Here is a 121,896-nt window from a genome sequence, read left to right on the forward strand (position 1 = left end):
AGCAGGCCCGGCCCATCATGATTGAGACGGGATATCCTACGCCCATGCCTTTTCTTCTTTATCGCGGCTGGGCTTGGTACGTGAGTTACGGCCCAACATCAACTGACAGACTTTACCCACCACAGAGTTGCTTCAAACTGATATAGAAAAATAGCCTCTTTTTGGAGTTGTTTCTAGTTGAACTTAATTCTTCAAAAGTTGAGTTTCACATCAATCGTATCCACGGACCACATTATTAGATTTGACATGAAATTCATTGAAGAGTTGAGCAACTGGGTTGTACTTAAAATGAGTCTGAATTCTAAAAAGAGTTTTTTTTTTTTTTTAATATATATTATAGATAATTAATATTAAAATAAGTCAATTTTTTTAAAATTAAAAATAATTTAAACCATTTTTGAAAGTTATAACTTTCATCATAATAATTTTAGAAATAAATTATGAAAATATTCATAAATAAATGGTACAAAATATTGTACTCATTGATATCTTCCCTAAATATTGTATTTTTCTTTTTAGGGGTTTGAGTGATAGTATAAAGTCCTCTATGTTGCTCTATGTTTGGTCTTTGAACCCATCTCCTCCACTAAGAACCTGTCCAGACTTTCCGAGTTATAAAGAATCCACTGAGTTTGACTAAATTTTATCAGATTATATGTTTAAACAGTCTAATTAATTAAATACTAGAACCAATCTAATTACTGGATCACACTGATTCATATATTCGAGTCCACCAAATTTGTTCGGTTTTAATAACTATGCTTCCAACTATTTTCCTTTTTATATTAATAATACAAAAAAAATATCCCACCTGTTAAAGTTTGAGGCTATAATTATTAATTAGAGCATCTACCGAGTCAATAAAGTATTCCACATGGCTTTCTCCCAGAATGAACACACCCCAGGTGGAGAAGGGCATAAGAACAACTTGCAGGAACCATCCAATGTTATAACTACCAGTGTAATTCTGGCCATAAACAAAGCAACATTTGTAAAGCTTATATTATTTAATTTGGTGGGTGAAGTGAAATTGCCAAGAACTATTTTCCAATATCCAGCAATTAAAAAAAAAGAAAGTGTTAAACTGGTTTTGACTTTTAGGAAGTAAACGCGGGTGTCCTCTAGTGAGTACAAATTTACATCATGTTTTCACCACAATGTAAACTTAAAATAATTCAACAAATTTAATATTCAAATAATTTATATCATATATTAATTTGCTTCAAAGTCTTATTTTATATGACAAACATGACCTAACACAATGTGAAAATATGTGGGAACTGGGAAAGCACTATAACATGACAAAAGACCTAAACTTTCAATAGAAATTTGACGAAGAATTTAGCTGATGCAGGACTTTCATACATCATAGAAGAAACTGACAAATTGGGAAATTACAGTGAATTGAAGGGGATTTTAAAGTGATGATAGGGATTATTATGCGACTTTGGTAATGTGCTAGAAAAAATTAGTTGACTTTGGGAACTTCAACCATCAAGTTGAATATAATTTATATAGTAAACATATTTGACAAATAAGAGCATCCCTATCCTTTTCACATGGACTACAACAAAATAAAAGGTTTCAAATTGAGTAGAAAATTAAAAATAAAAAGGTTTCACATTGAGAAAAAAAAAAATTCAAAGGTAATATATAGCATGACACACAATTGGAAATTATATGGTAAAATATAGAAAGATAACCAGTGACTTTGGTAGAGACCCACTTATCCCTTTGAAACTATTTATAGCAAAAGAAAAAAAAAAGTGCTTGAATGAACACTTTATTTATTTATTGGAAACTTATTAAGATATAATTGTATTTAAATAAATAATATCTTAAAAACAAAACCAAAAACAAAACAAAACAAAACAAAAAGGGAAAACAGCTGGCTAGCGTATATCTTAACATTAAAGTAGAGGTATTCATGAACAAAAAAATATCTGATCTCCTTCAAAACTCCAAACTTATAAACAAAAAAACAAAAACAAAAACAAAAAATTGATTAAATTTCAAAATGGTTAATCAGAAAAACCAAAGACTTTTTGGGATCAGACTGTTTATTGGTACTCACTCTTTAGGGGTACACAAGACTCTGACCCTTGAGAATACTGGAGAATTAGTTGATTGTTACTGAATGTCTGAAAGTTATTCCGGGGAAAAAAAAAAAACTTGAAATGGAATCAAATCTAAAGGACAACTTTTAAAGTTTTAATCCAAATAAAACTTAAAAAAATTAATTAAAAAAAAAGAATATAAACTCTAAACAGCAATTTATTAACTAGTGAGTACAATACAGAATCTACAGTTACATTACATATATGGGAATAAAAGAAAAAAAAAATATATATATATATATATATATATGACAAGAACAGTAAAAATAAATACTAGTAATAATTAATATCATCAATTATAAATATCATTAAATATTTCATGCTTAAAATATTAATAATACTAAAATAAAATAAAAATGCTTCTCCCAGACAAAGACACCGTGTCTTAAGCTGAGCTAAGACATTACGTAGTTATGTTTACATACTCTCTCTCTCTCTCTCTCTCTCTGTCTTTAGACTCTTTACGCGATCTCTTTCATAAGCTTTCAACTAAAGAAAATTCCATCCAAATCCCAACAAAAAAAATAAATTAAAAATTTTTTTTTTCCATTTCAGATACCTAGGGTTTTCTATATTTATGGTGTAAAGCTCCTGCAATTACTGAAGGATTGAAGGAACTTGTATCATTCAGATATTTTTTTTAGCTAAAATACCCACTTGGGTTTAGCGCAGATTCACTGCTTGGAGTATATATAGTAAGTTTGAATTTTGTTTCTCTTATCAAAATTTAGTAGATTATGTTTCTCAAAGTTAGTTAATTTAGTTGGGTTTTCAGTTTTTTTTTTTTGGAAGTTTATTAGTAGATCTGTGCTAAGTGGTAATGTTTCTGAGTAATTTGAGATGGTGATACTAGTTTGGTTTCCAAGAAAATTGGGGAAAGAGTGAATTTTTTTTTTTAATGTTGTTTTGTATTCTGGGTTTATGGAATAGAGGTGAAATTGGTGGGTCAGTGACTTTCAGTAGAGTGGGTTTTTCGTTTTTCTGGAGACCCAATTGATCAAAATTGGAAATTTGAATGTGTTATTTGCTTTGTTCTGTATATTCTATTGGGAAGTGGAGCATAAATGCTTTTTGGATTGGATATGAATTGAGTTTTTTAGCTGGTTTATGCTAGTGAAACTGAAACATATCTATTGAGGTGCGTATGTGAAGTTCAGAAGTTGAATTGGCAGATAAATTGTAGGAAAATGAATTTGGGGTATGTATATGGAGAAAATTTATGATTTTGCTTCAATTGAGGCAGTAGATGCTGATATCCTGTGTATTTTAGTTGTAAAATAGATGCAAAGTTGTGAAAAGTCAAAACCCATCAGTTTTGGCGCTTTTGGGTGCTATTTGTGTGATCCAAAACCTAGGTAAATTGAAGATCAGTGGCCAAGTTTTGGCTTATAATATGTTGTTTATACGAATGTGACATGATATGGAGTGTGTTTGTTGGTTGCACAAGTGTGTCTGGGTGCCGGAGCTGTCTATATTGAGATACTAACAAATTATTCAATAGTTTCAGTTTCGTTGTAGCATACTTGTTAGATACACACAATCATTTCTGAACATCCACTTGACACACAATACTGAATGGGAATTTTACACGCATTTAATCTTGTTTTGAAGATTTTTTTATTTTATTTTATTTTATTTTATTTATATGTACACTTATTTAAGCAGATTCTTCTATATATTTCCTTCATGCATGTTAATTTGTGCATGATTTACAAAGTTACATAGCTTTGTTGATCATTGAACACAGTACCGAGTCTGTTTCCAAAACTAAGATGTGGCTTCTCTTCCTGCAGGCTCCAATTATGTGCTACTAATTGTGAACCTTGTTCAATTCTAGACTAGGTAGTTTTGGTTCTCCCTAAGCTCCTTTGTGGTGAAGGTCATTGTTGGACTAGAGAATTGAACCTTTCATTGGTCTCAGAATTGTATAGTTGTATGTGGTTATTACATCATGTATAGATGTTATGTGATCAATCTTGATACTGGAAAATGGATTTTATTTAGAAATCTTCCTTGCTAATTTGGTAAACTTCTAATATAAAGTAACAAAATATGCCTTCATGGTGGGCGAGGTCAACATCCAAAGAAGCGAAGAAGAAACCAAACAAGGAAAGTTTCATTGACGTATTACAAAGAAAATTTAAGGGTCCATCTGAAGGTAAAGTAGACAGTAGATCAGGAGGGTCTCGAAGACATTGCAGTGACACAGTTTCAGAGAAGGGGTCCCGATCCCCCCAAGAATCAAGATCACCTTCTCCTTCCAAACATGTGGCAAGGTGTCAAAGTTTTGCTGAAAGAAATAATGCTCAACCACTTCCACTTCCTGGTGTACGCCCTGCAAATGTAGTCCGTATAGATTCTGAAATTGGTATATCAACGAAACCCAGTTTGGAAAAAGGCTCCAAGCCATCGCCTCTTCCAATACCTGGATGCATTCGTGGCAGGCCAAATCCTACAGATTTAGATGGGGATATTGTCACTGCTTCAGTTTCTAGTGATTGTAGCATTGAAAGTGATGATCCAGCTGACTCACATCACCGTAGTCCTCAAGCAACTGATTATGACACTGGGACCAGAACTACTGCTGGCAGCCCTTCCAGGTGTGTTCACATCTAACATTCACTTTAACACTTTCTGTACTGATATTTTCTTGTTCAAATATGGTTTCTATGGCTTCTCTTTGTGCTTAACTGCTATCAATCTTTTTTACACATCCCTGACAAATTTATTGAATATTTGCTGAAGTTTGAAGCTCAGGGATCAATCCTCTACCGTTGCCCAAACAAACCCAAGGGAACGGAAAAAACCTCCTAACCTTTCATTCTGCAATCATACGTCCCCTACATCACCTAAACGAAGGCCTTTAGGCAATCATGTGCCGAATCTACTGGTTCCTTATAATGGTGCTTTCTGCAGTGCTCCAGACAGCTCCATGTCAAGTCCTTCCAGAAGTCCGCTGAGGGCATTTGGCACTGAACAAGCTCCGAACTCTGCTTTCTGGACTGGGAAGACTTATCAAGATGTCACTTTTGTTGGATCTGGGCAGTGCTCTAGTCCGGGTTCAGGTCACAATTCTGGGCATAATTCAATGGGGGGGGATGTATCAGGACAGATTTTTTGGCAACAAAGCAGGGGTAGCCCTGAGTATTCTCCAGTACCAAGTCCACGAATGACTAGCCCTGGTCCAAGCTCCAGAATTCAAAGTGGTGCTGTCACACCCATTCATCCTCGAGCAGGAGGGACACCCCTGGAGTCACAGACAAGCTGGCCCGATGATGGGAAACAACAGAGTCACCGCTTACCCCTTCCTCCTATAACAATTGTAAATTCTTCTCCCTTTTCTCATTCAAATTCAGCCGCAACATCTCCCTCTGTGCCACGAAGTCCAGGAAGGGCAGATAATCCACCAAGCCCTGGCTCACGCTGGAAAAAGGGGAAGCTGCTGGGTACAGGTTCTTTTGGGCTTGTTTATGTTGGCTTTAACAGGTATATACTCTAAAAGCAAAATTCTGAATCCACTATCTGTACACTTTTACTCAGTTACACAAATGTATAATACTCATGTTTAGATGATCTGATAACAAAAAAAAAGCATCTCAGAAAGCCAGTGTTCTTGTTGCAGATGTCTTTCGGCTCTCAATGATACCTACATTGACCTGTCTACTAATAAAAAGTATAAAATAAAGTTATATAAAATATGAGTGATTGATCCTTGTTTTTTCAATTTTATCATGGGAGTGTAATGAATAGATAATTTTGATGTTAGTCTTGCTTATTAATTGCATCAATGCTTATTTACCGTATCAAATATGATTAATATTGTTTATGCATATCTGGTGCAATATCCTAATCCCTTTTTATTTTTCCAATTGTTGGTCATGTCTAATTTGTAACCTTGATTGGTTTAGTGAAAATGGTGATATGTGTGCAATGAAGGAGGTCACATTATTTTCAGACGATGCAAAGTCTAAGGAAAGTGCTAAGCAATTAATGCAGGTAAGTTGATCCCCATTAGATAACTGTCCAAATAAGTCATTTAGTTGCTTGTTGTTTTGGTTGAAAGGAGTTCTTCTGTTCTATTTTGGCAGGAAATTGCTTTATTAAGTCGTTTACAACATCCAAACATTGTGCAGTATTATGGGTCTGAAACAGTAAGTTTTATGTTTTATGTCTGCAAACCTACAGCTAATGTGCTAAGCATTCTTTATAACTACAAGATTTCCTCTTTTTTTTTCTTTGTATTTATTGTATCTTATGGTTTTGAAATCTGGAAACAGTCCATGCCTTAAATGATGCTCACTCTAAAGAAGAAGTTTTAAATAGAATTTTCCTATGGTGGTTACCAAGTCTCAAAAACTTGTGGGAACTAACCTGTTTTTGGTACTTTGAATAACCTAATTGCACACTACCATATATTGGTGTGGCCAATGCCATATCATTTGCAATGCATATTTTTAATTGTCAATTCAACTTATTGTAGTATACTAAATTTTTAAAAACTCCTTGAACAGGTAGATGACAAACTTTATATATACCTTGAGTATGTATCTGGTGGCTCCATTTATAAACTTCTCCAAGACTATGGACAATTCGGTGAACTAGCAATTCGTAGTTATACTCAACAAATCTTGTCAGGGCTTGCATACCTACATACTAAAAATACTCTCCACAGGTGAATTGAGTTTCCTAATATCTGAGTATAGTGATTTGAAATATAAAATTTTCTGCTACTATAGTTGTTTATTTGCAAACTTTACACATTGTTTATCTTATTAAACTGGATTTCCTGTGCAGGGATATTAAGGGAGCAAATATACTAGTTGACCCAGCTGGCCGTGTGAAGCTGGCAGACTTTGGGATGGCCAAGCATGTAAGTGTAGCCATAATCAATTTGGATTTGAAGTGAGAATTTAGTAAAAGAAGATGCACCTGAAAATAATAAATTGGAATTATCATAAAAATAGTAATCATGCTTAAACAATCACTACCTTCAAAACGTACAGCATTGCAACGCTAAATGACGTTTCATGTGAACCAAGTCATCCACCCCCCCCCCCCCCCCAAAAAAAAAATTGTTATCTTTCCCAGACTGCATGATCAAGCCTGCTTGTCGAACTTATTTTGTTTATGCTTTGCAGATCACTGGGCAGTCTTGTCCACTATCATTCAAGGGGAGCCCTTACTGGATGGCACCTGAGGTCAGAATGATTCTCGTTTTAGCATGATTTCCTCAGTACATGTTTCTTAATGGTAGAACTCAATTCTCTTTCATTGGTTTCCCAGGTTTTTAAGAATCAAAATGGTTACAACCTTGCTGTGGATATCTGGAGTCTTGGGTGCACTGTATTGGAAATGGCTACAACAAAACCACCTTGGAGCCAATATGAAGGGGTCAGTGATTTAGAAAAGTAGAAAGAAACTTTAACAACCCCCCCCCCCCCCCTTTCCCCGGGTCTCCTCTCTTTTCACCCCAAACGCTCTTACTTAAATATTGTATTCAGTCAAGGTTCATGTAGTTGACCACTCTCTCATATATTGGAAGCACACATCATTGAATGTTGTTAGATTCTGTCTGATATTTGCGTGTTATGCTCTGAAGGTTGCTGCCATGTTTAAGATTGGGAATAGCAAGGAACTCCCAGCAATTCCAGATCACCTCTCAGAAGATGGGAAGGATTTTGTTAGGCAATGTTTGCAACGAAATCCAATGAGTCGTCCAACTGCTGCTAAGCTTTTGGAGCACCCTTTTGTGAAAAATGCTGCACCATTGGAAAGACCTATTGTGGGCCCTGAGTCTTCAGATATGACTGCAGTGGTTACAAACGGAGTGAAGGCTCTGGTATGAAATTTATTTTTACCTTAAAAGCTAATGGATGTCTTTGATACAATTTCAATATGTGAATTATTGTATAGTGGATTAATGGATTTTAATCTTCTTCTTTAATGTGTATATTGTGTTGTATCAAGTTGTGTGACTGCCAGATGTCTATGCATCCTGAATGTGTATGAACTAAGAACTTGGCTAATCAGTAGTGTAAGGTAGTAAGAAATCAAATGGATTGTGTTACTTTAAATCTTTCTTATTTTAATCTGCTAAAGTTTGGCATTTGAGTGCTTTATACATGTTGTGAGAGGAGGTTGGCTTAGAAAATAATATCAGGAATTTATGTAGAATTCTCGTGAACAGCATATGTCAATACTTGGAAATGGAAGGTCATAAAACTTATTTTTCCTGATTTTTGAGACTGTTAGATTTGTCTTCTAAGCAAGATGGAATTGAGAACCTTTTCAAAATCTTGGTTTCATTCAAGTCAGATTAGCACAGTTCAACCAGTATCAGGTGAGAAACTTCATAGAGATCTTCTGGCTATAGCCATAAGAGATTGCATAAGGCAGATTTTGTTAGCCCAAGTATCACAGAGAGAGAGATTAAATAGAGGATTTTACTTATAAGAATAGAGCTAGTAGGCTAATTTTCTTTAGGAGTTCTAAGCTAATCAGCTGTTAGGATGAAAAGTTGGATTTCTGAAGGACAGACGTATTATATAGGCAATGGCGACCTCAGTTAGAAGAAATTAAGAGTTCAAAACTCCTACAAGATAAAAAACTCTAGTTAGGTGGCATCCATCCTAAACTCAAGGGAACTCGAATTCGTTTGGTGGGCAATCAAGATACATGTGAAATTTAAATAATTCTCTTCTAGGACTCTTAAGGTGTATTAGCCGCACCACTATCAGATCAAATAAGTAGTGCAATGAGTAGAATATATGTGGGTGTAAGGTAAAATGTTGGATTAAAAAGGAAGCAAAAAAAAAAACCTGACAGGCATCGTCAGCTCATTGTACAGAAAAGAAAAACAAAGAGAATTGGTGAAAATTTGTATGTACATTTGGAGGATTTTGAACATACAATTGAGATACTAAAAGAACATTTTTAGTAGAGAGCATAACTAAAATAGCTCATAATTATACTATAAATATGTTCCAAAAAGAATTGATCAGACAAAAAATTGAGTCCGGCTCATCCAAGAACATCTTAGTAAGGCGTGGAGTTGAGTGATGACACTGTTATGGACACAAATGTAATTGCATGCTTAGATAAATCATAAAACTATGGTTGATATTTGGTCTTTGTGCCTGCAGTTCGAGTGTCTCTGTATGTGAATGGTGTATGTCCTAGGTTAAGCTTTCACAATTGCCCAGCCTTGGTATATTATGACATTGGATTTTATTTTTAAATTGATGTCCTTGTGTGGATCTAAAAGAAGTGGCTTGTTATGTCTGTTTTATTTGTGACTTCCTGATAATTTTTCAGGGCATGGGGCAAGCAAGAAATCCTTCCACCTTGGATTCTGATAGACTTGCATTTCACTCGTCTAGAATTTCAAGAACTGGTCCTCATGCTAGGTCTCTCTCTCTCTCTCTCTCTCTCTCTCTCTCATACACACACACACACACACCCCCTAATAATGATGATCATCGTGTACCTCCTGACCTCCAACAACAACAATAATAATAATCTTTTTATCTGATTTAATTTTCCTTATCTCCAGTGAGATCCATATTCCAAGGAACATATCATGCCCTGTCTCACCCATTGGAAGCCCTCTTCTGCACTCAAGGTCGCCACAACACCTAAATGGAAGAATGTCTCCTTCTCCGATATCTAGCCCACGGACCACTTCAGGCTCATCCACGCCTCTCACAGGTGGCTTTGGTGCCATTCCATTTAATCACATGAAACAGTCAGTATACTTGCAAGAGGGTTTTGGAAGCATGCCCAACCTCCGAAATGGGCCCTATGTCAATGGCCCCTCCTATCATGATTCAAATCCTGACATTTTTAGAGGGATGCAACCAGGGTCTCACATCTTCACAGAACTGGTGCCCAGTGACAATGATGTTTTGGGAAAGCAGTTCGGAAGGCCTGCTCATGGAGAATTGTATGATGGACAGTCAGTCTTGGCCGATCGTGTATCTAGGCAGCTCTTGAGGGATAATGTTTTGGATCTAAGTCCCAGATCTTCTTTGCCCAGCCGCACAAATGGTATCTAACTTGATTCATAATCATGCATCTCCACTTGTCAGAGCAGGCTCTCAAGTCTGTTACTGTCTTTTTGGTTCATAGGATCAATTATATTCGCCATTCTAACTGCTAAGGAAGCTAATTTGTACAATAAGGACCCTAAGTGAAAGAATCCCTGGAATAAGGTTGGATCTATAGGAAAATGAAGTGGCAGGAGGGAAAGTGTTTTGAATGGCATAGCATTCAGCTTATGGCATTCAGATCCTTGAATGAAAACCAAGCCAAGCTATATGAAGAAACTGGTGCTGGTGGCTAGACCAATTATTACATTTGGAGCTCGCTTCCTAGCAAACAAGTCACTAGTTGTCATTCATAACCTTTTATGATATGATGTGGCATTGACTTGAGTGCATATATTGTCATCTAATGCTTGACTGGGTTGAGGAACGAAAAGAGTTCAATTTTGTCTTGAGGAAGATGACTTCTGGTGATCCAATGCATGGCGGTTCTTTTAACACAAAAAACTCACGGCAGTAAGCACTGTATATGTTGTCAAGATCATATAGAAGAAAATAGAGATTGGGTTGGTGCAATTATTAGCTTTGGCACTTTTTTTTTTCTTTTTGTTGGGGGTGGGGGGTGAGGAGGGGGTGTTCTGAAATTGAAACTGCTGTACAGAGAAGATGGAAACTGAATTGTGGTACAAATTGTTAATCTAACTGTCGAGGATTCGTCGAGCCTGTGCATTTCTGTTTCCTAGAACGGTTTATGCCGGCTCAGTTAACTGTCCTTGTATACTTTGTTACATGATCTCTTGTATGTACTCTCCACTTCGTCTTATTGAAGAAGTATACTTCTATTGTCCTATAATTTTCTGGCACTGCAATTTTGCATGGGCTTGTCATCATTATTTCAAAATATCACGCTGCAATGGGGAAAAATGATATCGCAAAGATTTATTTTTCAGTTTGTAACTTTCATAGAGAATATTTGAATTTTCTGTCAAGATATGCAGTTCTAAAATGAGTAAATTCTAATCCTAATCCAAGATAACATATAACATTGCAAATTGCGTCAATTCTCATATGATTACTAGTAACATATCATTTTCCAAATAAATCAAATATCCATATTATTTGTAAACCACATGAATACACCTATGATTTGTAATATTTTATCTGAACTATCAAATTAATTCATTTCAAATGAAGAGGATCCATATCCCTACAGAACAGTGGTTTCATAGAGAATATTTGAATTTTCTGTCAAGATATGCAGTTCTAAATTGAGTAAATTCTAATCCTAATCCAAGATAACATATAACATTGCAAATTGCGTCAATTCTCATATGATTACTAGTAACATATCATTTTCCAAATAAATCAAATATCCATATTATTTGTAAACCACATGAATACACCTATGATTTGTAATATTTTATCTGACCCATCAAATTAATTCATTTCAAATGAAGAGGATCCATATCCCTACAGAACAGTGGTTTATTCATCGGAGGAAAAAAGAACCCGGGTGGTTCCCCTTTGCCCTGAAAAGCCACACAGGGTTTCCTTTGTAAGTCACAATGACTTACAAATTTACAATGATAAATAGGTCTTCCAAATTCACAAATATATTACAGCGTATATATTTCTCTCTTAAGTGAGTAGAAAACACAAGATAGTGTGAATTTTTAATACATAAATTATAAATCAAACGGTATATAAACTCTATGAAACAGGAGTACATCTGTCAATCATATTCAAGCTGAAATTCCAGAGTTTCTTCGCCAGCTCAGAATCATTAGCTTGAGGGCTTGCTTCAACTTTGTTACTGTCTGCAAAATAGTGGCCACTAACCCCTTTAACTTGTGGATGCAATGCCACATAACATGTTGTTGCTGCCCCCTATACCAAATCATATCAACGATAAGGAGAAACTCACATCATAATTCAAGCATTAATCCACCCATCCTGATTGAATTTGCATGTGTGACAGATTAATTGCAAAGGACAGAAAATTTTGATTGTAACATTCACCTTTTGGTTGAAATCAAAGTATTTAACTTCAAATAAAACAGGGAAAAAAATCCAACTGCAATAGTTTCTTTTACCAGTACATCTCATCTCCAACAAAAAAGGGAAAAAAAAATCAATTTTGTAGATTTAATAACCACAGGAATACGCATCTAAAAATACAACGCTACAACGACTTTTCTTATATTTGTAAAGTACAAAATTACCTGTTGAACATTTTTAATCATATATTTACCAAGAAGACCAATCAGACCTGCGCCAAACCGAAATGAGAAACCATCAAATGACAAACTCAAACAACTTTCGTTAAATGATGCAAAAGAAGAAAAAGTGTTGTGCATTTAATTATAGCATAGATTCTACTAAGGATTAATATCAAGCTTAGGTGAATTTTCGTCTGAGATGGATTAAATTATGGTGTTTTTGCAATTTGTAATCTTGTGCTTTAAAAATAAATATATTGTTTCACCCTAATTATGCTTTCCATTTATCCCTTGCACAATCAACCCAAAATTGTGAGCAAAAAGAATACTAGACGTGCATATAGAGATTATTTGTTAAAATGTAGAAAAAGCCTAAATATGAAGTGACACACATATGTCTTTAGGTGAATTTTCATTTAGCCTTCATTGTATTTTCTAATTTTACAGAACTTTATTTTAATCTTCTTCAAACATGTCCCAGCATTTCATACACCTCAAAAAAAGCTACTTCAAAAGCATCATGTGACCAGAAATTTCACTTCTGCATTTGGGCATCATTATTTACAATTCGATATGAGGACTTTGGCCTTTGTAAAGATGAGATCCATAGTTGAGGATGGTTTGGCCAATTTAACACTTTAATTTTTTGGCAAATTTATCATTTTCCATTAGGGTAGTACTAAATCCTGTACAGGAGTAATACAGAAAATGAAACCATGGAGACATATTAGATGTACCTAACATTAACAGTTGAAATCCCTGAATCAATGCAACTAGTATGTACTTTTGTATGACATAATTTTTCCAACCGATGAGCTGTTGTTTTAAAGAAACCAGAGGAATATATATCTCTTTCATGTGAAAACTATAAGTTTATAAAGCATCATAAACAGTAAAGCAATTACCACTGACAAAGCTTTGATGACGGAAAAGATCAGTAGCAACTGCTCCAGGATGCACTGAATTTGCAGTTATCTCTGCCCCATTTTCCTATTAGGAGAAACATGATAGCAAATTACAGTTGTACCGTGAACTACCATTTTCCTGCTTTGTACTGTATCAGTATTTACCATTACAACTTAACTATGAGCTTTATTGGTACTGATTTGTGTGACAAGTAATAGGGACAAAAAGGTCCACATATCCCATCAAGCCAACTTTCATGTTGCCAGTTTCAGCCGCATTTGGAAAGTGCATTAGAGGAAGTATATTCTCTTATCATCCCTCTTTTTTTTTTCAATAACAAAATTTCCATTTTCCCACTATTGCTTATGAGCAAAGGCCATCCCAAAAATTACAGTATGAAAGTGATAGGGATTCTTTGGGCATTATACAATGTTATCGTTTATCTGATATTTTTATATTATTAGAATATATTGTTCCACATTGATTGATATCCATGAACAAGGAATACCTTTAGCCGTCTAGAAAGTTCATTAGCATGCAGAATATTAGCAAGCTTTGATTGACCATATGCAGATAAACCGTTATATCTGTAGATAAACAAAGCTGGCTTGATTAATATTTTCTGAAAAAAGAGACTAAGAATAAAAACCTAACAAGTTGCAACTGACTCCAATCTGTATGTCTTCATAATAAGCTCAAATAATTCATGAAAACAAACACAGAGCATACTCACAAAATTGACCTATTTCTCTCTTGAAATGGAAACACCAAGCCTCTCCCCCTTCTTTATATATATACATATTTTTACTTCATATGGGAGACTGTAAAAGGAAGTACCCCCCCCCCCCCCAGCCCCCCAGAATCTCAATAAATTATAAGAAGTCTGAAGTTCATTACTTCTTTTGCCTGATTCATTGGCCACAGGCTGAGTGGAGGGGTGGCTTCTTGACAATATTTTGCCAAGTTTACCAGTTACCCTCTTGGGAGAAATGCATACTAGATGTGAAGTCTGCAAATAGTTGACAGACTACTTCTCAACCACAATGGCACACAACTCAAACTTAGCATTCTGAAAAAAGGGAAAACAATATCCTAAAAGTATATCCAGGATTCCCTCAGAATAGTTGCAGTGTTACCCTGATGGATCATTGATTTTGTCAAACCAAATCCCTTCACGATATGAAAATTGGTGACGGCGTGAAGAGACATTCACAATCCTTCCTTCTCTGCCAGATTCAAGTGCTGTTTTTTTCATTTTCTCCAACAATAGATTTGTCAAAAGAAAATGACCTGCAAAAAACACAGTCTATCTTGTATTCGCTTTAGAGTAACATTTTACAGATCCAATTATCCCAGTTGATTTTTTTTCCTTTTTTTTTCATTCCTTGTCATTGAGAAAACAAAAAGAGACGGAATGAAAGGAAATAGATGATATGCAATTCAGCTGTATCATTACATTTGAAACCATCTCAGGGAACTGTCAAAAAAGCCTCTAGCATTTCTGAATCAAGTTTCAGAAGGAAGCACTGAAAGTTAAATACTTTTTCAGTCTTAAACAATCACCAGTGATGGTTGAAAGTCCAAAAAAATTCCATCTCAGTAGCACAGGATGAAAGCTACCACTTAATAAATGTATTTAATTTCACACAAAATATTGCATAAGAGAATGAAACATACCTAGGTGGTTTGTTGCAAATTGTAGTTCGATGTTATCTTTGGAAAGCATGAATGGTGTTGCCATGACTCCTGCATTGTTACTTACAAGGAAAACAAATCACTATGATAATTTTACGCAATTTGAATATTTATTTCATACAAAAAATGGATTGATATTTAATAAGTAATAATAAGCAAGCTGGAGACTATATATGTGCATATGCATATATAACATGTATATGAGCATACACATAAACATTCATGAATGTGTAGACAGAAAGAGAGAAGGAAGTGGTAATTAGTAAGCAAACAAGTTACACATACTCCACACACTAATTAGCTTGTTCACTATCCTATGCAAATTAAGCCCGACCCTGAGATCTAACCTCAGTCTCGGCAGAAGCCAAGCTCAAGCAGCATCAGGTTTGGTATCTGCAGGTTGCTAACAGTTGAAGAAAGTTTTCTGCAGATCTAGTTATACTAAACAAAATAAAGTACAAAACTCCTGGTAAAGGTTAATATGCACTATGGAATCTGTTAGGAATTATAATGAAAGGTAAAAGCGTTGGAAAGTGACATAATAATTAATGTTAATGATATATAAATTATAATCACCATTCTCAAATAAAACATGTAAGAGAAATGATTACACCAGACTTGCACATATGAGTACTAACATGCATTTTTCCTCCTCAAATCTAAGATCATGAACTAGATTTTATTCTCTAAATGAGTAACAGATCTTTTTGTATGGTCAACAGATAAACTTGTCAGTAGGTTTAGATGTTTTACAAAAAGAAAATCTGTTTGAGCTAACAGTCTCAACTGTGATGAGACCAACACCGACTAAGCTTTAACAGAAATAGCTGAATCCAGATATAGCTTGACCTCTATCCAAGCTCAACAGGGATTCTACCAATCCAAGCATGACATGCAGTAAACTGTCTATCCTCCACATGTATTCACACAAACACACACACACACACACACAATACAGAGATCAATGCTGATATATAATATAACTATGTAAAAACAGATTTAAAAAGAGGATGTAAATTACAATACATTGCAGCTGATCCTATTTCCATTCATCTTACATGAGAATGCTTAGTGGAAGACCCGAGGAATTGAACTCTTCAGCAAATTTTCTTACTGATGCCATCGAACTTAGATCTAACTCCATAGCATCAATTTTAGCAGTGGGGTTTCCTTTGACCATTGCTTCTTTGACCTCCCTACCAGCTGTCATATTCCTAACACCCATAACTACATGGACACCACACAAGGCAAGAACACGTGCAGTTTCAGTGCCAATACCACTTGATCCCCCTGCGAAGACAGGACCACAAAATGACAAAGTGATGTATCACAAATGCTCATAAAAAAGCAATGCCCATCCGGCTAACTGTTACTTAAATGGGCTTCGCTCACTAGCAATAATATGCATCATATGCCCTTTATATGAAGATATAGAAGCTAGACATCTTATCACACAATTGTCAATTGAAACAGCACAATGCAGTAAAGATCCATGATGTATAAAGACACAAATATGTGTGTGTGTGTGTGTGTTACCAAAACGCCAAGGACCCAAGGACATCTTTAGAATACAAATGGGATCACCCAAATAGATAAGGAGTCTATGCTCAAGGGCACGCCGAACAACCGTTATCAAAATTGTTGTTTGAATTGCTAATATATTGGCATACTGCCTTCTACTAGTCTAAATTGAAAACATGTTAGAGTATATGTTCAATGAAGTAAATTTAGAACATGAACACACACACACACACACACACAACATAAATATTTTCTCAAATCTAGATTTTGGGGTGCTTGCCATGTTCACCACAAGACAACTATTCCCATGTCTGGACACCAAAACTGTGTCCATGACCAAAACACATATAATATGAGCATACATAAGAGTAAGCATGCCACAAACTCTCTTGAACATCACAAATATTCATGAAATTTGCTGTTGAATCTAACCAAGAAATCATATTGATCATCAAGCTTAGCTAATATCAGGAACTGTGAATAAATTAATGACACTCACACAAACAGAAATAACTTTAACAATGCACTGAAAAATCAAATAAATAAATAAATAAAAATAAAAAGTCTACAAGAACCTCAACAACGCACTGAAAAACGAAAACTTTAAACAAAACCCACTTTTTTTTGGACTCATTATTGTTGTTTCCTTTTTCTGCTAAGATGAAAAGATGACCTGTGACAATGGCAGTGAGACCAGTCCCATCAATCCCTTCTGTAACTTCCTCAGCTGTAGTAGAAGCTGAAAACCCAGATGGCCCTTTTCTGTTAAACAACCACATCTCTCTCTCTCTCTCTCTCTCTGAAAAGTAACCGATTGTATTTTGTTTTATTTTCGTGGGGAAATGCACAAATGCAAATTTTTTTTTTTTTTTTTTTTTTTGGGCTTGTAGGCCCTCATTCATCGATTTTGTTTGGAGAAATCTATAAACACACAAAATAAATAAAATAATTGATAAAACTTAAGTGGGTTAATGGTAAATAAAAAAAAAATGATATTAGCGGTAGACCCAAATGAGAACCGGTACAAATTTAACACATCAACAGAAGTTAAAAATGTAGTCAAAATTTTTTGTGTATATACTATATAGCATTTCTCTTTTGTTTGGGTATCTGCCAAGGTCTTGTATTGTCACACTCACATGTGAGACCAAACAATTCAATTAAATTTTGATTTAAGTTGATTTTTTTATTATTTAGAGTTTTGAGTTATTTTGATTTTAACATTTTTAATTTTCAAATTTTTCCTTTTAATTATGCATATTTGATTCTATTTTTATTTTAGCCGTGTTGTCCATTCCATTAGTAATTTGACCGCTCATAATATGTTTTACTAGCTACAATAGTGAAATTATATCATTCCACAACATTATAGCTTATAAGATTTCTCAATCCTCGGCACAAATGAGAACTTTAAGTCCTCCTTTTTCCTCTTTTCATGTATAGTGAAGTCAAAAAGAATTCCTGTTTATCACTATAGGGATAAGGGCTCAAGATCATATATTGGGCTTTGGACTTTTTCTGAGGACATAGAATGGTTCGAGGAAGAACAAATAGTTGTTAGGGATTCTAATTTGAAGTCTTATGAGTAAGGAACGAATGGAAGGTGGTCCAAGGAGGAACTCCTTCTCGGATATGATGAATGCAGCTTAAGTATCTATTCTAACAATTAGAATGACTCTCTAGGAAGTTCCAATGATAAGGACGTGCCTCATGAACATACGAGAAGGAAGGAAACTTAAAAATATCTAAGGAAAAGCTGCTACCACTGCATTAAATGCACTGCAGCTACTTTTCTAGCCACATTTATGTGAAGAAGTCCTCTGAACAGTGCTGCATTGGCTACCACAACTCACAGAAAGCCAAAGAGGGTGTCTAATGGAACAGGTACTCAAGTAAGGGCTCAAATGATCAACAAGTGTAGGATCAAGATGGTCCAAAGGGAACTATATAATGTAAGAGACCCTCCATGAGAAAGAGATCGGAAAAATAGAAAGAGAACACTGTAGCAATTTAAATTGTCTTTGTATCCAATTGTGATCAATTTATACAAGTGTGACCTTCTCGAATTGAAAGTCCATTGATATTAGAACATCTTATTTGTGTTTGATTGTCATTTAATCCAGTACTAGCCGTTGTCCAACTCATTACGGCCTAGTTCTTTGACCCACTCTCTACAAATTAATTGTACTGGGTTCATCAGACCAAGATCTCATACATCTTGGGCTTGGGCCATAAATTGTGTCCTTACAATCACCATTAATCACTTCAATTGAACATTGCCTTTTCAATAACAAACCAAGAGAAGCCTAATTCCTAACCATTTTTTTTAATATTCCTGGATTGCTTATTTCCGCTATGTTAAGCTTTTATAACTTTATCTAGAGTCTTATAACTCAACTAGTTAGCACCTCCCGATATTTCTAATAAAGACATTTAGATTTCAAATCCTCCCTCCATCGTTGTAACTATCATTGCTTTTGTAACATTTCACACCTTATTTTTCAGGGTTCAAAAGCTTGACGTTTCTCACCATCTTTTCCATCCAGCAAGAAATGTCCCATTTACATCCAGGTATACCATACCAGGCCCACCCATATGTTCACCTTTGATCCATGCCCTATCCACATTAGCTTTAGTACATTTCTTGGTTGAGTAGGTTGCATTTGGAGCATAACTTTTCCGTTGAACCGTTGGAATATAAAATATTGAATTATTCCAAAAAAAAAAAAATTATGGAATATATATATAAGACTTGTGGTTGGGGGGTTTCTAAGGTAAATAAACTTTTTTTTTTAATAATTTAATAGTTGGGGAATGAGAGATTTAAATCCAAGATGACTTCGTTAGAAACATCAAAAGATGTCAACTAGTTAAGTTACAAGACTCTTGACGTAAATAAACTAGAACGGCATAAACTATAAATACATTTATACAACACCAATTGGTTTAATATAAAAGAAAAACACCAATCAACATCTGACCCTCAAAAAGAAAGATCATTTATTGGCTTGATCATAGAATTGTCACGCTCCAATAAAATATATATGGTGAGTACCATACAGTTAAACACAGCTACTACACCTTTCAATATTCATGTCTTAATTTGGCATGAAATCAGAACTTAAGTATACATTTTGCTAGAATTCTTTCAGAATTTAGATACAAGGACATGACAAATGTACTTGAAATAGGTTATTTAACTATATATTCTTAGTAAAGAAGAATAGCAATCTGTGATGAATACTGGTACATCATTTAATCAAGTTCATGCTGAAATCCCAGAGTTTCTTTGCCAACTCGCTGTCCCTACCTTGTGTACTTGCCTTGGATAGGTTACTGTCCGAAAAGTACTCGCCACTCACCCCCTTGACTTGAGGATGAAGTGCCACGTAGCATGTTGTCGCAGCTCCCTATGATCATATTTGAGATCATAAACATCAAAATCAGAAGCAAGAATATATGTACATATTGATAGTGAATGCTTATTCAAAGTTACCAAAACTATGCAGAAGTAGAATATCTGTGAAGTGACTTCAAAATTTTATTCATTCTGGTGGAAACTAAGACCATGAGCAATTAACATTATCAGACAAGGCATGTTTCACTATAATGGTAATGGCATCTTGCACAATAAGGTTACTATATTTTTATGAGGCATAACTTCGAAAGAAAAGTAAGTTCATTGTGAATAAATATATTTTGCTTTCAAGGAATAAACAATTTTGTACAACAAACAGAAGATTGTTGAGTTTAAAAAAATCTTGTATTCCAGGTTTTCATAATACGTAAAGGATAAGTTGGGAAAGCCATTAACTTTTCAAAGAGGACCATATTTTGGGACATCCTAAAATGAAATGGAAGAATAAAAATAAGGGACAGAGAAAGTATGTCCACCCCCCCCCCCCCCCCCCACCCCCAATTAACCCCTTTCCTTCACTGGCATCCACCATAGACAAAATTAAGAAACTGCAAAAGGTTCAAGATTTAAAAAAAAAAAATCAATTACTTATTCAACAGAAAATTGATTAAAAATTTAAAGCCAACGTGAACGCCTTATTGTGGTTTCTGCATGATGTGCACAAGATTCATATGTCTTAATTGATTAAGCTAACAGATCCAATTAAAATACTGCTTACCTGCTGAACATTTTTAAGCACAAATCTACCAAGCGTATTAACAATACCTGCATCAAAATAAAGATAGCCATAAATCCATGATATTTCCATCAAATTCATCAGCCAAAGTAGTCATGTATGATATATCAAATCTACACATGCTAATGTAGGACACCTCCATGTCAAGACCTTCTACATTTATGAAAAGGAGTCAAGAATTGGTGTCCCAAACAACAAAAACATCTTTAGCAAAGTGGTTTCAAGGACAACAGAAAAGGCAATACATGAAAACATGTAGGAACTGCTGCATAATTTCCAAATCTATGTCAAGATGTGTTTTACATGTATGGCCATGTTTTGTCAAAGAAGCAAATATCCGTAGGATTGAAATAAAATACAGAATTTGTTCCATGTTATCCAGTTTCACCACATATTACTATACTACATGCCTGCATTGACATTTTTCAATGCAAGTGACCTATCTTCAGCCCAATAATACCAAAAAACACATAAAAATTAGGACAACATTCATTAAAGTAGGTACCATTCATAATGTTGCTCTGACGAAAAAGATTAGTGGCAATTGCTCCTGGGTGAAGTGAATTTGCAGTTATTTCCACCCCATCATCCTGCCGAAGAAACAACCAACAATATTATGGATTCTGTTTTAACATGACTACCTTCATACGGACAGGGTGATTAGTATGTATAGGTGTATTTATATGTCTGAAAAATATATGTAAATCTGATATTCTCAATGCTCTGTCAAGGACCATTTTCCCTTTTCCATGGGAAGGGTGTATAAATTATGACAGGTAATTGGACAATGATGAATGATATGGAGAATATGAATAACATTGGTGTGATCTATACTTGTTAATAGTGAGTTGCAGGTTCATGTCTAAACTGCAGGAGTAGGTAAAAGGTTCAACAAATAAAAAACTTCAGAAAAATCTCACTTCAGAAAGTTCATTTCTAATTGGCAACATTTCACAAAATATATTCCAGTTGTTCAAAAAGCATAAGCTGCTAGTGCACGGTGAATATATTAATTTTGAAACACAATATGCTAGACTCTTGACAGTCAATTTGAAGTTTCCCTTGCAGTTCACCATTGTAATTCTCTTCAAAGACTTGTGGATACCTCAATTAACAAAGAATGAAACATGATACTCTTAAGTTAGTAACTAAATAAAGGCTTCAAAAAATGATTAAATGCTCAGAAGTCAGAAGACAATCATTGGATAAAAGAAGCATTTTCAAATTAATTATGGGCCACATAGCCTGTTAGTCATCAAAGGCTTGCATTGTTCATAATACTTATGGGGAAAAAAAAAAAGGCTTGCATTCTACATAGAGCAAGGATTTACACTGCAGACAAAATATAAGGTACAAAAGGGGTCCACATAAACCCTCACCTTGTCTTCCTAACAATTCACTATGGTCTTTCCCTTCAAAGGCTTACGGTTATCTAAACTAATAAAGAATGGAACCATGGTACCATTAAGTCACTAACTAATAAAGGACTTGTAAAAAAATTATATGCTCACCATTCAGAATACAATAATGGATAACTGAAGCACTTTATCCAATGCATAAGTTGATAGAGTTGTAGCTATATTGTTAAAAAACCTGCTACCTTCTCAGTGTTCATTCTACACTTAGAAGCAGGGAACAGATAAATCCATTGGGAAATCCAATAATATGTTTGATCATTATACCAAGAGTCAGTTGCCTTAGCAAGAATCGAGAATAGCAGAGATAAGAAGCTATAGCTGAAATATGTATCAGATGACAAAGAAATTTCAAAATGAATTTTATAATTCAGGATACTAATAAAACATGAGATCCTTAGAAGAAAAACATGTGAGATAATGTTTCTTAGAGTGAGCTAATGATCATACATAATAGCAATCAATAATGTTGAGCTTATACAGTTGCCTAAAACTCAGTAAATTTTTAAGAGAGTGCCCTGCATGAACTCTTTTAATGTTAATACATAATCTATTTCACTGATATTTGCAGAGAAGTTTATATACCTTGATAGTTCTCGCAAGCTCATTTGCATGCAAAACATTGGAAAGCTTTGATTGGCCATATGCAGCAAAACTGCTATACCTGTACTTAAGCAAGCCCAAACACACAAATTCATGGAAAATTCTCTTGTCAACATATACCTTCATAATGAAACACAAAATTTAAATATACCAATCAACTAGAATGTGCAGAAGTACACAGATGGGTGTCAAATCCAATGTGACTACAACACATTATTTAAATCCTCATTTTGACACTGTTAGATATGTAAGGTAACATACTTATCAGACCCTGAACTCCAACAATTATGTCTTCGATTCACACCATATAAGGATGATCCAACAATTAATAAGACTGCTATGATTAGGTAATTAGTTAACAAATGCATCCACGGAAATTGGACTTACTATCATGGATGGAAAAGCTTGATAAGTCATGAACTGTGTCAAATCTTAAAGGGGAAAAAAGCTTCTCTTCATTTTTGGGTAGTGTTATAATTGACTTGATGATACATGATCTATTTTGTCAAGCAGGATAGAATACCAAAGCAGGGCTACTGTCTGATACCGTGGTAAAAATCTCAGTCTGTAAAGAGCATGTGTGCAAATTCAAATATCGAAAACAGCCACTTAATAAAATTTTTTTTACCATATCAGCCCTCCTAAGTCCTCACTTTGAAGGGACTAACAATAAGAAATGGTCTTTAGGCTATAATATCAATGTGATAGATGTGCAGCATATAAAAGCAATCAATTTAAAATAAATTATGTATCTAGAAAATGAAAAAATAACAACAACAATAACAAAGCCATATTCTCCAAACTTGGGGGTCAGCTGTGTACCTAGAAAATGAAAATGAAAATGATGAGGAAAATCTCTGGAAACTTAATAAGTGGCTCTTGTAGTGAGCTACAACCACAAAATTTGGGAGTTTCAGGTCTTTGGAGGATGTAAGAAATGAAGAGCACCAGCTTTTAGACCAGAGACACACTTGTAATTTTTTCCGAAGGAACTAATTGAGCACACTAAAGTGCTGACTTGCTGATGGTCATGGAATACTATCATAAAGTAGAATTAAATGACAGTTCAGGTTATGGCTAAATAGTATTACCCAGATTTATCATTTAATTTATCAAAACGGATTCCTTCACGGTATGAGAACCTATGAGCCTCTGAGGACACATTGACAATTCTTCCTTCTTTGCGACTTTTACGAGATGTTTTTTTCATATTCTCCAACAAAAGATTGGTCAAAAGAAAATGACCTGCAAGCACCATAAAAGATAAAATAAGGATTTAGCCTGCTCCCATATTATTCAATTGATGCATCTAAATAGACTATATATGTGTTATGTATGAACTGTCACCCGATTCTATGTGCAAAAAAATTATGGCCGGGGAGGTTATCTTGCTTTCTTGATTGTTTTTTATTCTAATTAAATTTCCAAACTTAAAGAACTACCAAATTGTATCTCAAAACTTCAAAATTGGAAACAACTTAGACTGACAAATGAATTTTTCACCAGAGGGAGGGGGGGGGGGGGGGTGAGGGGGTGATGGTTGGATTCAGTCAGAGGTGATTTTAAATGCTGCTTAAGAACATTAAATTAACAGAAAATATTCTGTGATAAATGCAACATACCTAAGTGATTCGTTGCAAACTGTAGTTCTATGTTGTCTTTGGAGAGCATGAATGGTGTTGCCATAACTCCTGCATTGTTACTTAAAACAAAGAAGACAAAATTAATACTTCTTGTATAATACCTTGAACTAAGGATGCTTAAGAGACAGACACAACTATTTTCAAGGATGTAGACTTGGGGTCGGGGGGAGAAGAGGGGTTTTTTGTGTTTTGGGCTTGGGGGGAGAGGGGAGAGGGGAGGGGGGTGATCAGTGCAATAGTAAGACACATCTAAGCTAGTACAAGCAAAATGTGGAATAGCAGCTACCATTACAGCTTCAGTTTTGATCTTACATTAGGATGTTCAGAGGAAGACCAGATGAATTGAAATCTGATGCAAATTTCTTCACAGACGCCTTTGAACTAAGATCTAACTCCATGGCATCGACTTTAGCTGTAGGGATTTCCTTAACTATTGCTTCTTTGGCATCTTTACCAGCAACCATATTCCTGACCCCCATAATTACATGGACACCACGCAATGCAAGAACCCTTGTAGTTTCAGTGCCAATACCACTGGATGCTCCTGTAATTGGTGTCCACAAGCAGCAAGCACACAGTTAAGTGCATGTAGCAGATGCTTTTGAAAATATATAATTATATATCTAAAATGATGTGTTAAAATGCTGGCACTTTTTTGTGTAACTGTTAACTAAAATCTACAGCAAGCATTCACAGAAAATTCTCATTAAGTCAAAGACCACATAAATAGATTTCAATTCCACTAATTTAAATAGTTCAGAACTTAGGACTCTTATATATTTATCTAGACAAGTAATCAACTGATCAAACAAGTAACTATGGCTCCTATTGCTATCTTAGAAAAGCAGAATGAAATCCTGCAGGGAACCCCGGTTGACTTTGTTCATTCATTATAACAATATAATTACTTTGTTAGCAACAAGTCTGCCTTAATTCAAAGTTATGCAAGGCGGAAAAATCCTATTATAGGTATGCTGTTTCACAAACAGTAAATTGGGTTTGCCAAGGTTCATAATCAAGAACACCTCTTTTGGTTTGGGGGTTTCTCTTTAGGTTTTTCCTTTTGAGTCCTCCCTTTGTCCTACCTTACTTGTTTTTGCCATGAGGCATGTCTCTTTGCCATTGGAACTGTAATTTTTCTCATTTTTTGGAACCTCATACAGTCTCAATTAATGGGTCTTAATTTCAGCTGCTTTGGTACATTTTTAGTTTGTCTCATTTTAAGGTGGGGTACACTTTTAAGTTTTTATTCTTAGCTAGTATTTATCAAAAAATAATCATCCTCATATACCACCATGGAAACATGTCTTTTCCTAATAACCTTTTCCAAAAATAAACAACAATCATACTTATTCTTAAGTAAAAATATAATCCAATGTTTAATTATTGACTACAAAGACAAGGTATATTCAGTATCAGAAAAAAGAAAACATAGATGCATTTGTCATCTTTCCCAAACGGTTTGGGAAAAAAAGGGTGAGGAAAAAAGTAATGCAATTCATGATGCTCAAAATCATCCAAATAATCTAATTAACAGTGCAGATTTACTCAAGTTCACATTGGTATGAGAGAGAGAGAGAGAGAGAGATGATGATGATATATACTGATGATTAGGCAAATATTAACACGGTAGCTTGACAAAACCTTGCTAAGGATTAGTCAAAACTTCCACCAACCAACATGACATAGTAATCTAAGATTATTTTAAAAGAAAAAATAGAAGGAATTCCCATGTGCAATCTGATTTCAATGGGTCATTACTTTCTTTTCAACTCAAGACACACCAAACTCCAAACTCATCACTTGTGGCACTTCATGGCATACAGTCAATGTTCAGTCATGGCTTTTAGCCAAATTTCATTGTTGAAACCTTCTAAAAATTGACCAAACCAAGTGCTATATTTAAAGAGATACTCTCCCCCTACTCTTATCCTTGGTACCAAACTCACTCATCAACACGTGCCAAACCCCCCGACCCCATTCCCAGTGCCTCATCAAAAACACTAAATTTTGTTGTTGAAACCTTTTAAAAATTGACCACACCTAACAGAAATGGACCCTTACCTGAAACCAATTAAGGAAGAGAGAAGAATTAACTTCAAAAACATAAAAGCAACTGAATTTGTTGATAAATGATAACTACCATGCACTTATAACATCCTCAAATGAAACTTTGTTATACTCTAGTTATCACAATAAATAATCCAAGACACATAGTATACAACAAAATTTATTCACTCTCTATCCATTCATGCATAACAAGGAAAAACAAATTCTCAAAATTATTTCACCTAACAATTATCAAATAAAAAACAAAACCCATATTTTTTATTACATCAAAATTTAAAGAAAAAAAAAACAGAACATGGACCTGTAACAATAGCAGTGAGACCAGTCCCATCAACCCCTTGAGTAACATCTTCAGCTGTGGAAGAAGATGAAAACCCAGATGGCCCTTTTCTGTTAAAAGGCCACATTCTCTCTCAATTTGTGTGTGTGTGTGTGTGTGTATGTTTGTCTCTCTCTATAATTTTGAGAGTCTCACACAAACAACCAGGGTTGCTTGGCTATAAAAAAGACGGATCAGAAACGGTAGCTTTGAAAGTGACAGTTGTAGTTGTAGTTGGTAACGTACAGTTACACGCAGGAAAGGAAATTTGCTAATGTTACTGTATTTGGTCTGGTGGACTTCATGCTGCCAACCCACGCTCTTTATTTCTCTCTTTGATTGGGGACCATGCAACGTTTCTAATCTACTGCTGACACTGGATCATTTCCCTGTATCACACTGATTTCTAATTTAATATATTTTTTTATTCCTAGAATTTTAACTTATGTTGTCTATCTACGGTGATTTTGCTTTTATATACCAATGGATAGACTATAACAATTAAGCTATAAAACGGAACCTTTCTAATTTGGCATTTGGATGCTTTTTTGTTTGACAAGATAGATGCCTATATTAGAAAATACGAATATTTTTTGTGGACAATATAAATATAGATTTATATTTATACACTATACATATTTTTAAAGCTAGTTTCACTTTATTGAAATAAAAAAATGACAAAATTTGATTACAAACTTAGTTATAGTTTAAGGCTATAACTTCTTAAAAAAAAAAAAAAAAAATTAGTGTTGCTACATATTTTGGAACTCTAAGGATCCGTTTGGATACAACTGAAAACTGAAAATATTGTAACAAAATAATTTTTAAATGTGTGAATAGTACCGTGGGACCCATTTTTAATGAAAAAGTTATTAAAAAGTGATGTTTGTGAGTCCCGTGAATAGTGCACCCATGCACTGTTCACGGGGAAAAGTCAACATTCATGGCTAAAAAAAAAAACGCGACGCAGGAACGTAGGAAATGCAGAATCCAAACCGCACCTAATTGTTGGATTGAATTTTATTTAGACTCTTAACACACATCAAATTTTGTGTCAATCAGATTTTATTTACTATATATGATCGATAAATTTATTTTTTATCCATAATTTTAGACTACAAAAACTTGTAATTTAAACAATTAATTTATGACATAATAATTGATCTTTAATCTTTTATAATTTTGTAAATATTGAGAGTATAAGAAGAAAATATAATCCAAATAATAAATTTATTAAAATTCACATCTAATAAAAAAATATTGAATGAGACTGTAGTTTAAAACTACAATATAAGTGATAAATAAATAAACAGGAGTTATCATGTGATGTGGTGGAAACCATTAGGCTATGGTCCTATCATCATATTTGATGCAGTCTTTTTTTGACCCTATCATAAATACTCCTTAAGCTTTAATTGAATGTTTTGTAATTTGTACTTTTTTTTTTTTTTTTGAGAAGGATGTAATTTGTACTTGGATACACGTTAATGGGACCAATATAAATTTATTGTAGATTCTTATATCTTGTCAATTGTCATTGCGTGAAATTCTCAACCGTTTGCTCTCAGCCTCACATTCTCATACGTGGATAAATTTCTGTCCATTTCTTTCTCTTTTTTCTCCAATTTTTCACTTTTGCTCTGATGTGAAAACCTAACATAAGCTCTAAACACCGCAATTTCTCAATCCATGTTACCATCACCGGTTGCGTATTGATGAATTGCTTTTTGTTGTTAACTTCTTATTTGTTTACATGTTTAATCACATAAATCCATCAAAATTGTTAAAAGTACTATTAATTAATTTTGTTAATTGACCCGATAAATGACTTTGATTGGTGCTACATTTACATCAACAACATTACTCAAATCCACCCTAAATCATACCTAAAAAATTTATTTACTTGCATTTTATATCCCCGAATGATGAAACTTGTAATGACCATTTCAATTGTAAAAAAATTTAAGTTGTAAATAGCACCCCCATTATTAAAATTTTATTAATTGCCCTGATAATGACCGTGATTGATGTTACATCAACAACATCACTCATATCTACCCTAAATCATACATAAAAATATACATTTACTTGCATTTTATATCCCCAAATGATGAAAACTTGCAATGATTATTCCAATTATAGAATATATATATATATATATAATTTTTTTTTTTTTAAGTTGTAAATAGCACCCCATCGTCCATTTGATTGTTAAATTTTATAGTCACGTGAGTTACACATGAGCCTCATCCAAATTATATAATAAGAATGACATTTTCATCTTCAAATTTACTTAAATGCCCCTCCCATCTTTTATTGCATTCCTTTGTCCAATTGAAAACTACAACCTGAAATCCCTAAAAATACTCATCCAATTATATAATAAGAATGGAATTTTCATCTTCAAATTTACTTAAATACCCCTCCCCTCTTTTATTGCCTTCCTTTATCCAATTGAAAACTGCAACCTGAAATCCCTAAAAATAATTATCCTAAAAAAATAATAATAACTAAACATGAGTTAGGTGCAACAAATCTAATGTGGTAGGTTGTTATTTACTGTTACTAGTGGATAAGAAAATAATTTTAGTGTTGGATTTAAATGAAAAACTTGTAACAACCTGCCAACTAAGATTTGTTGTAAAAATGTTGTAGACTTAGCACTCCTGCCTTATCTTTTTTTAATCCTATCATAGTCTAACATAATAATAAAATAAAATAAAAATGCCTTGAAATATACGGAGTTATTCTTAAATGTGACTTGAATTACTCACAAATATAATAAATTAATGTAATGTGTGACACTGTTACTAGTAATGTAAAGTGTCGTACCAATGTACCATATAACTTAATATTTATTTAGTTATTGTGGGCGCCAGTTAATCAGGAGGTACTGTTAAAGCTATGTTAGCTGGGCCTATGGCCCGATCTGAGAACATTAGACCATCCGAGTAAGTCCAGATGAGATTATAAGGAGAACGGAGTAAAGAGAAGAGTAGAGATAATATGAGATAAGTCCAACGAGTGTACGAGGATAAAAGCCATCTCGGCAACAAGTGCCCGAGGTCAGTAAGAGTGTCATATCATCATGGACTTTCTTCAAAGTTATATCACCACTAAGAGTTAGACGTTGGACAAAGGATAAGGAAGGAGAAGGGCAACAAATATATTTAAAAAGCTGCTACCTCCGCATTAAATGACTCCCAACCAACTCTTTGGCCGCATTAATGTGGAAGTGATGCTTGAACAGTGATCAAGCAGCCTTACAGCTACTAGTTGATGGTTCTAGGAGGTGTTGGATGGGACAAGAATGAGTCCCCTGAATCTAACCTACACGTGTATGGTAGGGATGATACCAAGATTGTAGTATATAACATGGGAAGATGTACTAAAAGTGAGGGATCAGGGAAAACTAAGATATTTTAGAACAAGACTACGAACTCTGGTATAATTTTATTGATCAATAAGACAATATAATATAAATTCCTCAAGTTACTCCGAGGACAGATTTTCTCATCCTATTTGTGTCTAACAGCCTTAAATTATCAAATTTAATCGTTTTTCTTCTAGAATAGATCTAGTTATTTCATCTACGCTCTACAAATTTATTATTTGGGCCGCTTGGACTAGAACCTAGTCCTATATTGGGTTCAATCCAATTTCAGCCCTTACAATTGGTGTCGTCTGTGAGAAGAGCTTGATCTAGTCTAAAGGAGATTCGGTTGCAACGTTCATGATGGAGGAGGCAGGACCACACCAAGTAGATGTTAATCTACATCAAGCAGAATTAAGGGGTTCTCAACATAGCAATCCGCATAAGAGCCTTGAACGGAAAAGAGGCCGTGAGGGAAGTATGCACACACCAGTAAAAGTCAATCTCGAGGGAAGAGTCATGTTTCCCATGCTAAGAATGACAGAGACATGCAACGTGAAATCGACAAGTTGAAGAGGGAGTTGCGTCATGCTTGGCGAGGACGTTCACCGCCCAGCTCCGAACCTTCCTCGGAAAAGACAGATGGTGCTAGCTATAGACGGAGGTCCAAAACTCCTGACAGTTTTTAGACCCCTTCAACAATTGATTAAACCTAGGTAATTAGCCAAGTTGTTACTTAGTCCAATTAAACAAGTCTAGGTTATCACACTATAAAAGAACAAATCACTCAAAGCAGCGGAAAATAAATAACACAAGATATAATCACCCAAGAAACCAAACCGGTAAAAACCTGGGGAGGATTTGACCTAGCTATCCTCAAGGTAAACTTGAATCCACTATCTTGAAAGAATCGAAGTTCATACAATAAGACTTACAAGCCCCCACACTCGACTTCTTATTGCTACCAACCAGTAGAACTTACTGATACGACCACGTGCAAGCTCCGAATCCACGGACTCCTTCTTTCTTGGATTCACCACCAAATACAAGCACACCCGCTTGTGTTTTCTTTAAGCTTCAATGGCAGCAACTGAATTGATCATCAAGGCGTAGATAAATCTTCTCCTTGAAAACCCTAAATTTGTGTAAAGGAAAGCTCCTCTAGATCTCACAAGAGATTTACACAAACCGCAAATATGAGCAACACTAAAACGTGGCTAGGGTTTGCCTTTTATACTTAGGACAAATAAGAAACCCTAAAAACGTTTTAAAACAACTAGGGCTGAGTTGGACAAATCTGCAGAAAAGCATTCTGCCCAAGCTTCGATCGATCGAGCCTGTCTTTCGATCGATCGAGCCAGGCCAAAAGGCACAATGCTTCCTGCTTTAACTCGATTCCAACTTTACATAAAATCACAACTTTGAGCTAGACTTAAACACTTCTAAACACATTGTTTTTATCATGGTTTGCCAACAATACAATTAGAGTTCTAAATACATAAAATCCTAAACTTTAGAACCTAACAACTCCGCCCAGCGAGACCTTTTCCTATGAAGAGGAGCACCACCATAGACGTAGGTACAAAAGCCTGCCTTGCAAAGGTTTGGGGAACGATGCCATGAACAAGGCGCTGAATCAAGTTTCTAAATCACCCTTCACACGGAACATAGAAGATGCGAGCCTTCCTAGGCGATTTCATCAACCCACATTCACCATTTATAATGGTCGGACAGACCCGGTAGAACACGTTAGCCATTTCAGTCAAAGGATGGCTGTTCACTCCAAAGATGAGGCCTTGATGTGTAAGGTCTTTCCATCTAGCTTGGGCCTGGTGGTGATAAGGTGGTTCAACGATTTGAGGGTGAACTCTATCGACTCCTTCAAGAAACTCACCCGGGCTTTTGGTACTCGCTTTATTACTTGCAGCAAGGTTCCTCGGCCTTTGAGATCCTTATTATCTATGTCCATGCGAGAGGGTGAGACTCTGAAGGCTTATTCGGATAGGTATTGGGAGATGTTCAATGAAATAGAATGAGAGTACGATGATGTGGCCATTAGCACTTTCAAGGCTGGTTTTCCAGCCAAGCATGATTTGAGGAAATCTCTAACTGGTAAACTTGTTACTAGTGTACGCCAATTGATGGATCGAATTGACAAGTACAGAAGAGTAGAAGAAGACCAACTGCAGGGGAAAAGAAAGGCTAAGGTGATCCCTCAAGAGATGAGGGATTTCAGGTCGGACCGGTACAATAATAACCGACCTCGAAAAGACTTTGTTGGGCAATCACAATCTGCCAACACTCAGGCGGTTAACGTTGTATTTCAAGAGCCAGTGCAACAAGTACTAAAGAAGATTAAGAATGAGTCGTTCTTCAAATGGCCAAACAAGATGGCAGGAGATCCTATGAGACGTAACCAGAACCTTTATTGCCACTATCATCAGGATCATGGACACACAACTGAGGATTGCAAAAATTTATGGGACCATTTGGACCAGTTAGTCCGAGAAGGGAAGTTGAAGCAACTCTTGCATCATTCCAGTGGTCAGGTAAGCCAAACGAGTTCAGAGATTCGGGGAGATGTTTCTTCAAGACTCCCCCTTGACACAATAAACGTTATTTTTGCTGCTCCGGGGAGGACTGAATCTTGTCCTTCCAGGGTAATGTTGGTATCCCGTTCTCCAGCCAAGGAGTCTAACTCAATGCCTAAGAGAGCCAAGATGGGCATCCCGTTAATGCTGGGTTTTTCAGATGAGGACAAAGTTGGAACCATGCAGCCCCATGATGATGATGCAGCCCCAAGATGGGCATCCCGTTAATGCTGGGTTTTTTAGATGAGGACAAAGTTGGAACCATGCAGCCCCATGATGATGCTCTTGTGGTTACGCTGAGAATTGGTGGGTACAATGTGAAAAGGGTGATGATTGACCAAGGCAGTGCTGCTGACATAATGTACCTTGACTTGTATAAGGGGCTAAATTTGAAACTTGAGAACTCGACGGCCTACAGTTCTCCTCTGGTGAGTTTTGAGGGAAAAATGGTCGTCCCAAAAGGTCAGATCAGATCAGATTACTTGTGCAGACCAGTACGGATATGATGGAGGTGGACTTCATCGTCGTAGATGTTGTCTCTCCCTACACGGCCATTATGGGCAGACCTTGGCTTCATACTCTGGGGGCCGTCTCCTTTACTCTACACTAGAAGATGAAGTACCCATCCAGAGACCAAGTTTTGGAGATAGTATGAAGTCAAACTGTAGCCTGACAATGCCTGGTAACGGCTATCCAACATCGGCCTGAGGCGGAGACCTCGGCCACCGATGATAATGGTTTATAGCAATCAGAAACCTCGACGTTACCCTTCAACGGACCAGCCGACGAGGCGAAGTGCGAAGATTTGGAAAGGGTAATCGTTGGCGATGATCCGGAGAAGTTCTTTCAGATTGGAGCTAAACTGCCTCTGCATGAGAGAGAGCAACTGGTTGAATTCCTAAGGAAAAATGTTAATGTGTTCGCATGAAGCGCGTATGAAGCCCCGGGTATAGACCCAAGTTTCATCTGTCATCATCTAAATGTTAACCCTTCCATCACCCCGAAGAGACAACCACCTCGGCGTCCGTCAAAAGAGCACGCCGAGGCTGTCAGAAATGAAGTGGCCAAGCTCAAGCAAGCAGGGTCTATCAAGGAAGTTTTTTATCCTCAATGGTTAGCCAACACAGTGGTGGTGAAAAACAAGACTAGGAAATGGCGAGTGTGTGTGGACTTCACAGACCTCAATAAGGCCTGTCCCAAGGACCCTTTCCCTATGCCTAGGATAGACCAGTTGGTAGATGCAACAGCAGGTCATCCTTGAATGAGCTTTTTGAATGCCTTCCAAGGATATCACCAAATACCGTTAGCATTGGATGATCAAGAAAAGACAGCTTTTGTTACTCCCATTGGAAACTATCATTACAAAGTGATGCCCTTTGATTTGAAAAACGCAGGGTCTACTTATCAACGGATGATGACTAAAATGTCCGAACCACAATTGGGCAGGAACATTGAAGTCTATATCAATGATATGGTTGTAAAGAGTAAAGTGGTTTCTGAGCATGTGGGAGATCTTGCGAACATTTTTGGAATTTTGAGAAAGCACAAGTTACGTCTGAATGCTTCAAAGTGATCATTTGGCGTAGGCTTTGGAAAGTTCTTGGGCTACATGGTGACTCACAAGGAAATTGAGGTGAATCCAGATCAGATTAAGGCCGTTAATGGCTTACATGCACCTCGGAATCCCAAGGAGGTGCAAAAACTGACCGGGATGACTACTACTTTGAACCGATTTATATCTAGGTCAGCTGATAGGTGTAGACCCTTTTTCCTTTTACTGCATAAGTGGAAAGGGTTTGAGTGGACTGAGGAATGTGCTGTAGCATTTCAACAGCTGAAAGAGTACTTATCTCGACCACCCATCATGTCCAATCCTCAGGTGGATGAGGTCATGTTTGCCTACTTGGTGGTGGCCTCTCATGCCATAAGTTTTGTTTTGATACGAGAAGACAGTGGCATCCAAAGACCAGTCTATTACGTAAGTAAGTCACTTCATGAAACCGAGGTGCAGTACTTATCATTGGTAAAGGCTATCTTGGCAGTAGTGCATGCTACACGAAAACTCCCCCATTATTTTCAGGAGCACACCGTGATGGTTCTAACTCAATTACCGCTCAAGTCTATACTTCGAAGTGCAGATTATACTGGGAGGATTGCTAAATGGGGCACGATTTTGGGGGCTTTCAACATCAAATATATGCCTCGTACCTCTGTGAAAGGCCAAGTTCTTGCCGATCTAGTAGCCGAGTTTGTTGAACTTCCAGAAGAAGCAGAGGTGAAGCAATATGGCATGGATGAAAAATCGGTTGGCCTAATCTCCACACAGGACACCTCATCCTAGAAAGAATATGTGGACGGAGCAGCAAACTAATGGGGAGCCAGAGTGGGGCTAGTTCTGGTATCCCCTGAAAAGATCACCATTGAAAAGTCCTTAAGGCTAGGATTCTCAGCTACAAACAACAAAGCGGAATATGAAACTTTGCTGATGGGAATGACTATGGTCCAGAAAATGGGTGGAAAGGCAGTGGAAATGTTCTCAGATTCAAGATTGATCGTGGGCTAGGTAAAAGGGGAACTGGAAGCCCGAGATACAAGAATGCAGGAATATTTGGGTCAAGTTAGGCATGTACAAACGAAATTTGAATCCTTTGACTTGTCACATATCCTCAGAGGTGAAAATACCCATGCAAATTCCTTGGCTACCCTTGCCACCTCCTCGACACGGAATTTGCCCTGAGTGATAATTGTCGAGGACTTATGCACCCCCACCCCAACAAAGAAGGATTTACTCCAGATCCATCAAGTCAACTTGGGGCCGAGTTGGATGGACCCCATACTGCTATTCCTCGAAAGCGATATATTGCCTGAGGAGAAAACAAAAGCTGAGAAAATACGAAGGAAAGCTTCTCGGTTTTGGTTGTCCGAGGATAAAAAGTTGTATAAACGTTCTTTTTCTGGGCCATATCTGCTTTGTGTACATCCCGAGATATCAAAGTCACTCCTAGAGGAACTGCATGAAGAAATTTGCAGAAGTCACACGGGGGGAAGATCCCTATCTCACCGGGCCATTACCCAAGGATACTGGTGGTCAGATATGCAGAAAGAATCACAAGAATATGTTAGAAAATGTGACCAGTGTTAGAGATTCGCTCCAAACATCCACCAGCCAGGAGGAGTTCTTAATCCTCTTTCCAACCCTTGGCCTTTTGCTCAATGGGGCTTAGATATTGTAGGTCATTTCCCTAAAGCACTAGGAAACAAAAAGTATCTGCTAGTCGGCACGGATTATTTTACTAAGTGGGTCGAAGCTGAACCTTTGGTTAATATCAAAGATGTGGATGTGAAAAGATTTATCTGGAAGAATATTGTTACTCGATTCAGGGTTCCTCATACCCTTATATCGGATAATGGCCTTCAGTTTGATAGCAAAGCCTTTAGGCAATACTGTTCTGACCTGGGGATAAAGAATAGATATTCCACTCCGATCTATCCTTAGGGAAATGGGCAAGCTGAAGCTGTCAACAAGGTTATAGTGAATGGACTCAAAAAGAGGTTGGACGAGGCAAAGGGAAAATGGGTGGAGGAATTACCACATGTCCTTTGGACGTATCAAACAACGCCTCGACGATCAACAAGAGAGACCCCTTTCTCAATGACACATGGAGCCGAGGCCGTAATCCCTCTGGAAACAGGTTTCCCAATGTCGAGAACTAGTGCATTTACCCCAGGCGGTAATGATGGGCTGTTGGAAAAGAGTCTAGATTTAATCAAAGAGCGAAGGGAGAATGCAATGGTCCAACTGGCTTACTACCAACATAAGCTCAAGCAAGGTTACAATACCAATGTAAAACTGAGGCCGTTAGCTGTAGGAGATCTGGTACTGAGGAAAGTTTTGGGGGCCACCAAGAATCCAACCTGAGAAAAATTGGGGCCTAATTGGGAAGGACCATATCAGATCACTTCAGTGGCGGGAATAGGTGCCTACTATTTGGAAGATCTAGATGAAAAAACTGTACTCCACCTTTGGAATGTAAACAATCTAAAGAGGTATTATTATTAATAAAAATAGCCATGTTTAGTTTCCCTTTAATTTATTCCGATCATATGTCATGTGTTTACTCATCTATTAAAGTATTAAACAGAAACTAAGTTATGTCAGGTTCCTCGGACCACAAACTTAGTGGAAATTAATGCCCTATGACATCTATTGAAGTGTTAAACAGAAACTAAGTTATGTCAGGTTCCTCGGACCACAAATTTAGTGGAAATTAATACCCTATGACATCTAGTGAAGTATTAAATAGAAACTAAGTTATGTCAGGTTCCTCGGACCACAAACTTAGTGGAAATCAATACCCTATGACATCTATTGAAGTATTAAACAGAAACTAAGTTATGTCAGGTTCCTCAGACCACAAACTTTGTGGAAATTAATACCCTATGGCATCTATTGAAGTATTAAACAGAAACTAAGTTATGTCAGGTTCCTCGGACCACAAACTTAGTGGAAATTAATATCCTATGACATCTATTGAAGCACTAAACAGGTTCAATAGAAATTAATACACCCTCGTACTATTAAAATGCTAGTTCAACACGAACTTGAGCATTTAAAGGGAGTAAACCCTTAATTCCCATTCTCGGATCACAGGGTTTGTGATCACCTAGTAAGGATATAAACCTCAATAAGCCTATGAGCATCATTTAAAGCATACTGAGGTGCCCTAGACTTAACTTTATTTAATCAAACGTTTGGATGTTTTCTTGGGGTTAAACTTGTTAGAGTAGATATATATGTGCTCAAAATATGTCTATGTAATGTTACGGATTCAATGGTTATCGTCCATTTTAACTACCAATTAAAAGCATGTGTAAACTATGTTTTTTCTCTTGTACAAACAAAGGGCAGTCAATATTAAAACTACTCAAAATCAAAGTAACAAAACAAATAAAATAAAAATGAAATAAATAATAACTCAAACGAATTCAAGAGGGCAAAAATGCATACTTCATTAAAATATGTCTTAAAAAAAAGGGACAAAGTCCCTTACAAAAGTCATAATTATATTACAAAGGAAGGCTCATTTTTTCAACTTGATCTGAAGCTTGGAGGTTTTGTTGGCTGGGTTATCTGCCTCTGAGGTAGTTGTTCCTTCTTTATCTTTAGAGGCTCCCTTAGCGGGCATGACAGTTGAAGCCAAGTCTTGCTGAAAGCCCTAGGAAGCTGCTCCTACCTCCGGAACAATTGCAGCCTTGTCCGAGGGTACTTCTTGAGAAGCACCGAGTTCTTTTGTTGGCCCTTGCTGGCTAGGAAGAGAAGGATCCTAAGGCTGTACTTCTTTATTTGAATCAACAACTGTGGAAGCCACTTCGTCTTGAGCAGAAGGAAGGTCTGAGGCTCGTATTGCAGAAGGGTAAAATACATTTTCAGGCTTCCTCAACTCAGAAGAAGCCTCAACCCCAGCTCGGTTAAGGGTTTCATCCCAAGTCTGGGCGCAATAAATACGACACACAGCTGGGACCTCTGCCCTAAGGGTTTCCTCGGTCTCAGCTACTCCAAGGTCGTAACCCTTCTGCTCAGTCTCATCCCTAGCCTTCTCGGCCTCAATCCTTGCCTTATCAGTTTCAGCCTTGGATTTCTCAGCCCGATCCTTAAGCCTTTGGGCTTCTTCCAGTTGTTTTTTAAGTGCTGCCATCTGCTCCCTGGCAGCAGTCAGTTGATCAGTTGTCTCGCGCAGACGCTTCCTCTGGTCCTTGACTTGCCTCTACGCATCATCCAAGGCCGAGTCAGCACTATGGTGAGCATGCTCCTCCTCGGTCAACTTTTTCTTTAGTTCAACATTGTTATTTTCAGCAATGGTAAGTGTTTGTATAGCTGCCGTTCGTCTTTTCTTTTCATCTTCCAATTGCTAGTAACAGTTATTGGTAATTTCCTCAAGCTTGAAAGTGGCTTGGACAGCTTAAAGAAAAGGATTAATACCATAGCCAATAAAAAGTACATATCTATAAATAATAATTATAAGTAAAAAAAAAAAGGGTTAACATTATACCATGCCCAAATATCTTTTACAATTGAGGAAGACCTCATTCTTTCTCATGCTTCGCAGCTCGGACATGTCTTTTGGAAGTAGCAAGGCCTCCTCCACTGCCGAGGCAACGTGGCACCCAATGCCCCCGTTGAAGTCCCTGAGTGAAGCATCATCCCTCAGGGGCTCCCCGCCATGTATGGGTGTTGGGAGCCAGGCTTATGGCTCTGGAGGCTGAGTGTCCGACCTCTCCAGGCCCCATTGTGATGCGTGGCTGACCTTTTGCTACTTCGCAGCTTGTTGAGCCTCGTCTTCACGGGTCAGGCGAGATCTTCCAGTCTCAACCACATCTTTCCCTTTCTGCTCCCTTTTCCTTTTTTGATTAGCAAGTTCAGGTTTGATAGGTTGAGGTGGGTGAGGAGAAAGATGAGGAGAATTGGGAAGATGAGGGGGAATCTGAGACTGTGTGGATTTCCCCAATGCACCTTTTCCAGGTTGATTTTCTATCAGCTCCACTAAACTCCTTTGGGGTTTCCTCTGGATACCCATTTCGTCAAAAACGTCCTCGAGGGGTAGAGTCTGGTTGAAAACCTCGAATTCGTTCGAGGAATATGACAAATCTACAACCTCTTTCTTCTTCTTCTTCTTCTTCTTCTTATTTTCTTTCTTCCTCTTCCTCGAGAACGAGTTGGGATGAGGATGCTCCTATTGAAAAAGTGGCCACAAAAAGTGGTTGGGTGCAGGGAGTATCTTTAGGGATTGGGACACCCTTTGGAATAACGAACTCTTGGTAGGCAACACTGATATGGTGGAGCCGAGGGTCGCGAGCTTTGATTACGTACTTAGGGGCTTGGAAGGCGAGCGAGAGGGGTGTGTATCCAAGGATCAAATAAGCTACTCGAAGTTGACCGTCAGCTTCGTTCACATACACCTCGGCTTGCAAGATCCTATCTAAGCTCACTTTGTTAACTAAGTTGAGTTTGGGTTTGGTAGCACGCTTATCTGCAAAACCATTGAATTAGAATAAAGCTTCATTAGAGACAAGGATGTTGGGAAACAAAAGAGAAATGCAAACCAAAATTCAAAAATCTACGGCTATACCCCTACCTAGTTCTCCCTCCTCAGTCGGACAGGGTAGGCCATCGTGTCATTCCCCAGAAAAGATTAGGAAATCCTCCTTTAAATTTTTGTTTGAAATGGGGAGGCACTGGATCAGCCTTACTTCGGGATGCCTCGACTTGAGGTAATATTCCTGCCCCTTCAAATTGTGCAAATTGTATACCCAATTCACATTATGGTGGGTCAGGTTTAGGTTCATTCTCTCGTTTAAAGTTTCTATACTCCCCAAGACCCTAAACATATTTGGGGCACATTGTGTGGGAGATAACCTAAAAAACCTAAGATAATTCCTAGTAACAGTACCCATAGGAATGGTCATCCCTCCCTCTATGAAGGCAATCATGGGAATGACCACCTCTCCTGATTTCCTAGCATCGACCCATTCCCCCTGGGCAGCGTACCTCATGCCCACTGTTAGTGGGATCCTATACTTAGCCCTAAAACTCCTCATACCCTCCTCGGACTCGACCAAACTTTTGAACTTACCCATTTTCCTAAGAGGTTTTGAAGAAAAATTAACAAGTTTAAAATGAAAGCTAAAGGGTTTAAGAAGACTTACAAGTTTGAAAAAGGGTTCTCGGACAAGTTTCTAGTATTTGTAGACGCACAGGGAGATGAAAGAAAGAGACAGGTTCAGTGTATGAGCTCTAGGATTGTGTGATTGCAGAAAGTAAGAAAAAGAATTGATTTGAAAAACTATTTATAGTGGCACAGAAGTTACAAGCGGGAAAGTTCCCGCTCGTAAAACGAGAAAAATCTCCCTCCGTACGATTTACATCCTGCCATTGAACATGGGGGACAAGAGCGCAGCCAAAATTTAATGATGGCATGCTTTGGACGCCGAAGCGTCAGGAGCATACCTTGAGCAGGTAAAAAGACATATAGGAGGTCAGGAATGCAGAATAGGACCATAAACAAGAAAGGCTGAGGACGTCAAAATCATCCTTTCCTCTCGAGGAGTCGAAAAGCAAGATTTTGAGGGGCTATTGTGGGGGCCAGTTAATCAGGAGGTACTGTTAAGGCTATGCTAGTTGGGCCTATAGCCTGGTCCAAGGACATTAGACCATCCAAGTAGGTCCAGATGAGTTTATAAGGAGAACGGAGTAAAGAGAAGAGTAGAGATAATATGAGATAAGTCCAACGAGTGTCCGAGAATAAAAGCCATCTTGGCAACAAGTGTCCGAGGTTAGTAAGAGTGTCATATCATCATGGACTTTCTTCGAAATTATATCACCACTAAGAGTTAAACGTTGGACAAGGGATAAAGAAGGAGAAGGGCAACAAATATCTTTAAAAGACTGCTACCTCTGCATGAAATGACTCCCAACCAACTCTCTGGCCGCATTAATGTGGAAGTGATGCCTAAACAGTGATCAAGCAGCCTTACAGCTACTAGTTGATGGTTCTGGGAGATGCTGGATGGGACAGGAAGGAGTCCCCCGAATCTAACCTACACGTGTGTGGTAGGGATGACACCAAGATTGTAGTATATAACATGAGAAGATGTACTAAAAGTGAGGGATTGGGAAAAACTAAGCAATTTTAGAACAAGACTGCGAACTCTGGTGTAATTTTATTGATCAATAAGACAATATAATATAAATTCCTCAAGTTACTCCGAGGACAGATTTTCTCATCCTACTTGTGTCTAACAGCCTTAAATTATCAAATTTAATCATTTTTCTTCTGGAATAGATCTAGTTCTTTCATCTACACTCTACAAATTTATTGTTTGGGCCGCTTGGGCTAGAACCCAGTCCTATATTGGGTCCAATCCAATTTTAGCCCTTACAGTTATCATAATTCTTTTTTTCAAAATTTGGTTATTTTAGATAGAAAGTAAAGAAAGGAAATTTTTTTCCATTATTTTCATTTTCTGGTCCCAAGGAGAGCGAAAGGGATAGATTCAAATTGGTGATCATGAGATATTAGTCCCAAACAATTGTGTAACTTCTCAATTGCTTCTTTAATCATCATATACTATATAATAAAAGTTTATTATAAAAAATTATAAACTTAAATCTCAAATAACAACTTATATTTTCTTTGATTCTCAACAAAAAAAAAAAAAAAAAAACCTATATTTTCTTTATATAAAAAAATAAATAAATAAACCCACGTTTTGACTTCACTCAAACTAAAAGTCTATTATCAATTTTTTAAGAACAACTAATTAGTAAATTAATTTTATACATTTAAACTTCTACAAATTTAAATTCTATTCAAACTAAAAGTCTATTATCAAAATTTTCTAAACTTAAATATTTCAACAAATATTATTTATTTGTTAATACTAAATATCATATAAATACTATTTATTTGATTTTATATTTTATATCCATTTATTTGTTTAAAATCTTTCTTGTTTTTTGAGATGTAAAATTTCTAATTGAGTTTTTGTATTATGGTTTGATTTACTTCTCTTTCACAAGTTGTAAGAAAATTTTGTCAATGATTATTCGGCACACTCATAATGAATTTTTTTTGGGTAAAATAGTTTATAGTTTTAATTGAGTTGAACTTCTATTAGCCCAATATTTTGGGGGTCTTCTTGGAGATGAAAAAAAAATGCAAAATTCACCTATATATTTTTCTTTAAAAACAATTATTATTTTACAATTTTGAGACATTTTACATAATTTAAGGAGTGTTTAGCTTATGCAATAGGGGGGCCTTAAGACCCTTTAAATTTTTTTGAGACAAGTGAGGCCTCAGGCCTAGGGCTTGAGTCACCCTGGTTGAGGGAAAATTATTAGATAGTCCAAGAGCAATGCTTTCTCTCGTGTGCGCGCGGGGGTGGGGGGCAATTGCCCCCTCAAACTATTTGAAAAAGAACTTAAAGGTACTCTACTCTAAACTTTTTGACCCCGCTAGCCTAGCCAAAATACAGAAAAATAATTTTTTGACCTCACTAATATTGAAATAGACCCTAGCATGGAAGAAAAGGAAAAAAATTAATTCCTCATGCACCAAACTATTTCACTATTGTACTACCTATTTCAATATTCTTAATTAGCTCTTGTACCACTTGTATTGTAACTCAAGGGTTATTATTGGGTACTTCAGGAGCATACTCCCTCCCTCTCACATAGCAGTAAGTTTCATCCATCAAGGAGCCTACCCCTATATGAGAGGGAAATAGTATACTCCTGAACTACCTAATAAATTTCTGTAACTCAAAAAGTAGGACTGGTAACTATCAGATTATGTTGAAATGAAATTCACAAGTTTCCTTATTTATTTATTTTTTTAAAAAGTTCTTGTCTTCCTTCTCCCCACGTTATCTTGCTCTTTTTTTTTTCATAGCATTTTCTATTAGTGGGTCTAATATTCAACACAATATAATTATTTTTTTTAAAAGAATCCTTGTACGGTACTGAAACCTAAAATGTATTAAACCCAAATTTAAATTTTTAGAAGAATAGAGAAATTTTTTTGAATTTTACATATTTTTTAAAAGTATCAAGGTAGCTAGTGAGATATGTATACTACTTTGCAATTTTTTTTTTAAATAATTAGATAATCGGGGATATGAGGAATTAAATCTTGAATGTTTTTGCTAGAAACACAATGAAGTGTCAATTGAACTACAAGGCTTTTGGAAACTTTGTAGATTTACTCTTAAAACTATTAGACTAATTTTTTTTAAAGAATCAAATTAGATATTTTTATATTTTATGTATTTAGATTAATTTCTTCCGTTAATTGTTAGTAAGTATGAATGGATTGCTTTTCTTTCCTTATTTTAATGATATGAAATATATAGTTGTAGTTACATTTGTTCATTTTTTTTTAATTATTATCAATTAAGAGTAATATTTTATAGTTTAATTTTGTTTTCAATATTGTCTTTTAATCTTGCCATTTCTAGACTTAAATCCTAATTCCATTACTACTCCTCTCACATGAGGGGTGGGCTTCACACATGAGTCCCACCAAAGTAATGCTCCTGAAGTATGTAAGTATTACCCCCTCATTGAGCATGGTGCCTAACTCCGACATAGAGATTCTGTTGTCCTACTCCCTATTGGCATCAAAGTGGTTGAAGACTTTCTCCATATTTTCCATGTTCTAGAGGTAAAGGACATCACTTTTTTCACGAATAATAGAAAGAGAAAACATTTTATTATGAATTTAATTAATAAATTTTTTTATGTAAATAAAATTTATTATTATGTGAGAGGGGTAACATTTATTGTATTACAAAGTCTGCGTTAAAATTATTAGGTGAGAATAATTTGGAGAGCTGCATGCATATGCTGCTAGTCTACTCTACTACAGCTTCTTGGCTTCACCAAAAGGCCAGGCAAGAATTTGGAAAATAAATGTTTCTTTGATACATGTGGTCTATTTAATCATGAATTAACTGCACCACTCTTAATGGAGAATATTAAAATTGGCGTAGACTTTCTGCTAGATGTCTCAATTGTCAATCCTCATGAATTAGAAAACCAAAAATAAAAAATAAATAAAAGTTGCTCTCGTTTCGGAAAACCAACATGGTACTTTTAGATCTTTAATAAACCTGCAACTACCATTCCTAAACTCTTACGAACCACTAACTAGTGCCAGTAATTATTATGTGAATTATTCACACTGGATAGTTTATATATATATATATATATATATATATATATATATGATACTCTACATTAATTAAAAATAAATTATTTAATACACAGATTTTGACGTAAATTCTTTCTTTTTTTTCTTTTTTTTGAAAAGGAAATCAAAGGATCATATGATGAAGTTTTTTTTAGAAGCAAGACATCGAAACTTTATTAATAAAAAAAAGGGAAAATCAGCCATGGTCGGCTACAAGAACGGCATGGAGATGAGATGGGACATTTTCCATCCAAATCAATAAACCTCTAACATGTCTTGCATATTTAGTTAGATTATGAGCTATATTATTTCCTACTCTAGGAACATGTGAGAAAGAAACAAAAGAAAAAGAAACTAAAGAAGGTAGAACAACTTCCAGGAAGTGACCATAAGATGCCAGTGATTCCTCCTTGCTGTTAAGAGTGTTTATAACCAACAAGGAATCTCCTTCAAAGATAACAGATGATAAGCCCAGCTTCTGTGCAAAGAGGATGGCCCGTGCTATTGCCATTGCTTCCACATAATCTGAGGAGGGAGGGAGAAGTACCTTTTCCAAGAGAGAGGCGTGTACTAAGCCAAGACTATCCCCCCAAAAAAAAAAATAAAAAACTTATATATATAGACAAACTTTGGCTATAGCTCTTATAAAAAAAAATATATATTTAACTAGTCGCTAACCCGTGCGATGCACGAGAAAACTATTGGAAAATAATAAAGCATGCATATATTAAAAGACAATTTAAGTTCATGTGTGCTTGCAAGGGATACATACCTAAATAGTTCTTGCGGTAGAAATAAAAGCCACATAGTAGTAATATATAAATCTCTTAAAACCTAAACCTAAACCTAAACCTAAACCTAAACCTAAACATAAGGACTAAATATATAAACAAATTAACCTTACAAAAGCTGAACTTTATAAGCTAAAATCTATACCGTGAGTTGTAGATCTTGAATGCTATACCGTGCGTTTAGGGCTTCCTACATCTTGAGAGAGAGAGAGTTTGCAGAAACCAAAGAAAATCTCTCTATAGCTTAAGAAACACAATATACTAAAATCAAAGAGATAAAATTTTCAGAAGACAAAATATTATAGATAATTTAAAAGAATTTTTGTTTAATTCTTGAACACCGCAACTCCATAAAATTCATACTAATAATAATATTTTATGATAGCGCAGTTAGAATTTTGGTTTAATTCTTGAACACTGAACCGTGCGTTTAGGGCTTCCTACATCTTGAGAGAGAGAGAGTTTGCAGAAACCAAAGAAAATCTCTCTATAGCTTAAAAAACACAATATACTAAAATCAAAGAGATAAAATTTTCAGAAGACAAAATATTATAGATAATTTAAAAGAATTTTTGTTTAATTCTTGAACACCGCAACTCCATAAAATTCATACTAATAATAATATTTTATGATAGCGCAGTTAGAATTTTGGTTTAATTCTTGAACACTGAATTGGAAATTGATTATATGAGTATTCAATGGTGAACAAAGTACTATGTATTAATTAATATATAAACAAAACTAACCTTACAAAAGCTGAACTTTATAAGCTAAAATCTATACCGTGCATTATAGATCTTGAATGCTTTAGGGCTTCCTACGTCTGGAGAGAGAGAGTTTGCAGAAACCGTGGTTTTATATTTCTTAACTTCAGAGAGGGGTAAGGTTGCTAGGGTTTTGTAGATCTTGAATGCTTTAGGGCTTCCTACGTCTGGAGAAAGAGAGAGTTTGCAGAAACCGTGGTTTTATATTTCTTAACTTGAGAGAGGGGTAAGGTTGCTAGGGTTTTGAGGAGTTATAATTTTTATTTATTTTTTATTTTTTATTTTTTATTTTTTAAATATTGTGCTGACGTGGAAAATTGTGGTGCCAGCAAAGGCTTCGGTTTTATATATATATATATATATATATATATATAGATTATATATTTTGAAAATTTAACTATTAGATTGCATATTATTTATGTTTTTAATACACATGTCAAATTTCATTCCAATTAAATATTATTTATTATTCAATCTATAAACTTATTTTTTGTATAATTTTAGACTACAAAAATTTGAAATTTAAATATTTAATTGATGACATAGTTATTGATATTGGATTTTTTTTAATTTTGGAAGCAAGTTTAATTCATTAGTAGATTTGTTAAAATTTACATCCAATAAAAACATATTGAGTAAAATTTTAGCCATTGGCTATAGCCTATAACCAACTCCTACATATATTCTTCTAATAAAAAAAGTATCCATATTAGGCGGCTTGTTTTTATTGGTATGAAGTATCGTGTTGCTAAAAAAAAAAAAAAAAACTAGAACTTTAAAGGATGACGTATCATATTATATATATTTTTTGAGAATCTTTTATATATAACTGTGGGTTTTGAAGGATGGACTTAACGTGGCCAAGCAGCTAGGGATTGATAATATTTGCATTGAAATGGATGTTGATTTTATTGTACACCTTGTTTCAAATCCCTCAGTAGTTAATCTAATGCTTGAACCTCTCTTAATTGACTACAGGAACCTGATAAAGACCTTCCCTAATCACACGGTAACTCATGTGTTCAGAGAAGCTAATGGTTGTGCTTGCATGGGTGCAGATCTTAACCATGATTTTGATGTTCATCTTTCGTATAACCCACCGGATGTGGTGGTTGATTTATTGGCTAGAGAGAAAGTCGGAACTGCTTATTGTAACAGACTTATTATTTTTTAATATTAATTTAAGCGTTGTTTACCAAAAAAAAGTTCTAGTTTTTGTTTTTTTTTTTTAGCAACACTATATATATAAAGTTAGGTTCATTGTCTAGAACCAATGATGAATGCGAGAATGTTGGGGGAGCAAACAAGTTGAAAAAAACCTAAAAAACTAAAAAGAAGCATTAAATTAAATGGGTCGTTCATTTGTTAAAAGTTGCTCTTGGAGTGTGCTTTATAATTTATATATATATATAGAGAGAGAGAGAGAGAGAGAGAGAGAGTGAGAGAGAGAATTCCCCTTGCTCTATGTTGTTTATAAAAGAGCTTTTTTTAGGTCCAGGTTGTTTGTTAAACTTGACTTCTCCATTCTCTCTCAAAAAAAAAGAAAAAGAAAAAAAAAAAAAAAAAAAAGCTTGACTTCTCCAAGACTGACTGAACCTTCACTGGGGAAGAAGATGATCGTGGAAATAATGCAAAGGATAACATGGTGTATATTTATGGCAAGCAAAAGCTGCCACCTACTCATGGTTATGAAAAATGTCGTTGTGATGAGGTCCACATCATAACTGGGGAGTTCTTGAAAGCAAGTGTTCGACTTGATGGCGGCTAATAATGCCTGTTTGGTACGCGAGTTCAAATACATTTTTTCAGTTTTTAAATAACATTACACGTATTTTTACATGTTTTTTCACCCACAAATATTTTTAAAAAATTTGAAAACTATTGTTTAAATACACGTACCAAACGGGCCCTACATATCTATGATTTTGTGTTTCTCAAAATTAAAAAAACAAAAAACAAAAGTAATCTATACAGGTATTTTCATAACTTTATTGTGATTGGCAAAAGTAGGATCAATGGTGTGTACATTTAAAGAGTCATGGGGTGTCTTTAGGCTAATTATTAATAAACCATTTCAAAAAAGTTTTAATGCAATTTTTGTGAAAAAATATTAAAAAAAAAATTGTCAAAATATTAATTACTTTCTTTCCTTTTTTATAAAATTTTTCCTAAAATGGTTTGTGGGGCCCAATAGTTTATGGGTTCGGTTCGCTCGTTTATGGGGAGTCCACAGACCCCAAACTGAAGGAGGTCAGGGCCCAAACCCAAAAATATTAAGCCCAAAGGGGTCCGAAGATACGGCCGAGGACAGCTTAGTCCTCGGCAGACCCAAAGTCTCATTGATGAAAGTGGCATACAAGCAAACTTAAAAGGTCAGAAAATATCTCGGGGAAATTGTCCTTAATACCCCTCATTGATATGACATTGCACCTAACAGAACCGGATTCTTAGGCTTTATTAACCATGCCCAACAATGCTGGGATGGGATTGACGGGACAAATATCAGTCCTGGAAAAACTGACCCTACACGTGGACGATGGACAACAAACGTAGGCTAGTATAAAAGGAAAGGTAAACTAATTTGGAGAGGATCCCATCTCACTTCCTGGAAAAAACTCCAGGAATGAGAATGCCCGGATAGTATATGCGCTCCACCATGGAAAACCCATCGACGGGTAACCGGAGAAAAACACTAGTGCTCCTCGGACATGATCCGAGGAGTCTAATCCCTCAATTTATAAAGTTATTGGACTTGGATATCCGGACTAAAGCCTTTTCTAGTCTAGGTTTATCTAAGGTCCGGCCCGTATTAACGCCCCGTGACCCAACGCTAGCCTTTCAAGCCCACGCTCTACAAATATTATTGTGAGGGATCTTTCACGTGCGAGTCCAACATCACCGTCGGGCCGCTACAGAATCGTGACCCCACAATTGGCGCCGTCTGTGGGGAGGCTTGCGCGTTGGCCCGGGTGGCGCATGAGTCAACTCTTTAGCAAGCAGAGATTCGTGAGTTTTTCCCATCTCCGGCGACGTGCAGTTTTTGCTCTGACATAAGCTTCTGCTAGGGGCTACGCCTTGCACTGCTAACGGCGCGGGCAGCTTTAGGGGCTTCCGGCCTCAAGCCAACTCTCCCCTCCCTTGCCTAGGGGTTAACCTTCGAAAAATAAATAAGTATAGAGAAAAAATTACTTAAAAAGAAATCTTACAAGTTTTGGACAGAACCAAGGCCTTGTATGGTCCTCGGACCCAAGCCTATGGGGAAACCAAGTACAAAAAAGAAATCTTACAAGTTTTGGACAGAACCAAGGCCTTGTATGGTCCTCGGACCCAAGCCTATGGGGAAACCAAGTACAAAAAAGATATCTTACAAGTTTTGGACAGAACCAAGGCCTTGTATGGTCCTCGGACCCAAGCCTATGGGGAAACCAAGTACAAAAAAGATATCTTACAAGTTTTGGATAGAACCAAGGCCTTGTATGGTCCTCGGACCCAAGCCTATGGGGAAACCAAGTACAAAAAAGATATCTTACAAGTTTTGGACAGAACCAAGGCCTTGTATGGTCCTCGGACCCAAGCCTATGGGGAAACCAAGTACAAAAAAGATATCTCACAAGTTTTGGACAGAACCAAGGCCTTGTATGGTCCTCGGACCCAAGCCTATGGGGAAACCAAGTACAAAAAAGATATCTCACAAGTTTTGGACAGAACCAAGGCCTTGTATGGTCCTCGGACCCAAGCCTATGGGGAAACCAAGTACAAAAAAGATATCTTACAAGTTTTGGACAGAACCAAGGCCTTGTATGGTCCTCGGACCCAAGCCTATGGGGAAACCAAGTACAAAAAAGATATCTTACAAGTTTTGGACAGAACCAAGGCCTTGTATGGTCCTCGGACCCAAGCCTATGGGGAAACCAAGTACAAAAAAGAAATCTTACAAGTTTTGGACAGAACCAAGGCCTTGTATGGTCCTCGGACCCAAGCCTATGGGGAAACCAAGTACAAAAAAGATATCTTACAAGTTTTGGACAGAACCAAGGCCTTGTATGGTCCTCGGACCCAAGCCTATGGGGAAACCAAGTACAAAAAAGATATCTTACAAGTTTTGGACAGAACCAAGGCCTTGTATGGTTCTCGGACCCAAGCCTATGGGGAAACCAAGTACAAAAAAGATATCTTACAAGTTTTGGACAGAACCAAGGCCTTGTATGGTCCTCGGACCCAAGCCTATGGGGAAACCAAGTACACAAAAGCACCATCGGAGTTCCCTACTTCCCAGTCGATTACTCGGATGGATTATTTAGAGACCGTCAGCCTTGGACGGTATTCACGCGCTTATCACAGAATATTCAACTGTTATCCCGGTTAGTTTCCTAAGTTTGATTTACTATGAATTATCGATATAATGCTTGGTAGTATTGATAAATTGGAGTTAGTTAGATTATGTTTCAAGCTATTTTGCTCTAAATATTCTTGAAGAAACACACACATGGGGCACACCCATTCACCAAGTAGTGTTGCCAAAAGATCAGTACCCAAAGCATGTAAATAGATTTCTATTTTTACTAAAACAAAGAAATAGTACAGCGTACAATGAAAAACTGGAATTAGCTTATGTCAGAACTCACTACGTAACTGAATAGGAAGATACAAGAAAAAGTATATAAAACAAAGCCGAGGAGGTGGCACAGAAAAGAGGTTGGCTACTGCTTCAAGACCTCCTTCTGCCTCAGTGCTTTTACATACCCAAAACTCGGGCAGCAAAAGAACCCAGCCTGGGGTCCGCAACCTCGAAACTCTAGAGTGCTGAGAGAACCCAACTTGAGCCTGACACCGTTGAAGGAAAGATGCAGGGAGCCGGAAGTTGAGGGGCTTTCTCTAAATATTTGTCTGCCACAAGGCAGAGGCACTGATGGCGGAGAACTTTTCTTCTGACACGCCAAGATTCTGGCATGAACAGAACCTGCTTCGGATTTTGACTAAAAGGGGGAGAAACACCCTTTCCCCTCGGTCAAAATGGAGTATTCCCCTAAACTTATGCTTCCTGCACCCATACCTTACTATTTCGAGTCTCATGAGGATACGGCGCTTCCGTGGCGGAGAGAGTTCTTCCTTCCCAACCTTCGCCTCAAAAATGTTATGTTAGGGGAGGACAGCACTGAATGAAGGAGTTGTGATTTGGGAGGAAACTGAAGGAGCTGTGTGTGTATAAAGCAACTCTCTCTCTCTCCCTCCTATTTATTTGAAAAGACAAGGTGGTGACTGTCAACTCACGCAGCGTCCCAAGGAACGCTACAGACAAAATGGCTCTGGTCCAACTTCCAACGTCAACTGCAACCACAAGATTAAAGGAGCCTCGTAAAGGCGCACCTCGAACACTGGGACATCAGAAAGTGCCGCGTGGCCAGAGATTGCATAAATACCTCTTAATTTGTGGGCCCAGTGAATTCGCGGCCCAGGCCCGTTCTACGTAAGGGCCCAGGGACTATGGCCCACACCGAGGAATAGCCGCTGCCGAGGGCAACCTCCTACTCGGCGCCTCGTGATATACCTGAAGAAAGGGAGAAATTGAATTCAAAAAGTTTTGGACAGAACCAAGGCATTGCATGGTCCTCGGACTCAAGCCTATGGGGAAACCAAGTACTCTAAATAAGTTTTGGACAGAACCAAGGCATTGCATGGTCCTCAGACTCAAGTCTATGGGGAAACCGAGTACTCTGAATAAGTCTTGGACAGAACCTAGGACTTGCATGGTCCTCGGACTCAAGCCTATGGGGGAAACCAAGTACCTAAAAGAAAAAGCATAAGTCCTAAACAAAACCCAGGCTGTGCGAAGTCCTCGGACTCAGGCCTTTCAGGAAATCAACTACTCGGATGGAGAAGTTTCTCGGCTAATTTTAAGGTAAGTCTCGTTCCTCACCGGTTGGATCGTTATGTCGAATAATAATTTTGTTAAAGTTATTGTGGCGTCTTTTTATTAGCGAGTATTTTGGCCTTAGTTGTCATTGATTCAAATGCTATACTATTGCACCGAGCAGTGTTTGCAAATTTATTAAAACATATAAACAGAACATACGAAATAGAATAACAATAACTTTTATTAATATGAAAAATTATTACAACGTACAAGGAAGGGCTTAAACAAGCCTATACAAAAAATGAACTGTCGAAGCAGTAATGACATCCGTAATACAGATAAGTAAACAGTCAGGTGTCCTTTAAACTCGCCTTCAAAGTCTCTCTAGAATCTCTGCCTCAGTACTGCTCATATCAGGAGAAGAACCTTATATAGAAAAGGAGAAGGAGAAGGAAGAAGAATTGGAACACATGGAAGCACTTCAGCAAGCTCTTATCGCTGAGGAGAGCAAAGGGAAAAGAAGATGGAGGACATGAGCAGGAAGGAGGAGAAGAAGAGGGAAGAGATGAAGAAAATAGAAAGGAGTAAAAGAGGGAGAAGGGGAATCAAAGGATGGCGCCAGTGAACAAAGAGAGGAAGAAGCAAGGGCATTTAGTCCCTGCCTCAATCCTAACTCTTAGCACACTGGAGCCATATTAGGTATGCTCATGAGAGAGCGGGTGGAGATGATATTGGAGGTTTTCGACTCAGTCACACCGGAAGTGAGATGTGACGAGTCCTTGCTTCGGATTTTGGCTAAAAGAGTGGGGAGGCAAATCTTGAGTCTCCGCCACCCTTGCCCCGACCGAGCCATCTCAAGTTTTGTTAGGACATGGCGTTTCTGGGGAAGGAAGGGCTTATTCATGGCTGACTGCTATGATGGACACGTTATTGGATAGGATATAACCAGAGGAAAGAAGTGAACTTGGGGAAGAGCCTGAGGGGTTCGAATATGAGAGAATCACCTTTTGTCTTCTCTCTTTATATAGGGGAGGAAGACAAGGGTACGTGACACGATTCTAATCCCCAAGGAAATCTGCAGATAAATGTACATCCGTTTCGTTCCTCACGCTGTCATTAACCGTTAGATCTGGGAGGTCTCGTAAAAGGAAGACATTAAAGGCGTGCTTCGAATAACCAAACGGCATAAACGCACCACGCGTAAATTGAGGGAAACGTCTTGTAGACCGGCGCATTCCTCGGGAAGGTGAAGAGTCGCCAACGTTGGTCAAGGGCTGAATTAAATGAACCGCAGTAAAGGCGTGGTATTATCAAAACCCACCTTTCCAACCAAGGCGTTGGACAGCAGGGTTTTGAGGGGCTAATGTGGGGCCCAATAGTTTATGGGTTCGGTCCGCTCGCTTATGAGGAGTCCACAGACCCCAAACTGAAGGAGGCCAGGGCCCAAGCCCAAAAATATTAAGCCCAAAGGGGTCCGAAGATACGGTCGAGGACAGCTTAGTCCTCGACAGACCCAAAGTCTCATTGATGAAAGTGGCATACAAGCAAACTTAAAAGGTCAGAAAATATCTCGGGGAAATTGTCCTTAATACCCCTCATTGATATGACATTGCACCTAACAGAACCAGATTCTTAGGCTTTATTAACCATGCCCAACAATGCTGGGATGGGATTGACGGGACAAATATCAGTCCTGGAAAAACTGACCCTACACGTGGACGAAGGACAACAAACGTAGGCTAGTATAAAAGGAAAGGTAAACTAATTTGGAGAGGATCCCATCTTACTTCCTGGAAAAAACTCCAGGAATGAGAATGCCCGGATAGTATATGCGCTCCACCATGGAAAACCCATCGACGGGTAACTGGAGAAAAACACTAGTGCTCCTCGGACATGATCCGAGGAGTCCAATCCCTCAATTTATAAAGTTATTGGACTTGGATATCCGGACTAAATCCTTTTCTAGTCTAAGTTTATCTAAGGTCCGGCCCGTATTAACGCCCCGTGACCCAACGCTAGCCTTTCAAGCCCACGCTCTACAAATATTATTGTGAGGGATCTTTCACGTGCGAGTCCAACATCACCGTCGGGCCGCTACAAAATCGTGACCCCACATGGTTTTCTAAAAAAAGACAAAGTTTAGCTACAAAATTAGTTGTAACCTAAGATCACAACCTTACTCAATATTTTTTTATTGGAGATGAATTTTGACAAATCTACCATTGGATAAAATCTTCTTCTTACATTCTCCATACTTGCAAAATTTCTAAAAAATTAAAGATTAATAGTTATATCATCAATAAATTGTTTAAATTATAAGTTTTTGTATTTTAAAATTATGCATAAAATATAAGTTTATAGATCATATAGTAAATAATATCCGATTGATACAAAATTTGACATTTGTATTAAGAGCATAAAGAACATGTAATTCAACGGTTAGATTTTTAAAATATGTAATAATGATTATTTTATTGAGTAAGATTATAACCTTAAAGTATATCAAATTTTGTAATTAAACTTTATCCTTTTAAAAAATACCCCTTGCATCAGCTAACTTTTTCCTCTTCTACATCACACCTCAATATCTATGGAAAAATTTGTATAAAAAAAAAAAAAAAAAAGATGGATACCTCTACCATTATCATCAATTAAATGCACTGAATGTTATACCAGCCCTTGGGCTTAGCAATTGAAGGACCCAACGAACCTCTCTCTGTGTTTGGACATAAACTAATCAGTAGTGTGTGTTTGGCAAGCCCAAATAATAATAATAATAATAAAATCTTTTTTTTTGTGTGGACTTTTTGAACTTTTTTTGAGTCTTTGACAGCCCCACACCAAAAAAAAAAAAAAAAAATGTCCCTCTCATTTTCCAAAATACTTTCAGTTAACAAACAATAAACAAAACACACTCAAATGCACTCATAAGTAATGCTGCATCAATAAGTTTGAGAGGTTTTGGGCTAAACCTCTTAGCCTAGCTAAATGCTGTCCATAGAGTTAGTGAATCACACCCATTATTTGTCCAATTCAATAATAGATACGCTATATTGTTATAGGTTTTCTAATTTCTAACATTAAAACACCCTACGTCCCTACTGTTTCTTATCCATATAAGTGATATTTTGTTGTTCAAAATTAGTCTTAAGTATTGTACATTGTGTGTATCCAAAAAAATGTGTATATCTACGTATGTTCACGAGTGTATGGAGATATATAAATACTAATCATAAAATTTTTCCACTGAGCTCAAATTATTTCTTCACTACTAGTGGCAACTGGAAAGGAGTCTGACAAGCAAAGGTGATGTCCCAAACTGCCCAAGCCACTTTGATCAAATCAGAATTATCATCAATGCCTACTTATTCTGTGTTTGTTTTTATTCTGTCCAAAATTATTTGCAAACATAATTGACCTACTGCTTCTAAGACAATATGAGACATCATAAATCATGGGAAGATTTACGCTAAAAGGATCAAGAGATATCAATAAAGCACTAGTGGGCGAAACTTGTATGGCATGTACTAACACAACAAGGCAAATTATGGGTAAGAATCTTTTGTACAAAATATCTAAAGGGCACTTCTCTCCTCAAAGCATTGACAAAAAAAACTTGAACCTCTAATATTTACTGCATGATGATTGTATTTTACTATTAGGTGAAGATACAAATGAATTTGTTTTTGGTGTAAATGGATTCAATCATAGCTCATTTATTTGTAGGCTTTACCAATTAATCTAATTGAACAATAATAACAGCAACAAAGTCTTTGTCTCAAAATTTTTGGATTAACTATATATCCAATTAATTTAACTAAACCCTGTTGAAAAATCCAAATGGGTAAAATATAAAAACAGTCATTGATATTTAGGCTAATGCCAAGTACTACCATAATTTTTTAAAAATATCCAATTTGCTGTCTTAAGTACAAACATCAATTAACAACATTTGAAAACTCCCATAATCCAGTCTCCTTTCCTCATCTAGTTTCTATTGTATTTGTCTAACGATGGCCATCAGGACACTTTCCTCGTGCATATAATTACCACAATGAAAATCACTGTAAGTTTTACTGTTCCCATGATTGGCTTTAGGCCTTTCCTACGCAACTTAAGTGGAGGGCAAAGAAAGCCTCTTGACCTGATAAATACAAACAAACATGAGACAAGATATATATTTAATAAAAAGTTGTGTTCAGTGTAGTTTTGTGGCTAGGGATAAAATTTGATATTTTTATAAATTCTTGGTAACACAAGGGATTAGCCCAATTGGCTCAAAATTGTTAGTTCCAGTTAACTCAACTAATAAAGTCTTTAGTATCGTGCATCTTGGCGCAATGGTCACTCTACAAGTATAAGTGCTTGTAAGGTGTGGGGGGTAAAGGTCGGAGTTTAAGTTTTCAGGAAGAAGTTTCACAAACATATACATTTAGATTAGGTTAGAGTAGAATTTCTATATTGTAAAAAAAAAAAATATATATATATATATATATATAATATATAGTAGTAAAGTCTCTTGTTGTCAAATAAGAGGTATAAGGTTCAATCTTCGCCTACACCAAAAACTAATTGATGTCTTGATCTGACGATAAAAGAGCAATCATTAAGAGTAGATGATGTTGGTTGAAAAACTATCTCTAAAAAAAAAAAAAAAAAAATTCATATCAAAATTAAATCTAAATGACTTATTTGCAGATGCACAATGTTACTTAGTCGTGGCCCAACTTTGATACTTCTAAAAAGCAATGCACCATAAGGCCCAAACAAAAAAAAAATCCAACCCAACAACCAAACGACTAACAGAACTCAGACAAAAAGAACCGACCCGGATTCGGAAATGAGCCGTCCTGTTCAAAGATCTCCTCCATCCACACCGAATCCAGATTTCCAAATTGGGCCTTTTCAGGGAAAAAGTCTCATCTTCTTTTGCCCCTCCAAACCCTAACTAACCGCACGTGCAACGGCACCTTTGTTTGAAGACAACTCCCACGTGCCGGCTCAACTGCAGCTCTCAAATCGGAATAGAGAGAGAGAGAGAGAGAGATAGAGATAGAGATAGATAGATATAGAGAGAGAAAATTCACCGACGAACACACAGAGATTTCACATTATTATTATATAAGCTCCACAGAAAATACCAGACAAAGGCTTTTCGAAACCCTAGTCTCTCTCTCTCTCTCTCACTCCTCCTCTGCATTTCTGATTTCGCCCTCATCTTCAAGGTACACACTCATATACGTTTTGTGCGTGTTCGAAGTGATTTTGATTTTCGCAATTGCAAAGTTTATTGGTTCATTATCTACGTTCATATGGATTTAATGAATAATAATTATGCGCTTGATTTGATTGGAAATGAGTCGGATTTTACTAATTTTTCTTTGTTTTTAGTTCTTGGAATTCATTTCATGGTTAATATGTATGTATATTTTTTTGGTTTTGGTTTTGGTTCAGAGTAGTTGTGATATTTAAGCAATTAAATTATGAATGAAAGTATGAAACTCAGGCATTTGTTTAAATTGCAATAATGAAGAATGTGTGGTGAAAATTGAAAACCTAATCTGTAATTTTTTGAGGTCACCATCACTGGCTTTTGATAGATAGGGATTATGTACACATACTTTAGGTGAGAATTTCTGAATACTTTGTATGCATAGTTGTTAGCATCTGTGTTGCATAGCTATGGTGAAAATGATTAGAAAAAGAAATTGTTATTTTGGTTTATGTAGCATGAATGATCAATTTCGAGTTTAATCAATTTGAACATGGATTTTATAAATATATAGTTTTAATTAGATTTATTTAGTTAAATATTATTACGTATATGACAATTAAATTAGTCATTAGTTGAATATATTCCAAATTTATACTAAATATATCTTTAGTCTTTGCATATCTATAACTTTTTAATAAATTTTATATAGTGTAGGTGTCTTACAATACACAATATGAAAAAGTAATTCATAATATAGTTTGTTTTTTAACAACTATGTTCGTTTTAATATGAAAAGTCAAAAGTAAAGGCATGCTTATTAGAAAGGTAATTGAAGATGGCCATAGATAAGGTTAAGTGACATAGAAGTATCAATGGAGCCAACCCCTTAGTTGGGATTTTAGTTGAGTTGATACGCACAGTTCCTAGTATTGGTCGTTTATGGCTAGGACTACTAGGGTGTTTAATCCCATTCACTCCCCTGGACTTTGTCTCTCAGTGTCAATGTCAGCCCAAAAAGTGCTTTCGCCGTTGTTGTTCTTTCCAATCTATATGCAGTTCACCGCTCCATTGGAAATTCACTCTACCCCTACTGTACTCCAGCTTGGTTAGTTGGTTGTTTCCACGGTTAATGGACAATATGTTACAATTCTACTTCTCATCTAGAGTATGTGTAATAATCTACATAGGAATATATAAAGAAGGCTATGTGAAGTGAGAAAATTTCAAAAAAAACAAAATGCTATTACAAATGGGGAACTGGACTGGAGCTTGATTGTCCCTTTTGATTTTTGATTTTTTTTTTAATGATTAAGATGTCATTTATCTTTTTTTAATTGATTCTGACAATCATCTGTTCTGTTGTAATTTCAGGCATAAAAACATATAGGGTGCTGTTTATCTTGTTTTGGGATTTACCTCTGAGTACAAAAACCTCTGAGGAAGCTATCTCAGAAGAAGGCTTACACACATGCTACTGAGATTCAATGTTGCATGTTTTGGAAAGCACTGAAAAAGAGTTTGTACCATCCTAACAAAGTTAAGAGCTTGAATAAAGGGCATCGTTTGTTTGCTTTGTCACTTCCTTGTTTTTACTGGAGGTGCAAAGTTCAATTCTTAATAAATTTGCATTGCCCTTGTCAAATGTCCGAAGGTGCTATGGCAGTAGTTAAACCTGAGGTATGTTCTTTTATTGCTGTTTCAATTATTTTAGATGAATTATGCTGATAAAATCAGATTAATTTATTTTGGGTAAATTACTTAAACCCCTCCGCCCTCCATATGGTCTGGATGTGATTTCAAATTAAAGCCCAAATTTTAAAATGTTTCAATTAAAACCTTAAAGTTTTAAAATCATTTCAATTCATCTCCTCATTGAGTTGCTATTAACTACAACTAACAAAAATTCACTTAAGATGTAATTAGAACCTATATGAAAAATTCATCAATGTGAACCATAAATGTCATTTTGGCATAATCTAATGAAGATGCCTACCTTTTTATGTGATTGGTTTTTGATGGCCTAAACAAGTCTCAAATGCAATTTACTTGAGTTTCTGTTATACTTAGTTAATACTTAATAGTGACTCACTCAGAGGGCCAATTAAAACAATTTAGCAAGTTCAGGATTTTAATTGAAACTTCTGTCTATGGTTTCATTTGAAACCACCCCAAATTATTGGGGAAATTGTGTAATTTACCCATCATTTTTTGAAGATATATATATATTTTTTTTTTCCATTAGTTTGTTGTGGACCCAAGGCATTTTTCACACACACACACATGCATAAATATTACAACAACAACAAAACCTTAGTTCCATAATTATGGGTTGGTTATGGATCCTCAATAGACTAATTGAGATCATTCATCTACATTCTTCTCCGCCCTTCTATCCTAAGATCATGCCATATGTCACCTCCTTATATAACATGTATTTTTTTTACTACTTTTGTTTGTTTTATTTTGGGTTTTACTCTACTCTAGTTCATTCTCTCAACTTGAATCAAATCACTCTTTCTCACTTGTGCATTTAAGTTTAACGCTCTTCTTTGCACATGACCAAACTATCTCAAGTGACTCTCACTTATCTTTTCATCTATGGGAGTTGTCCTTATCTTTAATAAATTTTCTTCATTTTGTATCATGTCTCTCCTTATATGTCCACTTATCTATATTAACATTTTCATTTTAGATATGCTCATTTTATGAATATGTTAATTTATAGCCTAACATCTACTACCATATAGTATGGCTAGTCTTATAGCAGTCTTGTAAAACTCTTTCTTCAACTTATAAGTATTCTATGGTTATTGATCAGATTATACTCCTGATGCAATTTTCCACTTCATCCACATATCCTATGATTCACACCCTCTTTGATCTTACCATCTTTATGAATTATTGATCCAAGATATCGAAAGCACTTATTCTTTGGTATCTCTTGACCATCAAGTTTTACAACTCCTCCATATTCATTTCTCTTGTTACTAAACTTAAACTCACACTCCATGGTATTATTTTTAGGAGGAGGAGGAAAGGAAGTACATACGTAGATACATGCATTAATATTTAAACATTATTTGTCAAATTAATACCATAACATTGTTAAATTTTACACTTAAGTTATTGTTGCCCCTTTGATTAGAAATTAATATTTTCTGCCATAGGCAGAACCCAATTGCGGATGACAGTGTGATGCACTCAGGTCGAGCTTAGAGCATAGTTTATTTTTGTGGCCCTTGTGATCTTCTTGTCTTATGTAGTTCTGTTTATGATTTATGATATTGTGTATTCAGATGAAGTCTTACATCTGGCTTCAAACTGCTGATGGTTCAATCCAACAAGTAGAAGAAGAGGTTGCCATGTTTTGCCCCATGATATGTCGAGAAGTAATTCAGACAGGCACAGGATCTTCCAAGAACTATGCTATATCACTTCCACAGCGAGTCAATCCTGCTATATTGGGCTTAATTCTTGATTATTGTCGATTTCACCAAGTACCAGGTCGTTCTAATAAGGTCTGATACACTGTTTGACTCTTGTGATTTATTTTCTTTTGTTAGATAAAATTTATTCTCCAATTAAGTTATTATCTTGAATATGTTAATTTTTTTGTTTTCCAGTCACCTGAAGGGACAAAAGAAACATCTTCTTTCTTCAACAATTTTTGGTCTCTAGTGGACCTCTCAATAGTATTTGAACTCAGATGAAGTTCTAACAGATTTGTGTTTATGGATTCTCTGATTTTTAAAAATAAAATTTAAGAAATAAAAAACTTTTTATGCCCTGCAGGGAGGTTTTCATACCATCATGTTTGTTGTTAACTTATTAGTTTATAATTATTTTTGGGTACAGTGGGGTGTTAATTGGTTGTCATAGCTTATAACTGAATTGTTTAATAAAATTGTCTGCTCGATTTTTTTTATTATAGGAGCGCAAAACTTTTGATGAGAAGTTTATTCGGATGGATACAAAAAGATTGTGTGAGTTGACATCGGCCGCTGACAGCCTCCAATTAAAGCCTTTAGTTGATCTCACCAGCCGAGCACTTGCTCGAATTATTGAAGGAAAAACTCCTGAGGAGATACGTGAAACATTTCATTTACCCGATGATCTTACAGAGGTGTGTGTTGCTAGCTAAAGTCATGTTTTTAACATCTACAATGCTTGTGGTTTTTATGTTGATATTGTTTTCTCCAGGAGGAAAAGTTAGAGCCCTTAAGAAACATAACTGACGATCCACGTATCCGGCTTCTGAATCGATTGTATGCAAGAAAGAGGAAAGAATTAAAAGAGAGAGAGAAATTGAAGGTGTTCTCTCTTACTCATTTTCTTTTTCTTTTCTGTCTTTATTATATCTGAGTTCAATTTATGTGCTAAATTTATAGGTCTTGCTGTATATGAATTTGATGTTTCAATTGAAATGGTTATATTCCAAAATTGTGGTTGAAGTTCTCAAATGATCATGTATATGTTAGCATTAATAGCAAATGGATTCCATTTGTTTCAGAATGTAGAAGTCGAAGAGGAGCGTGTGGATGACCGCTCAGTAGATGATCTCCTGTCATTTATAAATGGTGGAGATGGAGGTATATGAGAGAATTGATCTTTTTTCCATTAAATTTTTAGATAGCTTGCCTCTCTTCTTCTTATCTGTTATGTTCTAAGCTCTTGCGACTTATCCATTTGTTCACAAATTCCTGAACTGTCAGACTGTGCCACCATTAATTAATTGCAAAAAGTAATTTATGGTTTGCATTGTGTATTTGCTCCCTTCTTTTTGAAGATATTCAAACCGCCTTGTAAAATTGATTTGCATCTCTTCTGGTTCTAAAGGCAAGCATTACACAGTGGATAGGTTTTTGAGTTTTCAAACTCTACTGTGACTAAAAATAGAAGGGAGAAGTTTATTTTATATATGTTCTAAAATAGATTTTAAGACATTAAATCCGAGAAAATTTTGTGGGTTTTTATTATATTAAAGTACTTAGAGAACCTTGTGCCATGGTTCACAGTAACTCTCAATCTTGTTTGACTTGTTCAGGACCTAGATTTGCACATAAGCCTTAGATACTATTGAAACTTATTATTAGAGATGGAAGAAACAAATTTTGGGCTATAATTGCATTCACACATAGATCAGTTGATTAAAGTTGGGATATTTGTTATTGTTTCGAGATTCTACTGGGTATAACGAGTGGTTTTTTCTAGAAATCATGAGTATAATGAGTCATTTTTGAGCAATTTGAGATGAATTAAAGAGGGCGCTTTTGAATTTAAATTTAATTTAATTTTGTTTGACAGTCTGAGATTTTGAAGTAATATACTGTTGAACATGTTTAAGCACTTTAGAGGGCAAGTCTGTGGAGCTTTTTTTTAGGAGGTTCTATATCATTCTGTATCCATTCTATTTAGAATTTTTATTGGTGAGATTTATCCTATCCCTTCTTGTTATGGAACTCTATGGTATCTGTAATTACACATTTACCTCTGTTTAAAATGAAAACCAATCTCCCTGTTGAAACAACTATTTTACAATAAGCTGGGAATGAGAATCAAGTATGACAATACACAATATATTTAGCATAGTGGATGGATTTTAGATGACTGATCTAAGAGAATTGTCAATTTAAAAAAAAAAAAATATATATATATATATATAAAACCTTCTGCGTTTCATAATTGTTGTTAAATTTGAACAGTTTACATTATTTATGTTTTCTGTGGTATTTGATGTCATTCATTTATAAAATTTATATAGTTTGCTGCTCATGCTATAGCCAAGGTTAAACCATTCCATGGTGAAAATTCTGATTTTGACACAACTACAACTTTTGCGTTGTAGTTATAAATAGATTTGTTCTTTTGCATGTACTGTGTACCTGTGTCTCGAAGTAATCATATCATTGAGGTTTTTGATTTTAATAGATGCTTCAGTTCGTTGATTTCTTGGTGATACTTCATGAAGTAGTTGCTTTTGTGTCTGCATTCAGTGGCTTGTTGGAATATTTAAGAGTACGTATTCTATATAACCAGTTTTGTTATTTCTTTCGCTACTTTACATAATCTATTTTGTTTTGCAGATACAAAAGGGACTAGAACAAATAAGAATAAAAAGAAAAATCGGAGGAGAAAAGATCAATCAAAGGACTCTTGTTTAAATAATGTAAATGGAAACCATAATGAGGTTGGCACCTCTCTCTCTCTCTCTCTCTGTCTCTGCGAGTGTGTGTGTGTGTGCACACATGTGCATTCATGTATGCGTATTACTATAAGGTTCTCTATTTATTATTTTTTGCATAATTTTTTTCTATTTTTTATTACTTAAAAATGTTCTCATAGTTGAATTGCTGGTATCTTTTGATGTTTTAGGAGATGCATGATTCTGCTTGCCATGATGGTGAGGGTAACAATGGTTTGTTGGCCTCTGCCAGTACAAGTTCAAAGTTGCAAGATTCTGCAGCTGTGACATTTTCCCCAAAACTTGAGTTTGATGATGGTGATATTGATGATGATTTAGATCCTGCAATGAAGGAGGAACTTGACAGGTATGATGAATATGTGTCTTGATTAAGATAATGAGTTCAACTTTTGGCTTTAATTGGATGTTTCGACTATCAATTGTGTTCATTGTATTTCCTGATGAGACCAGAAAATTATTTATATTTATAGGACTGCCAGTAATAGTACCAACTCAATGCCTGAGAAGTGAATGTCAAAATAATCTTTGTATATTAGAAAAGCTAGTTTGCTTCTTAACTTCGACTGCAGCATTGGTTCTAGTCCAAAATTTTCAATATATTGCAATTCAGCTTTTACTTTCTTTTTCTTAAATGTCTTGGGGGAACACTACTGGTTATTCATTTTTTGTTTTGATGATTACTACTGGTTGTTTATAGCCTATGAAAGTATTCTTCTTATTCTTTTTTAATAAATTTTTTGGGGTCCACCTGCCTCCTTCCTTCCCTTTTCTTTCTCTGCTGCTCCTATCTCATTTGACGCCTCATTCCTTGATTAAAAGTTTATTTTTCTTTAATGTTCTCTCATCAAAGTTTGTATTTTATTTTTCCATATAGGGAGGTGGAGGATTTTGCGCGAAGATTGAATTCAGTTTGGCCAGAGAGGATGCAGGAACTTTTTCAAGGAAGAAAGCTTGTTCCTATTTCTTTAAATGGCAATTCTGCCATGAGTAGATATACAAGTAGGTTCCTTTCCCAAGTTTCGTTTATACTCGTAATTGATGCCCCCAGTCTCCTAGAGTCCTAGTCTTCATTGCTTCCATCATCTCCACCCCCACCCCCCACCCCCAACACCAGTGTTTTGGAATATTTCAGTATTGAGCTAGTTTGATATTTATTATTTGTTCATGTGAACAGGTTTGGACCAGAGATAATGAGCCAATGCTGGATAAATTGTTCCTTAAAATGGTCAGCAGCTCAAGCGGTCTGGAGAAGATGCTAATGTGGGAGCTTGCTGCTGTCAAAAGCTAGAAGAGTTGACAATTTTTTTGGTGTGGCACCATGTGAGTATTTTTGTTTGTTTTACCATCACCAAAATGCCGGGTGTCTTGTATGTTGGAAAGAAGAAGGAAAAAAAAAAAAAAAAAAAAAAAGAGGGAGAAAGAAGGTTAAAAGGAATAAATATTTCTTAAGTAGGCAAATCAAGCATAATTGGTTTATTTCTCTTGACCTTATTTGTTGTGTCAGGTGGGTTTGTGACCTTTCAGGCTTTGAGCAATTGTCATTGGCTAGATCCCGTTAGTTTCTTGAGATTCTCTGTTAAATTCACAAAATTTTCCTGTGTCGTAGTGTCCATTAGGCCCCTTTGGGTAATTGCCATGTTAAGTTTTACGGACAATTAAGTACTTTGAAGGAACGTGAGAGATGAAAATTGATTGTTTTAGAAGGGGCTATCTGAAATATATAAAGTTTTGGATAAAATATTCATTGAGACTGGAAAATCCACAATATATGATATGATGACCCAGACCATTTCAATTCGCACATCTTAATATTATTACAAGGCTTGGGCAAAATGCATCCATGCAAATTCAATAAAAAGTTGTAAGCCTTTTTGTCTTAGGAAAACATGGTCTTTGTGACTCTCTTAAATTACAAAGTGAAGTAATGTGAACAGGTTTGGATGTAGTGGCATTGAGTACGAAGTTATTAGGTGTACTTCACGTGCACGTATCTACACACTTGTCCGTATCACTTGCAGTTACCAACAAGTCAATAACAACGGTACCGCTACTACTAGCAGTCCCAACTCCCATGGTTCTTCGTACCCGCTAACTCAGCTTAACAATAACATTCTTATTTTCTGTTTGGCAAAATCTTCTCTCTTTTTTTTTTTTTTCTTTTTTCATTTTTTTTTTTTTTGTCTCATTAAAAAAAAAAAAAGCAAAATTAACTTTGTAAATAATAATAATAAAAAATAAATAACTTTTAACTTTTTATTACGCCTTTAGTAGAAAAGCAAGCTACCAAAATCGATGGTTAGAGCATTAGCATCTGGGATGCTAAAAAAGTTTTACTTTATCATCTCAAAACTTATTTTATCTATTTTACTTTTTCATTTTACAACTTACTTAACATCTTAGTTTTTGTTTTTATATACAGCTCATTAAAATAATATAAATCGCACCATCAAATAATATAAAAAAGAAAAGAAAAAGAAGGGAGAGGTCAAAGTCTGAAGTGAGAGGAAGAGAGAGAAAAGATTAAAAAATTATATAATCTTTACATCCTCAATGCAACCTCACTGTACCTAGGATGCAAAAAAAAAAAAGGGTTTACATATTTGGATGTAGGAGATTTTTAAGGCTTTAGTGGCTAAAATAGCAATTGGGAGGTTTTTACACCTCTCAATGCTAATGCTCTCTATGTATGCCTTTAGGGCATAAATTTACTGGCCCCTTTTTGTATCATATTTAATATCTCAGCTACCAAAAGCTACGAGTACACAAACTGACACTCATCATCAATTCCATCAATCTTAGGAATGAATCTTTATAACTTGGTGATCAAATTAATATTCTTGTAGTTGTAGATAGATTGCTTAACCAGCCTAGCTTGGATGAATCTCTATAACTTGGTGATCAAATATTCTTGTAGTTGTAAATAAATTGCTTAACCAGCCAACTTGGATGAATATATGTGGGTGATCCTAATTCATCTTAAGTAATCTTGTTGAGGATCATAATCAACTTAAATAAAAAATGGGACTAAGGCTTTTTGTGTTGTGGACAAGGATATTTTGCATTTATATAACCCTAAAGACTTTTTTTTTTTTTTTTTGAGGGGGGGGGGAAGTGGGGAGTAGTTGAACCTAAACATTTTCATTGGAACATCAAAAAATGTCAGTTGAGTTGCAAGATTTTTGAATGTCTCTATTATAACACACTGAGAAGTGTTATTTGAGTTACAATTTACAAAGACTTTTGGCAAGACAATAAGTTAATACTCACTAGCATCGGTAGAGCTTAGAAGTGAAGCGCAATATCTTAGTTTTTATATAAAATTGACAGTAGGCTAATTAACAAGCTCAGTGTTGCTTATAGAAGGCTCGACCAAGTATATGACTGCATACACAACCCAACTTGAACATAATTTGAGTGCATTCAAGCTAAGCTTTTTTTTTTTTTTTTTTTTTTGGAAAATGTATTCAAGCTAAGCTTGAATAAGGCTGATTATTATTTTTATATACAAAACAAAATAAGGCTGATTGAGTTTCGGTTTAAATGCTAACGAGCTCTTTCTTAAATGATACTACTTTACTACCTTCTCATATAATGAGTATACGAGCATGGTTATACGCTTATACTTGATTAGTTCACTTATGTAATGTGGTAATTAAATTCAGACATTTAGTAATATTTGCCTCCCTGTTTTGAATTAGTTCACGGATGGTGCACCATATTTCTCATGATGGTAAAACTGCACAAAACATATGTAGAACCAGAACTTTATATTTCTAGAATAAAACTACATAAATTTATGGAGCACACCGACAAATCACTCGTTGAACTCTTAGTAAGTCACAGAAACAAACTTACATCACATAGCACTAACCATTAAAAAAAGAAAAGAGCTCCAATCATTTTCAGTCTTTCACCTTATAAGCAGAGTAATATCTCTTTAAAGCTTTAGGAAGATAGACAGGCAACAAGAACCCAAAAATATTGAAGGACCAAAACGCCATATTAGCAATGGCAAGCCCTCTCCCAACATACAATCTCCCTTTAGACCCACCAAACTCTTCATCAACCTTTGAGAACTCACTCCTCAGCCAGTCATCAATGGTAAATAACCTCTTTGCATTATAGCACACCGGCACAAAAGCACGTACGGGCAATGAAAACCTGCCCGAGAATGTCACTCCTTCCATGAAAATTTGGCTTGATAGAAGAAAAACGTGTGGTGCTGCTGCCTTGATTCCTTGTTGATCACCTTCAAAGATGCCATGAAGTATATATGCTATGGGGAGGAAAAGACCAACGATTGCACCAATAAAAACATAGATTCGAAGAATCTTGTTTTGAGGGCTAAAAACACTTGGTTCCTTTGAAGGGTGGAGGGGTGGGAATGCAACCTTTGAAATGAAGTACATGTAGAAGAAAGAAAAGATGACAAAAGCAAAGTCTTCAGGGCTTACCATGCCACTGGCTGAGAAGATAATAATGACAGCAAGAGCATTGAGCTGACGGAGAGAGAGGAACCCAGCTTTGAGTGAAGGGTAGTTGGTGGTGGTGGTGGTGGTCTTCAAGGAATTTTGGTCATTGCTTTGTTTATTTTCATATTCTTGCTCTTTTGGGAGGCTAATATCATTGCAAGTTGGCCCAACCCCACCTGACATTTTCTCTCTTTCTGGGTGAGAGACTTGGATTAGGATATAGGGGAATTCTCTTGCTTGAAATTAAGAAAGGGAAAAAGAAAGAAGTGGAACTAAGACAAAAGAAACTTGGGTTAGGATTTTCTTGCTTGAAAGTAAGGAAATTATTGAGTTGGGGATTCTCACTTTTTTTTTTATAGAGATGGGAAACAAGAACAAAAGTGAGGAGAGAGAATTTAAGGAGATGGAGGATAAGATGTGAAGCGGTTAAGGTGAAGAAGGTGAACAAGTGGCAGTTTAATACGAGATTAAGGAATGAAATGGATACGTGGCTTGTTATGTTGGGAAGCAAGAAAATGTGTGGTCTAAATCTTATCTCTTTGTGTTTTGTGGTCGCTGTTTGTCAGATCAAATGTCTCTGAGCTACTTACAAGCCAAAGGATTCGGTGTAATTAGGGAGGTGGAATATGCGGTTTCGGTGGCACGTATCCTCCTCCTCCTCCTCACATGGGTGGACCCTACAAGTGTGTGGGATCTACGGGAGAATACATGCAACGAAACCGTATGTATTTTCTCGTAAACAGGAAACAAATTAATGTAATATTGAGTGAATGTGACCCTTCTAGTCTGCTCATCCTAAAGCAAATAAACACCGGCTTTTGTTAATTGAGTTTGACTTATATTCGGTACTTCTTCCGTTAGATTTTTTTTTTTTTTTTTAAATATATAATAGTAAATAACAGTGGGTTTTAATCTTCACATTTTATTTAGTTAGTGAATAAGTGATGTAATAATTTTTCATCAATCAATCAATATCAATATACATATAAAAGTAGAGGCTTCAAGCGAGAAAGTATGAGGTTCTGTCATATGGCACGCTCTACGAGGAGAATTGAAATACCATTAACCCACATTAGAGATAAGAATAAATTTAAAAGTAGAGACTCTTTATTTCTTTTGATTCAATGTTTCAAGACTACCTTTTGTTACATATTTTATTCAATGTTTTAAGACTGCTATCTGTTTCATTTGGTTCAATGTTTCAAGACTTTTTATCTCTCACATACACAAAAAACTCTTTGCATTTCCATTCACTGTTTTTACTTCTACTCTTTTGCATTTCCATTCATTGTTTTTACTTCTACTCCTTTATATACACATGTCCATAGCCCTTTATAACATCCCATCTCAAATACACTTAGACCAAAAACGATATCATTTACATTCAACCTTTCAACGACACCTACATAACTCTAACATTGCAGTACCATTTGATTTTAACCTGTATAAGTAGGTTATGACTAAGGAAGGAGGCTTGCATTTTTTTATTCATTGACAGTATCTTACAGTTTTAATGTTGAAGTCGAACGTTATGGATATTGTGAAAGTTATGATTCACTATGAGTCTTTGGATGTTTGAGATTTTGGTTTGGGAAAGTTATAAATGTATTTTGTCTTAAAGCTAAGGAAAATTAAAAAGAAACATTCTAATTGATTATTTATGAAGTTAGCTATTTTTTTAATTTTGTGTTAGAACTCATAATTTGGAGGTTTTTTTTTTTTAGATTTTTTTTACCGCTATTTTGTGCGGTATGAGCATAGTGATAAAAATAAAAACCGATAAGGATTTATAAGTATTTTCTATTTTTTATTGAAGGATACGGAAGCCCTACTAAAGATAATTAAATTTTGATAAATGGATGTGTTTTTAGCCAGATTCTTTTTGTTTAATCACATTCTCTTTATGTTGATATTTAAAAATAATTTCCTTAATTTCATTGAGATAATAAATTGGATATTTGTGATTGAGGTCTTCATATTTAGATGTGAGAATAGAGTAGTTGAGGAAGTGTTTGGGAGGTTGCTTAAATTTATGTAATTTTAGGGTATAAAAGTATTTTATGCTTTAAATTCTTATTTATAGATTTCAAAATTATTTATTTAGTTTGAAAATAATATCTACTTTTAATAGTAAATATTATAATATGTTATCTTATAGTGTTATAAAATTTAAAAAAATAAATAAAATATGAATTAAGAAAATCAAGTTTCAAAATATTCAACAATATTTTGGGAAAACATTAATATTATACAACAAAATAAGTATTATATGTAAATCGTAATATACATAAAAATAATTTCAAACCAAATTGTAAAGTAATCCACGCATCACGCGGGACATCATCTAGTTAAAATAAAAAGAGATTACAGTTAAAAAAGTATTTGAGATAAGTCAAATCCTTATTAATTAATGAACACATAAATATAGAATTTTATTAAATATATAATAAGAGTGATAAATTTATGCATGTAAATTTATAAGTGCATTTTTCTTTGGAAAAAAAAATGTGAAATAAGATTTATATAAAATAGTATACTGTTTAAGATTTAGAGTGGTGTGCAAGGCTTTGACTTGCTTTCAAATCATGTTTGTAAAATTTTTTCACAGTAAAAGATGTGTAGCTAACTTACTCTCCTAAAAAATTATATATGATTAAAAGAATTAGGCTAAGCTCGACCCATACATCTATATAAAAAGCAAGAACCATCATAGAAAAATTAAAAAACATTGTAATTGTAGATTCAATTTTCAAAAAATGGGAAACTCACCATGGAAACATCAACGAGACATATAAAAGAAGAAACACACCATGACCAAGTATAGAAGATCATCCAATCTTCACATGCCAAATATGCGTAGAGCCCATACAATTAAACCAGAAATTCAACTACAATAACTACTGTGTGCACCATTTTTTATTTTTTCAAATACATCAAAACCCATATTGACAACAAGGAGCCAGTGAAAGACCTTTCGGAAGGAAACCTCGGAGGCGAACATTGATGTATGAGAGTAGCCGATGATGAGAGCTTGCCTTGGATCCTAGTAGCTGGTATACGAATGAATGCAGCCAAGGATGAGGTGTGACACTCTTACCTAACCGTCGTAGTGCACAAATATCTCCGAGCGTAGCATGAAGTTTAGGTCTTGAGGATGCGCGGCATTAAGGTCAGTCCTAAAACGCTTAGTAATTGCACAACATGAGAAAAAACATTTCATTAGAAAGGAATTTAAAAGATCATAGAATTGCACAGTAGCATAACGAAATTAAAAAGGGAAAACCCTTGGGTAAAATTAGAAGAGTAATGCCGAGTATTATAGTCTTACGGTTAAAAAAGGAAAAGGAAAAAGATTACTGACCAATGTCTCGAAGTGAGGTCGGGCAAGGGTGCTCGCCAGCAAGCCAGTTCCCGCTCACTTTAACGTACTCTTTAGCCGAATTCCTGTTGGAGTGGGGGAGGCATGATATTAGCTGGACAATGGTGTCTTGGACTTTTAGGTAGTAGCCCGTCCTCAAGCCACCACAAATGTTGTACATGAAGTTGATGTCATGGTCGTCGTGTGTTAGGCTGTACAAGTTGTTAAGCCGACTCACACAACTCACCAATCTATAGAAATTCGGTGGAAGTTGGTTGGGACAAAGACCGTAAAAACTAAGTATTCTAAGTAATAAGGGGTCAATGGGAAATCTAACCCCCCTTCTAAAATAGCCATTAAAGGAAAAAATACTACCTGAGGACACCTATCATTCTCTATGTTGCCTTCAAGGCAGAATTCTATATCTACATCTAAAGGAATATCAAACCTAGCCCTAAAGGTTGCTAAGGAAGTATCAATTCTAAGAAGATGTGTGAAACCCATTTGAATGTATAAAGAAATTTGAAGAAAACTTTAAAAAGAGAATAGGGAGTAGGGGACTTACAATAACACGCTAAGAAAAGCGATCACGGGAAGAAGAGAAGGTGCTCTAGGGAGTGAGGAAATAAAGATTGAGAGAAAAGAGTGAAGTAAGGAAATGGGCAGTAAGGGAAAAGGTCCATATTTATAGAGGGAGAATCCTGAGGAGCATTGAATGAGTTTTTGGAGGGAAAATCATTAATTCCCCTTTTTGTAACCGTTACACGCGTGGCCTCGATATATGAATCGTCAAGTAATGATGACCGTTTGATATTACAGCCTGTTGCCCTGCGCGCCAAAGACGCAGGTTGTCTTGCCTGCAATTAATGACTAACGATTAATATAACCAAAAAGTAACCGGTCATTAAATGTGAAACCTTGATTCCATCCCCGAGATACGGGGAAGGAATCAAGAGGGGCTATTGTATGGTGAACGAATTCACGAGCCCATTGTCTGATGGCCCACGAGCTGTGGATCGCATAAGGGCCATACCATGGGCCCGACCCATATTGGTTGGCCTGAGACAACCCGGGAACTATTACAACCTCAAGGTCCAATGTTGCTCAGAGCCTGTCTCTAATGTATCTTAGTAATGCCTTAGGGGAGGTCGCTTGCCAAACAATATCCGACGTTAGTCATGAGTTCCAAAACCGACACACCCATTCCCAAAGTGGGACACCTTTTTGTCAGGAATAATCCCAAAGGGGCCCCACTTGCACGAAAAGTCGTTCCATGCAATCATAACAAACCCACTAATCAAGCCTATAAATAAAGGGGAAGAGGAAGGAAAGGGGATTGGACATTTTTGGGTGAGATATCAGAAAGAGAGAGAAAACTGAGAAAGAGAGAGAGAGAGCTTACTCGGGAATCATTAGGAGATTGTCAGAAAGATAGAAGAATTGCATTTCTAGGAACTTCCCATTGTAGGATACCCATACCCACACAACAACAAATGGATTGTGAGCACAACTTGGTAAATAGCCCATTAACATGAGCTGTACACGCCACAGATATGATAGAATTTTAAACTATGATATTTGCTCTATGATATTAATTGCTCTTATTATCACGTTAAAACACTAATCAATTTTCAATTTTTGTTAACAGGAATTCACTATTAAATTCAATCTTAAATCCATTAACTAGATAAGGTTTTCCATTATTATTATCATTAATTAAATGAAACTAAACGCTAGGTGAAACCCTATCAATGAGCTCACTCTTTGGTTGGATAGACATTCTACTGAAAAAGATAGCATGAAATATTCCCTTGAAAAGACCAATCTTCAAGCGGCGCATGTCTATATACACCAGCTGTGTTTCTTAACAACCATTGGAGAGGACACTTAAACTAGGGAAAGGCTTGTAGGATCATCTTAAAGCCGCTCGTACATCATTAATATTTCAGTGGAAAAAAAAAAAGTTAGTTCAAAATTCAGACGGGGAAATTTTCGAACATCCATAATGAATTTAGACATTGCGGGAAGAAAATTGATTAAAAAAAAAAAAAAAAAACCGCAGTCCATTGCTATTACAATTCTTATCTAAATATTAAAATCTTAAAATTTTATGATCTTAACAATATTGTCAAGAGTTTTGTAGCTTTTGCTCAAAATTTCAACAGACACATTTTGGTATTTATAATAGAGACATCCAAAGTTTAAATATTTCACCCCAACTATATATATATATATATATATATATATATATATATATTTGTTAAACTTCTAGAATTTAAATGAACTTTTTTTTTCACCCCAACAATTAGGACCGCATTAACAACTCATTTTAATGATTTTTTCAATCCATAGTCCTATATATTTTTTGTTTGTTGTTTTCCCCCTATTCAAGTCCATACGCATGGGCCTTTTAAGTGTAAAGACCATTCAAACATTTTATATTTATTATTATTAATATAAAATAAAGATGTTAATTTTGTTTTTTTAGGAAGGGGTAAACCAATTACACAAACAGAAGTTGATGTTCTACTTCAACCAATAACATCCAAGAGATGGGACTAATATTCTTCTTCGTCCAATGTTAGCAAAGCCCTATCAACCCTATATTTTTGCCATCATTAGATGAAAAAAAATATCCAGCCTCATCAATTAGACGAAAGTGATAAAATATGCATGCGAGAAGTTGTACATGTCTATTTCTAAGAAGATATATATAGACACATGTACTTTTCATAATGAATTGTAATTTGTAAACATCCATTTATGAATTCTTTAACTTAAAGTTCATTTGGCGTGATATGAAAAATGTCAATTATTACTACAAGGACACATATTGTCCTATTAATCATCTCTTTTTGTTATAGTGTGTCATGATACATCTTTTTATGGGAAAATTCTTAGGTATTCCTAAAACATTGAAAAATAATACTCTCTCCTCTCACATTTATAAGACTCCACTATAAATTTAATGAATAGACCTCACTATAAATGTGAGAAGAGAGAGCACTATTTTCCGCGCCGCGCTTCAAGAGTAACTAAGAATCTCCTTTTTATGTTACAGCCCTACAGGGATGTAACTCATTTGTACAGGGCATTGAAGAATAATTCCAGTTCTCTTTCATAACTGGTATTTTGTCAGGGGCATTCGATTCTATTATAACTTTTATGCAAAGATAAAGTACGGAGAAGTTCGACTTTCACTGGCGAAGCTTATTATTCTAAAATAATAATAATAATTTCTTTTATGAAAATCTTATTAGTCAACCAAGTTAATCGCTTCATCTACTCAAACACAAGTATTGGATTGTCGACGTTTATTGGTTTGAAACACAATGTCATGTGCTAGATTTATTAGCTGTAATAATAATAATAATAATTTCTTTTATGAAAATTATATTAGTCAACCAAGTTAATCGCTTCATCTACTCAAACACAAGTATTGGATTGTCGACGTTTATTGGCTTGAAACACGATGTCATGTGCTAGATTTATTAGTTGTACCCACTTTCTAAACAAATAACCTCAAATTCTAGAAGAAAATTAATAATTGTAACCGTACAAATACATTATTATTAGTTGTTTTGATAGTAGTTGGTTTAATACCTCTAAGAAAACCCGACCTAAAAAAGGGAGGAAAGAACCTCAAAATTTGATTCAAACTAGCATTAGTAACAACAATTCGGAGAGGAAACCAACATTTTCAGTGGGCATGAAAGGTAAACTAACATTCTTATGCTCTGTTATGAACCTATGATATCATAGGGTATCTTGGATATGGGTTTTCTGGGATGATGAAATCTTATAAGTTATAACGACTTTAAATTACAACCAAATTGGAAATTGAGCAGAGCTTTAAAGGGAGATTCAAGGCAAAAGAAAATAAGACCTTTGAATTAATTGAAACACCAAATTTATTACAGAAAAATTTAGACAATTAAGCCAAAAGGGGGAATAGAACCTCACTAATCAATCAATCTGCTATGGCACCACAGGAAGAAAAAAAAAAGGACTGATCTGTAAAAAGATTTTCCGGCAAAACTTTTTTTCAATTTTCTGACAGAAGGCCATCTGTAAAACTGGAACCTCTGCTAGGAATATAATGACGGTAAATTAAACTGTGCACATTTGTATAACAAAAAACAAACCTCACCTCTCTGCCTCCCCTACTAGGTAGCATTGCTCTGTTTGGGAATGTATTTTTTCTTGACACCCTTTTCAGGCTTTGCTCTGTACTTTTCTTTAACACCCCTGGTCATTGAAGAGTCAAAAGCACCTGCATTAACCAACCGATTCTCTGCACTACCGAGAATGCTGCGTTTATGAAAGTTTGATGATTGAGATGCTACTAATTCAGAGTCATTTTCCATCTCTGGGCATCCTGGAGGCTCAGAATCTGGGGAAAGGACCAGTTTCACATGGTCAGCTGTAATAGTCTCCTTCCATCCTGCATGAGATTGTAGGACGTTAATTGCCAAATCAAATTTAATGTAGACACACAATTGCATAGCCAAAAGAATAAACATCTTACTCTCTGAAAGAAAAGCTTTTGCAGCATGGATTAAAAACCCCATTGTTCCAGGACAGACGCTTTCCTTAGCAGCACCATCATTATCATCCATTGCATTGGATCTTAAGCAACCTTCATTTGGGTTTTGATCATTGTCCTTTTCAGCAGTCACGTCCAGTTCAGATTCAATATTGCCATTTTGAACTGGCATTGGACCTTTGTTTTCATGCCTGCTCACTGGCCTCCAAAGCTTAGTCATTGATCGGTTTGTGCCACTCACAAGAGAATCAGGTTTAATGGGCTTCTCCTGAACATTAGTCTTTGGCATTTGATACTCAGCCAGGCAATCTTCACGAGCTCCAGCCAGGTTATTAATCTCTTGGTCACAATTTCGAAGTGTAACACATATAGAGCCAATCAAAACCTCACGGTTCTTAATTTGATCTGGTTGATTTATTGCCTCTTTCTGTACTCTGGCTTTCAAAACCTCCCCATCAATTTCCGGTTTAGGCTTTCGGCTCCAAACTTTATTACCACTGGCCGCTGGTGCAGCCCTTAAATCCCTATGCCCATGCTTTTGCACAGCCCCAAGCTTTGATGCTTGAGAATTTTGACCTGAATGAAATCCATTGGGCACTGCCCTTTGTGATTTTGGGGGCACTTGCCATCGAGCAACAGTTACATGCCGGCGAACACTTCCATGCACCATCCTCCGTTCAACATTCTGGCTAATGCCTGGTTCAGCATATTCAAAGCCATACCCTGATTGAGAATCAGGACCTGCCTCTTCATCAGAGTTTGTGTGTCGAAAGGCTTCAGAAGATGAGGGAGCTTGATCTGGCAACATTTCTGGAACAGATGTGTCAGAATCACATGCAGCTGAAGGGCTGCATGTTTCTTCTTGTGGCACAGGCATAGCCTCTGATGTATTGTCAATGAACTCCACAACATCAACCTTTTCCCCATGTTTTTGCTCCTTTGCTTTCTGTTCTTTTTGCCTGAGTTTTTTCTGCCTTTTCCTTTCCAAGAGCTCAGCTTTCCTAAAGTAATTCAGGAACTAAAATCAGTACAAGAACAAGCATCTTCATTTCCATTAAAAACCTCCATTCATGGAGAAGCAAATTTGCAATACAACTTTCACTACTGGTTACAATAACTTGAGTTAACACGAACTGTTAAAAAGCTATCTGTGAAACTGGGAGATTGCAAGGCATAAGTGAAAAAGTGAATGTTTTTATGTTCTAGTGGTGCCAACAATGAGCAACTCCAATTAAGTTTACAGATCTGACCCTGTGCTACACAAAGGCCCACTTATCCTTAGTAATTCCCCTATAAAGGAGGAGAAGGATCAGGACATCCGTAATTCCTACCAAGACCAAGAAAAGGTTCATGGAAAATGACTGGCTCTATAATCATCAGTACATAGATTTTCCATAAAAGAGAGGAAGAAATAAGAAAAACACACCAACCAGATTTTTTTTTCTGTTCTTTAAAAAATAAAATAAAAAGTAAGTTACACATTGCACCCAAATGGTTCTTGAACCCATGACCATCTACAACTTATAATGGGAGGAGGTGCTGGTTGAGCTATATAGCTCACTTGCCACACCAACTAGCATTACTAGACAGTTCAAGAACCAAAATCAGACAAAAATGAATGACATGATGTTACATACCTTTTCTGAGCAGCTTCTTCTTCCTCTACCAGCAACTTCTGGCACCTCAAAGCTTCAGCATCCTGATCAGCAAGCCATGCTTTGACCTTATCAAGAACAAAAAAACAAGTTAATCATGATGAACATAATTATTACAAGCAACTGAAAAAGTATTAACGGAAAAAAAAACCCAGAGAGGTACCAATTTCTGTTCCACCAAAAAACTAGTGCAAGCAACTAAGTTCTTTGTTTCAAGGCCAATCTTCCCAGCTTCCCCATCAAAAATATACTTTTGCATCAATCCGGCTGTCCCACATAGAAATGTGTTTTCACTTGCAACATCAAGGATACCAAATAATTCCTGGGCTAATATAGGGATTCTTGAAGTTCGAGCTTGGATAATATCCTGCAAAGACTCAGATACATCACATCCATAGAATAAAGAATGTGGCAGATCATTACAAATAAAACCAGAAAGATAGAAATTGATTAGCAGAAAAGGATGTCCCCTTACCAAAAGGGCAGAACCAGCCCTCAGATAAACTTGTGGCAAAGTAGAAAATCCCGGTTTCCTAGTAAGTGCTGTCAATGACTTTACAATTGAAGACCCTGGAACTCCCTAGAAAAGGAATGTCAATTAGGTACCAATTATAGGGGAGAGAGCAAGAAACACATGAAAATTGGTAGTAAAAATAAATTAATTCATGCATTGTGTCTCCTACTATAAGCGAGTCAATGACAAATGAGTGTGTTGATGATAAATAAACACAGATGCATTGTGTCTCCTCGTAAGCATCATGAATAACAAATGTTTTTTTTTTTGGGGGGGATAAATTACGCCAGACAGATTACAGGTATATTTAGGGCAGTTTCCCTGAGTTATGAAAGCTCATATCAACATAACTCTATGCAGTTAAGAAATCAAACAAACAGGCACAAAAACAGAAAGGCTTCTTACCTCTAATGTGACATTCTTGAATGACACCACTTCCTTTGCCTCTTCTAAAGAGAGCTGCATGTAAGATAATTAATGAGCATGGCATCCAAAGAGAGAATTACCTTATCCTATAAATAACTGCTACCATAATGATTTACCTTATCCCAAAATGCCCCCAGCAGATCCCTATTTTTGGTAGAATCCTACACAATTTAGACAACATCAGGAATTGCTCAGGAAACAACCAAACAAAGAATAATCAATCATTGACACACCATGAAACAGAGCTGATATGAATTACTAAGAATTGGAAATGTCCAAATTCAAATCAGCCCAAAAAGGATAGGGGAAAAAAATAAAAATAAAATTGTATGAATAGTGGCATAATCACACCACCCCCTCCCTCCCTTTTTTCTCATTAGCATAATAAACATTTAATCACAACTGTAAGACAGTAAGAAACCTTATCAAGTTTTTTCAACCGATGGTGCACACGTATATGTCTTCTGTAGTTGATGGGTGAGCAGAATTCTAGAGAACACTTGTCACACTTCTGCATCTGCACCTTCAGAGGAGTGAGTAAGGGCCAACCTGGTAGTTCTGCCAAAAATAATGAAAGGTGATAAATCAAAATACATGGCTTTCACATCAAGTAATGCCTCATGGTAGCTACAAACCAAAAACCTACTTATTACTAAGGAAATTCATTTATTAGAGTCACTGTTGGCCTTAGCATTGGCCTGAGCAAAAGCAACAACAGCCTTTTCAATCTTGAATGTTTGTACAAGTTCAGAGGCATTCTTTTTATTTCTATACATGGAGGCCACCACTATTTATATGATTAATAAATTATTTAACCCCATTAACCCTCCCACATTTTACTTAGACCAGTGCAATGCTCGAGAGGATCCTTCCCCCCCACCCCAACCCACCCACCCAAAAGATGCTGTTAAAACTTTCAAACTGATGGCAATTTGCAACTACCTTGCTGATCTAAAGCATGAAGCAATTGGATCAATTGAACTGGGCTGTCCCCGGGCCTTGAGAAAGACAAAAGAGGCTCTTTTATTGCTTGTCTGATGATAGTCTCTGAAGAATCATTTCCCTCCGATTTCATCAATTCTAGAGAACTAGAGGACTTGGGCTTTACAACTGGCATCTATAAACACACAGTTTAAGTTTGCTAGCTCAAAAGAAGCCACTGCACAAAATATTAATTATTTAAAAATTTAAACACTGAAGTAATTTGACAGGACTGTGCATCAGAAAAAAGCATGACAATTAAAACAGAAAAGTCATTCCCAACTATCCATTCATTTTCCAGGAAACAAGTAAAGTTCTATACATTACACGACAATTTTTGGGATAAGTCACTACAGAACAGTTTGCAAAAAAGAACTGACATTCATGACTTCTTGGAACCAGAGGCAGAAAGATATAGCACAAGACCTCCTTTGAATACATTCTTTTAATCTTGCACTACCTTTGAAACACCAATACATTGGAAAACTTTAAAACCCGACTTTCTTTTTTCCTTTTTAAGAAATTGGCAACAATTTCAAATTATACAAGTATGATATTTAGCATCATAAGATTTGATTGAAATTTTATCCATACTGGTGAAATAGATACAAGTCATTGGAACACTTGTATTGCGTCCTGTTTTATTCAAATGACAGCATAACACTAAGACCAACCTATCAACCTAAAACACTATGACTTGAACCAATCATCCAGTATTTGGCCCATATACTAGAAGAATGCCCAAGTAGATATTATCATACACTGGGTCAGAAATTTATAAGAAGATTAACATTAAACAATGCGTAGAACATCTTGATTAGCATAATGCATCTTCTAGTAGATTGCTGCCCACCAACCAGTTGCTGACATGATCCAACATCCTACACCAATTTGGACACTGAACAAATAGGAATCCTTCTGACTCAATAAATTTTCAAAAGAGCATGCCATTGTGCCTAATACCTACATACGGTAGCTCCTATTGATGAAAAGATGAGAGAGAGTTGCAGTTGCTTGAACTGGTTTGGTCATGTTTATAAGAGAGCGATTAATACACCGGTAAGAAAGAGTGAGTTAATATAAGTTGAGGGATTATAAAAGGTAGAGGAAGACCGAAATTAACATTAGTAGAAGCAATAAAAGGGGACTTATCAATTAGGGAAGTAACATAGAATATGACTTCATATAGAATTGAATGAAGAACAAGAATACATGTACGACCCTAACTAATCTATTAAGGATCCATAGCAGACCCCAAAAATTTGTGTAAATTAAGGCATGTTGTTTTAGTTAATAATAGTCCATTACAAACAAGACTCAAGACGCAAATATAATGTCTATGTTAGAAATGGAAATGTCAAAACATAAACATATCCATCATCTCAAATCTAGATTAGGAGTTCTTTGCGACATCTGTGTCAAAATAAGTATCTAGCATATCTTTAAAAGTAATAAATTTACTAACAAATGCAAAAAACCATGGTTCTACTTCTACATCTGTATGTGAAGTTGTTGAATAATACAGCCCATGATCATTTCAGAACACGGGTCAGAGCTAAAATAAAATATAGATGTAGGACCATGTTTGATGATGATATTTCCCAAATGCTAGCAAAAAATAGAAGACTACTCAGGCACTCTAAAAGCTTTCAATAGAAATAACAATTTCCTTGAGTTGGTAAATAGAAATAAGTCAACATAATATGAGAAAACAGCTTCTGGTACTTTAGACACAACATCATAATGTGTCACGTATAAGAAACGCATAAACTATTTTATCCTTCCTAATACAAAAGCAACTATATATATATATATATATATATATATATATATATTTATAGGTAATAAAAAATCTACTATATTTTCGTATTGCAAATTCAGCAATGACGAGTACAGCAAAAAACTTGGACTAGAAAATTTGAACTCAAATTGTCAACATTGTTCTGTAACCTACACAGCAAGCCCGAGATCCACTAAAAACAACGCTATCATTAATTCATAATAATAAACAAAAATTCAATTGATAACCATTACAGTAGTTACTATCATTGATTTGTTGATTAAGCAAAAATAGCAATTACTCTAAACTCATCCTAGAAACAATTAGCCAACAAATCTCACAACAATAAACAGGAAATTGAGTTTTCCAAGAGAAAGATAATCAATCGCATAGAAACTCAATAGAAATGCATCAGATCACCGAAATCACAGTCCTGAAACTCTCTTTGCTTTCCAAGAAAATAAACAAAACGAAAACGAAAACTTTCGAATCTTTCATTGTCCAAATGATCAGCACAAGTAAAACACAAACACAATCCTAATCTCAAATGAACCTTAACACAAACCACCACAGTTTACTCAAGCTAATTTTTCACTATTCACAAAACCTACATGTAGAAAAATTGTTCTTTACAATTTTCTTTTGCATTCCAGAGTTCATCTGAGCTACAAAACATGAAGTAACCAAAAACAAACACAGAAAGCAGAGAAAATATTCGTGCAATTTAGAAAAGCAAAGCTCGTTAGGGTTTCGGCGCTCGTGATCTGAGATTAGCAGGTGAAGTTATACATACAACGATATTAACATGTATACGTACGTGCGAGAAGAGAGAGAATGAGTGTGAGTGATCGGTTTTTTCACGTACCAGTTGAGATGTGTGGAGATCTGTTTGACGAGAGAGAGAACCTTCGGAGATCGGAGAGATTTAGAGGCAGAGAAGAGAGCCTCCGGAGGAGTGTTTGGCGGGTAGGAAAATTGCCGAGAAAGTGCCGAGAAAGCGATCGGCCGTGAAGAAAATGAAATATATGAGAGCGAAAGAGAGAAAGAAAGAGAAGAGACGAAGAGAGAGAGAGTTTGTAAGGTAAAATATAAAGGCGAAACTGGAACCCTCTTTTTGAGTCTTTTCGGCTGTGGAAAAAATAAAGGTTTTGGAAAATTATAATTTTAACCCTAAAGTTAATGGGGTTTTCAAATTAAAGCTTTATAATTTTATAAATTATATGGAAAGTTACATAAATTTAGGTTTAGATTTTACACTATGAGTGCGTTTGGATTGCACTGAAAGTTGCTGAATTTGTGGCTGCGTTTTCCAGTTTTTTTTTTTTTTTTTTTTTTTTTTTCCTCTCAGCCGCACTATTTGACCAAGTCCACTGTGAACAGTGCATTTGTGCACTGTTCACGGACCCACAAATTCCACTTTTTATCAACTTTTTCATTAAAAATTGGTCCCACGATATTATTTACACATTTAAAAATTATTTTGCTACAGTGTTTTCAGTTTCAGTTTTCAGTTTCAGCAAAAATAAGCTCAATCCAAACGGACCCTATGTTTCGTATAAGATCTTAGGTTTTTGATTATCTTAAAAAAATAAAAATAAACTTAGGTTTAAGATTTTATTAATTATAATTTATAAACTTAGGAAATTGCTTCAATATGAAATGTATGTCCATCTCCTTTGTTCATTTCTATTATTTTAGATAGTAATGGATTAGGGAAAAAAATTTGAAATAAATGTTGATAAATTTTTGTATTTCTCTTAGGTAAACAACTTCAATTTTCTAATATTGAAGAATTATTTTCAATTTCTTAGTAGAAGCAAATCTTTCTCTTTATCATCTATGTTTAATGATTGTCAAATTTATGAACACATTATAAGTGAAACACAAGCTGACCCCATAAAATTGAGATTGAGGCTTCTTCTTGTTGTTGTTTTTACCTCATTACTAACTAGAATAATAAAAGTGAAAAAGCTAGATAGAAGCTTCAAATTGAAAGAAAAAAAAAAAATATATATATATATATATATATATTAAACTCGAACTTAAATCTACAAATTTATAACATGGGAACTAATAAGAAATGTTTTGGATTTTATAACGTAATTTCCAAAAAAAAAAATCATAAAAAAATGTTGAAACTTAAAATCAAATTATGTAATTTAATTAGTTACCAATTAAAAACTAAAATTTTAAATATATTTCAATTTAAACCCACCCTTTCAATTCAAATCGTGTGCCCTAGGATCAATTTTTGAATACATAAAAGTTTAGAATTTAATTTGTAATTTATGAAACTATAGGGTATAATTTAAAATTCTGACTATAACATATATGATTTGTTTCCTAAAACTTTCTCATGATGATGACCTCGGTAGGGGTTTTGGCCCACGCGCTGAGAGAGAGTGTGGGGGAGCACGTCGTGACAGGGTGTCGGGATTCGGAGGGACAGGCCCAAGTTAGGTAGATGGGCTTGTGAAACTAAAACCTATGCCTGGGAGTCGTATGCTTTGCTGAAAATCACAAAGCCTATAAACAAGTTTGTTTTTCTTAACAAATCAAACTTTTTAGGAATGCTTATAAAATAAAAATTATAAAATCAAACTTTTTAGGAATGTGATAGAATTCACTAGGCTTGTATCATGTATCTCTTTGTTAGTGAATTTTTTTTTCTTTCTCCAATGAAATATGAAACGTCATTCTTTTTCTAATATGATGATGGAAAAATGTTTAGCCTTTTAGAGCTACCTTGGATTAGAGATATAGAAAGTGAAAAATTTAGGGGCCGTTTGGATTGGCAATTCTCATCACTCAATTCTTAGTTTCCATAACTCAATTCTCAAAAATGGTGGGACTCATCTCAATTCGTAAAAAAAAGTTTGTTTGGCAAGCCATAACTCTGTTTCCAATTTTTTGTTTCCACCACTCAATTTTCTAATTTTTGAATTATGAGTTATGGAAACTGAAAACACCTTTTGGTTGTTTTCAGTTTCCATAACTCATAACTTAATGGTATTTTTGTAATTAAACATACATGAGGGACCCACTCAGCAGCAACTTTTGACCAATTGACTTTTTTTTTTTTTCTTCTTCTTTCTCACTGGTTCAATCTTCACTGGGTTTTTTTTTTTCTTCTTCTTCTTCTTCTTTCACTTCACTGGGTTTCCTTTTTTTTTTTTCCTTTCTTCTTCACTGGTTCGGTCTTCTTCACTGGGTTTTTTTTTCCCCCTTTCTTCTACACTGGGTTCAGTCTTCTTCACTGGTTTTTTTTTTTTTTTTCATTGAGTTCGGGTTTCTGGGTACTGAAGAAAAAAAAAAAAAAGAAGCACCGTGACAGGCATGGGCCCTCCAAATAGTGTGAAAAATAGTAAGTGATGGAAACTGAGTGATGAAGGCAAACGGATATGAAAAATTGAGTGATAAGTAATAAGTGATGAAAATTGAGTGATCAAATTTTGTTGGCCAAACAGGCTCTTAATCTCACACTAATAATTTGACCTTAATTTCTATTTGGGTTTATTGAGGTCATCATGTTAATCCAAATGTTGGTCATGTTAGTAATGTATTATTATTCTCAAATCTCAACTATAAAGAAAGTGGGTCCAAATGATAGAGAATTGGGCTTCAAATTGTACAGGTTGTTAACTGCTTTAGATTGAGCCTGACCCAAGTTACCCAACAAAGTTGACATAAAAATTAAAGAGAAAAATAAATGGAAAAAATCTCTTCGCTTGATATAATATACCAAATCCTTTGACTAGCTCTGTTCTCTTATGGTTTTAATTCATTGGTTGGTTTTATACCAAAGTTGAATAAACTCATTCAGATGCAACAGGTGGGCCCTATTGCAGACCCCACTTGTTGGCTTACCTTCCATCCTTCGTCTTATCCAACATTCTTAGGCCCCAAGTTCCTTTATATGTTGACCTTTCTATTATAATTAATTGTTCTATACATCACTGTTATGTAGGTTACACTGGTATTTTAAAGTATAAAGGCTAAATCAGTATCAAGACCGGTGTGATCACATTTTCAGCATATTTATGATAAGGTATAAAAGAATTAAGAAAATCATAACTGTTGATTCCATTCTAGAATTGCATTTTGGAGGGCATAATTAGGGACTAGTTTGCAGTGTTCAAGCTTGAGATTTGTCATGGGTGAAGTGTCGTGGCCGCTGTCAAACCATCCTCTTATTGCCTCGGACTCATATGTGTAGCCATCTGCAGCTATTTGTGGATTTGTCATAACTTCCTGCAAAGTCAAATACAGTAGCCATGGTCATGAGAAAGATTTTATAAACCAAGCCTTTAGATTCGACAAACACCACTTTGATAAGCCCATCAACAATCAGAGCACACTACAAAATGGTCAAGAGTAATGCTAGGGAGTAGGGCAAAACATTTTCACAACTCCTGGCATGATCTATTATGATTGAAGCAACATCACTTTCATAAGGGTCCACCACCGACACCATTTTTATTATTTACCAATCACAACAGACCATATTAGCAGTTGTGAAAAATGTTTTGTCCCTAGACTTATTGAGTGGTAAGGGTACTCTCAATATTACAAAAAATGCAAGAGCACACTATCTATAGTTTACTTCTATTTCCTCATACACAAGTGAAATGGCAGGGGTGTCCTCTTCTCATATGAGAGGCAGCATGCAGTAATCGTTGATAGCATAACTGGACAGGTTGCAGAAATAAGAGCAACCAAACACTTCACAAAGAGGTAATCTAAAAATGAGCCATTCCAATACAAAACATATGACAAGAGGTATACAGTATACTGGATTCATGGTTCATACCTGATAAATGGGACACATAAAGTGAGAGGGAATCCGGTGAAGCTTCTTGGAAACCAAGCATGATGCTGAGGCAACACATGAAGCTTTCATTGGCTCAAGGAGAGGCCATATCTCTAACACAAGGTCTGGCCGATTCAACGGGTGCTTCTCACAGCATCTCAATCCCAACTGAGCCAACTGTTTGGCTTGCTCAAGTGGCCAGTCCCCAGCTGAAAAATCCAACACTGCATTGAAATTTCCATTTTCTAGTGCACATTTCACATCCTTCACTACACTCAAAAGTGGTCTCCCGGTTAAAATTTGTAACATTAAAATTCCAAATGAATAGATATCTGACTCTGGTGTAAGCTTTCCAGTCTCAAGATATTCCGGATCCATATACATAGAGATTCCCTTTAGGTTATTACATAATTTGGTGGTGTAAGCTGGATGTTCCTTTTGTGGGATCAAGCGAAAGATGCCCAAGTCACCAAGTTTGCTAACAAAATTGGCATCAAGGAGGACCTTACTGGGTTTTAAATTCCCATGGATAATGCAGGGCTTATTGGAGTGAAGGAAAATAAGGGCAGAGCATATGTCAACAACAATCTGTGTACGAATTTTCCATGAAAGTGGGGTAGTGTTGTCTTTGCAGGCGAGGTGGTCTGCAAGACTTCCATTCTTCAGGTACTCGTAGACAAGTGACCTAGATTCAGGACAAGTTCCAATTAGTGTCACCAGGTTTGGATGCCTTACCCTGCTCAAAACCTCTACCTGAAATTCAATCAACAGAAGAAATGAACTGTCAGAAACTATGCTAATTTTCCCTTAGGAAAACCAAATAATAATTGGGGTTTGGCCATAAACTGATACCAGTTGACTAAACAGGCAGATGTATTTTCATGCCTTGAAGTCCAACAACATATAGCATAATTTAAATGCCATGATTGCCATCCTTCCACCCAGCCCAACTAGACAACAAAAGAAACAACAGAAATCCTATAATCACCAAAAAGTCTAGCACCAGGGATAAAACAAAAGCCACCTTTGATCATTTCTTTCTGATGACTTTCTAGATGCTCAAACATTCATCCTAATGATAATTAGTTTGCTCAATCTTTGAAAAATAACCTTTGGAAAATCTTTCCCTCAACATGAGAAAAGAGAACCCGAGAGAACATTTCAATAGTACAATCACGTCATTGGATTAGCAAAGTTGCTAATCCATGGGTTCATACTCATACAGTAGAGAGGCAATGTATCAAAATGCACCATGATCATGCCAATGTGGTCCATGATCCAAACCTACACATTAGACAAGTTAATTTTCTTTTGAAAGCTTTTAATTTTTCATTTATGATTATGATCAAGGTCATCAACACAGTGTTGCCTTTAGTCCACCATATTATATGGTTAGTATTACAGCATTAGCTAGTTTAATAAGATTTCAGTATTGGGGGAAGGAAAAATCCTTTGTATGAAATTTACCTCCTTTTGGAAGTCCAACTGGCTTTGAGAGCCATAGGAAGGCAACATCTTTATAGCAACATGCATATGGCGAAGGATTCCTCTATAAACAGTTCCATATCTTCCTTCTCCAATCTTCCGAGAAGGGTCAAAATCATGAGTTAACTCATTGATCTCCATGAAAGATAACGTAGGGATTTGTACACTGCAAAAGCTAGAAACTTCCCCATTTAACAATTTACTCAGTTTTTTGACTTCTGCCACTGCATTTCCATGCTCAATCCGCAGTCTATCCCTTTTTTCCTTAAAACTTATCAAGAGTTCCACAGCTGATATGATTTTCTCCTCTAACTCCTGCGCCGTACTTTTGGACTCTTCAAGCTGACCTTCAAGTATTGATTTCTGGTCCTGGACCATCTGGAGTTCTTTCATGAGTTCATCCTGCCGATTCTTCATCCTTTCTTTTTCTTTCTTTTCTCTAGTCAGTGCTTCCTCAATCTCTTTCTTTTGGGTCAACTCCTTAGCGCATAAGTCTTCCAATGCTTTGGCCTGTAAGAAGGAATAATCATCACAAAGTTGTTGGTGAAAATTTGAAATTGACCTACAATATCTATAATACTAAGGCCAGCACGCATTCATTCACTCACACACACATGCTTTACATTTGAATATCATCAGGATGATGATCTTACTGCTGCTGCTTGTTTTCCTATTATTTTTCTTTCTAATTACTTTGTTATAAACTTATAATGACAATTTTTTTGGGGGGAGGGGTAGGGGAGATGATGGGTGTTGCCTACAATAGGAAGGCAACGGATGAAAATAGAAATCCTGCACAGAATTTAGTGATATTGTTTGAGCTTAGACAAAAGAGCTAAAATATATATATACACACACACATACATCATTGAACCAAAGTGACTGGAGTTTGCTGCTACCCTAATGAATTGTGATAAGGAATCACAAATCCAAAAGTAGTTCATTCCATGACATAAAGATGTAGAACAACGACCTCTGATCTGATACCAAACTTGATGCAAAACAACAAGCTCTAATACCAAATTTGATGCAGAACAATGACTTCTGATACCAAAATTATTGCAACAAAAAATTTCAAGGAAATTGAGAATCCAAAAGAGCAAAAAATATAATAAAACAAACCTTGGAATCAACACCAAGCAGAGAAAATAAGACCTGAGATTCAGCACCTAGAGTTGGCTGGAGATAGCACTAGCTAGACCATTTGAAATATCAGCTGAAATTTTATTCATCGAAAACTTTTCTTTATTGTAGTACAAGAGCACACTTGTATAAAATACTAGAACTAAACTCTAATCCTAATTGACTTGGGTTAAAGCCCAAATATTAAATATGAAAATACCTTTGACTTTACAAAATTAATTTTTTTATAGGTCTGACTCTGTGAAATTAAATAAAATACTAATAGCCTAATTAATTAATAAGATCTAAAATAAATTCACCAATAGTGAAAATACAACTAACTTCTGAAATTAAATAGAAGTGTCTTCACGCTTCCAGCATGACACTATTTTAGAGGTCAACTCTAACTCCTAATTACATACCTATAAATAACCCTACCCCCAACACACCATGTTTCAAACGAGCACCTCCTCCATTCCCCATCCATATACCAAATCACTGTACATCTTATATAACACAAGATTAGGCTTTTGGTAGTTAGAATCAGGAGAGGATTAAGTTTCACAAACTGACAAACCCTATAGGTTAACTTTAGGCATAATTACCCCAGAAATTGAGATACCAGTTTTGTTGATCAACTCATGTTCTGTTCAAACCACGAGTGCAGGACGTATCATTTACTCAGTCCTCTACAAATGTTTATTTTCCGACAAATATGATTTATAATAGATTTTAATAAATTGTTTTAACAAGTGGGGGAGTGGGGGATTTGAACCTTGGTTCTCCCTATAAAGGAAACCAGGCTATGCCATTGAGCTAAAAGATTCTTGGTTGATTCATAACAGATTTTAATCAAGTTTGAGAGATAAATTTGATAGACCAACAAAAACACCCCCAAAAAATTGAAGCAATTGGTGATTATAAAGTTTGCCTTGCATCTAGCCTCCATGGCATTGTCTTCTTCTTTCCATCGCTTAACTACCTCTTCAAATTCTCTGTGTTTTGAGCTCTTTGCATCTCTAATGACTTGTTCTAGTCTAGAATAAAATCCAATAGCCTCTTGTCCTTGAGTGTTTTCCTCCTACAAAAAAAATAAAATAAAATAAAATTAGTGTTTTAAACTAAAAAGGTGTGCACCACTGACTTGAATGGAATTTATGAAAACTGGAGCTGGACAGCATATATATATATGCCTTATGTAGCAAATGAAATTCTATCACGTGCTCCAATATTACTCCAACCTTCAGAAACTTTCCAAGAATTCTGTATACTCATGACTTTTCTTCTTTTTTAAATTGAAGAATGGGAATGCACATTTAATGATTTCCCATACCAAAAAATAATTCTTTTACCATGCCAGTAAAGTAATAGATGATGCATAATGCAATCATATTAGGAATTATGCAGTGACGTGAAGGAGAACCTCTTCTCTCACCTCATGCGTCGGCCATGAAGTCAACATTGATGTGCCAACCAACATGTCAGTGGACGAATTTGAATGTGATGAACACTGTAAACTGAAGCTTCTTGAGATTCTTTCCAGGTCATTAACACCTTGCTCTGCATCTGCACAACTCTCTGACAAGTTATGCCTCTAGTACTCCATTGAGAACTTGATCATGTAAGGCAAAACTATCTAGGTTAGTGAGCCTACCAAGAAATCTCAGCTCATCAGTGAGAGATTCTGATTCTAAGTTCTCTGGTAGCTCATTTTCCATATCTGAATTCAGCAGCAGCAATGGAGGAGCAATCTCCAAATCAGATTTATCTTTTCTGCCTCCCCTGTATCCAAATTATCCTTGTATAAATAATGGAAATGATAGTATGTATCCATAATAGATGATGGACAATGTTTTTGGAACAAGACATGACTTATCATCAAGGCAATCACCAAGCATTAATTATAGGCCTCAGTGTTAAATTAAACATGAGTTGCACAGTCAATATATTTTGAACTTTAGAATAATGAAGATGATAATATCTCTTTCACAAAATTAAGAATCTAAAAGAAAGCTACCACTGCTGGGACAACCGGGGATGTGAAGGACCAAAAATAAAAAGTATTTTAGATTATTCCCATCGATCTGTTGTTTATTTATTTGTGGATTGGAAGAAATGATCCTTTCTTGTTACACAAAATGAGCTGCCTTATCTGTCCTTGTCTAGCAATACCATGATTCAGTTCCGGTAAATGTTTGTCTCCAGATAATAGGCAACCAATTTCAACAAGAAAAAGGAGGTAAATAGAGTCTCCACTGTGAGTAGATTCCAAACTCCAAGACAATGCTGCATGTGCTAATGCATTTATTATTTCCAAAGATGTGCTGTGCTACATGATAGTGTGGTGCTCATCCAGGTGCATCCAATTAGTTCAAACCATACCATAAAAAATAGGTCTTCAGTGCTCATTTAGGTGCACCGAATTAGTTCAAACCATATCATAAAAATAGGTCTTCTGTGTATAGATACTTTTTATGTAACTAATTTCTGTAGATAGATACTGTTTGTGTCACAATACTGACATAGTGCTCAAGAACATACAATATATTAGTTATTGAGAAAACCACTACGTCAAGAATCAACCTAATCAGAAACACACAAGATGGCAATAAAGTCAAAAGATTGATGGACAAAAGGAGAAGTTCAAAGATTCAAAGGTTAACCAAGGCTAAATATTCCAATTGACATTGCTATTGGATTTGAGGATTTAAAATCAAGGGATTTGAACAACAATTGCTAGTATAAATTACTTATTAAAAAAAAAAAACAGGTGCTAGTATTGTTTGATATATATTAACAGCACATGATGATTTGAGCTTTGAAGATTTTGCTCAAATAAACAGTTGTGATGTTGAAGATGTTAAATAACTTCTTACATCTAATCATTTCAAATCCATCCATAAATTTCATTAATAGAGGGAAAAAAGTGGCATTTCATACTCTACTCAAGTCCTTTAAACTAAAAAATCCAAATCCAAATCCAAATCCTTCCTTTTTAAAATACTTCTATCCAAATAAACCAAAAATGACAGTACTCATAATGTCAACCAATTGCTCTTCATTACCAGAGAGAAAGAGAGAAATTAATCATAAGGTAATATCAAATTACCTCGTGTATATGAGGCAACCCTTGCAGACAAACCAAACGTTACAGGAAGTTGGTGCTTGTTGGCATACAAAAATTGCTTTTTTGGACTTTAGCTCTACCAGTTTCCTGCATTCACAACCAATATAAACCGGTGAAATTACATGATGTTTGCAGATGGGCCTAATGGGTTTGGAAGAGATTTTGATTGATCACAAAGAAGAATCTACTTTCAATTGCTATACCATTAGGCATGGCCACACATAACACAGAAATTACACTTGGAAAGAGTGCAAAATTAGCTGAAGCAGTGGGTGGTGCAGTGGAATTGATTGCAAAAAAGGGGAAATCAGCCACATTAAATTACTTTTTGGGGAGGTCCATTTGATATCCAAAAAATACTAGGCAATAGTTAGACAAGTGGGAGTGGGCATTGGCACAGTTCTTCAAGTCATCAATCATTGAACAAATATTACTATTTTTGACTGGCAAGCATTAGCAAAGGTTTTTTTTTTTTTTTTGGGGGCGGGGGGGGGGGGGGAAGAGAGAGAGAGAGAGAGAGAAGGGGATTATCAATTATGTAGATGCAGTGGAACTGGAAGAATAAGTAAAAAGTACTTTTTGAGTTTTGGCTAATCAATGGATTGACAAACTCTCTTTTTTTCCCCCCTTTCTCTACACACTCAGTTGGATTAAGGGTCAAAGTAAGATCATATTCATCTTGAATAGTTTAGTTTTCTGCAGAATCCTTTGCCTTTTTTCCCCCTCTCTCCCTCACTTCAGGAAAAATAATTTATCCTTTGAAACTCATGATCCTATTTTCATTGCTGGATATTTTCTACCAGTTACAGGCTTGATAACAGGTATATTAAGTGAATGTAAGTCACAGTTATGAATCTCCAAATGATTTGGGTTCCAATTTTTCAAAGCACCAACATAACAGTCTAAATAGGTAAAGTACCTAAAATATTATAGCATCTAGCATAATTTCCCCTCAAATCCTAGATTGGTCAACTCAAATAGATTTTGAAATGCTGTGAGCTTGTAAAGGACTCAAAAACAGTTACTAACATCAACAAAACCCCTTAAGAGTTCTCATACATTCATGAATTAGAAGTAACCATAACAAAAAAATCCACAAATTTTATCGGAAAAACAATTGTGGCATCATAATATTGGTAAACAGTAATTAATTACGATGGGTTGTTCATACTTTGAGTAGTACTTTTCTGCTGCTGCCCCCATGACTAGCCATCTAATATTGTGCCGGGCAACAATATCTACAATCCCTTTCTCAATGTTATCTGTCTCAATCCATACTTTATCTGCCTCTACCTGCAATTATATGTTATTAATATTTAAAACTCTAATCTACTCTTAACCCAATTACTAGAAGAGCTCAAAAAGTACTAATATGCATGTTTTGAAGTCCAAAATATAAGAAGCATGTCATAACATTTTTGGTATACATTAACTTCTAAAAGAGCTATTAATTGATTCAAGTTGAGGGAAATAAAAAAAACAAAGATGAAAACCAAAAACAACATTAGTAGAAGTGGTAAAGAATGACATGTCAATTAGGAAAGTAACTAAGAGTATGACTTCAAATAGAATAGAATGACAGAAAAGAATACATGTGGCCAATCCTCTGACTAATCTGCTGAGGATCCATACCCAACAGCAGCAAAAAAATTTGGGACCAAGGCTTGGTGGTGGTTGTATGAAACTTCTAAAAAGCTTTTAGAGCCCAATCAGAAATTCAAAGTTTGTACCCAACTGCAGAAAAATAATGCTTGATACTGCTCCTCAAAACAAGCATGAATTTAACAATAAATTCAATGCCAGTGAATACACCTTTTATATAGGTAACTAAGGTAGCAATTAAAAGAATCATATAAAATAATACCCCTTCTTGCAGAAGAACATGACGATATTGATCTAGAAGTTCATGCATCTTTTGCCTTTCAACTTCCATCAATGACTCAACATCAAGTTGCTTCACTCTATTACCATAAAAGTATCTATTCGCTGCTGCATATAACATAAACAAATTAACCCAAAAATTAAAATTTTTTTTTTGAAAAGTCATAGCTATTCAAGCTCCTAGCAATTATAATCAAAGATATTAAATAACACCTACCCCAAATATAAACAGCTAAATAAGACTCAAAAAATTCCATAATTAATATCAACCGTAATCATATACATATTTCTTTATACCTCATGTAATTTCACGAAAATTGACTTTGGCATTTTATACTAATTAATTCTAGCCCAAAAAAAAAAAAAGCAAAACCCACAAAAAATCAGACCCCAAAATTCAATTCCCATGTTTCCATTTTCCTAAAAAATAGAAAGGAAAAAAAAAAATTTCCCAGAGCATTGAGAGAAGACTCACTCAGTTCAGCTACAGATTGAGGTTGGTGAACATGGAGCACGCAAATCCTCTTGCCAGCGAAGTTCTCTATAGCCCAAAACAGCATCGTTTTGCTCTCCTCGACCTTCTTTGACACCGCAACAAATATAGTCTCTTCCACATCGAATTCTCTCTCTCGCTCCTCTCCAAGTTCAATCTCTCCCACCTCGTCATCGACAACGCTACCCATCTGCGTGTTTCGGAAAATCCGAGGCTGAGGATTGGGTATGGGGTTCAGGACTCGTGGGGAGAGTCACTGAGTTCGTCACCGAGTCATGAGGTAGCTTAAAAAGACCGCTGGCTATTTCTTAAGCAAGTGTACTACTCGGAAGTAGGAATAGCTTGTCTTAATACTTTTGGAAGCTTGCGAGTTGTGATGAGTTTAAAAGTACAACTTTTTTTCTCTTTTTTAAGGTAGTGGAGTATTTATTTCCTACTTTTTTTTAACTATGTTTTCTTGGAATTTGGGAAGTTCTTGAAGTAATCTGCGTATGGATTATGGAATGAAAAAAATTAGAATTTCATTTGCTTAGCAGAAAGTTAAATAAGTTGATGTTAAATGCATACTAATTTCGTTGAAGGTACCTAACTTTCTGATTTGAATGTAGCCTCGAAGGCAAAGTCTTGACTTTGAGATCAAAACAAATTATTAAAAAAAAAAAAATTCACACCGGTCCGTACCCACTATTTCAAGGTATATCAACCATTGAAATGAAAATATCTATATTTTAAAAATGTCAGAATAAATTATTGATCCTTGAAATTTGTCTATTAAGCACTATTAGTTTTAATGTCAGTGTGGCTAACAGAGTCAAAACGTTGCAAATTTTGAGTGATGAGGCATTACTTTTAATTTAAAAAAATTAAAACCCACTACCAACTCATGAGAGAATCTTTTCAAAAAAAAAAACTCATGAGAGAATGAGTATTCCCAAATCCAATATGAAATTGCTAGCCCTAATAAAAGAGAGAGAAGAAAAAAAACTTGCAAAAAACATTTATCTGTCGGTAATTTAAAAAGATATGGGACTTTTATGTGGTTAATGAGAAGTTAGTATTTTAGTTAAATTTGAAATTTCGTGTTAATAAATTGATGAATAATTTCTGTTGTTCACAATTATTCAATTTGTAGTCACTATACATAATAAATGGGTATGCTAATAAAGTCAAAGGCAAGATGCTTTCATTAGCTGTGACTAATAAAGTAGAAATACGATCTTTTTTTTTTTTTTGGAGAATGAAAACTACTGCTTTTATAAAATTAGCCAGGGTCAGTAAAGTGTACATCAACTAGGTGGGGTGGAATGTCCTCCACCCACACTGATAAACCAGTAAAGTGTACATCAACTAGGTGGGGTGGAATGTCCTCCACCCACACTGATAAACCTCTGACATTTCTTGCATGTCTAGCTAGGTTATGGGCTATTTTGTTACCACTTCTACGTACATGGGAAAAATTTAAACAAATACTAGAAACAAGCATGGATTTTGCTGACTCTAGAAGGTGACCAAACGAAGAGAACGAGGCTTCCTTGCTACGGAGGATGTTAATCACAACTTCCGAGTCTCCTTCAAGAACAAATGCATCTATACCCAGTTCTTGTGCAAAAACCAACGCCCTTGCTGCTGCCATGGCTTTAGCAATATCTAATGAGTATGTCATAGAAGCTTGTTCCGACAGCGAAGCAATCATAGTACCTTGACTATCATGAACGACCACTCCTAGTCCAGCCTTGCCCAACTCCGGAAACATGGCACCGTCAAAATTCAGTTTAAAACAGTTCGGCAGTGGTGGACTCCACTATGCGTGGGGGGGAGGTCGTGGCATAACAGAAGGCTGGCAAATGGATTGTTGGCTTTGTTGGAAGATAGCCGAGGACTGAGTTGCTTGATGGAGGACCTGCGATCTGGGAAACTCATTTGAACTGACTTGGAGCTAGTTGTGTAGGTACCAAATTGTCCACATCACCATGGCCATAATTTCCAGATTTTTCTTCTTCTCATGTAGCACACTAATCAGGTCTATAGTGTTTGAGATAGCATGTTGTCTTCGATCTTCAAATCCTGGAACCACCTCCCATTTCATCGAGCGTGGCACATTCCCAGACTACATGGATTGCCGTTTCGGACTCCACACCGCATTGCCCACATTTGTCTTCCATTAAGATTTTCCTCCTCCTTAAGTTTTTCTTTGTTGGTACCGCGTCCTTGCATACTCTCCATAGGAAATGCCGCACTTTATTAGGGACATTAAGCCCCCAAATCTGGTTCCAAATGCCACTTTGCCACTACTGGTTGGCTGTAGGGGCCTACACCAAATTAACTTTAGTTAGAAACTTTGAACCTGAATTAACAGTATACTTACCTGAGGGGGTGAAGGGCTAAATGAACTTGTCCTCCACAAGAGTACGGCTTAATGGGATGCTTAGGACCAAGTCAGCTTCATCCGGTGACAATAATCCATGCACTAAATTGAGATTCCATGTTCTTGTGAGTGGGTTGATGAGGTCAAATACTCTTCCATCTTCGAAGCCTGGAACAATATCAAATAGGACTTGTGGATGCTCCAAAGATGGTAACCATGCATCATTCCATATGCTAACAGCCTCTACACAACCAATCCTCCATCTTGCACCCTTAAGTAGAACATCTCTTCCTTTTATGATGCTATTCCAAGCGTGTGAACCGATGCTAGATTCTTGAGCCTCCAAAATGCTACAATTTGGAAAAAATTTCATTTTAAAGACTCTATAGAATAGGGAGCCCTTATTGTGAAGTAATCTCCAAACTTGCTTAGCCAAAAGAGCATCATTGAAGTTGGCTAGATTCTTGAAGCCTATACCACCTTCCTTTTTTGGTAGACAAGGTGTTTCCCATTTCACCCAGTGAACTTTCCTCCTTTCACCTTTCTGGCCCCACCAAAATTTTCGTATCAGACTCTCAATTTCTGAGCAAAGACCCAACAAAAGTTTGAAACAGCTCATAGTGTAGGTTGGAATGGCTTGGACCACTACTTTGATAAGGATTTCCCTTCCAGCTTGTGAGAGGAGTTTCTCCTTCCATCCCTGTAGTTTTTTCCAAACTCGCTCCTTTATGTAATTGAAGCTTGCTTTTTTGTTTCTGCCCACCAATGATGGTAAGCCCAAGTATTTCTCATACTAAACAATTTCTGGAACCCCCAGTGCCAACTTTATCTAATTTATGATGTCATCACTAGTAGATTTACTAAAGAAGATTGTTGTCTTGCTTCGATTAATTTGTTGTCCTGAACATCTCCCATAACTTCCAATACCTCTAGAACTCTTTGGCACTCCTTTATGGTGGCCCAGCAAAACAGCATGCTATCATCTGCAAATAAAAGGTGGGTTAGTCTTGGACTATTTCTACAAAAAGAGTAGCCCTTTATGTGGCCCTGTTGAGAGGCTTGGTTGATCAGCCCATTCAGACCCTCAGTGCAGAGTAAGAATAGGAACGGGGAGAATAGGTCTCCTTATCTAATGCCTCTTGTTGGAGTGATCATACCTTTAATTTCCCCATTTACCAGTATGGAATATGTCACAATTTTGACACATAACATCATAAGGCGGATCCAATGTTTATTGAAACCCATTTTTTCCATAACTGAAGATAGGTAATCCCACTCCATTCTGTCATATGCTTTGCTCATGTCAAGCTTGATGGCCATATAGTCGTCCTTCCCTGTGTGTCTCTGCATACTATGTAAAGATTCAAAAGCTACCAGAATATTATCAGAAATAAGGCGACTTTTTGTGAAAGCACTCTGATTCTCAGTAATAATATTTGGAAAAAATTTCTTAAGTCTATTTGCTAGAACTTTGGAGAAAATTTTATACAAAACATTACACAGACTGATTGGTCTAAATTCAGGGGCAAATTTAGGATTTTTCTTTTTTGGAATGAGAGTTATAAAAGTGTAGTTGAGGTGGTTAGGTAAAGTAGCAGAATTGAGATAATGTAACACAGAATTAGAGATATCATGACCGATTAAATTCCAGTAATGTTGATAGAAGAGAGGAGGCATACCATCAGGATCAGGAGCCTTTAGTGGAGCCATTTGGTTGATGTCCTGCTCTACCTCCAAGTGGGTGAATTCGGATGAGAGCATGGAATTCATTTCCTTAGTAATTACTTTCTGAATGGAATTTGTAGCCACAGGACAGAATTGTTGGTTGTGTGACTGGAGAAGGTCCTAGTAATAGTTCACCAGGCATTCAGTAATGTCCTCCTTGGTGTTAAACACTTGGCCACTTGGATCTTTCAATTGTCGGATCAGGTTTTTCCTCCTCCTCTGAGATGCATGGTTGTGAAAGAATTTTGAATTCCTATCTCCAAATTTAGCCCACGTGACCTTTGCTCTTTGGAACCAAAGTCTATTTTCCTTATCAATCAGTTCTTCTATCTCCTTTTGCAGCACACGGACATGCTGATTATTTCCAGTTCTTATGGCTAATTTTTCAACCTCCTTTAATTTCTTTCTCTTCCGGCTTAATATCATTTTCCCATTCCCAAAGCAGTCCCGCTCCCATTTTCGAAGTTCTTTACCACATTTATCTATTTTGCGCATGACATGGTTATGATCATCCTCTTCTCCACTTAACAACCAAACTGCCTCAACAATGTTTGAGCACCCACGATCAGAGAGCCACATCTCTTCGAACCTGAATGGTTTAGTAAAAGGTGGGATGTCTAAACCATCCAAGGAGATCTACAATGGGGAGTGATCTGAAGAATCTGAGTGCAGATGATGAATTTTTGTGCCTGTGAATTTCATGAACCACTCGTGGTTAGCCAACCCATGGTCTAATTTTTCCCACAGTGAATGACCCTCCACAAAATGTTTTCTCTAAGTAAATTGGTCTCCCACATATCCAAGATCAAGAAATCCGCATTCATCTATAACATCTCGGAACAGTTGCATATGAGCCTGACTCCTATTATTTCCTCTCAATTTTTCTAAACTTTTGTAATTTCATTAAAGTCCCCAGCACAAAGCCAAGGAAGATTATGTCTGGTATTGAGCAACCTCAATTTATTCCATGCTTCCATTCTCTTATATGTTACCGGTTCTCCATAGAAACCTTTGAATCTCCATGCTTCATCACTACCTTTATTAATTATAGAATCAATGTGGTATTTGGAGAAAGAATCCACCCGAACATCAGTGGAATTTTTCCAATAAAGAGCTAAGCCACCACCACCTCTAGGGTTTTTTTCCACATAAAACATATTATCAAACTTGATGTTTCTTTGAACTTCTTTTAGCCTAGCTTCATTTGTCCATGTTTTGGCTAAAAACACAACGGAGGGATCTTTTGCCCGAATCACTACTTCAAGCTCCTTCCCTGTACGCAGGTTCCCAAGCCTGCGATAGTTCCAAACTATGAGACTCATTGCGCTTGGCGGGACTGCTGAGTAGCCTCCACCATTGGATTTTGGTGACTTTCTCCCTTTGAAACCTGTGTTTTTTTGATAGGTAACTTAGGGAGATACTCTATTTCTTCTTCTCTGCTTCTCTTTTTTACCGTGGAGCTCTGTGGTTGGTCAATCTTCATAGGATTGTCTCTTGCCAATCTTTTCCAAGTACACAAAGTTTGACTTCCTTGGTTAGATGAAGGGGAGTTTTCTGTCACGTGGTGTGTCTGATCCTAGGGTTCAAGTGTTTGCATGGAGGGGGCTAATTGCTTTTCATTGATTGGTGGGGCTTGTGAGACACCAACTGAAATGTGTTCCATGTGGGCACCACATTTATCAAATTTGCTAATCTCCGAATCTAGTTCTTGGATCTGTGTTTCAAAGGCAGCATTATCAATATGGAAGGCAGTTAAATTGGAATTTGAAATAGATACCTCAGTTAATGGGCTGCCATAATCTCGACCCTTCAGCGTGATTTGCTCCCCTGGATCATGTGTTTGCTTGTTCTTTTCATTCCTCAAGTCAGCGCCTCCTTTCTCACTGGAAACGAATTGGTCAAAATTTTTTCAGGTGGATTTATCCGTTGTTTTAGAGGGTTTTGTCGTGCTTGGGCGGTGGTCAAATCGTGGGACTCCACCCAAGCCGTCGCCCATGCCAGGCACTACAACGTATGAAGTTTTTTCGAAATTGTATGGTAGAGCTCTCAGCCACGGACCATATTCATGAGGCTCTATTTTTCCCGAACTTCCCGAATCTTTTTTTGCTAGCCAAACTTCACAATCCTTTCCATCATGTGAAATTAATCCGCAACAATAACAAAAGTTGGAAAGTTTCTCGTATTTGAAAGAGACCCAGGTCTTTTCAGTCTCATCCAGCGCTATTCGTCGACCTCGACATAGAGGCTTTAATACGTCGATCTCCACTTGAATTCGTAGGAAATCACCCCCCACCTATTCACTAGAGTTCTCGCATGGTATTACCTGGCCGAGTGTCTCTCCTATTTCAACTATAGTCTCTGAATCAAGCATCCGCATTGGCAATCCGTGAATTTGCACCCAAATTTTCAATTTAGTAAATCTTAGATACCTCACCAGTGTAGACCCATCGAAGGTCCAAGGTTCATTAGCGAGGACCCGTTCAGCGTCTGATTTGAGTTTGAAGACAAACAGAAGAATATGATATCTTGCTTCACGCACCTTGAACTCCTTTTTGGCTCTCCATAATGGTTTAAAGGTACGCCCTATTGCTTCCACATTAAGGGCTCTTCTTGTAAGAAATTTTGCAGCCACTACAAACTCCTTGCTGTGTAGATTTTTGGATTTCGACAGACTGAGTTTTGTGTCTTCCTCTTCTGTCAGTGATAGTTTTCGCCAGTCGTGAAGGATATCATCCATGGTGGAAACGCTATTTTGAAATGGAATAAGGAAAGATCGGACCACACGTGAAGGGAAACGGAGGTCAAGGAGGACCCTACTGCTACGGATGATTAACAGAGGGGAGTAGTTATCATTCCGGGGAAGATAACAGTATTCTACGCTCAAGCACTCAGAGAGCGGCTAGGGCAACTCAGAGAGCAGCTAGGGCGAGAATTTTTTTTTTCAACTTTCAATATTGAGTATTCAACAAGTAGAAATACGATCTGAATCCAAGTAGCTTATGATTATAGTCTAATATATATGATTAATGTGAATTTAAGATGCACATTTTCGATTTCATTCTCAAAGTTCTAGCATATGCATGAGGTCTTACAAAAATCAATTATAAAGGTCATGTTATATTTGTAAAATTTTTTGAATTTGATGGCTCAAATGCCAACGTGAATAGAGAAATTTGATGAATTATGGTGCTTTGCAAATTTCACCAAGTGGAAAATTGTTGTAGAGATTGGTTCAACTTGTGGCTTGAGCTATGTGAAAGCACGCTACTTAAAAATTGTAATGTTTGATTGTCACCAATCTACTTAACAAAAATAGGAGAGAAGGGGGGTCACTTATCTGTTGAGGCATTATTTTTATTAAAAAATGGCTACTATTTTGAAGACATAATTAAATAATTGTTATAAAGTTTAATCCAACTTTTATTTTTTAGGATAAAATCCAAATTACGCTATTATTAATTTGGGCGAATTATCATTTTTGTCTCTAATTTTTGTTGGGGTCATTTTAACCATTGATTTTACTAGCATTTTTGTCATCTCAATCCTTCCATCCATTACCATTTGTATATAGAAGTATGCATTTGTAGCTTTTTAATGGCGTTCTTGTTCATAATTAAAATTACGCTAATTGTTGTTCATACAATATCCACATTTTGTAAAGCTAGATATCCACATTGTTTCAAGGATGTCCACACTTTAAATGGGATGTGTATGATCGTGTGTAATAATCATTGATCTAAAAAATTATGATTAAGTGGCAAAACTCACAAAAGGGTATAAAATAATCATACCATTTTGTGACCCACCCAAATTAGCCAAACCCACCCATTTTTCATCCCTAGTATGATATGATTTGTGGTAGTTGGCCCTTAAAAGTATGATGATATTTAACAAAAATATAACTAATGGAGTTTAGAGTTTTTAGACTTCAAACCCTTAAACCTCCATTTATATTTAGGAAAAAGTTAAAAGGTATAATTTTTTATCTCTTTTTTAAGGTAGTGGAATATTTATTTCCTAATTTTTAAAACTATTTTCTTGGAATTTGGGAAGTTCTTGAAGTAAACTGCAAATGAATTATGGAATGGAAAATTTTGGAATTTGATTTAGTTAGTAAAAAGTTAAATAAGTTGATGTTAAACACGCACTAATTTCATTGAAGGTTCCTAACCTTCTGATTTGAATGTTACTAGAGCCTTGAAGCAAAAGTTTTGAATTCGAGATAATAAAAAAATTGATTAAAAAAATATTTTTCACACTCGTTTAGATCTTTCAACATATATCAATAATTGAAATGAAAATATCCATATTTTAAAAATGCCAAAATAAATTATTGGTCCTTGAAGATTGTCTATTGAGCACGATTAATATTAGCATGGCTAGCAGATTAATGACGTTGCAATTTTCAAGTGATGAGACATTATTTTTAATATTAAAAAATTAACACCCACTAATAACTCATTAAAAAACTCATGAGAAAACGAGTATTCTCAAATCAAATATGAAATTGCTAGCGTTAATATGAGAGAGAGAGAGAGAGAGGAAAAAAAAAACTTGTCGAAAACATTTGTTTTTCAGTAATTTAAAAAGATGTGAGACTTATTCCCTAAAAAAAGATATGAGACTTTTATGTAGTTAATGAGAAGTTATGATTTTAGTCAAATTTATAATTTCACGTTAACAAAGGGAAGAATAATTATAGGACCATAATCAATTTCATACTCATTTTCGCAACTATCCTATTTATAGTCATTAAACATAATAAATGGGTTTGTTAATAGAGTCCAAGGCAAAATGCTTACTTTATTTATGACTAATAGAGTAGAATTACAATCTGAATCCAAGTAGCTTATGATTATAGTCTAATGTATATGATTAATGTGAATTTAACATGCACATTTTAGATGTCTTTCTAAAAGTTCTAGCATGTGTATGAGATCTTACAAAAATCAATTAAAAAGGTCTTGTTATATTTGTCCAAATTTTTGTATTTGGTGGCTCGAATGCCAATGTGAACAGAGAAATTTGATGAACTATGGTGCTTTGCAAATTTCACCAAGTGGAAAATTGTTGTAGAGATTGGTTCAACTTGTGACTTGAGCTATGTGAAAAGCACACCACTTAAAAAAAAAAAAAAATATATATATATATATATATAACGTTTGATTGTCACTAATCTACCTACCAAAAATAAAAAGGAGAGAAGGGGGGTCACGAATCTGTTGAGGTATTATTTTTATTAAAAAAAAATGACTATCGTTTTGAAGAGATAATTACATAATTGATTATAAAGTTTAATCCAACTTTTATTTTCTAGGCTAAAATCCAAATTATGCTATTTTTAATTTGGGTGAATTATCATTTTTGTCTCTAATTTTTGTTGGGGTCATTTTAACCATTGATTTTACTAGCATTTTTGTCATGTCAATCCTTCCATCCATTATCATTTGTATATACAAGTATGTATTTGTCGCTTTTTAATGGGTTTCTTGTTCATAATTAAAATTACACTAATTGTTGTTCATACAACATCCACATTTTGTAAAGCTAGATATCGACATTGTTTTAACAGTGTCTACACTTTAAATGGGATGTGTATGATAGTGTGTAATAATCATTACTCTAAAAAATTATGATTAAGTGGCAAAAATCACAAAAGGGTATAAAATAATCATACCATTTTGTGACCCACCCAAATTAGCCAAATCCACCCATTTGTCATCCGTAGTATGATATGATTTGTGGTAGTTTGCCCTTCAAAGTTTGATCAATTTTAACAAAAAGAGAACTAATGGAGTTTAGAGTTTTTAGACTCCTAACCTCCTTTTATATTTAGGAAAAAGTTAACTAATACCCTAAGAACTTTGGTTTTTAAAAAAGAAAAGTACAACTACAATATACAAAAGATAAATAAATGGTTCTTATTAATGAGTGTAGACATTTTCTAACATACTATTTTATAAAATTTTTAATATTATTTTTATAGAAAATAAAAATATTTATTAAAAAAAAATCAATTGTTTTTTTTTTTCATACAAAATTTTAAAAATATTTTCTAAACCAATTAACTTTATCTTACTTGTTAATATGAACCATTTATTTACTGGTCTATACTGTTGTTATATGTACCAATTTATTTGTCCTCTATTTTATTTTGGAATGTCTCAAACTATTATCCTATTTTTAAAATAAAAAATTATTAATTTACTAATATTCTTATCACTCCCCTAATTTATTTCCAAAACTATTTTAGATAAATTTATTTAAGGGTAGTTTTGAAAACTTGTACATTTTTATACCACAAACAAGATAATAAATGATATTTTCTTAAAACTTTGATTTTTGAAAAAGTGGGTATATATATATATATATATATAAATAAATGATTTATTCCTTTTTTAATTTTCAACTGTTTTAGTTATCAAATTCAAGTCCCGCGCCAAAACCAAACTCTCTCTCATCTATGCACCTGCCTGACCAAGCTTTCTTCCCTCTATTTCGTTGACTGGTAGCTCTCCTTTCAACTCAAAAAAAAAAAAAAAAAAAAAAATCTTTTCTATCAAAACTCCAAAACTCTCTTATTCTTCATCTTCTTCATGAAAATCTTTAATCACCCGCTACTCTATGGGCCATGGAAATCACTATTGAAACCCCATCCGATACTCAAATCAACGGCCCAGATTCACCCACCACCATCCCCCAACACCTCTCCGATCACGATGATCTTCGTGCAGACCTCGAATCTCTCCGCGAATCCCATCTCAGCCTCCAATCGAAGTCGGCGGCGAACGAACAAGCCCTAACTCTCGTCCGGCAAGAAAGAGACGACGCCGTGGATCACAACTCCGATTTGACGAAACTCGTCGCCGAAATCTCGAGGGAGCGAGACTCTCTGAAGGAAAAAATCGATGAGCTCGAAGCTCCGCTGAAGGAAAAAGAGGACGAGTTCGCGAAAAAGCTCGACGATGAACTGAGGAAAGCAGAGGAGTTCAGGAATGAAGTTGAGGTTTCTAGAGAAAGAGTTAAGGAACTGGAAACCGAAATCAAGAAGAGAAACGATTACTTGTCGAAGAGCTTGGATTCGTTCCGGTTAGCGAAGGAGGGTTTAATCAAGATAATCGAGAGCATAGACGAAGGGAAGGTCGAAGAAGAGCGCGAATCAGCGACTGTTGAGTCCGAAATTGGCGAAGGAGTTGAGGAATTTAGGGCGGTATCGGAGGAAATAGTGGAAATGAATAGGCTGGCGAGCGAGGTGGAGGTGAAGGTGAGAGAGTACAAGGAAATGAGGAAGAAGGAGAAGAGGGAATTGGAGAACAGCGTGGTGAGTTTGACGGAGGAGAATCGAGACATCAACACTTTGCTTAGGATCGCGTTGGTGGAGAAGGAGGCGGTGGAGAAGAGCTTGAATAAGCTGAAGGGGACTAATGAGCAGAGAAGGGTGCCGATTTTGCAGAGAGTCGGTTTTGGGTTTATGATGGGAGGTGGGGGTTATGAGCAGCAGCCAGAGAGTTCTGCAGTGAGTTCGAGTGCGGGGAGTCAGAAGTCGGATAGCGAGTGTGAAGAGGAGGTTGTTAGTTTGGTATGTTGAGAGCTTCCCCTTAATCTATGTTCACAATTTGGAATTTGGGTGTTTTGGTTTGAGCTTAAAGTTTCAAAATTTATTGTTTTTGCACTGTCTGTTTTGTGGGAAATTAGCTTATACTGATCATATTCATTGTTTGCATAGTTAGTCTAACACTCTCACCTTTAGATTCCTAGCTTAAGTTAAGGATTCGGGTTGATGATATTTTTTTTCTTTCTCTTTTGTTGTATATTTCAATTTTCATGTTACCATATATGATGCTTGAGTTTCATAATTCAGTTTGGTTATTTATGTTGTAAGTAGTTGAGCCGAGAAATTTATCTATGTAAAAATGATTCCCTAGTCTTTTGATAGGAATAAGTAAATATAAGAATGGAACATAAACTCTTTAATTGCTAGGAAGAGAGGCAGGTCAGCTTAAGTTTGTACATATAGTCCAGCAAAATCATGTGCATTTTTCACTGTAAGATACCACGATACCACGTTGTGGAGTGTTCCATTTAGTTAAGACAAATATATACTGTTTATGGTTGTAATTATCATTTATTGAATTCAGACTCTCGCTTGTAGACCACGAGTTCCTACTAGACTTTGTGATTATCAACTCAACAAAACAACCCTTGTAGGCAGGACACCGCCTTTCCAATCCTTGGAAAATGTTAAAAGAGTCACTTTTTTCTTAAACAGAATCCCCTCTTTTTGGTCAAAGTGTAAATAGTAACACTTGAAGTCTATCTTAAAAGTCTCTGCTGCTAAATAGAGCTGGTCTTTTATATGCTTGACTTCCAACTAAGGCATTCAGTTTCCTACATGCACTTGAAGTAAGATCTTCCTTATAGTAAGTCATTTAGGAGGAAAGTGTGTGAGATTTCTTGTGCAATTTGTGACCTTAAGAGCAAGTTTATCCAAAGAACAAAGTTTGTTGGCTAACTATGCCAATAAATGGATAAGTATTGCTCTGATGTCCATCATTGTCCTTACCAGGCCTCAACTGTGGAGAAGATAATGAAGAATTTGCGGCAAGAAATCACTCAATTGCGAAGATCTTTGGAAGAATCTAGGTATGTCATTATTGAACCGAAATGCCTGCATTTTCACCTGGCATTAATATTATGGTTTTATCCTATAATTTGCACCAAATTTGATTGTGAGATAGCAAGTAGGAGATAAAATTATTTCTAAGGAATGAAGCAAGGTGAAATTGTTACATTGTAGTGTGGAAAACTTCCCCCTCCTCTTCCCCCAACACATACACACAGAGACACAGACATCTGCACTAAATCTCTAATGCTCCTGCCTAGGCTATACATCTTTGTGTAGTTTACTGCATCTTTCAAAGACAGTTTTATATAATAAAAAAAGCCCCAAAAAAAAGAAAAGGAAAGAAAGAGATATACTGTGCAGGAGTAAGCCTAGGAGTTCACTGAATTTGTTATGGTACACCAAAGTCAGTGAAGAAATGAACCTTTCTTTTTAATTATCCATTTAGAAAATGTAAAAAGTGATATTTGGATATATCACATGCCATCCAAAGCATCCAATATATGGACTACGTCAAACTAATAATCAACTCAACCATGGAGTGTGGGTTCAAGAATACTTGTTCAATCATAGTGAAAGTTCTCTTATATATTTCATAAATTATGATGCCCCATTTTTGAGTAAATTTGCATGGTTCTGAAATACATGGTATCTATGACCCAGTTGAAGCGCAAATCCCGTCTTGATTTTAAATTTCTTAATCTTATAATATCCCCAAAGAAATGAGTATGTAATTGATCTCTCTACATGCTTAATTAAACTGAAGATGAAAATCAAATTGAAACACGTCAAACACCCCCCTTCCTGCATTTAGTACAGAAAATTTTCAGCTGTAAGTGTTGTGTAAATTTTACTAGTTCTAAACACAACTATGGTTAGTTTCCATGAGATGACAAGTTATGGAGAATACCTGTCAAAATTTTGAGCTCCAAAATAAAACATATATGTTGCCATCTTCTTGTTGATATTGTGATTGGTCATTACATGACTGCACAGTTCTTGAAATGGTAAAGAACTGCAAAAAGTACATAGCAATTAATCTAGGATTTATTAACATTTCATTCATTTAAGGACCACTTGGTGGTGTAGGAAAGAGTACATGGCTTGCTTTATAAACATGTTTTGCATGAATATTTTTCTGGTTTTGGACCTTTCTATGGTTGTTGACATCTTCAACCACCTCCTGTCCCCACGATATTTATGTTTTAATATTTGGTTTTCAAGTACTTATTATCTAGTCTATGCCAGGTCAGACACTGAGCGCCTGCAGAGTCTTACAGAGAAACAAGCTCAACAAATTACGGAAAACACTCTGTACATCAAAGAGTTGGAAGATAGAGAGAGGGCATTAATTCAAAATGTGATACCTATTTTATCAAGAAATTGAAAATTTTCTGGTTCATTCCTGTAGCAAACCCTTGTCATTTCTGACATTATCCCTTTAATTGCTATAAGGTTGAAGAACTCCTGACGGAAATAAAAGAAACTGAAGCTGAGGTTGCTAGATGGAGGGAAGCATGCGAGTTGGAAGTGGAAGCTGGTAAAAATGAAATTGGAGAACGTGACAAAGTGGTAACAGTTTATGTCTTTTGATGTTAGTTTTTGTTGATGTACTGTTGCTTTATAGATTCCTCAGCTGTCTAGTTCTACACTTTCTTGCTTGTTAGAGTTTTGGTTTATGGTGTTTTTTCATGAAGTCTGCTTGTTCATTACTTAGAGGTCTCATGATGTTATTATAGTAACAAATGTAATCATTATTCCATGCATGAAGCTAGAAGTTTGTTTTGTGAATAACTTGGCAACTCAAACGGCATGTCTGATTTTATGAATGAATAAAGGTATGCTAGTCATGGGAGCCTAATTCTCCGAATTCCTTTGAAACCTCTTACTACAAATGAACAAAGGTACATTGTTGGCTATATGACAAGTGACAACCTTAAGTTGTAATTATCTCTCATGTTCAGGATCACTCCTATTTTGATATTATGACCTGTATATAAGTCGTAGGGGATTATGAAATGGCATTGGGCATACTCAAGATTCCAGGACAATTTTTATTTTTATTTTTTTATATAAAAAAATGTTTTTATGATATAGGCCAAAAGTAAAGTATAGTGAGAACGTACTTGACATGCTTATGTGCATTCGCATGGGAACAGCTGGCTCAGATTTTAACAGTTGTTCTGTGTCAATCGCATATAAAATGAGGAGCTAGGATTTTAATTTGGTATATGCTATCAATTAGAGTGGCATAACCTCAGGTCCACAGGTGAACCATATTTTTTATTCTCCTACACATACTGTTGAGTGCTGAGTTCTGTTGAAATTCGGTAGGTAAAACAGATACTATTTTTTTTTGTGACAATTATAAATTGAAGTTGATGCATCTTGGATCCTGGAAGTCTGGAACTGAAGTTCTGCCTTGTAGTACTACTTTGACATTTCTGGAAGTCATTGTTTTGTGTACAACGAAATCATTATGTGTTGGTAAACATGCTAGTGGAAGACAGCTTCCTTTGGTGAATAATTTTTCTCTTGGGTGTTTTGTTCATGTAGTAAATTAGTCTCTGAAATCTAATGCATAAAATTAATTTAACTTCAATTTTGCATCTCTCTCTCTGTTCCTGGATTGCCCTTATCTTGATAGGTATCAATTTTGAAATTCATTACAATTGCATTACTGTTTTACAAGGTGGCCATTCTGAAGCAAGAGTTGGAGAAAACAAGGGCTGCTTTGGACATGTCCAATGGCAAATTAAGGATGAAAGAAGAACTTGTATCTGCTGCAATGGCTGCCCAGGCAGCAGCGGAGAGGTCTTTGCAGCTTGCTGACAGCAGGGCTGCAGGACTCCGTGAGCGAATCGAGGAGTTGACAAGACAATTAGAGGAATCCGAGAGCAGGGAGCGGAGTAAACTTAAGATAAGGCACATATGTTGGCCATGGCGAATCCTTAAAGTAAACACTGCTAATAGTGCTAGTAAAGTTCGGGATGTGAGAAGGATGCTACCAGAGATGCAAGCCTTGCTTCATGGTGCCTGATGTAACATGGTGCTTAGTCCCAATTTGATTTATTTGAATTGTTTATTTCTTTCACTGTGTCTTCCTGCCAATTACCTCTTTATTCCTGTGTTTTTATCTTCTTTTATTTATGTATATATTTTATTTATTTTTCGCTTTCCCCACTACAAGCAAATTCTGTAAATTGCTTGTCAACATGTATAATATGCCGTGATTAACCATTCCTTTCCCATAATCTTGTACTGTATACAAACCTGCATGACAGTTTTTTTAATGCAGAATGCATATAAAACTCCGACATATTTCTCAAAAATCATAAATAAAAATGAATGTCTACATGCTTCCTTGGCTAAGATTCATCAGACCAATTCCTAATGATGTGAACAGGCAAGGTTTTTGTTTACATATCAGATATTTTAGCGAGTTGCAAGGAACTCATCTGAGGCCGCTGCAGTGTGGGAACTGAAGGAATGCATTAGCCAACATCTTCCCGACTCGAACCTGAGCTGCTGTGGATAGGTGCAGATGATCCTGTTCAAGTGGCAGGCCTTTGGCGTCAACAGTTTGCAGGTCTGGGAGGTCAATTCCCAGCTGAGCAGCTCTAACAATCTCTTTTAGAGTGTTGTTATAACCTGACGCTAGAGCCACCTAACCAATATACAAAAAAAAAAAATTTCATCACATGACAATAAATCCACTTTCAAACAAGATTGGCAATTAAAGCAGGAAAATGTAGAATTAAAAAAAGAAATCAATGTAGATTCCAATTGATTTTTTTAATAAAAAATTAAATGAAATAAAAAAAACCATACCTGTATTATTTGTAGATTTGGAGAGTTCAGATCAGCTCGAATGTTTGTAAACAACCTCCTCAATCTTCTCTTATACAATCTAGCATCAGTTTGTTGTTGAGTATCAGACTCCCCTTGATACCACAGAAGCGCTTTGATTTTGCCACCACTCTTTAAGGACGCGTTAGCTCTTTCAACCAATTGCTTGTAATGACCAGTGCTACTTCCCTTGGCCCAATCAGTGATCTTAGTGCCCCCTATGGCGCAAGGCACAAGACCAATCACCCCAAAGTTGGGGTCCTTTGCCAAGACTTCATGAGCAAAAGGCATGCCTGGTCCAACCCCACATGTCTTGTATTTGTCAATTTCTTCATGAAGAGGCTCATGTGCTACAACCCATGTCTTGTGCAAACTGAGTTGTAGAATGGAAGGGTTGGGACTGCTTTCTGCTGGGACTTTCTTATTCCAATGACCATTCACCTTGGGAACGCCTCCGCGTCCAGCCATGTTGCTTTGTCCCCCAAGAAGAAATATGTTTTCTGGGCTGAGTTCTTGAGGCTCGACACACACAGCAAGAAGGGATACAACAATGAAGAAGAGGCACATCTTTAACTCTCACTTTGAGGCAAAATGTGGAGAAAAGGCAATAGGAATAGAAGTCTGGAAGGTGTTGAGGTCCTCTGGTGTTGCAGAAGCAAGATGCTTTTTATAAGAGTAATGGCTGGCAAGGAGTGGAGATATATCATAAATGTATGCACAGTTGCACACTACAATTTCCTCTAGAATCCACTCTATATCACTATACATATATGGGTTGGGGGCACTTATCCCAAATGCTACTTAATATTCCATGAGCATGAACCCTGACCTTCTTTTTGGTGAGAGGCAAGAAGTGCCAATCAGCTAATTCAGCTCAAAAGCAAATAAGCAATTGGCGCAATGAGTTGAGAATGAGATCGCATCTTCGATCCGTTTGTTTCAATAAAAAATCTTATGTGAAGATAATTTTTTGCATTTTTCTGTGTTTGGTAGTATTAGGAAAAATTGATCAAAGAAAAAATATCTCTTAACTTCCCTTATTAGCTTAGCATAAGATCATTCTCAAAAAAAAAAAAGCTTAGCATAAGATAGAGTCGTTTTCTGCTAAAATTTTTTAGAAAACAACTCTATCTCACATGAAACTAAATAAGGAAAATAACTTTATCTAACACGAAACTAAATAAGGGATTTTTTTTTTTTTTTTTGAGGGAAACTAAATAAAGGAAGTTAAGAGATATTCTAACTCATTTTAAGGTTTCTACCAAACATAGCAAAATGAGATAGTTTTTTAGAAAATACTTTTTGAAAAATGATTCATTTTCTAGAAAATATTAATGTCAAAACAAATAGAGCGAAGCGTGTGTCCAAAACATTTCCTGAACCCTTACTAGTACATGGAACCTACAAAAGGGAGCTTACATGTGATTTTGAGTGGGCTAGACAATGCACTTGAAGCATGTAATAAGTTTTAGTAATTGCTAGTGAATCGAGAACATGTGCTTATGGAGTAGAGGTTGGTTAAAAATCATGATGAAACCTACATTGTGCTTAATTATGCCACTGTTATTTGAGCTTTTGTGTAGTTCACCTGGGTAAGTTAGTTCCGAATTTTGAAATTTAGTTCAGAACTAATAAATTATCAAGTGGTGGGTTCCAGTTAGTTCAATTGATAAAGTCTCTGATGGTTGTATAAGAGATCCGGAGTTCAATTTCTGCCTACACCAAAAACTAATTGGTGTTTTGGTTTGATGATAAAGAGCTATTATCAAAAGTGGACGCCATAAGTTGAAATTCTCTAAAAAAAAAAAAAAAAAAAAATTACCAAGTGTTTATTTGTAAAATAATTTGGATTAGGCCTAGTCTTTTTATTTTTTAAATAACTAAACTTTTATAAACAAGAAGAGGAAACAAAGCAGGGCAAATGGGGACCAACTTATTTCGTATGTTAACATAATAAATGGGTATCATTTCCACAACAAAGTTGAAAGCAAGATTTTACTAAAAAAAGAAAAAAGAAAAAAGTTGAAAGCAAGATGATTACTTTTTTATGTTACTCATAGAATTCCAGAAATCAGCGGGATAAAGTGGCATCTAACTCCACCATTATTATGGTCTCGGACCAACCTCTTATATTGCATAAAGTTTTCATACTGCTCCTTCCTTTCAAAGGAGAAATTATTCCATTCACCGGTGTAACTAAGTGTAAGCATCCCCAAAATTCAGGAAAAAAAAAAAAAAAAAAAATCAAAACTCATAAATCATAATGTTAACAAGTTACTTAAATAAACTAATTATGAAGTTCAAAAAAGGATTGAATCAAGAATCTTCATATGATGTTAGTTTACTCATTTCCACCAACACTTTCTAAGCATATAAGTATATGTATAGATATGTTTGCATGCATGTGTGTGTGGATATCGACATTAAAATCTAACCCGCCTCCCCCAAAGAAAAATTCTTGATTCCGCCCCTCTCTTTATATAAAAGAATTATGTAATGCACTGAGTACACTAAATAATTAAACGCAAGAATGTTATCTAATTTTTTAAGTATCATAATCAGCTTTGACATTTACATTAGGGTTAGGATGGTTTGTCATTTGTCAAGTAACACAGTAGCTAGTGATACAGGTTGCCAATGGTCCAATGTGGTGCTTTGCTCGTATAAAGCATATATCTTTTTAAAAAGTTTAAACTTTATAGTCTCTATCCTAGGGTTGGGGGGTTTAAAGGCAGATATAAGTTAAGAAAAGGATGAACCAATTAAGTACGAACCCCATCTAACTTATACATACTAAGACTAAGACAACACAGAGAGATCTGAGGAGATCGATGGAGATTGTTCTTTTCCTAGTTTTTACAACGAGAGGCCCAAAAGTTAGAGAAGCAGAATTGGCTTGAGTAAAGACATGGACAACTCACAAAAAAGAGAGACAAATTAAGCCTAAAAGTCTAGTTACAACAACCGGTAAAAAGAGTGGTGGTTAAGTGGTCAATTTATCAAAAGCAATATTATTAATAGGAATTCGTACATGCCATGTTCATAGTTAATGTGCCTTCATATTATTATTTTTATTTAAAAACTTATTTATTGAAACTGGCAAAATTTTGATTGAATATATATATATATATATATGAATCAAAATACAGATTTAATATAAGTTTTCGTGGGTTCTAATTAACTCAATTGGTAAAGTTTTCTATGGTCGAATAAAAATTTTGATTAATTATAAAGAATTATTATGGAATAGATGTCATAGATTAAAATTTTATCATCACATACCAAAAAATGTAAACTTCCACTTTTTTTTAAAAAAAAATTATTCTAAAAAATCCCAATAGGCTTCCACCTTAAAAGATAAAAGTATTAATATTCTCTATATATAAGGAATATTTCTAAGTTTTTTTTTTTGTTCTTTTTGAGTTTTTTTGTGTGGGAACAGTTTATTTAGTTAAAACTGAAATTTTTTTACTGAAAGTACTGTATATAAAGTTAAAAGATAGTTGAAATAGTATAGTAGAACTCATAAATAATACCAAAAAGTGCAATGTAACCCATCAATAGTAGCAAAAATAAGCTGAATAGTAAAAAAAACTTGTTTTTAAGCAATGCCAAATGCACACTTCATACATCATTTTTCATTTTATTATTTTTTATATATATAAAAAAGTAGAATCTTACAATTGGATCTTGTATAGGATTTCAAATTTAAGGACCATGCTTGTTACACCTTCAAATTACGTTCAAGCTAATCAAACTGACTAACAAATCCAAGCATAGAGGAGCTAAATGTCACAAACCAAATCACAAAGTACCTTCGTGTTTTAACTTTTAAGAGTATATATATATATATATATATATATATATATATATAGTAATTGTAATTATTCCTAAAAAATTATTATGATTAGATCAACCCACTGCTTAAGTTCTAGGTCTAATTCACTCTCTCTCCTTGACACATCAATTGCACAAGTAAAACAATAACAATGCTGAGCTAATCAAATGTCTAATTTCTTCCACAAGTAGGGAAGAGAAGGAAGATGATTAAATGTTTAATTTTGTCTTATTTCTTCCCCCCCAAAATAATTTTTCGTTCTTATCTACCTTTGCCTTTTCCTTCCCTTTAATCCAGCCAATATCTTCTAGTATACCTTTACAACATGATCATGGAGTAAGCAAAATCAGTTGTATGTTTATTATCAAACAAATGTAATTTTATTTTTCACCATATTTCAAAATTGATTACATTTTGTTTGTATACATGATCATTAGATACCAAAATTTTATGATTAGAATGAAATTAGTATAAAACCTATTATCATTTTCACTAATCTATTGAGGCCTTATTGGGTTGAAGAATTTACTATTTTTCTAAATAGATAATTACATATTATTTTTTGCCACATTAAATTGGAGAAGGAGATTCAAATCCTAAACCTCCTAATAGGGCAGACTAAGAGATGCGAAATGACCTAAAGGCGGATAATAACAAAATTGATTATATAGTCAATTCTATTCTCAAATTCTATTCTAATTAATATTGCATTTTAATCACTTTAAAGGGACCAAGACCTCCCTCACAGTCTTGCTTTTCCAAAGAGTTTAAGATCTTATTTCGAAAAAAAGAAAAAAAAAATTAAGTGACTATTGTATATAAATCTATATTCTTAATACATAAAATCTTCATTAAAAAAAATCTATTCTTTAAAGTCTCTGCAAACTGTTGAAGAAGCTCTAGCATGGAAGTATAGCTTTGCTTTCTTCAATAAATGACAGATTTTGTTTATGTGAAAAGGTACAAGGGAGCTAAATTAAGTAGGTCAAGTTAATTTAACCTGAAATAAAAATATCTAGAATATCATTTAACTAAATTCAACCATTATAAAATATTTTTACACCACACAAAACCATTTAAAGCATAGTCTACCTAGAAAGTAAAAGTAAAAGAAAAGAAACACCAATAGGATTTTTATGATTTGGTCGTGTACTCAATATGTACACACCAGAGTCACCACAAAGCATGTGAATGGCATGATTATAAACAACTCTATTAAAAAAAAGGAATATGATTATAACAACCTTGACAGGTTTATTAAAACTACAATTAAGAAAACTAAAACAAAAGAAAATTACTCAGAGTGGATTAAAATAATTTTTACTATTAATGAGAAAGAATTACATAGCACATCATTAGCCAAAAAAAATAGGATTTTTATGATTTGTCATGCATATACACTCATGTTTTTATTATGATGAAAGCATGTAATTGATATAATTATAAACCACTTGATGGACTTTTCATACTCCTATTATAAATCCATCCTCCTACTTTAATAAAGCAAAAAACTCAAAAAAAAAAAAAAAAAAAAAAAAAAAAAAAAAAAAAACAATTCCAATCATTGTTTCAAGATGGTGAGTATTCCATACTATGTTTTGGGGGAAAGGTCTGAAACTTGATTTAAGTGGAGGGGCTGCTTCAAAAAAATTAAATAGAGAAGGGGTATATAATTTTGATGTGGGCGTTATTTTCTAGGGTCCAAAAAATGGCCTAAAATGTATATTGATATATGTCTACTAAATAGCTTAAATGTGGAATGATGATTGGACTTTCAAGCAAATCAGAAAAATGTCAAATATATTATCAAGCCACATTTAATCTAAATAGTAGACATATCATTATATATTTTATTTCATTATTTGGAAGAAAGTAAAACTAGTACCCAACTGCTTGGAAAATAGTTTCCACCTCACAAACATATACCCCCTTCTAACAAAAAAAAAACTCCTAATGTCTAAATGAAGATTAATGGAAAAATTTTCATGATGCTAAAATGGTGTATACAGTGAATCGATGACATGAAAAGTCTAGCTAGTTCACCATTAACTGTTTGAAGAAGGAGCATACAAGTGTAAATTACAGCCATTTAATATATAGTAAAATGTATCAAAACATGTTGATTGATGACATGAGATGATATTTATTGCACATGCATTATACACACACACTCACATAATAAGGAAATGACTTCTACAAAGGAGAGGAATTACTGATAACTTGTGTGTAAATCAAGGTAATTATTACCCACATTAAAGAAACTTACTTCGTTGATGACTTGCATTAAACTAAGATGTAACATAATGCAGTTAAAAACCAAAAGAAATTATATTTCTACAAATTAATTTCATTCCAAAAATCTCTCCAACCAAAACAAGAGGGACTATCATTTTCATTCACCATGTCATCAAGATCCTATAGCTTCATTGTCTTATTGGTCTTATTCTTGGGTAGTGAAGCAGCTATGGTGGTAGGGGTGGCAAAATTTGACACGACCCGCGAACCCAACACGACTAACCCGTTTATAAACAGGTCATGGGTCGAGGCTAAATAGGTTCGAGTCATATTCGGATTGACATGACTGACCCGTTTAATAAATGGGTCGTGTTCGGGTTCACACATGTGAACCCGTCTGACCTGTTTGACCTGTTTAAATAATAAAGGCATTAAATTTTGTTATTATTGCTTAATTTTTTTGTTGTAATTATATGTTTATTACTATATTTATGGCTGTAATTGTATTTTAATTTTAGATATATAAAAATTAATAATAGATTATTTAGGTCATAAATGACCTATTAATCAAACAGGTTATTAAACATGTTATTTGTATTAACTTTTATATGACTTATTAATTAAACAGGTTAAACGTGTCGGGTTGGGTTAACCTGTTTAATAAACGGGTCGGGTTAGGGTTGAGGATTCTTGACACGTTTACTAAACAGGTCGGATTCGGGTCAACCCATATAACAGAGTACTTATAACTCGACACGACACGAACCCGACCCGCGAACATGAATTGACACCACTATATGGTGGTACATGGACTAACAACCGAAGACATTGCTAATGAGAAAAAGTATGCAAATTGCCCAGGTGTGGACGTATGTGATGATACTGTATTTTTCAATTTATTTAGGGATCAGAGGAGACTTTTCGCCTATGAGTGTTGTAAAAGAATAGTGGATAGGGGACCACGTTGCTTTGATGAATTTGTGGTTTCAAACCTTACAGGAGATGAAAAAGTACCCAATTATTTGAAAAACTTTCCTGTCCAATTACCCTTGAGTGAGAGAATATGGTATAAATGTGTTTTGGCTATGGAATCAAATTCATTTGCTCCATTTTTTTGTTTTTTGAGAAAGAGAATCACTTGCTCCTCAAAAAGAATATTAAGTTATGCTATGTTTTTCTAGTATGCATGACTACCATACTCAAATAAAGTATTAAAATTTCTAATATTTGTTTTTCTTATCAAAGTTATCAACATAATAGACATGTTCTTATGATTTAATACCAAATTTTACACTGGTGGTTTTTTTACCTTTTCTAATCAAGATAAAAATCTTATAAAACCAATAGTTTATTTTTCATGGCATTTTAACAAATGAGATGATATTTATCTCCTAGAATATTCTAGATCTAGGTTAGGTTGTTGAGGGAGCCAAGTGAGAGATTGAAAATTTGGTAGTAGAGATATTCATTCCAAGTTATACTTGTCCTACTTTTATTCCCACTGTGAGTTTTTTTGCATTACCATTTATGAATAAAACAAAAACCCATCATGGTGGTATTTTATCTGGACTGATTTTGTGGATTGGGCTCACCCACAAGATAGGCCTTACCCAAGTATGGACTAACTCGATGCTTTATAAGCCTAAAGCTTCCCCATCCAAAAATAAACATGAAGAAGTGTGTCACTTTTCTGTCCAATTAGATCGTAGTCTAGTCATGCAAGCTGCTTCGTACATCATTGATGGAGAGGAACTGAGGAAGCATTGAGTAGAGAGAATGACATTTTTCGAATTCATAAATTTTACATGTGACCTCATTAACTATAACGTCCCCTTCATCACTTTAGTAGTAGTAATAGTTTTATTCTTTTCATTCTGGCTATTTTGTCTGCCCGTTAATTATGATTTTTGAACGTAACTCTTAACTAACCCGGTGTAGTCCAAGCCAATAGATTCAAGACATCTCGCTGAAAAACCCATAAATACCACAGCTTCTGAAAGTGATCAGATCAGCACAGTCCTCGAATCCCACAAAACAGAGCTTACATTCCGTCTTTTTTTCCAGCAATCAAAATCAATTAAAAAAATGACAGAGAGAGAGAGACAGAAAACTTACTGGGCAGTGACGTCGGCGACCGCACAGTTGGTTGGATTAATTGAATTGCTGAGAATTGATTTCGAACCTAACAGTATAGCAACACACCAAACGCCCTTGGTTACCTGTTAAATGATATGGAACATGAGAAAGTATTATAAAAGCCGCTTTGCCAAACTCTTCTTCACCATAGCTTTGAGAGCCTTCTGCCAAAAGCCTTGTACTTCTTGGTTAGCCGACACCTCTTGAATTTTAGACCTTTCTAGCTAGCTCCCAACTCTCTTGGAAAAAAAAAATGCCTCTAACCATTTTTCTAGCATTTCTTCTGGCCTTCTCTGTCGTTCAATCCCAAGAACTCAGCCCCACAAAGATATTTCTTTTGGCTGGGCAGAGCAACATGGCTGGGCGTGGTGGGGTTAACAACGACACATGGAACATGATAATCCCCCCAGAGAGCACCCCCAGCCCTTTCATTCTACGACTCAGTTCAAACGAGACCTGGGTTGTAGCTCATGAGCCTCTTCACAAAGACATCGACGATACAAAGGTCTGTGGAGTTGGACCGGGCATGCCTTTTGCTCATGAGGTTTTGGCGGAGGACCCCAACTTTGGGGTGATTGGTCTTGTGCCCTGTGCCATTGGAGGGACTATGATCGCTGAATGGGCCAAGGGTTCTGATAATTACAAGAAGTTGGTGAAAAGAGCTGGTGCTTCCTTGAGGAGTGGTGGCAAAATCGAAGCACTTCTATGGTATCAAGGGGAATCTGATACTCTTCATCAAACCGATGCCAATATGTATAAAGAAAGGCTCTATAATTTCTTTACCAACATCAGAAGTGATCTGAACTGTTCTAATCTCCCTATAATACAGGTATAAATGGTTTTTTTTTTTTTTTTTTTTTTAATTTTATTCCATTTATTTATTTGTTTTTAATTTGAAGCAAATCTTGTTTGAAAGTGGGTTTATTTAGAGTTTGGCAAAGCCATGTGGTGTGGTGAAATTATATATTTTATTTTGTGTGTTGGATGTATAGGTGGCTCTAGCTTCAGGTTATGACAGCACTCTAGAAGAAATTGTTAGAGCAGTTCAGCTGGAAAATGACCTCCCAAACCTACAAATCGTTGATGCAAAAGGTTTGCCACTTGAAGGAGATAATCTACACCTGTCAACCCCAGCCCAGGTTCAACTTGGAAAAATGTTGGCTGATGCATTCCTTAACAACTTCCCAAAGCCCATCCAGTGACCACAACTGAGTTCCTTTGCAACCTTTTTTTTTTTGGACGATGGTCTACTTAAAATTTGATTATCTTAATCTAACGATAAAGAACCATTATCATACTAGGATTTGAATTTCTGTTATTTAAACCATGATGATGGTTTTTTATCGTTAGATTAAGATAAGTGAATTTCAAGTAGTCCTTTATTTAACTTTTTGAGCAATTTATGTTAGAGGTTTATAAAATATTAAATGTTATATTGTAATTTTGTGGCTAAATTATGGATGAAGTTGCATACAACACGGTTACATATACAAAGATATGGAATCTATGTTTTTGGTTGTTTCACCGTTCAATTAATTAAGCTATACGATACGACGGGGAAAATTATTGAATATAGTGGATTTTCAATTAACGTATTATCAATTTATCATATTCCTATTAAAGGGAATGGTTTGCTTGGGGTTGAGGGATTATGGTAATCATTGGGTAGAAATGGGAATAAATTTGATTTATAAAGAAATTAGAGCCAAATTTAGAGCTTATATATGTTATAATGTCTATGCATATTGGAAAGAATTTTTCCTTAAGATATATATAAAAGTTGCTAGCTAGCTAGAATATTAACAACTTAAATGAATCAAAATGAAATTATTAAAAGAAAAGGAAAATCGGCAGACATTTATATATATATATATATATATACACACACAAACACTAAATAATAAATATGGCATAATTTATTTATGAGGAAAAAGTACTTTCCTCCTTTATTTTTTAGGTAGTTCTCAATTCCTCACATTATTTTTAAAACTAACCAATTTTTTCTTCTATATTTGAAAAATGAGCAAATACCCCAATCTATTACCCTTTCAATTAAATTCAACAAAATCATAATTATTACTAATGTAATCTAAGAAAATAACAATGCAATTCTCAACCTTTTCTTTTCCTTATGATGTACGATAAATAATTTCTTCAAAAAATGGTTATCTAATGATCTATTAACAACGAAATCAATTCTGCACTATAATGAAAAAAATAATAACATTTTTTATTTTTGGATTAGGAACAATAATATTATGTTAACATTTTTTTTTTTTTTTGATAAACTAATATTATGTTAACATTTGTTTGATAGTAAAAGTACTATTAAATATGTCATTTTCAATTTTAGGAAGTCTGCTTTCCCTTTCGGTGAAAAAGGGGGGAAGCCATGAAAAATACACTATGATTTTCATAAAATTTTGATCTTGATTAGAAAAGAACAAAAATGCATTGTAAAAGATGGAGTCAAAATTAGAAGAGCATATACATTATACATTATTAAGTTGATAGGAAAAACAAATTCTAATAGAAATAATTTTTATACTTTATTCGAAGATGGTAGTGATAACAAACAGTGATACATACTCAACAAACATAAATAATTTAAAGACCCAAATACTGAACAACCGAGACACAATTATCCCATATTTGCTTACTCCTGGGATATTGGACAGATGGGTTCATCCAATCAGTGGGCATTTTTTCATCCTCTGAAAGACATGAAATCACATATTGATCAAAACAACGTCTTCCCCTATCCACTATTCTACGGCAACACTCATTGGTGAAAATTGTAGTCTCATTCTTAAATACATTACCAAAAACAGCATCATCGCATACGTCCAAAGCTGGGCACTTGGCATACTTTTTTTCATTATTAATGTCTTCGGTTGTTAGTCCACATACGATCATAGCTGCTCCACTAGCCAAAAAAAAGACCAAGAAGATAGTGAAACTAGCTCTTGCCATGGTGAATGAAGATGATAATCCCTCTTGTTTTGGTTGGAGAGATTGTTGGAATGGAATTAATTGTGGAAATGTTATGTATTTATAGTGGATACCCTTTGCCAAGATGGATTTCTTTTGGTTTTAATTGCATTAAGTTTCATCTTTACTACACTTCATCAATGAAGTAAGTTTCTTCAATGTGGGTGTTAATTCTTCTTGATTTACACGTAACTGAGCAATAATTCCTCTTTTTGATTGTGTAGGACAAGCTGTTATTGT

General features: G+C 35.5%; 11 protein-coding genes across 23 annotated transcripts; 5 read left to right on the forward strand and 6 right to left on the reverse strand.

Annotated features, from left to right (window-relative positions):
• The first annotated feature begins 2,542 nt into the window (after nt 1-2,542).
• LOC126698163 (mitogen-activated protein kinase kinase kinase YODA-like) lies at nt 2,543-11,012 on the forward strand. The gene is made up of 12 exons (XM_050395179.1): nt 2,543-2,812; nt 3,911-4,717; nt 4,863-5,603; nt 6,026-6,113; nt 6,206-6,268; nt 6,629-6,789; nt 6,912-6,987; nt 7,256-7,315; nt 7,401-7,508; nt 7,717-7,956; nt 9,432-9,523; nt 9,670-11,012. Exons 2-12 carry the CDS (start codon nt 4,170-4,172, stop codon nt 10,169-10,171), a joined length of 2,679 nt encoding a protein of 892 aa, XP_050251136.1. The 5' UTR covers nt 2,543-2,812; nt 3,911-4,169; the 3' UTR covers nt 10,172-11,012.
• A 614-nt stretch (nt 11,013-11,626) lies between these two features.
• LOC126698164 (short-chain dehydrogenase TIC 32, chloroplastic-like) lies at nt 11,627-17,349 on the reverse strand. Of its 3 annotated transcripts, none has more exons than XM_050395180.1 (8): nt 17,174-17,345; nt 16,038-16,269; nt 14,962-15,041; nt 14,421-14,574; nt 13,793-13,871; nt 13,284-13,368; nt 12,382-12,428; nt 11,627-12,046 (listed from the first exon to the last, which is right to left on the reverse strand). In XM_050395180.1, exons 1-8 carry the CDS (start codon nt 17,277-17,279, stop codon nt 11,870-11,872), a joined length of 960 nt encoding a protein of 319 aa, XP_050251137.1. In that variant the 5' UTR covers nt 17,280-17,345; the 3' UTR covers nt 11,627-11,869. The 3 variants fall into 3 exon arrangements, with proteins under 3 accessions (XP_050251137.1, XP_050251139.1, XP_050251138.1); XM_050395182.1 differs by having other exon boundaries at nt 17,119-17,266; XM_050395181.1 differs by having other exon boundaries at nt 11,912-12,112; nt 17,174-17,349.
• Nucleotides 17,350-19,477: 2,128 nt separating this feature from the next.
• Nucleotides 19,478-26,945, reverse strand: LOC126698165 (short-chain dehydrogenase TIC 32, chloroplastic-like). The gene is made up of 8 exons (XM_050395183.1): nt 26,687-26,945; nt 24,628-24,859; nt 24,295-24,374; nt 23,764-23,917; nt 22,655-22,733; nt 21,160-21,244; nt 20,637-20,683; nt 19,478-19,910 (listed from the first exon to the last, which is right to left on the reverse strand). The coding sequence occupies exons 1-8, from the start codon at nt 26,790-26,792 to the stop codon at nt 19,752-19,754; spliced, it is 942 nt and encodes a 313-aa protein (XP_050251140.1). The 5' UTR covers nt 26,793-26,945; the 3' UTR covers nt 19,478-19,751.
• A 4,901-nt stretch (nt 26,946-31,846) lies between these two features.
• Nucleotides 31,847-32,896, forward strand: LOC126700750 (uncharacterized). Its single transcript, XM_050398941.1, has 3 exons — nt 31,847-32,082; nt 32,206-32,419; nt 32,522-32,896. Exons 1-3 carry the CDS (start codon nt 31,847-31,849, stop codon nt 32,894-32,896), a joined length of 825 nt encoding a protein of 274 aa, XP_050254898.1.
• A 23,815-nt stretch (nt 32,897-56,711) lies between these two features.
• On the forward strand, nt 56,712-64,992 carry LOC126699147 (SKP1-like protein 21). 2 transcript variants are annotated; one of them, XM_050396794.1, is made up of 10 exons: nt 56,712-57,052; nt 58,414-58,719; nt 60,339-60,560; nt 60,974-61,165; nt 61,243-61,353; nt 61,553-61,631; nt 63,126-63,208; nt 63,415-63,590; nt 64,119-64,243; nt 64,419-64,992. In XM_050396794.1, exons 2-10 carry the CDS (start codon nt 58,534-58,536, stop codon nt 64,433-64,435), a joined length of 1,191 nt encoding a protein of 396 aa, XP_050252751.1. In that variant the 5' UTR covers nt 56,712-57,052; nt 58,414-58,533; the 3' UTR covers nt 64,436-64,992. The 2 variants fall into 2 exon arrangements, with proteins under 2 accessions (XP_050252751.1, XP_050252750.1); XM_050396793.1 differs by having other exon boundaries at nt 56,713-57,052; nt 63,126-63,229.
• A 2,002-nt stretch (nt 64,993-66,994) lies between these two features.
• On the reverse strand, nt 66,995-68,154 carry LOC126699521 (uncharacterized). Its single transcript, XM_050397396.1, has one exon. The coding sequence runs from the start codon at nt 67,897-67,899 to the stop codon at nt 67,147-67,149; it is 753 nt and encodes a 250-aa protein (XP_050253353.1). The 5' UTR covers nt 67,900-68,154; the 3' UTR covers nt 66,995-67,146.
• Nucleotides 68,155-74,937: 6,783 nt separating this feature from the next.
• On the reverse strand, nt 74,938-82,063 carry LOC126698828 (uncharacterized). Of its 2 annotated transcripts, none has more exons than XM_050396320.1 (10): nt 81,842-82,063; nt 79,158-79,332; nt 78,637-78,773; nt 78,332-78,376; nt 78,195-78,248; nt 77,751-77,855; nt 77,439-77,642; nt 77,258-77,343; nt 75,603-76,621; nt 74,938-75,518 (listed from the first exon to the last, which is right to left on the reverse strand). In XM_050396320.1, the coding sequence occupies exons 2-10, from the start codon at nt 79,330-79,332 to the stop codon at nt 75,241-75,243; spliced, it is 2,103 nt and encodes a 700-aa protein (XP_050252277.1). In that variant the 5' UTR covers nt 81,842-82,063; the 3' UTR covers nt 74,938-75,240. The 2 variants fall into 2 exon arrangements, with proteins under 2 accessions (XP_050252277.1, XP_050252278.1); XM_050396321.1 differs by having other exon boundaries at nt 79,158-79,374.
• A 2,820-nt stretch (nt 82,064-84,883) lies between these two features.
• LOC126701275 (U-box domain-containing protein 32) lies at nt 84,884-94,423 on the reverse strand. Of its 9 annotated transcripts, none has more exons than XM_050399395.1 (10): nt 93,877-94,423; nt 93,385-93,506; nt 92,692-92,813; nt 91,503-91,607; nt 90,048-90,175; nt 89,829-89,971; nt 89,286-89,474; nt 87,254-87,781; nt 85,787-86,539; nt 84,884-85,227 (listed from the first exon to the last, which is right to left on the reverse strand). In XM_050399395.1, exons 1-10 carry the CDS (start codon nt 94,082-94,084, stop codon nt 85,045-85,047), a joined length of 2,481 nt encoding a protein of 826 aa, XP_050255352.1. In that variant the 5' UTR covers nt 94,085-94,423; the 3' UTR covers nt 84,884-85,044. The 9 variants fall into 9 exon arrangements, with proteins under 9 accessions (XP_050255352.1, XP_050255354.1, XP_050255351.1 ...); XM_050399397.1 differs by having other exon boundaries at nt 89,829-89,959; nt 93,877-94,421; XM_050399394.1 differs by having other exon boundaries at nt 93,385-93,509; nt 93,877-94,421.
• A 10,125-nt stretch (nt 94,424-104,548) lies between these two features.
• On the forward strand, nt 104,549-109,921 carry LOC126701268 (uncharacterized protein At3g49055). The gene is made up of 5 exons (XM_050399388.1): nt 104,549-105,563; nt 106,551-106,627; nt 107,856-107,967; nt 108,063-108,179; nt 109,300-109,921. The coding sequence occupies exons 1-5, from the start codon at nt 104,616-104,618 to the stop codon at nt 109,645-109,647; spliced, it is 1,602 nt and encodes a 533-aa protein (XP_050255345.1). The 5' UTR covers nt 104,549-104,615; the 3' UTR covers nt 109,648-109,921.
• On the reverse strand, nt 109,766-111,358 carry LOC126701269 (probable carbohydrate esterase At4g34215). The gene is made up of 2 exons (XM_050399389.1): nt 110,439-111,358; nt 109,766-110,274 (listed from the first exon to the last, which is right to left on the reverse strand). Exons 1-2 carry the CDS (start codon nt 111,021-111,023, stop codon nt 110,062-110,064), a joined length of 798 nt encoding a protein of 265 aa, XP_050255346.1. The 5' UTR covers nt 111,024-111,358; the 3' UTR covers nt 109,766-110,061.
• A 7,428-nt stretch (nt 111,359-118,786) lies between these two features.
• Nucleotides 118,787-119,936, forward strand: LOC126700048 (probable carbohydrate esterase At4g34215). Its single transcript, XM_050398027.1, has 2 exons — nt 118,787-119,494; nt 119,658-119,936. Exons 1-2 carry the CDS (start codon nt 118,919-118,921, stop codon nt 119,865-119,867), a joined length of 786 nt encoding a protein of 261 aa, XP_050253984.1. The 5' UTR covers nt 118,787-118,918; the 3' UTR covers nt 119,868-119,936.
• Nucleotides 119,937-121,896: the final 1,960 nt, after the last annotated feature.

The sequence above is a fragment of the Quercus robur genome, chromosome 9 (genome assembly GCF_932294415.1).
Source record: "Quercus robur chromosome 9, dhQueRobu3.1, whole genome shotgun sequence".
Classification (NCBI taxonomy): Eukaryota; Viridiplantae; Streptophyta; class Magnoliopsida; order Fagales; family Fagaceae; genus Quercus; species Quercus robur.

Coding starts and splice junctions, on each gene's coding strand:
- LOC126698164 (XM_050395180.1), bottom strand. CDS start 17,279: ATGTGGTTGTTTAACAGAAAAGGGCCATCTGGGTTTTCAGCTTCTACT. Junction 16,270..17,173: donor TCTCACTGCCATTGTCACAG/GTCATCTTTTCA, acceptor CTGTCTTCGCAG/GGGGATCAAGTGGTATTGGC. Junction 12,429..13,283: donor TCATCAAAGCTTTGTCAGTG/GTAATTGCTTTA, acceptor GGTTTGGCGCAG/GTCTGATTGGTCTTCTTGGT.
- LOC126700750 (XM_050398941.1), top strand. CDS start 31,847: ATGGCTGTTCACTCCAAAGATGAGGCCTTGATGTGTAAGGTCTTTCCA. Junction 32,083..32,205: donor CTGAAGGCTTATTCGGATAG/GTATTGGGAGAT, acceptor ACTTGTTACTAG/TGTACGCCAATTGATGGATC. Junction 32,420..32,521: donor TTCAAGAGCCAGTGCAACAA/GTACTAAAGAAG, acceptor CACTATCATCAG/GATCATGGACACACAACTGA.
- LOC126698165 (XM_050395183.1), bottom strand. CDS start 26,792: ATGTGGCCTTTTAACAGAAAAGGGCCATCTGGGTTTTCATCTTCTTCC. Junction 24,375..24,627: donor CTTCCTCTGAACATCCTAAT/GTAAGATCAAAA, acceptor CTTTGTTTTAAG/TAACAATGCAGGAGTTATGG. Junction 19,911..20,636: donor TGCTTAAAAATGTTCAGCAG/GTAAGCAGTATT, acceptor ATATGATCATAG/GGAGCTGCGACAACATGCTA.
- LOC126701269 (XM_050399389.1), bottom strand. CDS start 111,023: ATGTGCCTCTTCTTCATTGTTGTATCCCTTCTTGCTGTGTGTGTCGAG. Junction 110,275..110,438: donor CAAATCTACAAATAATACAG/GTATGGTTTTTT, acceptor TATATTGGTTAG/GTGGCTCTAGCGTCAGGTTA.
- LOC126700048 (XM_050398027.1), top strand. CDS start 118,919: ATGCCTCTAACCATTTTTCTAGCATTTCTTCTGGCCTTCTCTGTCGTT. Junction 119,495..119,657: donor CTAATCTCCCTATAATACAG/GTATAAATGGTT, acceptor TTGGATGTATAG/GTGGCTCTAGCTTCAGGTTA.
- LOC126699521 (XM_050397396.1), bottom strand. CDS start 67,899: ATGTCAGGTGGGGTTGGGCCAACTTGCAATGATATTAGCCTCCCAAAA.
- LOC126701268 (XM_050399388.1), top strand. CDS start 104,616: ATGGAAATCACTATTGAAACCCCATCCGATACTCAAATCAACGGCCCA. Junction 107,968..108,062: donor AGAGGGCATTAATTCAAAAT/GTGATACCTATT, acceptor AATTGCTATAAG/GTTGAAGAACTCCTGACGGA. Junction 108,180..109,299: donor TTGGAGAACGTGACAAAGTG/GTAACAGTTTAT, acceptor CTGTTTTACAAG/GTGGCCATTCTGAAGCAAGA.
- LOC126698828 (XM_050396320.1), bottom strand. CDS start 79,332: ATGCCAGTTGTAAAGCCCAAGTCCTCTAGTTCTCTAGAATTGATGAAA. Junction 78,774..79,157: donor TCATGCTTTAGATCAGCAAG/GTAGTTGCAAAT, acceptor TATTTTTGGCAG/AACTACCAGGTTGGCCCTTA. Junction 75,519..75,602: donor AAAAGCTTTTCTTTCAGAGA/GTAAGATGTTTA, acceptor AATCTCATGCAG/GATGGAAGGAGACTATTACA.
- LOC126701275 (XM_050399394.1), bottom strand. CDS start 94,084: ATGGGTAGCGTTGTCGATGACGAGGTGGGAGAGATTGAACTTGGAGAG. Junction 91,608..92,691: donor GCAGAAAAGTACTACTCAAA/GTATGAACAACC, acceptor TTGTGAATGCAG/GAAACTGGTAGAGCTAAAGT. Junction 89,972..90,047: donor TGATGAGCTGAGATTTCTTG/GTAGGCTCACTA, acceptor ATAACTTGTCAG/AGAGTTGTGCAGATGCAGAG.
- LOC126698163 (XM_050395179.1), top strand. CDS start 4,170: ATGCCTTCATGGTGGGCGAGGTCAACATCCAAAGAAGCGAAGAAGAAA. Junction 6,790..6,911: donor ACTAAAAATACTCTCCACAG/GTGAATTGAGTT, acceptor TTTCCTGTGCAG/GGATATTAAGGGAGCAAATA. Junction 7,509..7,716: donor CTTGGAGCCAATATGAAGGG/GTCAGTGATTTA, acceptor TATGCTCTGAAG/GTTGCTGCCATGTTTAAGAT.
- LOC126699147 (XM_050396793.1), top strand. CDS start 58,534: ATGTTTTGGAAAGCACTGAAAAAGAGTTTGTACCATCCTAACAAAGTT. Junction 60,561..60,973: donor TACCAGGTCGTTCTAATAAG/GTCTGATACACT, acceptor TTTTTATTATAG/GAGCGCAAAACTTTTGATGA. Junction 63,230..63,414: donor TAAATGGAAACCATAATGAG/GTTGGCACCTCT, acceptor TTGATGTTTTAG/GAGATGCATGATTCTGCTTG.